The sequence below is a fragment of the Diospyros lotus genome, chromosome 9 (genome assembly GCF_014633365.1).
Source record: "Diospyros lotus cultivar Yz01 chromosome 9, ASM1463336v1, whole genome shotgun sequence".
Taxonomy (NCBI): Eukaryota; Viridiplantae; Streptophyta; class Magnoliopsida; order Ericales; family Ebenaceae; genus Diospyros; species Diospyros lotus.
The window spans coordinates 7,446,722-7,590,900 of record NC_068346.1 but is presented as its reverse complement, the minus strand read 5'-3'; the positions used below and the strand labels follow the sequence as shown (position 1 = coordinate 7,590,900).

The following is a 144,179-nucleotide window of genomic DNA, read 5'->3' as shown; positions in this document are numbered from 1 at the left end:
TACATCTCCCACTTAAACCCATAACAAGCTGAATTACTCAGTGCCTTGCCCCTATTAGCCACTGTCACACTCAATGGCTGAGTGTTTGAGAGTGGGCACTTCCACTATCTATCAAAATCAACAAGCTCTTATCATTCACCTTCCCTTCTACTTTGATTATCTTATTATTGGTCACCCCCTTTAATGCATGGAGTGATATCTCCCCATTATCTTCATCTCCAGAATCCTCATACTCCTCAATTTCATCTCCTTCTTCCCCTACTTCTCCTGAATTGCCCTCCAACGGGAGAATTTTATCCCCACATCTAAAACACAGCCCGGGTTGTCTCCTCTGGTCATTGTTCAGGCCACTTCACTGAGGCATCCCCAGTGGCTTGACTCCGGTATTACCCCCTATCCATTCACGGTTTACTCCTCTCCCGCCTTGGTGGGAAGTTCCCACTGCCATAGCCTTAATCAGTGCCTCCACAACCATCTCCTGTAGCCTAGCACTCTCCACTACCTGTTCCACCGTTCTAAGCCTAATCATCTTAACCATTGGCCTTAGATCATCACTTAGGCCACTCAGAAAGCTAGACACGAAATAGGCCTCAAATAGGTGTGGGTCTTGGCTGCTCATGAGAGACATAAGCTCTTCAAATCTCTTCAAATAGGTTTTCAGATCTTCCACATGCCTTAGTTTGTTAAATTCTTCAATAATGTTGAACATACTTCTTTTCCCGAACCTTTCACATAATTTCTCAGTGAATTCTCCCCACGTAGGTTAACCCCTCACACTGGTCCAACCCTGGTACCAAGCATCTACTACATCATCAAAATAGATAGCTGCTAAGGAAACCCTCCTACCTTCTAGTATGTCATACCATTCAAACATCCTCTCACACTTCCTCACTCACCAACAAGGGTTGGCTCCCTAAAAAACAAGGATCTCCATCGAGGGCATGGGAAACCCCGGTTGTTGGCGATGTCCCTGCTCTCCATGACCTCTATCCCGCATTGCCCCTACCTCATCATCCTAACCCCTCCCCATATCAGGAGTTACAGGCCTGAGATGGCCTCTGTTGTTTCGTAAGAGAGGCTCCGTTCTATCTCTAGGAAGGAATTCAAGGGCCAAACTCACTGGGTTTTGACGTGTGAACATCAACATAAAACTGTTGAAGTTAAATCCCAGTTCTTCCCTCATTTGCGTCATCTCTTCTTGCATTTGAACAAGCGTCCCATCCAATCTTATTTCCAATCCTTCTATCGACCCTTCCAACTTATGATCGATCACCATGATCGCCTCATGGTTATGACTATTTCCCAGTTCAAGCTGGTCGACTCACCTCTGGACTTCAGACATGGACAAGCTGACTTGTTGCAATTGCGATTCCATGTTCTTCATGTGGGTTCCTTCCACCATGAGCTAACAACAATCCTTCGTCAGGATCGGGCTCTGATACCAAATTGTCACGGTGTGATAATGATAATTACCTTGAATAAGTGAGATTCAAGGGCAGAACAAAGTAAGAGCAAAGGGGGAGAGAGAGAAAAGAAGACAAGAACAGAGAGAATGTAGAGGGAGAGCAATTGAGAAAAGTTCTATTGATTTTTCATACCTCTCCCACAAAGTTGGAAGAGTTTGAAACAATAGTTTCATAGTCGGAATAGAAGAAAACGCAAGAGATGAAAAGTACCTCAAGAGATTTTATTCAAACAAAATGAATAATACAAACTGAAAACAAACTGATCCTTATATACAACAAATTAATGAGACGTTGCCTAACTGCCTAACTAATCATTACAACAAATATAACAAACAATCAACTATAACTGAAAGCACAAATTACAGCCTACTACCAACAACTTATATCCTTTACATTCCCCCTCAAATCAAGCTTCGTAGATGATGATAAGATAGATTTTCCAGAACTGTTAGGCAACAGACTTTCTGTTAAAGCAGCAGAAGGACCAGTATTGACATTAGACATAGGAGATCTCTTGAGACCCAACTTGGTACACAAAAACACAAACCTGTCCTTGGATAAGCCCTTTGTAAAAATATCAGCCACTTGATGCAGTGTAGGGGCATATCGAACATCAACATCTCCACTTTCAACCTTTTCTCTCACAAAATGCACATCAATCTCAATGTGCTTTGTTCTATAATGAAACACAGGGTTCTCAACCATACTTTTGGCTGCTAAATTGTCATACCAAAGAACCGGAGTTTGAGTGCAAGAATGACCTAACTCAGACAACAGTGATTTTAACCACAAAATCTCAGTTACACCTTGGGCAGCTGCCCTATACTCAGCTTCACCCACTGATCTTGCAACTACGAACTGTTTTCTGGAACCCCAAATAATCAAATTGCAGCCAAAGAATACACATAGTCCACTGGTTGATTTCCTAGTCACTTTGCACCCTGCATGATCAGCATCGGTGTAGATAGTTAAGGACATATCCATAGGAGATGGAGCAAACACAAGACCAAGATTAACAATTCCTTTAAGGTACCGCAACAACCTTTTGCAGGCCAGCCAATGTTGTTGCCTAGGAGAAGAGAGAAATTGACTTAACTTGTTGACTACAAAGGCTATATCAGGCTGAGTGTAGGTTAGGTATTGAAGTGACCCAACAATAGTTCTGTAAAATAATGGATCCTGAAACATCTCACCCGCATCTGTCAAAGATATACCAGAAGCCACAGGTGTGCTACATGGTTTACAGTCTTGCATTGAAGCCTTTTTCAACAAATCCAAGGCGTATTTAGACTGTGTAAGATATATACCAGTGGAATTTCGGTATGCTTCAAAACCTAGGAAATAATTAACCGAACCTAGGGTTTTGAGAGCAAAATGAGTATCCAGATCATATATACACCCTTGTAAGGCCAAAGAATCTAAACCAGTTATGAGAATATCATCCACATACACAAAGACAAATAGCACATACATAGGGTTTCTCTTTATGAAAAGTGAAGCATCAGAAACTGCACTCTTGAAACCCCAACTTTGTAAAGCTGATTTCAATTTTGTGTACCAAGCTCTAAGAGCTTGTTTAAGGCCATAAAGATACTTTTTTAATCGACAAACATGTGTGGGAAAATCTGAATCAACAAAACCTTCTGGTTGTTTCATAAAACTGTTTCGGTAAGATCACCATTTAAGAAAGCATTATTTACATCAACTTGTTGGATATCCCAACCAAAGGAGACAGCTAAGGAGAATAAAATCCAGATAGTAGGAGCTTTTATAACAGGACTAAAGGTCTCAACAAAATCAATTCCAGGGTTTTGAAGAAAACCCTTTGCTACTAGTCTAGCCTTGTGCTTAAGAATGGAGCCATCAGGATTATATTTAATTCGAAAACCCACTTGCTGTCAATCAAGTTCATCTCAGATGAAAAGGGAACCAATTCTCATGTCTTATTTCTTTGAAGTGTTGTATACTCAGCATTCATAGCATCAACCTATTTAGAGTCTAAGAAAGCCTCTTGACCTGAATTAGGTTCAACATAACTTACCAAAGCATGAGGTGAAGAAACAACTAGATGTTTAGATTTTGACCTTGTAATCATAGGATGAATTGAAGAGGCAGGAACAGTTTTTGGAAAAGATGGTTGTGGCAAAAACTACAGCTGATTTAAAGAATGTAGCTGATTTTTACAGTTAGGTGCTGGACAATTTGCAGTTATATTTTGAGAAGATTCAACAAGGTAAGGAATCATTAGGATTTGGAATACAAGACTGTGCTACTCGAGGATTGGATGAACAGTTAGGAAAGGACCGAATAGACTAAAGTACAGAAATAGATTGACCAGACGAACTTATCTGAGGGGAAGAAGGAGATGAATTTGAAAACAACTTAGAAAAGGGAAATTCATCAGCATTGAACTGAACATGTCTAGACACGTATACTCTTCTTGACGGATGCAAGCACCGATATCCAGCTTGAACATAGCTATACTCGAGGAACACACATTTAGTATAATGAAATTGAAACTTATGCTTGTTATAGGGTTGAAGAAATGGAAAACAAGCACATCCAAATGGTTGCAATTGCATATAATTGGGTTGTTTATTAAGGAGAATTTCAAACGGAGATTTAAATTGAAGAATTGATGTAGGCAACAAATTTATGATTTAAACAGCAGTTTTAAAAGCTTCTACCCAAAACTTTAAGGGCATATGAGCATGGGCTAACAAGGTAAGACCCATTTCAGCAATGTGTCGGTGTTTTCTTTCTGCTACACCATTCTGTTGATGTGTATGAGGACAAGTGAATCGAGGTTGAATACCACAAGAGGTGAGATAGGGTATAAAAGCCTTAAATTCACCACCATTATCGGTTTGAAGAGCTTTTAGTTTGGATTGGTATTGTAATTCAGCAAACATATGAAAGGTTTTGAAAACAGCTAAGGCATCAGACTTTTGTTTCAACAAGTATAACCATGTATATCTAGTGCAAGCATCAACAAACACTATATAATACTTAAACCTCTCAGTAGACAGAACTGGTGCAAGACCCCACAGATCCGAATAGACTAACTCTAAGGGATTCTTTGCAATAATTTGACAATTTGCAAAAGGAAGTTGATGCATTTTGCCTATTTTACAAGAATCACAAAAGGAGATATTCAAATTCGAACAAGGAACACCAATTTTATTCAATATCAACTGAAGAATACGAGATGAGGGATGTCCTAACTTGGCATGCCACTGTTGATCAATTTTAGGAATATTCGAAGATACATGAAAAGAAGACAAACTGGACAAAGAGGACAAATTTTGTCCTTTACATTTATTTGAAGAAACAACATGTGCAGAATTAACACTAGAGGCTGGTGTCCTTGACTCAACAGCAAAAACAGCTTTAGCACCAGCATGATCAAATGCTGAAGTAAGCTGATAAAGACCATCTTTAAGTATCCCTCGAATTAGCACTTGCTAATGTATGGCAGCAAGTCGAACACTCTAATCGTAGCCAATATCTGAGCTTTCCAGAACAAGTAATTTCTAGAATCGAGTTTGATCAGAACATAGTTAAACGATTTCGCTATTGTTATAAAGTCGGATTGAGACGCCGACGACAACGCAAAGGAGTTAGGTATCGATGTGGAGGACGGACTGAAATCACGATTTGAAGCCATTGACGTTAGTCACTTGGCTCTGATACCATGAAACAATAGTTTCACAGTCGGAATAGAAGAAAATGCAAGAGATGAAAAGTACCTCAAGAGATTTTATTCAAACAGAATGAATAAAACAAACTGAAAACAAACTGATCCTTATATACAACAAATTAATGAGACGCTGCCTAACTAATCATTACAACAAATATAACAAACAATCAGCTGTAACTGAAAGCACAAATTACAGCCTACTACCGACAGCTTATATCCTTTACAGAGTTAATATACTCGCTTGGGAGGGTGCGGATGCAACAGATCACACCCCCTTCCAGCAGTTACAGCAGATTCTTTTGTCCTTTTCCTAAGGCCTCACACGTGGCCCTTTGATTCTAACAGACTGACAGCTGGAAATTGAAATACAATAACTAAAACAAGGGAATCACAATGTAACAGAAAATAACAATAAAAGCAAAAGCAAAAATTTAAAATAGCATAGCCATGAAAAATTTATTAAGTGATTGGTTAACCATGGAATAGTTTGGCCAGAGGGCATTATTTTCAGATATTAATCATACCACTTATCAAATCGCCATAGAAACAATGTGTTATCCACTGTTGCCCAAGCTCTGCGAATCTCTGGAAAGATTCCACATAAAGCAGTTCCTTCCCCTCCCGCTGCATTATATCTGTCAATTAGTATAGGAGGGAGCTCCCAGGTATCCACCACTTCAACCAAAGGGGGCCACTGAAATTGAATGCACACCATACAATGATGAAAAGACCACTTTGTCAAGTAAGAAAGCAAACAAAAGAAAATCAGAAGCTGACTTGCTTAAGAGGTTTTGCAGAATAACAAACTCTTATGATTATGGGCATAATTGAAGCACCTGAATCTTTCAGAAATGCAACAGCAATAATCCTCAGATAAACAAATCTGACACTGGCTTTGATAAGTGAATGAACAGTTTTCTAATCTTCCTTGGCAAACGGGTCCAGTGTATAATACTTATAAATAAACAGAATTTTGAACCTTTTAGGAAAAGGATGATATCCATTGGCGGATTTGGAGTTTTTCTAAGGCAAAGCATCATATTACCTATTGCACAAAAGCCACACTCCCAAGTCCTAAAAGAATAGTTGATTTAATCAAACAACTAATGCTTTGATCAGTTATGCATTTAAAGTATTTACCTTATTTTACTTTATTTGCAAAAGGCCTTAGGCTATAGTAGCAGTAGAGTTATAACAAGAATATAAAAATTTAAAAATATATACAGGATAGGGGGCAAAAAGATATAATGGTCATTGGTCATTTTGGTAAGTAACTATAAAAATATATGATGTAAAATGGAAAAAAAAAAAAGGAAAAAAAATAACAACCTAAGGTGGGACTACACCAAATTATAAAATATTAAATAAGTAATAAAGCATGTTGAGATGATTGGGTCATAAGGATAAAGTTTTGGAGGGTAGGCAAGACAGATTTCCATAGGATTGCGCGCATGCACCAAGGGGGGAGCATTTACTTTCTTTTACCTTATATAACCAAACAATAGAGGATATGATAAGGAATTTATGAACTTCAAGGTCATCCCCCATTGCTCAATAGTTTAGACCCCAACATCACTGCAAGTGAGAAATCAAATTTGACCATACAGAACTTCTATAATGAAAGCGCAAGCCTTGGTAGCAATGGAAAGATTTGTCCTTTGTGATTTGAAGATCATTAGTTCGAGTTCTGGAAATAGCTCTCTGCCCCAAAAAATGGGGACAACCTTCCCCCGACCCTCGCAAAACGGGAGTCTCGCGAGGACGCCCTTGAAACCATAATTCTCAACGAGCATCATGAACATAATTATTACAGAAAATTAAGCACATCTAAAAAAAATCATTCACTAAAGTGCATTTCTTTGTACCTAAAAGATATAATGTTACTCAAAAACCGGTTGCTTAAAAAACCCAGGTATAAGAAATTATTCACCTTTTTTTCTTAAGCATTCACATTAATCCAACAAACACTTCCTTCCAACTATGACTGCCTAGCAACACTTCTTCTTTTCCTAGAACTTCTGAGGAGTCAAACAAAGGGTCCCAAAAATAGCATAAACGTGGTTACCTCTCTGGGATGAGTTGAGTAGGGATGACTGGCGTATCTGGAAGCTTCCAAAGCCTCTTCGAGGTCGAGCTGGGCCGCCACGTCCCGGGCAATCCGGTCACTGACGACGATGCCGGCGTTGGTCACATCCCGCAATACAATCTCGTTTTCCCACGACATTTTAGCCGTGACGGGGAAGCCCTATAAATGAGCTGTTTTTTTTCTGTAAGTAAGATAAATGAGCCGTTAGGGCCAGAGATTTCCAGAGCTCGAGAAATTGAGAATGGAACAGTGGAAGCTAGGTTTAGAATTGCTGGGATTATGCGGAGATTGCCCCAATTGGGGCAATATTTCAAGAAAGAGACGGATGCAAGAGAGAATAGGGTTTTGACTTGGGTGCTTGCTGCTGCTGGGGTTTTATTTGCCGTGGCGGGCAAATTTTGCGGCGTTTGAAACCCGGGGAGCCTGCCGAACGTGTCCGCGTTGCGACTTGCGACGGACCAACTTGTGTAAGTATTCACACAACTGCCTGCCTAATATTTGTTCATGAAGCACGTAATAAAGAGTAATTTTTTTTTTAAGTTACAGGATAATCTTAAATCTCATAATTAGTGACAATGTCATTAATTATATGTCATATTTTTATTAAAAAAGATATTAAGTGAACAAAATAATAACACATAATCTCTTTACTCTTCCTTGATAAAGAAGTGTCGTATGACTGATGATATCAATTCTTAACATTATTTAATATTAAATAAATTTTTAAAACATAAAAATTTGTGTATTTTAAATATTAATGTAAAGTGTGTAAATATCATCACTCAGGTTTGTAATATTTACTTAAAAATTCTTATTAAATTGTTTGGCCGCTTCTAAAATTTGACTAAATATAAGGATAATAAGACTAACAAAATTTGTCAGAAAAATATAATGTTAATTTACATTTTATATCTCTCTTATAATTAACATTTTTATTTGTATTGGTCACGTAATAATGATATTTTATAAGTAATTATTTTAATTTTTTTAAAACTTCTCTTATCTTATTTTTTAAATTATGTTTGAGAGAGTTTTGGTTGAGGAGGGAAATAATAAAAGGATTATTTTTAAATACAAATAAAAAATAGTTAATTATTAAAATATTAATATGAGTTATTATATCTTATATTCTTATACACACTTAAATGATAAGATCGGGTAAATCACACCAAATGTTACAAAATTTTGGTATCTTTTTTATTGTGGTCATTAAACTTTAATTATTTGTAATGTGATCGCAAAAGTTTGAAATTTATTGCAATGTGGTCACATTTAAAATTTTTCGACCTCATCGGAGTTGGCAACGTGGCACTGATATGACACTCGCATACTAATTGTGCAATAATTGTTAACGAGAAGCTACCACGTCTCATTATTCAAATTTTCATAAAATTCTTTATCTTTATTTCTATCTCTCTCGTCTGCATCTACTACCCTCTTTCTAGTCGTTGTTTGCCACTGTTGTAGTAGCCGTCGTTCTCTTATGACACAACAGTTGCCACCTCCATCACTGTTCGCAGCTTTTAAAGTGCTTATGGTTATCGTTCGCCTCTGCAATCATTGTTGCTAACCCCTCTATTGCCATTCGTCTCCGCCAACGTCTCCATCTTTTTCTCTCTCTCTAGGTTTTCTTGTTCTCGTTTGCAGCTTTTCTTTTTTTATCGCCATTCATTGTTTATCGCCTATGCTTCCATCACCGTTGGTCTTTGACACTGTCGCTACCACTGCCATCAAATAATATACGTAACGCCCCGTCATCCCGAAATGCGCCACTATGCCAGGGTTCAACATCAAATACATACATTTTCTTAACACGATACATTTCTATACAGCTCGAGTACTGTATTTCAAACAAAACCCCAAGCATATCATCTACAAATGTGGAAGCATTAATCTAAACTTAACATGTTACTTAACCGAATTCTATGTATTCATACAATTAAAATCATAAAAATATAGTATCTTCAAATAGAATACATGGAGAACCATATCTCGAAAGTAACAACTAAGTACCTCAGACATAATCAAATGACGCCTTAATACTTCATTGAACAATATTTCATGATCATTCATAATACATAACATACTTGATTCTACAAAACTTAATCATTAACGGAACATAAGTTCGACATGACTAAAACATTAACTGAATCTTCATGAATAAGCATAACATCGAATCTACATGTTGAATCCATCGGTCACGTCATCACGTGTTGTCATATCTTAACCACTTCCTTACCTAAACTGCAAGTCTCAACTGGAATGTTTGAATATTCCAGGGGCATAACCCAAGTTAGATGATGAATCACCTAAGTAAGGGTTAAAAATTCATATTTTCATGCATGGATATAAAATACAACATAACATCATTCATTTAGTTTGAGTCGATCACACCTAACTGCTACTATTTATTTTAATAGTCTCTTTACAAGCCCGAGGTGTATGGGTGCACCCTTGGCAGAGTAGTGGCGCCAATCCCTAATCCCAAACCCTTATGCGATGTATGATCAATAATATTATCGTGAATACATGTATAACTCATCACCAATACATGTAATTGCACTTTACATGATGCATAACATAACATGTCAATATGATAGGATCATTTTGCATAAAACTGAATTTGGGTTGATCCACTTACCCATTGCATGAAATTCAGAACACCTCGAAAAACGTGTATCCCCTCATTTTACATGCTCGGCCTCAATTTTCATGTCAAGTCTCGAAAATCGCACAAATCACTTAACTTTAAGTACAACGATCCTATAAATCATATTTATTCACAGAATACATCAATACCTTAATAGGTTTGACATGTTATGACACACAACAAGAATGATGATGGATTGGTATATAAAAAAATATTTTCCCTTCAAAATTATTTTGATAAACAGAGATGTCGTATATGAAGACCATGGCTTCGTTAACCCTCGAGACCTTAAAATGGTACAATGAGGTATCAACCATATAAAGACAATCTCGTCTTGACAATAAAGAACACAATAATGAAAAATATGAAATCTTTTTCAATGAGAGGTTAAATATACAAATCAAATAAGGAATATAGAGATACTCGAAAAGACAAATAAATAGAGAACACAAGCACAAGAAATGATGATTTATAGTGATTCGGCTTTCCAAGCCTAGTCTACTACCTTATCTTTCCACTAAGAATATAGAGATACTCGAAAAGACAAATAAATAGAGAACACAAGCACAAGAAATGATGATTTATAGTGGTTCGGCTTTCCAAGCCTAGTCTACTACCTTATCTTTCCACTAAGGATTTTAAAATAAATTCACTATCAACCCCCTATTCAAACCGAGTAGGTCCTCTAGTTCGCAATTAAGAAAGTTACAAACCTCTCACTCGAATGGACCCTCTAGCTTATGCTAGATAAAATACAAGAAAAATAAATGCGAGAATCTAAGAGTACAACTCTCAGTTACAAGTTCTCTCCAACTGAAAAATAAAGGCTTAAAGTGAATGTAACAGTGTACATACAAAGCCTCAAAAAGATAATTACAGAGAAAATATGATTTAAGGCTCGAAGTAAACTTGAATGCTCCATAGTTGAAGATAATAAATGTTTTCAGCAACCTTCAACGATTCTTTAAACACCTATTTATAGTTTATGGTAGATAAATACAAAAATTCGACCATTGTAGTGGTTGAGCAAGCATTTAATGCGCAAAAAACTAGTCGTTACAACTTTATGTGAAACAAACTGTCGACAGACTCAAGAGGTTAATCGACTATATTTTTGAATAAAATTAAGGTTTAGTCGACAGATAACTAAACAAACTCACCGATAGTCAACACACACATTCACATAGTCGACACATCCAAAATATGAAGAAATTTCTACCATCATACACGCAAATAGTCAACAGAGTAATTTTAGCAGTCGATAGAACCAACAAGATAGTTGACAAAACAAAACATAATCAACAGATGCTTAGACATAGTTGACAGATGCTTCGGCATAGTCGACATATGCATGGTACATAGTCGACTATTTACTTAGAAAAACTTAACACTAAACTGATAACATGTAGAATAACACTTTATTGATATAAGTAAGATTTCAAACATAAAATTTTTAATCATTGAACTCTCTTAACTTTGTTTCTTTTGAAAGCAAGTTGAAATTATCAAAATGACATTTATTTTGAATTTAAACACTCAAACTTATTCCTTTAGAGTTCAAGATTAATTTTCATAACTTTGTGTTATTATCAAAACTATTTTAATTTTCAAGAGTAAAATATCATATCTCAATTTCTTTATATTTTTCTTAATTTTCCTTTATAATATTCCAAATAAATACTCATTTAACAGTTTTCTCAAATCTTTTTCCATAACAATTCATAATATTCTAAGAAATTTAGAAGAAAATTCCATAACTCACCTCGATGCTCCGTTTGAACGTATAACGAGACTGGTCGTTTCGGAAACCAAGAAACCAGAAAGACAAACACCCAAACTTTGAACATAAACCTTCACTTATTTTATTTTTCTTGATTTTTTTGGGAATTTTTTCAGCATTAAACGTGCCCCATCATTCCTTCTTCAAGCACTGCCATGCGCAGGGCTGACTAGCACGTGCATTGCACGCGTCAGTCATCTTCCTCGAGTAGCCACCGGCGATCACACACCCAACTTGATTTTTTTGACATTTTTCCTTCGTCTGAGCTTCGTTTCGCCTCCCATTTGAAGCTACACCTTCATCTTTTCATCCTCTACAGGATTATAGTTTCAAATTGCTCGACCGAAGCTATTTTTCGACTGGTTTTTCTCAAATTTCGGTGAAACCCGTTTTTCTGACGAAGCTTCGTATCTCCCACAAACCTTAACGAAAATATCTCAAAATTTTCGGAAATGATCATCTAGACACGAAGAACAAAAGCCCCTTATCCATTTCCCTCAATTTTTCCTTAAACTCTCAAATATTTGATTTTAAAATTTTTGAAGTATTTGACCACCACCTATTTATAGGCAATCCAAGCCTCAAACGCTAATGGTTGTGCAATACGAAGCCTTTAAGGCTTCTACCTTCACCAAATCAATCTAAAAACATTATCATTTCGACCACAAAACATGGATTCAACGCCCTATAATTCCGGCTAAGAAATGGCCAGAAATCTCGCAAAAAAGGCCACCCTGGCGGCCATTGTCGGCCTAAGCCCGACCCTAGAATCCGTGACCACTTTCTTCAAGCCTCCCGTGGTTGAAAGCAGCTATCGACATCCAGCAAGGTGGCTGGTCGGCCATGGCAGTCACCTCACTGCTCAAATTACAAAAATTACACTTCAACTCTTATACAAATGTTCAATTTCACTTTGGTCCTTTTTTTGAAGTCTCTAGACTTCCCAATAGTTCCATTACGACCCTCAAACTCTATACCTTTTATTTCATCCTCGAAGATTTGGGAATAACTTCATTTCAACCTCCCTCAGCCAAAATTAAGAAATTGCATTTAGGCTCGAATGTACGTTTTGACCGTAAACCCTTTCGTTTTAACTCAAAATCACTGAAAGTTATTTTTTTATACAAAGTCGAAGCGCCCTCAGAGTTCCATTGACTTTTCGGAAGTCTCATACGATAATTCGATTTTTTAGCCAAAATCACAGCTGTACCGAAAACTATTTATGACCCGAATTCTTTCGATACCATACATCATGCCTTGATACGCTCGTTAACACCATATCATTTTTCTTAGCCATCTCAGCTCTAGGGTATTCCCTGCAGTCAATTCAATCCCTTGTAATTGTACCGAAATTACCTTATAACCTTAATTTACCTGAAAATTACATTTTCGCTCCAAGATAAATTACTCTTGAATTTTTTGAAAATTCTTGGGTATTATAATATATATCTCTATAATTTTTTTTTATTAAAATACATAACATTACTAGTATTATTTTATAATATGCATTAAACTACAGAAGCTGAGAATGGTAAAATTTACTTAACTACTTTTTAAAGGTCAAATTATGTTGTTTATTTATATTGGTTTCATTGGTTTATGGCTAAAATTCACTAAACTCTATAAAATTTCATAATTTGGAGCACTTTACACTTTTATAGTTTTATTTTTAATTGAGAATCCCCTTTGCAATAATTTTTTGGCAAAGAAAAACCCATATTTCCATGAAGGTAAAATGGTAATGATATCCTAATTAATCTTAAATAATTACACATATATATTTTTTTATTATAAATCAATTAAACATAAAAATAATAAACTTACCCGAAAAGTAACATCAATTTGATGATTTGAGAGGAAAAAACAAAAGAAACAAAAGTAAAAAATGTAACCTCTAACCTTAATTAATTAGTCATTAAACCCAAGCGAAATCCCAACTTATTTCCAAAAAAAGTGCAAAAGTCAATTAATTTATAACCCTAAGAGAAATTTAGTTTATTTTTTAATCTCATAAACAAATTAGTCTCTAGTTTATATATATGTAACCAGTATACATATAATTTAACCAATATATATATATAATTAATCTCTAGTGAATTATAGCCATAAATCAATGAAACCAATATATATAATTAATTTTGTTGGCATCTCAGCTTGTGTAAAAATATCAATCCCAAATAACATAATTTGACCCTTTAAAAAGTTAAATAAAATTTACTATTCCCATATTGTGTAGTTTAATACATATTATGAAATAATACTAATATGTATTTTAATAAAAAATTATAGATATATGTGTATATATATATTATTTGATTGCGGTGAGCGACGAGACGACGAACAATGAACAACAATAAAAGAAAAGAAGTCGTGAATAAGACTGAGAAGATCAAAGGGGAGAGAGAGAGATGGAGGCGTTGGTGATTGCATAGGCGAATAATGACTAAAAGTATTGATGGCAGCGATTAACGACGATGGAGGCGGGTGCAATGATGGTGAATGAAGACTAGAATGAGGATGGTAGACACAAGTGAAAATGAGAGAAAAGGAGAAATAGTTTTATAAGGATTTGGATAGTGACACGTGACATCTTCTTATTGATAGTTATTACATAATTAATATGTGAGTATTATATCAGTGTCACATCATTAATTCCCGCGAGGGAGTTGCCAAAAAATCTTAAATGTGATTATATTACAAAAAAATTTAAATTTTTGTGATGATAATATTATAAAAAATGAAAATTTAGTGGAGATGACAAATTTTTTTATGACTTTTGGTGTGATTTAGAGGCTGTTTGGCTTAGCGGTTTGACCGTGTATAAGCCATTTGTGTAGTTGATATGCTATGGTGCGTTTGATGATTAACTATTTGGCTTAGCGTTTTAACTTATACGCTATCCACTGAAACGCTGCTATAGCAACGTTTAGCAAAAGCTGGTACCCTCCCAACTTTGATAGAAAACGCTACATCGTTGACCAACAAAAATACCAAAATATCCTACATACCAAGCTTTCTTCTCTGAAGCTGTGCTCTGTCATTACCGTCGCTGTTGCCGTCGCCTCTCCTCTATACCGCCATCATCATCGTCGTCATGCAGCTAGGCCGTCGCAAGCAGCTCGTGGGTGGGTTGCGCCATCGCCTCATCTCGTTCCAGCCTCGATCGCGCCATCGCCTAATCTGGTTCCAGCCTTGATTGAGCCATCGCCTCAGCTGGTGGGTCGCAGCATCGCCTCATCTGGTTCCAGCCATCGCCATCACCTCATCAGGCGCTGCCTTCAGTTTCGATCGTCACCTCCTCCAGTGGCGTCCCCAACCTGTAAAAAATATAAAAATTACAGGTATATATATTGTATATATATTAATGGTAGAAAAAAATACAAGATGTATGCATATTATTTTGATATATTTTTTAATAATTATGTATAATTTATCTATTTTTTTTATTAAAAATAATATTTTTATAATTTTTATTTGTATTATTTAGTATCATGTCTATTTTAGTCTTTTTGTCAAGTTTTGACAACTTATCAACTTTTACAAATCAAACACATAACTATTAACTAACAGCTTAAAAATATATTTATTCAAACACACTATTAATTTAAACACTACACAACTTTTATACTAACCATTAACTAACTTAAAAACTTCCATTAAAAAGGGTAAGCCAAGCAACCTGTTACCCGATAGGGAGATTCTACTTACAACCATAAATTTTGCTTTTCGTAACCATTACACATAAAATATTAAATTTTACTATTCGTAACCATATTTATTACTTTGTCCAACCATTTATATACCAAATATACCCTCTAAACATTCATCCCTCAAAAAACACACCCCACGCGCATCCAAATTATTCTTCTTCACATCAAACCCTGGTCTTCTTCCCGTTCTCCTTCTTCGCGCATCAAACCATGTTCTTCTTCTTCTTCTTCTTCTTTAGACCACTCTCACAGACCACGGCCGACCTTTCGTCGTCGCCCACTTCGCTTGCCTCACCCACATTTTTCATTGAAGTTCCCCGAAATCTCAGAACTAGGTAATGCCCTTCCTTCGGGGGGTTAAGGATTCCTTGAACCATAAGGTTCGGGGAACCCCTCACCCCTCGAATCTCGCTATTCGGGGGGTGAGGGCTTCCCCGAAAGGCGAGATTCGGGGAACCCCATATCCCATGAATCTCGTTGTTCTGGGAGTTAGGGGTTTCCCAAACAGTAAGGTTCGGGAAACCCCTTACCCCTAGAATCTCGCTGTTCGGGAGGTGAGGGCTTTCCCGAAGGGCAAGATTCGGGGAACCCCTACCCCCCGAATCTCGTTGTTCGGGGGGTTAGGGGTTCCCCGAATCTCACCCTTCGGGGCTAAGGAGTTTCTTTAAAAATATGAAAATAATGATACCAATGATATAAAATATGAAAGTAAATGATATACAAAATTGAAATCGAACTTACTGAATTTTGCACAGTGAAATTTGGATCAGATTAGGTTGATTTATTGGTATCAAAAATTAAAATTAACTCAAAAACAAAATTAAGATTAAAGCAACATCAATTTAAAAAAAATATATAATATTAATCTAAAGATTTGGAAGACAATGATTCGAAGTAATTTATACACAAAATTATTATATATATATATGTATGTATATAATTATAATATATATAATAATATAATATACATATAATATATAATAATATAATATATATATATATATATATATATAATAGTATCCATTCTCCCGAACCCATGGGTTCGGGAGAATGGATACAATTGCATTCTATATATTTATAATAGTATAATATTATATAATAAATTATATAATTGAATTAGGGAGAATTGCATTCTCTCGAATCCATAGATTCGGGAGAATGCAATTCTCTCGAATTTATGATTTCGGGAAAAATAGTTTTTCCCGAACTCATGAGTTTGGGAGAATTGATTTTTCTCGAATGTTGGGGTTCGGGCGGTTAAGGGTTTCCCGAACCTTGGGGTTCGGGGAATCCCAAATCGCCCGAATTTCAGGATTCGGGACATCCCCTCGCCTCCAAAGCAGTGTATTTTTTATTTTTTAATTCATTTGTCATGTATGTATATATAAATTATGTGATTAAACTAGTGATAGATGTTATAAATTGTGTTTTTTCTCACCAAAACATGAATACTCATTATCTTCTTTGTCAAACTCTGCGTAAACATTTACAGATAATAATCATCCATCGCTGATAATAATGGCTATGGCGATGAGAACTTGGCTGAGCAATGTTTGATGTTCAATAATAGTGGCTGCTGCTCGGTGTTGAATAATAATGGTTGCGCGATATTTAGTTGTGCGTGAGAAAGTGATTGTGGCGATGGTGGTCGAGAAAGTGAGTGCACGCGCTTGAAGAGTAATGATGGGTGGTTGAGCGTTAAATATTTAAATAAAGGGCAAATATAAGTTTTCATCTCAGGGTATTTTAAGAATATTAAAAGTGAGTTATAGAGAACAAAATTTATGGTTGCAAATAGAATTTCCCTACCCGATAAGAAGGTAATCGAAAAATTTCCTTTCCTCTCCCCGGTCAAAGACTATTTGACCCTTCCACAGTTCCACTGACCCTGCTGTAATTGCCGTTAACGTTAATCAGGTAAAGCAGCGTCCATTTCGAACAGTTTCTTCTCCTTTTTGTGTGTTTGTTTTTCTTCGGAGGCATGACTCTCTTCGGCGCCTTCAAATCCACCGCCTTAATCTCCTGGAAATCAGTACTCTCTCTCTCTCTCTCTCTCTGTGCATCTGTGTACATGTACAGTGTTGATTTTTGAATTGCATTATTGCAGAGCGGCAAACTTCAGCAAACGATTGCGAAGTGCATAGAGAGGACCGGGAAGGGCCTGCACTCCGGCAAGGCTGCGACGGTGAGGATATCGCCAGAGTTCGCCGGCGAAGGTAGGTATTTCAGCTTCCGCTCGGAGTTGATTCCCGCCTCGATCGATTTTTCCGTGGAGAGCCCTCTCTGTACCACGCTGAGCAAGGAAGGGCACAGCATCCGGACTGTTGAGCACCTGCTTTCGTCTCTGGAGGCCACCGGCGTTGACAATTGCCGAATCGAGATCTGCAGCTTCGATTCTGATGATCTGTCTGCCGAGGTAGATGAAGGTTGCTTGAATTGAAACACTGAATGTGATTTTCTCTATGTGTAGGCATGCATATGCAATCGCACGCGTTATGCATACACTAGCATTTGCCTCTGCTGTGCATAAATTTAAATTTTGGTGGAATAATATTTAAATAGTTGGAACTAACCATTTAAAATATAGTATATTCTAATCATTTATCACATAACATAATCTTTTTTATTTTTCATTTTTTGCTAATAAACCATATAACTTAATATTAAACACATTTTGAACATCTTTTTAAACTCGAAAGTAGGGTTGTTAAGATCATATTGTTTTTTATATTTTAGTTTTTTTAATTATTGTATATAAAACGAGTGGGAGTAGAGAGGACTGGTTGAGATTTCATTTAATCTGTTAATTTTAGATAATAGGAAGTGGCATATTTAATTTAATTCATTAAGCTTGATTCACTCCTTTGTGAAGAAGATATACAGAGTTCGCATTGTTTATGTAGTTTATGTCAGGGGCAGAACCACAAAAGATTGAGGGGGGCGGGGGCAACAGAATTGTCATCTTTTTCTGTATAAGAATTATGTTCTTCTGCAGTTCCAGATATCATTTCTTAATATTGTATAAGAATTCTGTTCTTTAGGTACCCATCTTTGACGGATCAGCAAGGGAATGGGTGGAAGCCATAGAACAAGTTGGGTTACAAGTGGCCAGAGATAGAGTTGGTAACTGTCGTGAGAAAATGGCACCATTTCTTAATGAGCCTGTTTACGTTCAGAAGAATGAGTCTTTTGTAGCTGCTTTTCCTTCTCCCGAGGTTCATATCAGTTATGGAATCAACTTCCACCAGGTACACTTTGTAATGCGTAGCTAAAAATGTTTCCTGCGTTGTCAAAGATTGGAAAAAGTAATTTCCTATTTGTTGCTTATCTTTATTATCCCGTGATAGCTTTTGTGTCAAATACGGTCGCTGAGATAAATCTCCTCTAATTATCTATCTCTTACATGAAGAGATAACGGAACTCAATGAGTCCTATGCAGATTATATAACTGCACTACTTCACCTTGTTTTCTGCTTGTTTCATGCGTGGGCAGTTATTTGGCAGTTTGACTGGGCAATCCCAAACTTTAACGATCTAACGTTAGCACCTACCTAGTGGATCATCTGAGAAGTGGTAAACATCAAGTTGGAAGTTAAAGGGTAGCTTTAGAAGGGTGATTAAGGTAAGTTGAATTAAAAATGAATATATTAAATACAACTCTAGCAAAAGAAACTGCCTAAGAGTAGAATGAGGACCAAGAAATATCCCATTAAGGAAAGTAAATGCTATGCATATTAAAGTTATCAGAGAGGATTAGGAAAACTAACATTGATAGGTTGAGGTAATTGTAAAAATGATGGTTTTGATAATGTGGAAGGGGGAAAAAGGATATATCTAGTTGGTCCCAGGTAGGTAGGCAAAGACTTTCATAAGTTGTTCATTGGAGTAGAGGGCTGAAGAATTTAGTTGGAAGTTCTACTTGCATTTGTTTCTGTTTGGAATTCAAATGGCATATTGGTCTGTCATCATTTTCAATTTTAGAAGTGATGCCTGGAAACCTATGAATGCTATATTATGTGAACAGATTGGAATTCTGATACTTAGGTGGGCTAGAATCCATCTAGCCAACTCCACCTAGTGGGATTAAGGCTTGATATGATGTTTATATAAAATGATAAAATACTTCTTAAAGGCAAAAAGTAAAAATTGCAACAATATGAAATGAGCATAAATTCCTCTTGACCTGTGGAAAATGAACCTTCATAGTAGTTGTGGAACCTGTTTGTATGGTTAAACTACTAGTTTTGAAGAGGTTGTGAACCTAAATCAGGTGTCTTTTATTTGGGTTGTTGGCGGGCTGTATTGGTCGTTTGTCTTTTACTTTGTTGAGGTTTTAGGAGAACAATATTATAATTGTGGGTCTGTTCATTACTGTTAACAAGAAGCTGTGGGGCAGAATGGTGTTTTACTGCAGAGTAAATAACAGGTTTCTTTTAAACCAGATTTTTGCCCTGTCTTATACATGTGTTGATGATGTACTGGGACCACCTAAAAATAAGAAAATTGGATTAGCTGTGAGTTTGGCCAAGTATAAAAAAAAAATGCTATACAAGCTGAACTTCAAATCATCGTTTCAGGTACCTGCCATTGGCTGCCAGTGGTTCTTTTCCGCCTCAATGGTCAACTCTTTCTATGCTAAACAAATAGCTCCTTCAAGGACCTTTTGCATTTACGCAGAGGTTAATTCTGAACTCGGTTTATCATATGTTATTTTGAAAAATGAATGCAAATTTGAAATTAAGTGAAAGGAAAGAGCATGCATTCATTCAATATTATGGTCTTTTGCGGTCCATTTGGCAGCAAGTTTTTAAACTGCTTTGTTGCTTGATAAGGAAACCATTTTGAACCGCAAAAACAATGGAAGGCTCCAAAAGCAAATAGTACAGGAAACAATATTTTTTTGCCTTTTCTTCTCACTGAAATGAAAGAAATATGATATACTTTTACATTTTTAGGGAACTAATTACTAGATATAATATTTGCATTATTTTAGGGTATTATTATTATTTTTAAATCATTTTACAACAATATTGACTAAGAGACAGGTAGTTTTTTAAGAAAAATTACAAAAACAGTTCATCATTGATTTTTCTTAACTAGCTTTTCTTCTACTGGTTTTTTAGGCCAATTATTTCACGAAAAAGGCTGGTGCCAGTCAGACCCTCAGCGTGTTATTTCCACGCCCACTTGACAAAAGAACTTGCGTTTTTAATATTTTAATTTGACATCCAAAGTAAAATTATCTGTATTCATGTGACTTTGTCTTTCACTGATCCATCTTTAATTTGACATCCAAAGTAAAATTATATGTATTCATGTGACTTTGTCTTTCACTGATCCATCTTTAATTTGACATCCAAAGTAAAATTATCTGTATTCATGTGACTTTGTCTTTCACTGATCCATCTTGTTAGTGCTGGAGTCTAATTTGGAAATCATTGCAGGTGGAGCAAATGCGTAATGCAGGACTCATCAAAGGTGGTTCAGTAGAAAATGCAATCATTTGTAGGTAAGATGCTTCATTTGTGATTTACTTACAATGATTTTGGGGTATGACTTGTTCATATCCTCACGTATTACTGTGGCCCAAATATATAATGCGATTGAATATGCTTATTTATCACTTGTTCACAAAACCACTTTTTAGGTGGTTTTGTGGTGTGGAAGGATTTCTGGGATGTTTGGTATACGTGATTGTGAACAATTACTAATAAGAATTTTCTTTATAGGATTTGCAACAAGATCACAAAATAAGTAGATTTAAAAACCTTAAGTTTGCAAAACTTGTTCAAATTATAGCCCCTGTAAACAAAGAAAATAACCTACCTGTTCTTTTATGTTTTTCGCTGGTTTGCTCCTTCAAGAATGGAAAGAAAAATTTGGAAAATTATTTGGTCACCACAATGGGCGAGGTTCCTTGGAAACATGGAATATAATAGTCTTATAAAAGATATGGCCATAGATAGAGATAATTGAAGAGCTAAAATCCTTGTGGCCAACCTTGCCTAGTGGGATTAAGGCTGGTGATGATGACGATGACTAAAGTGGTTGAGAAATTTTTTTGTACTAAACACAGGACCATTTTGTATAAATAGCCTATTCCATTTCACATGTTCATCTAACTATTTGGTTCGTCAATAATTCATGTCTAGTCTATTATGTATACAGTACTAGTAGAGGATGGTTGAATCCGCCGCTGCGCTTCCAGGATGAACCTTGTAGACATAAGGTTTTAGATCTTATCGGTGATCTTTCCCTTCTTGCACGGTGTGGTAGCCAAGGGCTTCCAGTGGCGCACATAGTTGCTTATAAGGCATGTGTCTTCCTTTTATATTTCTTCTTTGTTTTTAGTTCTCAACAATAATTTGACGGACACAAGTGGTCTATGAATATCAAATTTTGTTCATATTATACATTGCAGGAATTAATTGACAAACTTGACAGACTATAAAGACTGCCACAACACTTTCCCGGCACAACTTTATATGTCTGTCCATGTGAGAACCACGTTCAGCTGCAATTGGCAGTCTATTTGGGGCATCCTTCTATCTTTGCTTGTTACTTGCCATCTTTTTTATAATGTTGGCGATGTTTGCACAACTTGTGGAAATTTTAGTCCAGTTCATATTCTAATCATCAATATATCTCCTCATCCATTTGTTGAATTCTCTTTTCCTTTGAACAGTCTTTATCTTTTCTTTGGTAACTTAGGCTCTTATTGGCTGCTTACCTGCTGTGATTCATTTGTTTAATCATGTTGGTTATCTACTTGATACTCCATCTTTTGGGACTTCGCCATGTTTTTTGATATCAAAATAATGTAATGGCTTTTCTTTCTCTAAGTTCAACTACACGAACAAGTAAGATTGTAATTTCATGGAAGACCACTTGGTATTTCAGCATAGCCGATTTTCAATTATCTCTACCCCTTGAAGGCTTTCACTGCACCTCTCGGAATACTGTGGGATTGGCTATAATATTAGCCATGAAGCCTTTGTCCTTGTCAATACTGCAGTAAATCAATATTTGTTCTGATTTCAATCACCCGTTTCACCTGAAAGCTCAAAAAGGAAGAGGAACCCTGAAGCTATAGTGTTTCAAACAAATGCATCTGGTCTGGAATATGATTCAAATGCATCTGGTCTGCTTACTGATTAAACTTTTTTGTTACAGGGTGGCCATGCACTGCACAGTGATTTTGCTCACCGCCTATTGAGAATCAGTTAGAGAAAGAATTGCGCGTGTGCCCGTCAAAAGACCCTCTTGTTAAAACTTAATTGCACTTGAGCAACTACTTCTATGCCACCAATGCAACATCCATATGGTAAGACTCTAATACATGAAATGCAAGTCTTGTTAGATAGGAATATATTCTGTTGCCTGTTATTGGTATTTTTCGTCTTTCTCTGCAGCAGGACTGAACCGTCAATAGTGATTTTCAAAAACCACAGACAAATTAGTCATCCGTCAAGGAGGAACTACGTTTTCTCTAGCACATATGACTTCATTTTGGCCAGTATTACTTATGGTCAATTCATGAACATCGAAGAGAAAATATAGAAATTAGATCATGGAATGGGAACATGATCAACTTTAACAACAGAGAAACAGTCAATTTGCTTGTGCTCTCTCTGATCCCAATGCCATTATTTTGTTCCAATATGCCAGGAAAGGATACCATCTTGGACGTTAGAAATCCCTAAACTCCAACTCTGGTATTGCTTAATAGCTTTATGGTTCTTCCGATTACGTTGCAGCTACAGAACTCATTTAATTCATTTTTTTTTTACTACCATAATCACCTGAAGACCAATTGCAGGCTGTTGTTTTAGTATTGTGATACCGTACCTTTTGCAAAGGAGCTCAATGCATAAGGCTTCCCCTTCAATAAAGATCAGGATCATGTCGATTTTTGTTTGTTATATTATTTTTACTTCGTTCGGAGACTGTTTCATAACTTAAATTTTATAACTTGCTAAACTGAAAATCAACTTTACTGTCTTCATGTGCTGGCAAAGAAGGTGCAATTGCAGATTTGAGCAGGGGCTAAAAGCTGGTTATGCGATACCTTTTTTATTTTTTTTATTTTTTATTATCACCTTGGGCTTGATAGTAATCTAATAAAAAGTTAGATTTTCTATTATATACATGTAACTGACACATATACCTCATTTGAAAACTACTTTTTCTGGGTTAAAATTAGTAATTGTTAGCTTTTGGTTAATGCAACTTTGTTTCTAAAATATGGTCATTTTAAAAAAATAAATATTATTTTTTAAACAATAGTATATACCTTTGTTTTTTGTATAAAAAAACAAGCAACTCTTAGTAAGACATATGTTAGGATCCTAGGTTTTTAGTCTAGGATTTTTGGTGACAAACAAGAAGAAGAAGAAAGGGAGAGAGAAAAAGAGAGAACTTTAGGGAGAAGCCAAGAGAATTAGAGAGGGAAGCAGATAGTTGTAGGGAGAAAAAGAGATGAAATTTCTTTTCACAATCTTCTTGATTGATCTCGTAATTTGGCATACTTAGTATATAGAAGTTATCCAGGTTCTGTTTACAACAGTTTCCACTAACTCACAACCTTTCATCTAACTCACAATTGTAAATTATACTCATAACTGTAAATTAAATACAATAACTGCTCCCAATCTCTATTGTCTGACCCAATTACTCCTAATTATCTCTATGGTTTTTGACATTTTCCTCCCTTTCAAATTTTTCTTGTCCTTAAGAAAATCAAAGGAGTTGAGCCACATGGGAAAACTAAGCTAGGAGATCTAGTAGAAAATTTCAAGTGTTCTTATATGGGTGTAAATGGGACCATCGAACGAGAACTTGAAAATGAGAGCTTGGTTCCTATGAAGCACTCGTTTATCCAAGATTGTCAAGGGTTCCACTTTGATATTCCTTTCAAAAGTTAGTGTAGGTGGAGTAGGACTATGCTAGCTTGATGACCCAATTGATTTCTTTAACAAAACATGAAAAACTGGATGTAGGTTGGTGTTAGGAGAAAGTTGTAATCGATAGGCAATTGGTCCTACTTTAGCAAGGATAGGAAATGAGCCAAAGTACTTTGGACTCAGCTTAGAAAAAGGAGAATTAGAAAAGGATTTTTGGTGGTGATGGTTGATTCAAAGATAAACCTCATCACCCACAAAAAATGCCCATTCACTCTGGCGCCTATCAACATGCTGCTTTATTCTGTTATGGGTAGTAGTTAATTCCTTTTTAATGAGTTGTAGTAAGTCTTGGCAGTCCTTTAAATATTGATCCGCGACAGCTATGGGAGAAGTAGAATCCATAGTAATCGGTAGATGTGGAGGTTTGAACCTAAAAAGGGCTTCCATATTGTGGTAGCTGGCATTGTATCACCATTGAGCTAAAGCCAACCAACGATGCCAACTCTTAGGTTTTAAAAAACTAACACATCTTAGATAAGTCTCCACACACTGATTTACATTCTCAGCTTGCTCGTCCGTTTCTGAATGGTAGGTTGTAGACATATGCAAGTTAGTTCCTAAGTTTTGGAACAGTTCATGCTAGAATAGATTGATAAAAATCTTGTCTCTATCCGATACAATAGATTGAGGAACATCATGTATCTTAACCACTGAATCTAGAAAAGATTCTTGCTACTTCTTGGGTAGTGAAAGGATAAGAAATACTGTAGAAGTGAGCAAATTTTGTAAATCAGTTCACTATCACCAGAATCACATCATTTCGTTCAGATTTAGACAACTCTTCTATAAAGTCCATAGAGACACTTGTCCAAGCTTGACTCGAAATTGCCAATGGTTGTAATAAGGTGCAACCACATTTTCATGCAAATGGCACAAGCCATCACATATTTTGTCACGATCTTTTTGAGTTTAAGGCTAATAGAATAGTTGCTTGACCCTATGATAGGTTAATCGAATTCCAGAATGGCCACCTATAGGAGAATCGTGTAAAGACTGCAATATTCGAATTTTGAAAGAGTCATCATCTCCAACCACCATTCTTCCTCGAAATCGTAATAAGCCATTGTTCAAGGTATAGTTAGGCTTGTTGTTCGAGCTAATAGATAGTTGGGTTAAAATCTCGTGTCCGAGTTGAAGCTTCATAACTCACAGTCACCTCTTGCAGCCAGTATGGTACCACATAAGTTATGGCAACATAATTCCCTTCCTTAATTCTCTTAGATAATACATTAGCTGCCCTATTTTCTTTCCTTTGGCGATATTGAATAATGTAATCAAGCCCCAACAGTTTGGACATCCCTTTTCACTGTAGCTGTGTATGTAACTTTTATTGTAATAGAGACTTCAGGTTTTCACTGAATGTTCTTATTATGAATTAGCTGCCTTCTAACTAATGTCGCCATTTTTCCATTGCCACCAGAACTGCTATTAATTCTTTGTTATAAACATTATGCCCTCGATTTTTTGGACCAAAAGCTTGATTAATGAAAGCCAAAGGCCTACCATCTTGCATCTAGATTGCCCCCACCCCCTTGTTACTGGCATCTATTTCCAAAATGAAAGTTTTTGTGAAGTTTGGAAAGGCCAAAATAGGTGCATGTGTCATAACCTTTTTCAACTCAAGGAAGACTGCTTCTACTTGAGAGTTCATTGTAATCCTTCTTTTTTTAGTAACTTAGTTAGAGGTTTACTCACCAATCCATAATGTCTAATAAACCTCTTATAGTGACCTGTCAATCCCAAGAAACACCGTAGTGATCTGACAGAATTTAGTCTAAGTCATTCCACCATAGCTGCAATCTTCTTTGGTTAGTACCAACACTCTTTCCCAAAATAATATGTCCCAAGTATTCCACATGATTCTTTGCAAATGTACACTTAGGGTGTGTTTGATTGCATTATCTATAATTTAATTCTAGGTAATGATTGCTTAGAAAACAAAAATCACCCCACCCCATTGGAAAATGAATTCCATGGAAAGAAACTTTAAATGCTTGTATCGTACACTTTTTTTCATAAAAAAATTAAGAGTGTTTGATTGCTTCCATAAAAAATATGTATAATAATTATACATTTTCTATGGTAAATGTGTGCAATCAAACACACTCTTAGACTTTTTAACAAACAATTGATTGAATTGGAGGACTTCAAATGTAGTGTTATAGTGATCAAGGTGTTGGTCAAAAGATTTACTATATACTAAGATATCATCAAAGAATACAAGTATGAAGCTTCTCAAATAAGGGCTGAATGTGTGGTTCATGAGGGCTTGGAAAGTGGCAGGTGCATTGGTTAGGCGAAACGACATGACCTCGAACTTATAAACCTTGATGAATTTGAAATGTTGTTTTAGGGTATCTTATAGTTTCATCCTTATTTGGTAATGTTAAGCTCAATGGTAAATAAATAAGATTTTGATGATAATAAAAATATTTTTATGATATAAATGTATTTTTTACTCATGTAAAAAAAAAAATAAATTTATTTTGAATTAAAAGTGGGTACAAAAAGTAAATTTATTTTGAATTAAAGATGGGTTGTCTTTAGACATATTTTCTTATTTTGATAATTTATGTTTCTAAAGTTTATCTTTGAATTTTCATATTTTGATAAATGCATTTCTTATTTATATAAAAAGTAAATTTATTTTGAATTAAAAGAGAATTGCTTTTAGACATATTTTCTTATTTTAATCATTTATGCCTTAAAAGCTTATATTTAAATTTTCACATATTGATAAATATATCCATTTCTTATGTAAAAAATAAATTTATTTTGAATTAAAGGTGAATTACTTTTAGACATATTTCTTTATTTTAATTATTTATATCTCAAAAGTTTATATTTGAATTTCAAATCTTGATTTGTCATGTAAAAAGTAAATTTATTTTGAATTAAAACTGAATTATTTTTAGACATATTTCCTTGTTTTGTTTCTTGTTATTTGAGAAAGCCTAAATAACCCTTTCTTTAATGGCTAGTTTGTTTGGAAGATGTATATATATAGGGCTATAGAGCCTTAAGGTATAACAAACTTAATAGAGCATTTAAATAAGAGTGAGAAGGTTCAAAGTAGTGGGAATGTGCTGGCCGGTGGAATTCTCAACCATTGGTGATGTTATGGGTATTTCTCGGACCACTCGTTATGGGCTGGACTCAACCCAACAGGCCGGCCCAATCTCCCGAAGCCCAACAGGCCTAGGGTCGAGCTCGTTAGAGCAAGGTCGCATATCGTCGAAACCCGAGCTTAGACCATGGAATCAAGTGAGCTACCAGCGATGCTTCCAGCTCGCTGGCTTAACCGTTCAGCTTGCTGGCCTAACCGTTCAGTTTGCATAACAACAAGACTGCTGAATAAACGGAGGTAGGGACCCACCTACTTTATTTGAGGCAAACTAGATCCCTGGTAATGCGAAATTCACTCCCGATTTTATGGAATTGATAAGGACACTTTGTCCCTCTTGAGATTATCCTTTCATTTATGGATTTTGTGAAAATTGTTAACACCCCACACTATAAATAGGGGTTAAAAACACCATTGTAAGGGGATGGACAATAATGATATATTGTTATTTTGCCGGAATAACTAAAAAAAAGTTGTGAACTAGGCATCATTCTGGCCGAACCACATAAAAACTTCCCTGTGTGTGACTTATTATTTGTTTTCATTTGTTCATCCTCTTTGCATTTGTACTCATTTTTCTCATTGCGGGTTTACGAATCACGGTCGACCAACTCCGAATGTCGACATGTAATTTGTTTGTAATTGTCTCTGGTTGTAAATTTGTTGTTTTTACTCACTTATTGTGTGAGGGTATTGTATTTGCTAGTAGTATGCTAGTGATTCTTGCTTAGACAAGGGATTATATGTTGATTCTAGCTCCAATTAAAAGTTAGTATTGATTCTCCCTAGTGGAACCTTAAGCTAAACATTGAGAGGCTCAAGCTAAATCTTGAGAGAGAGGATTATGATTTTAGAGTCGAACCTCTATAAATTTCTCTTGTTCCTTGTGGTTGTGTGATTTTATTGTTATCAATCATGATTTTATTGTTATCAATCATTCTACAATTATCATATATTAAGATTACAAATTTAAGAGTTTTTAAAAGAGCTAAAATTATTAATTTTTGAAAAATCTAATTTATCACATGTTGGGTATTTTTCTGGGCAACAAGTGATAACCTACCCTTAAACCTAACTTGGTAAAGATTGTTGCTCCACTTAATTCATCTAAGAGATCTTCTATAATGGGTATGGAAAATTTGTCTTTGATGGTGTTTGCATTAAGTTGTCGGTAATCAACACAAAATCTCTAAGTGCCTTTTTTTTTACAAGTAAAACAGAGGATGCAAATGTGTTGTGGTTAGGTTGAATTATTGAGTTAGCAAGCATTTCTTTGACTAATTTTTCAATTTCAATTTTCTGGACTAGATAGATATTTATAAGCACGAAGGTGAATTGGGTTTGAGGGTTATAGAATGATCAAATGGTATTTGAGGAGGTAAAGTTTTAGGCTCTACAAATAAGTCCTCAAATTCATCCAAAAGTAAATATAATGAGTCTAAGTTCTGTACCTTTGTTAGGGATTGAATATCATTGTGATGATCATCTTTTAGACTCCACGGCTTCGTGTTCTCATCTGAGATTGGACTTCCACTTGTAGAGCTTGTATTGAGAAGATTAAGGCCAATTGAGTCATCTTGGTCTTGAAAAACTTTTGTAATTTTTTCCTAGAAATCAATTTCCAGGTTCCCATCTCTAGGCTGCCATTGAGGGTTATCTTCTTGCCTTTCTTCTCAAAGGTCACCTCCAAGTTATTGAAGTCAAATACAATTGGATTGACAGTTCTCATCTAGTCCACTCTCAAAACAACATCACACCCTCCCAATCTTAATAATCACAAGTCAGTGGTAAATTCCTGACCTTACATTTTCCAACAAAAGTCAGCACACTTAGATTTACTATATATCTTACTCCCATTTGCCACTGTAACTAACAGAGGAGAAATATTCCTCAACTTATAGCCCAATTCTTTGGTAGTATTCTCATCAATGAAGTTGTGGGTACTACCATTGTCTATCAATATCAACAATTTTTTTCCTTTAGCCATGTCTCACCTTTATGATCTTATTAGTGGAGTACCTCTTTAAGGCATGTAGTGAAATATTCCCATCCTTATCATTAAGGGAGACATTTTCATTAACTTCAATTTCCTTCACCAATTCCTTTTCTTCCTCATTTCTGCCTTCCAATTGTAACAATTACCAAGAATATTGATGTCCTAGAGAATACTTTTCTTCACATTTGTAACAAAGTCCCAGCTACCTCATTTGTTCTACACCAGTAACCTTAGCCATATTGAGTTGGTAGGAAGATGATGGACCTTATGGCAGCTTTTGTTGAAAATTCCTTTTAGTGGTTCTAGGGTTGAAATTCTTGGAAACCAATGAAGTTTGTACTCCTTCAGACCCAAGTCCTTTGTGAGGGATTTTTTGCTTCTTAAATATGGTTTCCACTATCAATTCTTGCAATTTCACTTTTTCTGTTGCCTGCTTAACTGTCATAGGTTGCATCATTTTCACGATAAGTCTAAGTTCCTCATTAAGGCTGCTTATAAAACTTGAAACAAAATACGCCTAAAAAAGAGAAATGTTAGTGATGGTCATAAGTGCTTTAAGTTCTTCAAACTTAGACTGATAATTTGAAATTGCTCTGACCTATTTCAACTTGAATTCTTCTATTATATCCATCATATTCTTATCCCCAAACCTCTCACAAAATTCTTTCACAAATTCCTGCCAAACACATTCTTCTTTAAGTCTAGCCCAACCTTAATACCATGCATCCGTTACATCATTCAAATAGACTGACGCTAAATTAACTTTCTAAGAATCTCCTATGTTGTAAAATTGGAAAAACTTCTGGCATCTTCTTACCCACCATTTAGAATTTTTACCATCAAATATGGGGATCTCCAATTTTTGCATAGACACCATATTATGAGTAAATGAATTATTGGCTAAATTATTTTATGCTTTCTTCTCGTTCATCCTTTCAGCTATAATTTTCCTATCATTCATGTTTTCTACCTTTTCTACCTCTATTATAGAAAATCCAATTTGTTTAAGACTTGATCCATTACCTTTTAAAATAGGCTCTCCATGCTTCTTAAGTGGAAAGTCCTTCGACAGGCTTAATTGTGGGATCTTAGAGAACATTTGCAAGAAACCGTCCATCCTCTTAGTCAACCCTTCCATTGAGGGATCCAACTTATTTTTCAACAATTGCATTTTTTCCTAACTTTTGTTCACCCTAGTTTTCAGTGCCTCCATTCGAGTTTGCAAACTTATCACCAGGGAGTTAATTTGGGTGATTTGTGCCTCTAGTTGCTTCATTCAAGCACCATCCGCCATTTTCTCAGTCTCAATTCTTCTAACTTACTCTGAACAACAACCAATAATTGCTTGAATCCGCCTTTGGAACTGTTCTAGCAACCGCCTTGTTCTGCTCGCCTTCAATGCCTAATTGGAGTCAATTATTAGGAACCCTAAACACAACCGAGAATCGTCAGCTCTGATACTAAATTGTTAGGATCTTAGGTTTTTAGTTTAGGATTTTCGATGACAAATAACAAGAGAAGAAATGAAGAGAACTTTAAGGGTGTGTTTGATAATATGAAAAATGTCATATTCGAGGAATTGAATTCCATCTTCGCTGTCTGACACACTATATTTTTTATGGAATTGAATTTTATGGTACAATCATTAAAGCATATTTTGGCTTATTTTTCATAGAAAATTTTATCTATGGGGAGATAATTTTTGTTTTCCATAAACCCACCCTAAGAAGAAACCAAGAGAATAAGAAAGGGAAGTAGAGAGTTATAGAAAATAAAAAATAAAAGATGTAAAAGACTAATACAATTTTCTTGATTGAGAATGTAGTTTGACATAACTTAGGGTGTGTTTGATAGCATTTAGGTGGAAATGAAAGTATTTTTCAACTTACATGAAAAATAAAAATCATCTCCCCCTAGATGAAATTTTTCATGAAATTGTATCATGGAATTCAATTCCATGAAAAATATAGTGTATCAAACACCCAAGATGAAATTTAATTCATTAGATGGGACATTTTTCATGCATTTTTCATGTTATCAAACACACCCTTAGTATATAAAAGTTATTAAAGCTTTATTTACAACAATTTTCACTAATTTACTACCTCTCCGCTAACCCACAACTGTAAATTAAATCCGTACCTATAAATTAAATGCAACAACCAGTCCCCATCTTTGTTACTCGACCCAATTACTCTTAATTATTTATCTGGTTCTTGACAATATAATAATTAAAAATGTCATTTGTTTTTATAACAATTTTTTTGTTTATAATTATATAATTTTCTATAATAACTATTTAATATATTAGTAATTTTTATACATTTTCAACACAATAATAAAATATTAACTAAATATTTAACATTAATAAGCACAACAACATACTTAATTACTAAGCATTAATCATAAGACAAATTTGATACAATCATTTGATCCTAAGACAATCCAATGTGATAAAATCCTAAGACAAATCTGAACTTTCAAAAATCCAGTAAAATTGCATTTAGATATAATCATTTGATCCAATTGTTTGTCATTCAAAATTTAAAAATTCAAATGATTTGTTTGGATGTATCATGTATGAAGAATTTGAATTTAAGTACAAATGCATCCTTAAATTTGGATACCAAATAATAGAAAATTTTGAAATGACACCCATGTGGGTGTTGTTTCAAATAACATAATATGAAAGGAAAGTATTTTAAAATATAAACTTCACATTACGTTATTTGAAATTCTTCTCTCCAAAACACAACCTAAGGTTAATATTGTTAAAACACAAAAGTCCATTTTCATTCCATAAATTTGGGGGGGAGAGGAAAAGAGGCCTTGGGATGGAAGCCCCTTCCACCCAATTCTATTCCATTCCATTCCATTTCTCCCAAACTTGGAGAACCCCCTTTCACCCAATTCCATTCCATTCCATTCCGTCTTCCCATCACAAACACACTGCAAGTGTGAAACCGCTGGGAGGAGAAAGTAAATCATCAAATATTCCTGAAGAACGAGACAGACACCCAATTTGAAGCTTGATTACGGAAAATGCTACAAATTTGTTTATGATTATTACAACTGGAAACATGAGGTTTTAGCATTCCGTTCTCCTGTACATCCATAGACAACAGGTAAAAGCAGAAACCTGAACCGGCGATATGCAGATTTGTCGGCTTTACTTTGCTCAGAGTTGTTCACCTCCCTTGAGTATGTTGTATTTGCAGAGGGGGCAAGTTGCATTCATTTTTAGCCATTTCACAATGCAGGGAGAATGGAAATGGTGGCTGCAGGGAAGAGCGTGAACTTCTGCTCCGTTGTCATACGGGCTGAGACATATACAACATTCCTGTGAAAAAAAAAAAAAAACAATTGAGACCAATTTGTCACAATCAGATTATCAGCTCAAAGGGAAAGGACTAACTTTACATAATAAGAAAGGTAGCCGATGATTTAAGTTCATTTTGAAGGCAAAGTTTTGCCCTTCAATAGAATCCATTACATGGCAATGCTGAAATTGCACACTCGACTCTAGTTTCTTTAAAAAATAAAAAAATTATCTTTATGTTTAGTTCCTGAAAGAAGTACTCTAGTTTAGTTCATTCGCTTCAACTCACTCAGCCATTCTATAAATTGTATACTCCTTCAAATTCCCTGGCAGTTCTCCGGAGGAATTTAACAAAATTTTCATGAAATTTGGAAACGACATCAATGCCTACACGTAAATGGAAGAAACCAATGGAACTAGTGCAGTCCTCTCCTCTCCAGTCTTGAAGAATGATTTTCTCTTGTTTCTCTTCCAATCTAAAGTATGCAACAATTGGCACAGATCCACCACACCACACAACAGCTACCACAAGCAAACAGGACAAGAAGTGCAATATGAAAGGCAAATGATCTAGAATGTCTCCAATAGTAAAATCAAGTATGTTCTGACAAAGTGACTTATATCCAGAACGCCAACAAGGCTAAGCCTGGCTGTAGTGGCCCCAAGCATGCACAAAAAGGTTTTGACACCATTGTAACAACATTACTAGAGCTTACCTAAAAGGATTACCAACAAGTTATCGCTTGGTCTTACCACTACATTTACATGCTAGATCCCTCGTGCAAATGTTTGAATTATGAAAATACACATCACCAAGGTGGCTTAGAGTTAGTACAATCATCCCCCTTTATCAACATGTCCATGCAATCTTCTTCAGTTGACCACTAATACCATTGGGGGTGGCTCATTGATACTAGATGACTGTTAAGCTTCAGACCAAGAGTACATGAACAGATGCATAATTCCTGTTACAAAGCCTCATAACACAGGCTTATTATGGAATTAACGTTTAAGCCCTTTCTCCTCGCATACCATCAGCCCAAATAAATTTCTGATATAGAATTGAATAAAAACCAACTGATAGGTTATCTTATTGATATGTGAACCCCACCATCCAGTGTGTAGACTCCATAACCATAATCAGTAAATGACTTCATCCTTGTGCTGTAGTGTCCAAGATCATATAGATACTTAATGTGGTACTTCACACATGCCAACAAGAGTCAAGGTTATTATCCTCTCCCCATATATGCACTTGTGTTATTGCAAGGGACCTATGGTTCATCAATAACTAGTAACAAATACAAGAAACCGACTCAATTACCCCAAATCAGTAATTGGCCTTGCACTCACTGATTCCACTCAGACAAGTACACAAGGCAAGTCTAATACCATAAGCAATGGTGAAACAAGCCAAGAAGAAGTGATATTTTCTTCTTGCTCCCATTTCATATCCAAGTTCTGATGCCAACTTTGAATGTTGGGCTTTTGGATTATTACAATGGACTTCCGCTTGTGCCTTAACATCCTCATGTTGGGTCTAAAATAGACCACCATCAAATCGATGAGATTACAGTGCCCTTGAGATTACATGGTCACTTGCTCCAATGCACGAAAAGCCAAAATGGTGCTGTTTCATCATTTCCAAAAACGTTTCCTACCCCGAAACACCAAAAAAACATTTCTGGGTCGTTTTTGTAATTTTAAAAATGTTGTAGGACTGTTTTGCAATATAAAAAAATTTATTGGAAGCGCGTTTCCTGTTCTGGCAACCACACAATTCCGTCTCTAATCGAAAACTTTTAGCCTAATCTGTTCTTCCTTCTTCATTTTGTGAAAAGCTAAAAGCTCCTAAGTTCCCTTTGCTACCTTCATCATCATCCCTTCATTTTCTCGATCTCGTTGTGGTTCTGCAGCCTCTGCTATTCCATTTGCCGTCGTCATCCTTCCATATTCTCAATCTTGTCCTAGTTCCACCGTTTCGTCTGCCACCATCGTCCTTCCATCTTCTCGATCTTGTTGTGGTTTCCTTATTCCATCATTCTATCCATCTTCGACTGGCGACTGCAACTCCAAACTCTTCAACCGACAACCATCCATCTTCTCATATATATTATATGTATTCCCATTCCTAACTCTTTCTCGGGTAGACTGTAAATGTATTATATATGTATATATTCTGTAAATGCATCTATATAGCTGTGACTGTGAATGTATGTATATATATAGCTGTGATTCTACATATATATATTCATATATGTACAGAAAGAATCATGATAAAGTGGAAGAACTTTCATAAATTGTATTATGCTTGATTATTTTCTTTCTTTGGATTTATTGTTTGTTTTTAATTATTAAGTCATGGTTCATGATAATAGAACTTGTATTTATGTTTTCTTGAATGGATGATGGAATAATGTTTATGTTTGATTAAATAATATTTTTTTTATAATTTTCTATATTAAAAATTATATTTACAAAAAAGACCCCTATTTTTTTTTATTTACGCATTTCTCCCGATTTTTCATTTCCTACTTTTTTGAAAAATGTCATTTTCCCATTTCTATTTAGTAGCATATCCATTTCCTGTTTCTGTTTTCATGCAACCTATGTCATGTGCACAACCAAAGTGACTTTGGTATCATACTCGTCCAAACAAGCTATCAAAAAGATAAAAGGGGCATTTGAAAATGCTATCAGTTCTTTGTGTTCATTTTCAGTGTTGGTTTTTGTTACAATTTTAGCAAGAAAAATCTGATGATTATTTCTGATTCACTACCTTAATATATATACAGTTAGGAGGAGAGCACTACTCCACGTCCTTAAAATAAGGAAGCACTTAGCTAAACCATCTAGATCACTCACTAAGTCCATAACTTAGCCCACTACTAAGTAAATAAAAGCGAAGAAAAAAAAAAAAAAACACATTAGCAATTACATGAAACAAATAACAACAATTTACACATTAGATAAATCTATAAAATTTATCTATTATTATCGATACTCCCTCTCAAGCTGATGAATGTCTTCCATTATCAGCTTGCTTGTTAGCCTTTGAAATGTTGCTCCCAGAAGGCCTTTAGTGAGAAGGTTTGCAAGTTGACTTTCTGTAGGCACAAATGGAGTGGATATTAGACCACTCTCTAGTTTTTCTTTTATAAAATGCCGGTCAACTTCCATATGTTTAATACGATCATGTTGTACCGGATTGTGCGCAATATTGATTGTTGACTTGTTATCACAATATAGCTTCATAGGATCCTTCCATTTCACTTTCAGATCTTCTAAGATTATTTTAATCCATAGTAGCTCACAAATCCCAAGGGCCATTGACCTAAACTCTGCCTTTGCACTTGATCTTGACACAACATTTTGCTTCTTATTCCTCCAAGTCACAATATTTCCTCCTAAAAAGGTGTAATATCCAGATGTTGATCTCCTGTCATCTATTGATCCTGCATAATCAGAATCCGTATAGGTTTCGAGAGTTAGTTCTTGTCCTCTTTTGAATAGAATTCCCTTACTTGGTGTGCCTTTCAAATAATGCAAGATTCTATGCATGGCTTTTAGGTGCATCTCCTTAGGATTGTGCATAAATTGACTACCCACTCCCACTGCATATGCTATGTCCGATCGGGTATGTGATAGATAAATGAGTATCCCAACTAATCTTTAGTAGAGACCTTTATCTATTGCAACATCTTCTGGAATTACTACTTAGTCTATGATTAGACTCAATAGGGGTTTCAGCTAGCCTGCACCCTAGCATACCTATCTCGGTTAGCAAATCAACAATATATTTTTGCTGGGATATGAAAATACCTTGCTGTGAGTGAGCTACTTCAATACCCAAGAAGTACATCAACTTGCCTAACTCTTTAATTTCAAGTACCCTAGCATACCTATTTCGGCCATAGACCGTCTTATAAATAAGGTATGATCTCCTTGGCTTTGTTTGTATCCCAATTTCAGCATGGCTTTGGTAAATTTTTCAAACCAAGCTCTAAGTGATTGTTTGAACCCATATAGGGCTTTGTTTAACCTACATACCACATCTTTCTCTATTGCTGAACTCATTTCCAGTGGAACTTCCAAATAAATTTTCTCCTCTAAATCTCTATGTAGAAATGCATTTTTCACATCAAATTGTTGTAGTTTCCAGCCAAAGTGAGCTGCTAGGGATAGTAAAATCCTTATGGTATTTATTTTTGCAACCGGTGCAAAGGTTTCAAGATAATCCATACCATAAGTTTGGGTATAACCCTAAACAATTAGTCTTGCCTTGTATCTTTTTAAAGACCCATCTGAATTGTACTTAACTGTAAATATCCACCTACACCCCACTATATTCTTCCCTTTAGGCAACTTTGCTAGATCCCATGTCTTATTCTTTTCAAGTGCTTGCATCTCTACCCTCATAGCATCTCTCCAATTCTCATTGCTTAATGCCTCAGATACTGTTTTTGGTATGGGAATTGAGTTAATGGTAGTGAGAAATGCTTTGTGGCTAGGAGAAAAATTTTCATAGGACATGAACAGATGCATGGGATGTTTTTGTACAGGTTCTAGTTACTTTATGGGTAGCAATAGGTAGGTCACAGGAATTAGATAGGTCAGCAATATGTTCAGGTTCATTAGGAGAAATATAGGTAGAAGTAGTTATCTCATTAGGTACTGATTCATGTTCAGGATTAGATGCTGATTCAAATGCTTAAACAAGTGCAGAATGAGCAGTTGGTCTCTTCCTCCTTGAGTGTACTTGAAGTGGACGAAGTTCAAGTTTCTAAACATGCACTTCTTCTATCTGCTCTTGAGGTTTAGACTAAGTCTCGAATGCAAGTTGTAGAGATACAACATTAGGTTGAGAGTGCTAAATAGATGAAGGTGATAAGAATGGAAACTCAAGAAGGAATAAATCCTTATTTGTTTCATTAGTTATTGAAGTCTCCCCCTGAAGAAAATTCTAAACAAAATACTGATTTTGTTCAGCAAATGTAACATCCATAGATACAAAGAATCTTTTGGTTGGTGGATGAAAACACTTATACTCCTTTTGAGTAGGTGAATATCCCACAAAAATACACCTAAGAGCTCTAGCATCAAGTTTTCCCCTTTATTGGGGGTGTAAATGAACAAATGCTACACACCCAAATATCTTAGGTATAAGTCCACTAAAGGTTGAAACTTGAGGAAAGAATTGAGACAGTAATTGGAGAGGGCTTGGAGAATTCAAACTCTTTAATGGCAGCCTGTTCATAAGATAAGTTACAGTAAGTATAGCTTCCCTCCAATACTGTTTTGGCACATTCTTTTGGAATAAAAGAGCTCTAGTGATATTTAGGAGATGTCTGTTATGTCATTTGTATTAAATTAGAATAAATGTAAACAAGTCCCCACATAGTAGTATAAAGACTGGATATGTTGTTGTTGTAAATGTAAACAAGTATTATTGTATTGCTGCATGGTTCATTTCTGTTATAGAGTTAGAATTAATCAGTCTTCTAGAAGGTATGTTTCTAGAAGGGTAGCTGACCAAGTTAGTTTTATTCAGTCAGTTGGGCAGTTAGTTAGAGTCTTGTAACTCACGCCCCTATATCTTATAAATAGGGATTGTGGAATAGAGATAAGAAGAAGCTTAGTGCGCCTATTTACGAGAAGGTTAGGTTTCGATTTTTTGACTTGTAATTGAGATTGAGTGCGAGAGATAGAGAGTGGCTGGGGATAACTTGTATTCTCTAGAATCCTGTTAGTTTTCAGAGCATATGGGCAAGGTAGGGTTCAGTTCTTGTTGTAATCATCCTATAGTTGTTTCAAGATAGTGGAGAAGAGGTCCCAAACAGTCTGGATGTAGGTCTTGTTCCCAAGACCGAACCAGGATAAATTTTGTGTGTGTTCTTGATGTTTTATTTTCTTATTTCTTGCAGTGTCAATATTGATTATGTTATTTGGTGTATGAGTTCCTAAGGAAAGCTATTTGAGTTGAGATAATCGGTGGAGTGCTGTGATCCGCTCCAACAATGTCCATTCTTCCTTTCGGCCACCCCATTTTACTGTGGAGTATTCACACAAGAGGACTCATGAATTATGCATCTTACTTGGAAATAGGAAATAAGGATTTGACTGAAATAGTCCTTAGCATTATCTGATCGAATTCTTTTGATTTCCACATTGAATTGAGTTTTTATCATGTTATAGAAAACTAGAAAAAGGGAACCCACTTCAAATTTATTTTTTAAAAGATAGATCCAAGTGGTTTGGGGCACAATCATCAATGAATGATATAAACCACCTAACTCCAGTTATATTAAGAATGGGTGTCCAGACCCACTCCTGGAGGAAGTCTGAGAAAGTCTATTCAAAATGGATTTAGATACTCAAAATTTTCAAAAATTTATTTTCTGAATTTACTCACTAACAATAGAAGCCAAAATTAATTATACAACATTCCTTACACTATCATCTCGGGTTTACCACCTATACATTTTCAAAATAAAAGGGCGCTAAGACTTTAATTACAGAAGGAAACACTCTACTCTTGCCCTCAAAACTATACCCACGGATCTTGATGCTGGGACATCTCTATATATATCTAACTGAGACTCGCCTCAAATAACTATCTTTCCCTTTCCTGGAATGACAAAAGAAGTAAGGATGAGCCACAAGGCTCAGCAAGTATATAGCAAAGGGAAGCATCAATAGATCAATATATGAAGGCATGAATAACTCAGAGCCAAGAGAAAATCACTACCCGACATCTAGACATCAATTGGATTCACGCCTTCTACACTTGACAACATCCTCAAAGAAATACAATTTTTTATATTTTTTCAAAACACATTTTTCAAGGTGAGCCATAACCATTTAATCTATAGGTTGCTTGAAGGTTCTGCAACTTTCCAGTTGAGGAGCTGTTCTTATCGTTGCTAGAACTGGTGCTTCAGATGCACCACTTGATTCAGTTGAGGCAGACATAGCTTTTAAGTAAATTGAACTTGATTTCTTGAGTTAGGAGATTGCTAAGTGTGAAACTAGAGAGAGAAAAATATATTCTGTATATTTCCTTACTAACTAATAGGTTCTACACTTATATATATATATACAAATACATGGGGTCATGACATAAGCATAGGTCAAGACATAAGCGTAAGGCTAACCCTAGGAGAAATATACACACACAACAATATACAACTCAACACTCCCCCTCAAGTTGGAGCATACATATCATATGCACCAAACTTGTTACAAATACACCTAATTCGAGGGTCTCTAAGGGATTTAGTAAAGACATTTGCTAACTGGTCATTTGAATTGACAAAATCTGTAGTAATACAATCACATAAAATCTTTTCTCGAATGAAATGATAATCTATCTTGATATGTTTGGTCCTCTTATGAAAGACTGGATTGGAGGTAATATGTAACGCAACTTGATTCTTATAAATTAACCTCATATGTGATATCTCTCCAAACTTAAGTTTCTGAAGTAATTATTTTAACCAGATAAATTCACATGTTGCTAAGGCCATAGCACAATATTTTGCTTTTGCACTCGACCTTGCAACATCTTGCTTTTTACTTTTCCAAGATACCAGGGAGCAACTTTGATTCCAAGAAAGTACTTAAGTAACCCTAAGTCCATAGTTTGAAAATGATGGAAAAGATGTTTCTTCAGCTGAGCAATACCATCTTGATCATTACCTGTAATGACAATATCATCACCTGATTGAAAATAACTTAGAACGATTTTTCATTAAATATAACCACTTGCATCGAGAATAATCGTCGATGAACGTGACAAAATATTGAAAATTTAAAACAGACACGACACGACTAGAACCCCAGACATCAATATGAACTAAAGCAAATGGGGGCACAGCCTGATTAGTGACACGCTTTGGAAAAGAAATTCTAAACTATTTTTTAAGCTGACAAGACTCACAATGGAAAGACGACAATGTAGATAGATTGGGAACCATCTTTTGAAATTTAGCCAAACTAGGATGCCCCAAACAGTTGTTGAGAAGAGCATGAGACTCACTCACTGGGTAAGCTGTTAGTGTTAGTGGCATAATGTTAGATTTAGATGACATCTAATAGATAATTATAGGACTAATGATATAATGTTTCCATATTTTAAGATTATGTCTTCATTCATAACTCTCCAATCAATCTTATGAATGAGCCTTTAGATTTCCTGACGATAGTCTTATTCTTAAGTGTTAAAAATATGTGACAAAGACTTTTGGGTTAAGGTTTTCTTAAAGGTTAATTCCCACTAGATTTCTTAGAAGCGGGCTATGAGTAATCAATTACGGGCTGGTACATGGGTTATTACTTTTGATTAGTATGAGATAATAATGATAAAGGATGGCGAGTTGCATACCATAATTTATGAAATGGATATAGTAGACATGTGAGTAGATGTTAGTGGAACATCTACTGAATGTGACGCACGTGATAGATTACATGGCTGAGAGGATTTATGATCTATCACAGGCTTCAATTGTGTTACTGACCCTTAAATTGGAGGCAACAACTATGTTGCCTTGTATGTCGGTGCCTGAGATTTGCCTTTAATAAGAACCATTTGGTTACCGGGTGGGAGATGCTCAGTGTGGTCTCAGTGTAGTGGGATATGAAGGCAGGTGATTACTAATGGACTCCGTCGACCTCCAACGTGAGGTGAACATCTTATGCGATCGGTGATGATTGTGATTGTATAAACCTCTAGCCAGAGTACACTTGATTGGAAAGTGTTTCCAATGTTGGAAAGAGTTTCGATATGTCATCTCGACCACACCACACTAAATCTTGGCATGGCTATCGAGTTAGTGAGCTTGATCAGTCTATGGCTCTCATTTGATCGGGATGTTAGTAAATGGAGAGATTATAATATATGGTAATTGAAAGCCCAAATAAGTTCTCATTGAAGTTAAACTTATTACTAGTAGGATCACCCTGATATAATGCTAGTTGTCACTCAGGATCTTTCAGGGAGATTGAGAGATCCTCGTTGTAGACCAAAGTGTTTGGTCGGCATTAAAGAGTTTGACATGTCCCGATTGCTATTTAGTGATGAACCTAGAAGGTCACACGCATATCCTAGTGTGGTTAACTAAACAATATAAAGTTGTGATTAATGATCGTCATTAAGAGTTAATGATGATACCCTTAAGAGTTAATTGATCGAGTTCGAATTTAATTGGAGCAATTGTCAAGAGTTGATAGGCATACCGTTAAGAGTTAATGGGGGCCTTAGTTTTATCATGAGATAGTGAAAGGGACATTAAGAGTTAATGATGGGCCTGAATGCAATTTGGAGAAACTTAGTGCAAAAAGAGAGAAACAGTCGATAGGCCTTAGAGGTTGCCGACCGTCCAGTGGTTAAAACTAGTTGATCGATTGAGGAATATGTCGACTAGTCATTGCGAATCAGTCGACAGTTTGCTTTGAATGGTTGACCGTTTCCAACAGCGAGGGTCGTGATTCGACATGATTTCTTTGTTGTTTCTGCAATCGTTTGGATGACGCGTGGCTTGAGGACGACGACATGCGTCCTTGATGCTCTTGGGATGTCTCTCTCTTGTCTCCTCTCTCTCTCCTAGTCGTTTGGACGGATTTGGACATTCTAGGGTTTTGGGTGTTTCATATAAAAGGAAAGAAGAAGAAGAAATCTGAGAGGCTTGCCTTTTTGCCTTTGGTTGTTCTCTCTCTCGCCCAAAGCTTCCGTTCTTCTTCCTTTGATTCCAAAGACCCAAATCTCTTCTCAATTTTTGCTCATTTTCTTGCTCCATTCATTCCTTGATTGCTAGAGTAGCAATCCCATTCCAATAGATAGTCTATTGGATTGGGCATTTTTGATTAAGCCCTTTTCAAGCTTAATCACCCACAGGAGACCTGGCTAGCACATAGGTCTCGCTGTGGGCTTCATCCACATTAGAAGCGTGGATTGACTAGGTCTCCCGTAATTTCGAGAGATGGATTGGTCATCCAACTTGCTATTTGGGGTAGTAGGAAACTGCCGCTGGAATCATTCGGGAGTTGTTGGTGAGCAACAGTTGATGCCACGGGAGGAGTTTCAACCCTTATATTGAAATTGAAATCTCCATAAGGTATACCCCTAAACACCTTATGGAATGGTTTTGGTTTTATTGCATGTGATGGATTGGAAACCGAGTCTTGCAAGGTAGTCTTGAACTTATTTCCGATGCGTTCTTGTTATATTTTTGAAATTTTTTTGAAAATACTAAACCCTTGCATTGATACACCAAGCGTTGGCGCTATCCCTTCACAAACAACAGGAGATTTAGGAAGGTTGAGGTGATAGAGACCTTGTGACTCACATTCGACGCCAAGTATTTGTCTTGTATCGCGATCATAGATAGTAACAGAAATGTCTTCAAAGGTGATAGAACAATTAAAGGCACATGTAAGTTTACTGACAAATAGAAGATTAAAAGGACAATGAGGAAGATAAATAACATAATCTAAAGGTAGAGAAGGTAAGGGTTTAGCAGTGCCAATAGCTTTAACAACTACTTTGGAACCATTGGCTAAAGTTACAGAAGATAAAGAAATAGAACTAGTAAAATGAGAGAAAAGATGGGATTACCAGATATATAGTTAGAAGCACATGAGTCCAAGACCCACAGTCTTAGAGAGGATGATCGAGCGAGACAGGCAGTGGAGTCATCGGAATGGGCGATAGAGGCAATTGGGAATTGTTGGGATGTCTTATACCTTAGATACTCGTCATAGTCAGCCCCAGTGAGAGAAAGAGTTTGATGGATGTCTATTAGAAGATACAAATCGAGATCCATCAACAGAAGCAACATTAGCGTGAGGAGAGCGACCATGCAGCTTATTACACTATTCCTTAGTATGCCCCCACTTTCGACAGTAGTTACACTTGGGGCGTTTGCCCCGATTACCACCACGATCTCCTCCTAGTGCTCCACAACTTTGAATCTGCGAAGCCATGACTGAATTATCACCTATGGAAGAGGCAATCACGGTAGGAACAGAGGAAACTTGAAGAAGATGGGAATATACTTCATCCATCGTAGGGTTGCAAATGAGTCTAGCCGTTCAGGCTCAGCTCGATACTCGATTCAGTAAAAATTCGTCTGAATTCGTTTGTTAAGATAAATAAGTCAAGTTTAATCCTAACTTTAAAACTCGATTTGTAAACGAGCTGAGCTCAAAGCTCTGCTCGATAGGTTCGCAAGCTGGTTCGAATAGCGGCTCGCGAGTTGGCTTGATTATAGACTTGCAAGCTAGCTCATGAATAGACTTGTTTATAAATACATTAATAAAATTATTTATAATTTTGAATATACTTGTTTATAAATACAATAATAAAATTATTCATTATTTTATAAAATTATCAAACTTTACATTATTATAATAATATCAACATATAATTAATAAAATGTGCAGATAAAAATATTTTTTGTGACTTAACATAAAATTATCAAACTTTTCATTATTATAATAATATCAATATATCATTAATAGAATGTGTTAAAAAAAAGATTTTTGTGACTTAAAAATATAATGTGTATGTGTTAATAAAATTATTCATAATTTTATAGAGATATTATTTAACCTAAAATTATAAAACTTTACATGATTATAATAATATCAATATATCATTGATAGAATGTGTTAATAAAAAGATTTGTTGTGACTTAAAATTAATGAACTAATGTCTAATGTATGAGTTTAAATAATTATTATTTTAATCGAATACGAAAAGGTTTAGTTGAGTAACAACTAACAAATATTGTACTCGACTAATTTTTTATTTTTAATCAAGTAAAACCTAAACATTTAAGGGATTAATTGATTATATACTTGTCTTACTCAAATATATGATAGAATGACATTAATTAAATAACCAAATAGTTAATCGACTAAGTGGTATATTACTTGAGTAACTGTAATATTTAATTTAAGTATCTATCGAGTAATAAATAAATATGGATTAAAATAACAACTCTATACTTGTATCATTAAATTTCAAAAAATTACTACTTAGTAACTGCATATCTTACTCGAGTAATACTTAATTTACTCTACTAACGTCATATTAAATTTCAAAAAATTAATTGTTACATAGAGTATTAAATGCACATTCTAAGTATTTTATCTACAAACAAAATATATATTATTGAAAACAACTAGACAAATATTTTGATTATCTTACTATATGGTGAATGATATTATTATATTTATTGTAATTTGTGAAATTATTATTATTTGATCATCATGTCGATGTTATATTTGTTGATCATATGTTGATATTTGTTGATATTTTTATTGTACATCAGTTTATTAGGTTTTAAACCAAAAATTTGATAAATTTCAGGCCGAGCCCAAGTTAAGCTCAAGCTTGAGCCCAGCTTCGAGGCTCGACTTGAGCTCAAGCTAGTGTTGACATTTGCCGAGCTGAGGTTCTAAGCTCGACTCGACTCGATTGCAACCTTAATCCATTGTAGGGACGTTAGGACTGGTAAGGATCTGGTCACAAACAGGAGTCAGGATCAATAGCAGCAAGGGTATAGACCACGAAGAACTTATCTCTTTGAGCAGTATCCTTTGCAATAGTCTTACCAGCCTTAGAAGCTATCTGACCAAGGAAATTGGGAAGAGTCAAACCCTGTTGTCTTAAATTAATCAGATTAGACACTATCGAATACAGGCATTGGATGTCATTTGTGTAACATATCGCATCGAGCGATAAGAAAGATCGAAACAACTTACCCTGATGGGCCTACGCAAACTTCCCAGGGGTCACCCATCCTTGAGTTTCCCCAGCTCAAGCACGCTTAACCCTAGAGTTCTTTGCCTACATTCAACCCAAAAGATATCTAGCTGGTATTATTTCCTTCCTTACTTATTCTCGATATATACTACCATTCTCTGGACTCTTGGGGTATTACAATTTGTATAGAGAGTCTTAGCCCGACTCCACAACTCACAACAAGTGGTATAGGTGGTATAGATTGGGTGAAGAGAGGGATCAATTGATTGTCACAAAAGATTGCATAACAGAGCATCAGCTTTCTTCCACTTAGTTTTGTCAATGTTCACATCCTCAACCTTGGTAGTTAGATGATTATTTAAACCTTGACCCATACACCACAATTCAACAACCTTAGACTAAGAGATAATTGGAACTACCCATTAACTTCTTAATAGCAATGGTTGGAAAGGGAAACGAGATACTAGAGAAAGAGGCAAATTTACTGGTACCTAACATGTTAGGTCAAAGGCGAAGGTTGACAATGACGACAACAAACGAAGATGTAGCGACGACGCGAGATCTGTGTGATGCACAAGATCTGGAGAAGAGATCCAAGAGTTGCGCTGGAAGGAGAATAAGGAGCGTGATCTGGGGTTGGCTAGGAAGAAGATGGATCTGAAGACTGACAACAAGATCTAGAGACTGACGACCAGATCTGGTCAGTGCCAATAGGATTTGAGCAAGGCTCGGTTGGATTTTAACGGTGGAGGCTGGATCTGGAGGTGATGGTAGATCTAGGCAATAACGGTGGCCAAGTCTAAGCGAGGCGCGGCCAGATCTAGGCGAGCTAGGTGTAGATCTGAGTAAGGGCGACCGAATCTGGGCAACAATAGTGGTGACGACCAAATCTAGAGGCGATGGTGAGAACCGATGGTCGGATCTGGGCAACAGTGGCGACGACAACTGGATTTGAGCAAGTGATGGTCAGATCTGAACGGGAATGGCCGGATATGGACAAGAGTGGCCGGATTTGAGCGACGAAAAGGCAGATTCAGCAAGACTGGGAGACAGAGAGGAAGATTCAGCGAGATGGCGATAGTGACTGCAGCACGGCGGTAAGGAGACCAAGCAACAACGATGGTAGGTGGCTACGATGATAGTGGTCGGATCTGGGTGATAGCAGCTGGAGATGATCCTAGAGCTGAGTGGATGCGACCAGATCTGGGTGAACAAGATGGTTGCAGTGGCGACCGAATTAGGGTGCTACTGTGGCACTGAAATAGGAGATGGTGCGGCCAATGAAACAGACGGTGCTACAAGAGATGTCGCTAAAGGTGGATAGATCTAGAGTTTGGATTTGAATGGCAACTCTAATACCATGTGAAACTAGAGAGAGGAAAATATATTTTGTATATTTCCTTACTAACTAATAGGTTATATACCTATATAGATATACAAATGCATGGGTCATGACATAAGCGTAAGGTTAACCCTAGGATAAATATACAACTCAACACTTGGCTTTATTGTCACAAGGTGATGGCTTTTCCAAAATAGGATTTTATGGCTTTGATACCATGTTGCGATCTTAGCAAGAAAAATCTGATGATTATTTCTAATTCATTGCCTCAATATATATATAGTTAGGAGGAGAGCACTACTCCACTACCCCACTTCCTTAAAATAAGGAACCACTTAGCTAATCATCTGGATCACTCACTAAGTCCATAACTTAGCCCACTACTAAGTAAATAAAACTAAAAAAAAAAAAAAAAATACATCAGCAATTACATGAAACAAATAACAATAATTTACACATAAGATAAATCTATAAAATTTATCTATTATTCTCGATAGTTTTCATATTTTTCTTTTGTCCATTTCAATTAGAAGAAATGGAAATTGAACATGTTTGATTTTGCTGACAATTGTCCAAATAAGGGAAAATTTCAACAGCATACAATGTTAAGAGTTTTGTGATTGTGTTCAAAATTTTAATATAACCATATTATTAATAAAAATATTATTATATTATATATATAGTTAGTATTATATATATATATATATAGAGAGAGAGAGAGAGAGAGAGAAGAAATGGATAGAACTCAACCTGGAAAGAGGTATTAGGCATTTCCAAAATTTCATTTTTTTTTTTCAACACGAAACACAATGAATTATCGTTTTCAGTTTTCAATTTCAAAATTTGGAAACTAACACAAATACAAATAGACCCTAACATTTTTGGTTTTCTTCTTTTACATGTATGAATCCCGGTGCAATTTTCCAATATAGGTTGCACACACTAAAACTAGTGGAGATACTACCCCCTATGCTCCCTCTTGATCTGTACTGCAGCCCCTTGACCCATGCGATCATGTTCATAAGTTAACACTGATACCATAAGAAACTTACTCAATTGGGCTACTCTCATGAGAAGAGCCCTTCGAGCCTATTTTTTAAAATTTCTGTTGTTGCTATTTACTGTTCTGTTGCTATAGTACTTTAGATAGTAATAGCCTCTTATTTTTACTGTTGTAAGTTTTAGAAGAAGGTAGTTACTGCGCTATGTGCAGAGATGGTTAGAGAATCTAAAGTTTGTTAGAAGAGTAGGGCCCACCTGGCAGGAGAATCTCTCCTCCCAGACGCTGGAGGTATATATGCCTACATAAACGAGAGAAATAGTATAAATGAAAATCAGAATTCCTACTGTTCTCCCCTCCAATTCTCAGTTCTCTCTCATTCTCTCTCTCTCTCTCTCTGTTCTTTCTCCCGTTCTTCGCTCGCTCTCTCTGTTCTTTCTCCCGTTCTTCCCTCGCTCTCTCTCTTATTTTCTCTCTATTATTGCTTCTTGTTCGGGTATTGGGTTCTCCTAATTCATATCGGAATTGGGAGATAGAATATTGTTAGGCCAGGCCGTGACAATCTTGGTATCAGAGCATCGGTTCTTGGCCGAGGTTGTCAAATTGGTATAATGGCGATAGGAACCCGCATGAAGAATTTTGAGACAGTTGTAGCAAGTCAGCCCAACTGTGTCGGAATTCCAGAGAAGGATTGACCATCTAGAGAGATCCGAGGGGAAAGGAACCATGAGGCGATCTTAGCGATGGATTGCAAGCTAGAAGGTTCATTGGAAGGGATGGAGCAGAGACTGGAAGGGTCCATGACGAGGCTACATCAAGACATGGGGGCGTAGATGCAACAATTTATGCTCATGTTTACGTGCCAAAACATAGTAAGGATGGCTCTTGACTTTCCCCCACATGAGAGGGACGACCCCATTTTATCGAGAAATAGAATGAATAGAAGGGAAGGTAATTCCGAGATTGAGGTAGAGCATGAGGAAGGGTTAGAGGGAGTTATGGCCAGAGAAAGGCTTGAGCAACCTGACGGCCATCCTCCGGGATTTCCCATGCCCCGGATGGAGATATCGGTGTTCGAAGGAACTAATCCTCAATGGTGGTTGAGGAAGTGCGAAAGGTTGTTCAATTGGTATAACATACCCAGAGGGCAGAGGGTGTTGCTGGCCATCGCTTACTTCAATGAAGCAATGGATGCTTGGTTTAAGGGGTGCTTTAGTGTGAGGGAAGATTACACATGGGAATAATTTTCTGAAAAATTGTGTGAGTGATTCGGGGAGAGGAGTATGGCGAATACGATAGAAGAGTTTGTTAGGCCTCCGGTTCTGCAAACATACCAAAGGCGCTACAAGAATCAAAGGAATATGGGTGACACAGCTGGAGGGCGTAACAACCAGCATGTGCGCCAAGGGTAGAGTAGGAACTTGGCTGGTTTGTGTAACAAACCAGCATGTGCATAGCCAAATACGGTTATGGAAGAGGGATAACAACCTATAAAAGGGGATTAGAAGAGAGAGAAAGGGGTGAAGAATTTGGAGTTTCTTGCAGGAGAGTCCTGGGCCTCTCGAATGCCCAATCTTGTTGCTTGTTTACATTTTTTTCCTTGTAATTTGGAGTTGGAATAATGCAGAAACTAGCCTACTTCATTGGGATCCAATCTATTGTGTTGAATCTCATCAGAGTTCAATAAGCTCAAACAAATAGGGAGCGTTGAGGATTATTTACAGAAGTTTGAGGAGTTAAGATCATTTATGATATGCTACAACCCACATTTATTAGAGGCTTATTTTGTGTCAAGCTTTCTGAGTGGCCTGAATGAGGAATTACAACCAATGGTCAAAATGATGAGGTCGAGGACGGTGGAGCAAGCCTCTGAAAGCGCCCGATTACAAGAGATGTTTGTGGAGTCACTAATGAAGAAGCAGAGGCAACAACAGAGAGGGGTGACTCTGTGAGCCAACCTTATTGGGGGAAGAAGTTACCACTGAGATGCAGTAAGAGGTAACCAAGGGGTGAAGGGTGTAGGCGAATTGAGGTCTGTTCCTTGTGGGGAACAATTAAGAGAACAAAGGAGGTTAGCCGGCCTTTGTTTCCGATGTGGTGACAAATACCACCCAGGGCAGCCATGTAAGAGGCAGATTCTCTTGGGGACAAAGAGGAGAACCTAGAAAGAGGAAATAGAAGGAGATAGCGGGGAAGACAGAGCAGAGGACAATGGAGAGATCTCCATTCACGCTTTGAAGGGAGTAACTAATAACAAGATCATTAAGGTGGAGGGGCACTTTAAGGGCAACGACCTCATGATCTTAATAGATAGTGAGAGTACCCACAACTTTCTGGATGAAAACACAACAAAGAGACTGAAGTGCCACCTAACAGGGACTCTACCTTTGAGTGTGACAGTGGCTAATGGCTAACGAGTGTTGAGCAAATTGACCTGCAATGGCTTTTGTTGGGAGATGCAAGGAGAAAAATTCGAAACAGATTTGAGACTACTGTAGCAAGGGGGTTGTGATGTGGTTTTAGGAGTAGATTGGATGAAAGGGGTTAGCCCCATCAGTTTTGATTTTAATAGAATGGAAGTATCCTTCAAGAAGGAGGGAAGGAAGATGACATTGTCTGAGGGAAAAGAGGTGGGAACGTGCAAAATGATATCCGGAAAGAGATTGCAGAGGGTGATCAAAGAGAAATGGGGACGGTGGCCCCACCTCTTTTTGATTGTGGCAGCTAAGGAGGTCCAAGAAGGTCCAACATTGCAAGGGGAGATATACCTAACGGTGAGTGCACCCTAAGGAAGGCCCAATTAGGTACATCACTTATACCTCCTTAATAAACTGTTGGTTGAGTATGAGGATCTCTTCCTTGAACCCCAATCACTCCCTCCTACTCGAGTACATGACCACTCTATTAACTTAAAACCACACACTGAGCCTGTTAACATTAAAGCTTACCGTTACCCCACACTCCAGAAAAATGAAATTGAAAAAATGGTAAGGGAAATGCTAAAACAAGCCATCATCAGGCCAAGCCAAAGTCCCTTTGCTTCCCCTGTCCTATTGGTTAAAACGAAAGATGGGACATGGCGGTTATGTGTGGATTATCACCAATTAATGCTATAACCATCAAAGATAAATTCCCTATACCCTTGGTAGAAGATCAGGATGAAGCCCGAGGATATCCAAAAAATAGCCTTTAGAACTCATCATGGGCATTTCGAATTCTTGGTGATGCCTTTTGGACTCACCAATGCCCCAACCACTTTTCAATCCCTTATGAACACAATTTTTGAACCCTATCTTTGAAAGTTCATTTTGGTGTTCTTTAATGACATACTCATTTATAGCCCTTCTTTTGAACTACATCTACTCCACCTTAGAACTACTCTCAATATCCTCTGATCCCACCAGCTATTTATTAAGAAGTCTAAGTATGCATTTGCTTAAGAGCAAGTGAAATATTTGGGGCACATTATATCCCAAGGAGGAGTGAGTACTGACCCCCAAAAGATGGAGGCCATGGTGTCCTCGCCAAGGCCAAATTCAGTAAGGGCCTTGAGAGGGTTTTTGAGGTTAACCAAGTATTACCGCCAATTTGTGAAGGACTATGGGATAATTAGTAGACCTCTAACTGAATTGTTGAAGAAATGAGGTTTCAGTTGGGGTCTAAAGACAAAGGAGGCTTTTGAGAAATTGAAAGGGGCCATGAGCAGGGTACCAGTTCTGGGACTGCCAGATTTTGATAAGGCATTTATTCTGGAAACCGATGCTAGTGGAATTGGAATAGGGGTGGTTTTGGTGCAGGAGGGAAGGCCTCTACATTCCTAAGTCAAGTGCTAGGTCCTAAACACTCAAGGCTCAGCATATATGAGAAGGAGTTCCTAGCAATCTTGATGGTTGTTGAAAAATGGAGGCACTATTTGGAGGGAGGAAAATTTATAATCAAGACTGACCATGAGAGTTTGAAGTTCTTGTTACAACATAGACTTCAAACACAGCTGTAGAGGAAGGGAATGGCCAAGCTCATGGGGTTGGACTATCTTATACAGTACCGAAAGGGAAAAGAAAATATAGCTGTCAATGCACTCTCAAGGTGCCATGAAGAGGGGAGTTCTGTAACCATGACAGAAGTGGTACCCCAGTGGTATCAAGAGGTGATTGACAGTTATGAAAGGGACGAGAAGCTTAAGCCCTTGCTGGAAGGATTAACGTTGGGAGGCAACGTGGGAAGTGGGTAAACTTTAAACAAAGGGATGCTGAGATATCAAGAAAGGGTAGTGATTGGAGATAAGGCAGACTTGAAGAGGAAGATATTTCAAGCCTTACATGAATCACCCATGGGAAGGCATTGGGGAGCAAAACACGTACTTGAGGGTGAAGCGGGTTTTTTATTGGCCAATAATGAAATCAGAGATTAAGGAGTTAGTGCAAGCATGTGAAACTTGTAAGAGATGCAAGTTAAAAACAGTAGCCTACCCTGGGCTACTACAACCCTTGCCTATTCCTGATCAAGCTTGGTCAAGTGTATCTATGGATTTTGTGGAAGGATTGCCGAAGTCAGAAGGTAGGAAAAACATTCTAGTAGTGGTGGATAGACTGACTAAGTTTTCCCATTTCATTGGATTAACTCATCCTTATACAGCTCAAGAGATGGCTAGGGCCTTCTTGGATTGGGTGATTAAGTTGCATGGAACTCCCATGACCATAATCTTAGATAGAGATTGGATTTTTACCAACACAATGTGGCAGGAATTGATGAGATCATTGGGAACGAAGTTGAGCATGTTAACTGCTCATCACCCTCAAACGAATGGCCAGATCGAGAGGGTGAACCAAAGTCTTGAGACCTACCTAAGGTGCATCTGCCTAATGCAACCTAAAGAATGACATAAATGGCTGGCCTTGGCCCAATGGTGGTACAATACTTCCCACCACTCCACCAAGATGACCCCATTTGAGACTTTATTTGGATACCAGTCGACTGTTTTGCCTGCAGCAGGAGAAGAATCCAAGGTAGCTTCGGTAGATGATTACTTGCGACAGAGGAAAGAGGTGACACAACAATTGAAGCAAGAACTGGCCTCGGCTCAAAACTGCATGAAGCAGTTTGCGGGCAGGAAGAGAAGCGAACGAGAGTTCGAAGTGGGACGCGAAATATACTTGAGGTTGAGATATCCTCACCTTAAATCCATCACTCGGGGAAAGGTGACCAAGCTCAGCCCTAAATACTATGGGTCATTCCCTACAGAAGCCAAGGTGGGGAAAGTGGCATATTGACTAAGGTTATTCGCAGGGTCACTTATTCACCTTGTATTTCATGTTTCTCTCCTTAAGAAGGCAATGGGAGAACAACCAGTGAGTGTTGCTCTACCCATTATCCCTATGGAGGCTGGACAAGCAGTGGAACTCGAAGTTATTTTGGAGCGGAGAGTGATCTACAAACATGGAGCTCCCCTCATGCAAGTGTTGGTCAAGTGGCAGGGTAAACCCTTGGAAGACAGCACCTGGGAGTACCTACCGGATCTTCTCAAGCAATTTCCAAGAATGGCTAATCTCCTTAACATTTCTTGAGGACAAGAAAATTGTTAAAGGCGGGGGAAGTGTCACGAGAAGAGCCCTCTGAGCCTATTTTTTAAAATTTCCATTGTTGCTATTTATTGTTCTGTTGATGTAGTTCTTTAGATAGTAATAGCCTCTTATTTTTATTGTTGTAAGTTCTAGAAGAATGTAGTTACTGCCATGTGCAAAGATGGTTAGAGAATCTCAAGTTTGTTAAAAGAGTAGGGCCCACCTGGCAGGAGAATCTCTCCTCCTAGACGCTGGGGGTATATTTGCCTACACGAATGAGAGAAATAGTATGAATGAAAATCGGAATTCCTATTGTTCTCCCCTCCAATTCTCAATTCTCTCTCTCTGTTCTTTCTCCCATTCTTCCCTCCGATTGCTCTCACTCTTCTTTTCTCTCTATTACTGCTTCCTGTTCGGGTATTGGGTTCTCCTAATTCATATCGGAATTGGGAGATAGAATATTGTCAAGACAGGCCGTGACAGCTACCCAAAGAGTAATTAATTGGGCTTGTTGCTCCTACTTAATGCCAATGATCTTTGATACGAACATCTAATATAGGACTCCAGAAACACTGGCACAGGCAGGTTGTTAAATATCAACAAAAATAAAATAACCAAATTCTTTGCCAAAAATGCAGATTCTATTACAAATAAAAAACATAAAAAGGGAATTCTGGTAAGATGAGTAGTCATGAAGAAATTAAGTACTTAGCATTTTATGTTAACCCAATAACTTACCGCATCCTCAGGTAAAAGAGTTCGTTCATTAGCCAAGTGTCCACTATTTGTTTCAACAGGAACCATTCTACCTGCTCCAACCTCATTGTTGGAACTTTGAAATCTGTACCTTGAAAGCAGACTGAGATCTGCATCTGATGCACCCTCCTGCTTGTAAGCAAAAGAATTAACATCAGCAGAAAACTATTGAACAGTCAAAAATCCACTTTAAATATGACCTGTTCTTCCCCCCCTCCTCCTTTTATGTTACCTGGCCTGCAACAGCATAAAGAATTGCAATAATGCAGGGCAAGCAGCAACAGAGAGCTATCCCTATCAAACAAGCTAAAACAACGCAAAAGAGGGCAAAGAACACATCGAATGCCAGAAATACCACAGCCAACCTGCAATGTTTAGCATGAGTTAAATGGGTTCCATTGCTTGACATGATTCTTCAAAAAATTTACTCTTGGTAAAAAAATGTGAAATTCTAGATATGAGTTCAATCATTGTTTTTCTATATCAAGATCAATTGGAGGCTTAAATGGATACAAAATTCACGATGCAAGAGTCAATTAATACAAGCTCAATAAAAGGAACTGTATTAAGATCCATGAGGATTTTCTCTGCAACTGATAATCACATGCTTTTACAGAAAGTACAGATGCATCAAAAACCAGGATTTGTAAGTTACTAATTGTTAGAAGATGGGGCTGATTCATATTGCTTCATATCCATGGGAGATTTATTTAATTGCTTTGCTTTCCTTATTTGAGTGATTTGATTGTATATTATATCTTGTATCTTTTCTGTATATTTCTTTCTATATTCGGTAGCTATAGCTTTCCTTTTTATTTCTTTCTAGATTTGGTAGTTTCCTAATTCACATAAGGCAGGCTGTGCCTATGCTGTATAAATTTACAGCTTGTGCTGTATTTTAATACGAAGTTTTTAGTTTTTCTTTGTTTTCTTAACATGGTATCAAAGCCATAAGATTTGTCCTAGGTCTGTTGCGATTGTGTAGTTGAGAATCTCCCTTGATCCAATCCTCTCATCGACCCATAGAATGGCGGCCGAAGCTGAAAAATCAGTAGGCATGACTGATGTCACAGAAAGTTTCAGTCAAGGTACTGGGAGAGAACTTCTGATCAATCATAGTATTGGAGGAGAACTTCCGATTGTCCAAGCAGCCTATAGGTTGAATGGCAAGAACTACCTCGAGTGGTCCTAGCTTATCAAGACTTTCTTGGAAGGCAAGGGAAAATTGAGTCATTTGGAGGGATCTGGACTGTAGGAGAATGATCCCATGTATGGTGCATGGGATGAAGAAGATTCATTAGTCATGTCTTGGTTGTGGAACTCCATGAATCCGGAGATTAGTGATATCGTTATGTTCTTAACAACGGCAAGGGAGATATGGAAGACGGTGAAGATTACCTATTCAAAGGTCCATGATGCCGCACCGATTTATGAACTTAGAACCAAGGCAGCAACAACCAAGCAAAGGAATCGATCTATCACCGAATATTCCAACTTGTTGCAAACCTTGTGGCAAAAATTGGATCACTATTAGTACATCCAAATGAAATGCAGTGAAGATGCAGCAGTCCAGAAGAGATTTGTCGAGAAGGAGCAAATATATGACTTCTTGGCTAGACTAAATTTAGAATATGATGCTATTAGAATTCAGATTCTTGGTAAGCCCAATCTACTCTCCTTAAATGAAGTAATTTCTATTGTACGTGCAGAAGAAGGCCGAAGAGGAGTTATGTTGGAGCATGGTCACTTGGAGAGTTCAACTCTATTGACTCTAAAAGGAGCTGGACGTGAAAGAGGGACTAAAGAAGATAAAAAAATTCATGGATACAAGCTGGACCACAAGCAAAGATAGTTTGTGGTGCACCTTCTGTAAGAAGCTGAGGCATACAGTTGATAGATGTTGGAGGCTTCATGGGAAGCCAACAAAAGGAGGACAACAACTTAAGCCTAAGGTGCAGGCCATACTGCTAATGGTCAACAGACATCTCATATGACCAACTACAACGACCAAGAGCATACAAAAGGCAAAGAAATAGGACTAACAAAATTGATGGGGCTCAAACAAGAGGAGATTGAGAAGTTAAGGAACCTATTGGGGTCTCTTGAAAAAGAGCAAGGAGTTAGTGCTTCAAATCTTGTCTTCACAGGTATTACTTTCAATTCTTGTTGCTTAAATGCTTTAGATTTAGATTTTAAATCACACTGGGTTTTTGATTCCAGTGCAACCGACCACATAACCCATTCTTCACACAAATTTCTAAACTACAAACCATGCCCTAGTACTAAAAAGATTGTGTTGGCTAATGGATCCCTAACTACTGTTGCTGGAATAGGGGATATTCTTGTTAACAATTACCTAATTCTGAAAGACGTTCTTCATGTCCCAAAACTCTACACCAATCTCATCTCTATTAAAAAACTGACCCAAGACACAAATTGTCGTGTCATCTTCCATCCAAATCTTTGTGAATTTTAGGAAAAGGACACGAGGAAGAAGATTGGGCATGCTAAGGTGAAAGAGGGGCTATACTACCTTGAAGAGTCTAGTGGGCCGAGTGATAGAAAACATTTTTCTCCTATATCTTTTGTAGCTAAATCCAATAAGGATGTCTTATGGCTTCATCTTTTCGCCTAGGACATCCATCTTTTGTAGTTCTCCAGTCTATATATCCCTCTTTGTTCAATGAATTAGATAATAGTGATTTTCACTATGATGTTTGTCAATTTGCTAAGCATAAAAGAGTTTCATTTCCTCTTAATAATACTCGATGTGCTTTTCCTTTCAACTTAATTCACAGTGACATTTGGGGTCCTTCTCCTATTCCTAGTCTTTCGGGTGCTCGATGGTTTGTGTTGTTTGTGGATGATTGTACTTGAGTTGTGTGGTTGTATCTTCTAAAGAACAAATCAGAAGTATGCACCATTTTTCCTAATTTCTATACCATGATTAAGAATCAATTTGGAATTGAAATTAAAAGAATGAGAACTGACAATGCCAAAGATTTTTTCAACCAAACTTTATCTCTTTTCTTTCAAGATAAGGGTATAATTTATGAATCTTCTTGTGTTTATACCCCTCAGCAAAATGGAGTAGCTGAGAGGAAGAATGGTCATTTGTTGGCAGTTACAAGATCCTTGTTATTCCACAATAATGTGCCTAAACGCTATTGGGGAGAAGCTGTCTTGATAGCTACTTATCTCACCAATAGGTTTTCTTCTAGGAATCTTGATCTTCAAAGTCCTCTTTAGCTTCTTACTAAGGCTTTCCCAGAATTTATTCCAACAAATCTTTGCCTAAGAGTGTTTGGTTGTTTGGTTTTTGTTCATGATCATTCTCCTCATAGAGGGAAATTGGATCCTAGAGCCCTTAAGTGTGTCTTTGTTAGATATTCCTCCACTCAAAAAGGTTATAAGTGTTTCCATCCTCCATCCAAGAAGTTGTTTGTTTCAGCTGATGTAAGCTTTGTGGATGACCAATCATATTTTGATATGGCTGATATTAAGGGGGAGAATAATTTATTGGATGAACAGTCCAGGGAATTCTATTTCTCAAATTTTCCAGTTTCTCCTTCTCCTTCAAATCATCCTCAGGATTTCTTAAATCCGGTTCCAAGAGAGAATGTTCACTCTTCTTCTCACCCATTGCAAATCTATTCAAGGAGAAAAGGTCCTGATTTTATCTCTAAGCATGTTGAATTATCTAATCCTTGTGTAGATCAGTGCAAACCTTAACCTGATTCACCCAAGAGTCCTAACCAACTTCAACCTGCAGTACCTACTGTTATACCAGAACCTATTCCAAGCAACACTCAACCGTCTACACGAATTTTGGTTGACTTGTACATCCCAATTGCCCTAAGAAAAGGAACTCGAGCCTGCACTCAACATCCCCTACATCTATTCCTCAGTTATTCTAAATTGTCTCTGGCACACAAGGCCGCCTTGACCAATCTTAACTCCATCCCTATCCCAAAGAATCTATATGAAGCTTTAAGTAATGATAATTGGAAGGAGGCTATGAAGGTTGAGATGCCTGCACTTGAAAAGAACCAAACCTGGGATTTGGTCCATCTACCTAAAGGAAAGAAAACTGTTGGGTGTAGATGGGTATTTACAGTGAAATATAAATCAGATGGCTCTCTCGAAAGGTACAAAGCTAGATTAGTGACCAAGGGTTATACACAAACATATGGTGTGGACTACATTGAGATGTTTGCTCCCATAGCAAAAATGAATAACGTCAGAATTTTGTTGTCTTTAGCAGCTATGTTAGGCTGGTCGTTGTATTAATTTGACGTTAAAAATGCCTTTTTACATGGGGATTTAGAAGAAAAAATTTATATGGAAGTTCCTCCTGGGTTCGGATTGACTAATCAAGGAGAAAATGTTGTATGCCGGTTGAAGAAAACTCTCTATGGGCTGAAACAGTCTCCCAGAGTTTGGTTTGGAAGGTTTACAAAGGTGATGCTTGGTTTGGGCTATAAACAAAGTCAAGGAGATCATACACTTTTTATTCATCATTCTAAAACGGGTAAACTCACTACTCTATTAGTATATGTTGATGATATCATTGTGACAGGAGATGATAAAGACGGTATTGAAGCCTTGAAAAGATGCTTGATTCACAAGTTTGAAATAAAAGAGCTGGGCAATTTAAAATATTTTTTGGGTATTGAGGTGGCTCGATCTAAAGAGGGTATCTTTATTTCACAACAAAAATATGTGCTGGATCTTTTATAGAAAACTAGTATGTTGGACTGTAAAATAATTGATACTCCAATTGAACAAAATCACCGTATTGGTGCTGAACTCGAAGAAGGGGCTGTTGATAGAGAATCCTACCAACGGTTAGTAGGGTGGCTAATATATCTTTCCCATACAAGGCCAGACATTGCCTATGTTGTGGGCGTAGCTAGTCAATTTATGCATAGCCCCAAAGAAAGTCATCTTAAGGCTGTGCATCGTATTCTTCATTATCTTAAAGGTAGTCCAGGTGAAGGAATTTTATTTAAAAAATGAGGTCACATGTCCATGGAAGCATACACTGATGCGGATTATGTTGGATCCCTTATTGATAAACGGTCAACCTCAGATTATTGTACGTTCCTTGGTGGTAATCTTATCACATGGAGAAGTAAGAAACAAAATGTGGTGGCTAGATCTAGTGTGGAGGCTGAATTTAGATCTATGGCTTTGGGGATTTGTGAGTAGCTGTGGCTTAAAATAATTTTGGCAGATTTACAAATTCGTTGGACAGCTCCTATGTGGTTATATTATGACAACAAATCTGCTATCAATATTGCTCATAACCCGGTCCAACATGATAGGACTAAACATATTGAAGTCGATAGACATTTCATTAAAGCGCAACTTGAAGGTGGCTTGATTTGTACTTCATTTGTTCCTACTGGCGAGCAACTTGCTGATCTATTTACTAAAGGGCTTTCGGATAGCATATTTCACAAGCTTCTACGCAAGATGGGAATGTATGACATTCATTCTCCATCTTGAGGGGAGTGTTAGAAGATGGGGCTGATTCATATTGATTATTGATTCCTTATGGGGCTGATTCATATTGCTTCATATCCACGGGAGATTTATTTAATTGATTTGCTTTCCTTATTTGAGTGATTTGATTGTATATTATGTCTTGTATCTTTTTTGTATATTTCTTTCTATATTCGGTAGCTATAGCTTTCCTTTTTATTTCTTTCTAGATTTGGTAGTTTCCTAATCCGCATAAGGCAGGCTGTGCCTATGCTGTATAAATTTACTGCTTGTGCTGTATTTTAATATGAAGTTTTAGTTTTTCCTTGTTTTCTTGACACTAATCTAGTGAATAAGCCTTAAAAGAAAACTGTCTCCAGCATCACACTGTTCTCTTTATGCATTAATGCATGTTCTGTTATCAGCACAAGAATATAATTGTTAAGATATCTAGCAGTCTGCTTAGTTGCATCCTTGCACAGACAAATGAAAGGAATTTGGGATTAGCTTAGTTTAATTCATACCAGTAGAGGTGTGGAGCCTTATGCAGAAGAGTGTCGCCACCAGAAACTACCCAATAAAAGCCAAGAATCCACCAAAGAAATGAAACCATTGTATTCACAGACTCGCATCTTTTAGTTACACTGAAATTCACAAAATTAGTACACATCAAGGATGAAATATCCCAGGGCAAATAACAGAACCAACAACAAATAGTAGCTAAGGATACCATACCTTAATGACCACAAGGAATTTGCATCAAGGAATAGTAACAAAGTTTACAGTTGATTAATTCAGGTTAGAAAAGACATCATGAAATATTAATCAAAAGTGAAGACTTTGGAAACTTTAACCATCATCAGAACAGCACGCCTATGGTCAGGCACTATCAGTGTACAACATGGAAATTACCAGGATGCCATGGACAACCAACTCGCCCTCCCCAGCCCAAGGTGACCATTTGAGAGGTAATATGTGTTTGCTTGGCCAAAGATGTTATAAAAAAAAAAAAAAAACATAAAAGGCCGTCCCTAGTGCATGAGATTCCAAAGATATCATTGTTTTTTGAAAGAAGTTGTTTTCACAACTCAAACCCATGACCTAGTTACAAAGAGGCAATTTATCCTTGCTAACAAAGCTTGCTTTCATATTTTAGAAAAACATAGAAGTAAAATCTTGAGAGGAAAAATGGGTTAAAAATATTTGGAGTACAAGAGCAAGCCTAAATTTAAAGTCAGTTTGGTAATGGATTTTGTTTGGTCGGTGGCTTTGCGGGCAATTAGCTAGGGAGCAGAGATGGTAATGCTGTTGCAGGTAAATGTTGATCCTGGGTAAACAGGGACATGTAAAAAAAGGAAGAAGATCCACCAAGGTAGAAATAACAATTTTGAGAGTGGGTTTACTGTGATCAGATTGGTCTGTCATTGACAGGTAACACTAACTACATCCAAAACCACAAGCTTAAATTACCTTACAAGTGCTTAAATAAAGTGGATACAGAAAGAAGGAAATAGTCATTTGAAAAACTTATAAGCTTCAACAATCCTTTCCTTTCAAGACCATATACATTTTGGGACTAGTGGCAGCACTTGCCTTTCTTACCTTATTTTTCCTCCCTTCCCGTGTGTAGGTAAATACCATTTCTGTAACTTATCTGCCTCAGAAAATCTTAAAATATAAGGTTCTCAGTATCATTAATATGGAAACACAACAGCAAAATATTAAAAGATAGGGAATTCTATGCCTGTCCCAGTGTTCCTCATGATAAACCTTTCGGGCCTGCCAACTCAATATGAACCACAGGCAGAAATTTCTGCATCTCTCTTGGTTTCTAACTAACAATACACTTGTGAAAGAAATTTGATTGCGGTCCTCCCTCTAACGAGAGACTTGTGAAAGACTCCTAATGTTAAGCTCTCCTGTGCTTGTGCACTCATATCTTCATCTTTGCCAATTCATTTTTGGTTTCAACCTTAAAGTGCCATATTTTTCACAGCATCTTTAAGTGAAAGCATTAAGCTAAACAGCCAATTTTCAGAATTGGGCTGAATGTAAAGCCACAACAAAAGACTGCAAGGCAAGGGAAATTCAAAACCTGCTTCAAAGTTGGAACCAAAAAGGCCAAAGCGAGGGCATTAGCTCACCTTGGTCGATTGATAATCCCAGCAGCCCCTTCGACATCCTCATTGTTAGTATCAATGGCACCCAAATTGGAGTTAGGTCTGGGGGCCTCGACATCCTGGAACCTCCTTCGGTTCCTTCTCCGGTACCCCAACCACACCCGAACCACACGCACCATGCACAATAGTGCATACACACACATCCAAACCCTAATTGGCATGTTTGGCTGCTCTGCCCCTGTGCAAACTAGCATCACCACTGACACCATCATGAACACTAGGTTTAACACAACATCCAGCACCACCATCGGCTTTGAGAACATCCAGTTCTCCCACCAAATTGCCATCTCCCATGCCCTCCACCCTATCGCCCACCCCAACATCGCCACCATGATCATCACTGTTGGCCCTACCTCCCCCTCCCCCCTTGGAGTTAACAGTGGCACATCCGCTGTCTCACTTGTCTCCGCCATCAGGAAATTCTGCAAGAAAACTCAAGATCCCTCTTTTCAACACAGAAAGGAAGCCATTTGATTTCTCTTGCAACGCGTCTTCCTGTTTGGGTTAAAGGGTAGATGGGACAGCTATCTAGAGATGGAAGATTAAAAAAATTTGTCACTTTCTTGCATTTTCTTCACTAGTCAGTAGAGTTTCCAGCGGAAGGTAAAGTTTTGACTGTGGTAAGGTGTATGATGGGGTTAATGCATCTTCAGGATTTGAGACTTGGCAGCTGTTGATTTGAAGGAGTCGTGGGTTCAGTTGATGATTTCCAGGGGAGTTGTGTTACAAGATGGGCTGCAATGCAGGAAATCACTTTTCACCCACCACTCAACGGGGTCTGCCGTGGAAAGTGGGAGATGGGAAACACGTGAATTGGATGGTTCAAGGGGTAAATAATACCATGTGATGATCATTGGTCAATATCATGCAACTTTTATGTTGTTCACAATTTGATGCAACCACTAGCTTTCAGGTGTGCCCTAAGCAAACTGATTGGACATATATAATAGCTCACAAATGAAATTCACCTAACAAGAATAAAAAAAATAAAAAATAAAAAATTGTGTGTGGGCTTTTCCCTTAGGGAAGTTTGAACCATAGTTGCAGACGAGACAACTACAGTCTCTTACCACTAGGTCACCCTGTGGGGTTTCATACACACTCATTTGTTTCACATGGTTGGGAGATAACTTGCTTTTCATAATAATTCTTTGTTTATACGTGTGAGAGTACAACCTACTTGTACTTGTTGGTTGGAATCAAGTGCATAATTATGGCTTGTTCAAATCTTTTCAAAGCTGATGAAGATAGGAGTTACTCAAGCCACCTCTTAAGTAGAAAGTCATCCAAATTAGTTTAGTATGATAATCAGGTAGACTAGATTGTAGTTTATTGAGTGCTTTATCGAGTTCAAAATTTTCAATGAATTTCATTTGGTGGTCAGGCAAAGTAAGAAGGTTTACTCGTGAGAAAATCTACTAATGCTTAATATGAGGTTAAAGGAAAAGGTGGTCATGAAATTCCACAGAGAAAATATTATGATATTCTTCAAGTACCTGACAGGTTTCTTTGGTACTACCATCTGAATGTCCCCAGGAACTTCCTTAATTGATGTAACAGATTCAACTATTACCTCATGCTCAAGTCTTTTTTGGTTAAGTATCTGTAATTCCTTTTCTTGTATGACTTCCTTAATTTGTGATCACAATCTTCATCTAAACCACCCAATTCATTACTATTGTGGTTATGGTTTTGTGCTTTTGGCCGTTCTTCTTTGTTTACTTTTTTATCGTGCACCATAATGAAAGTAAATAATGGACAACTAGCAATCATGTGGCACCTCTATAGTTAAAGCATTACGATTGTGCCTCGGCATTTGAAATTCCACCTATTTCTCCTTTATGTTCTTTTGAAGGTGATATACCAGGCGAAAGAGGACATAGCATTGACTTATTGTTCATAAAAGAGGTATGTTCCTTAGGGGGACAATTGCCTCTACAGCTTCTATAATGGGTTCTAGAGGATTTATGCTTTTCAATCCTAGAAGCTGATGCAGCAAACTGAGTACATCTAGCCTAGCATTTAAGTGATAAAGACCTTCGTCTAGTTGTTGGGATTTGGATGCTAAAGGTAGACTCCATTGCATTGGTAGGTCTAATTGATCTCAGCATTTTTTTTCTTCTTTTTTGTGTTTGTTTAGTTATTTATTTATTTATTTTCCCAATAACTAGTGGGACCAAAGCTAGACACCACCAATCACCAAGGAAGCTCAAATAAAAAGTGAGGACAATGTGCGGATGGCTTGGATGATGGTTATTTGTGTATGTGGGTATGGAATATATGTGCTAATAGGTTGAATGCGGTTAATGGGGTTGAAAATATCAAATGCAATGGGAGAAATAGGGGTTAAAAGGAAAAAAAATAGGTCTACTGGCATAGCCTAAAAAGGTGACAAATAACAAACAAAAATTAATTAATACTAAATTAGTTAACAAAAATTAAAACCAGAAAAAAAGGAAGAATACAACCTGTTTACAAGGTAGCCATGTAGAAGGATCTAGTTGCAGGTTGAATTATATAAAGCCCTGGGTTAACTAGTTCGTTAGTGGAAGGGGGCTAAGCTAATAATAAAACTTGGGTTAGGCTCAAGTTAACGGGCTTCTTTGGAGAAGATTTTTCTCTGGGGCTCGGGTTACTATATTGGGTCAGATAAGATGGTTATTTGGGCGCTGATCTGGATTTGGGTACAACTCAAACTATTGAGTAGTTGGTTTGGTTTCTAGAAGAACAACAGGCAAAAGGCATTGTCGACTGGAATAGTAGCAGGGATCAGCAACCGAGGGACTTCTGACCTTGCCAAATGCATTGACTGGGCTTGCCATCATCGACGAAGGCTTCCAGGGAGATGGTGGGATGTCAGCGAGGCTAATGGTGATGCAAATATGGGGTTCTCAACGGTTCCAATGGCCTCAACTACCGGTTGCATCTAGTGAAGGTTGTGGCAGATTTGTTGGTGACTGATGATGGCTTTGCTGAAGTCTTTAAATCATTGCAAGGATGTCAACAAGGGTGTTGATGGGGTTTGATGACGTTGGAGTGAGGTTCTGATGAACGAGCCAGGATCGATGAGGCTCTCTGATGATATGACAGGACTTTTGGTCGCTAGTGATGCTCTGTTGTGACTCCAGAGGCAATCAATGATCTTGGCAAGGGACAAGGGTGGCTTGTTTTGATGGTTGCTATAGTTTCCTGCTATTGCTGTGTACTGATGATAATGAAGACTGTTGCGGCTGATGTTGCTGAGGCCTCCAATGAGGATTATGATGGCAATGGTGCTCTGCCAGAATGATGATGATGGTTAATGAAGATGAATGTTGTTGATGTTCTGCAAGATGGATTGAAGAAGTGCTATGCTGAAGGTTTTTTGCGAGTGAAAGGTGGCTGCGCCACAGTGAGGAGTTGTTGTATTGCTGGAATCTTAGAATTGATGTTTGCTTGCGTACCACTTTGATGTGAAACAACCAGAAAATTGTGAAAGAAGAAGAAAAGAAAAATTAGGGGACAAAAGAAGAGAAGATGAAGAAGTTTGGGAAGGGAAGACCTGAGAGAGAGAGAGAGAGAATCATATTCAATAACAATCAAAAGCATTACCACCGATTGCATCATAAGCCTATTTATATGCTAAAATCTTAAATAGAAGATAATTACCATAGTATAATTATCACATCAAAACAATAAAAGACGAAATCTAAAAAACTAAAAATCTAAGTTCTAAAATTCAAATAAAACTTAAATCTTAATATCAAACATTAAATTTAATATCTCTCATTCCTCATCATTCTAGTGTTCATCATGATAGTGAATTCTTCACATCTTTCAGTGTTCCTCACGATAAACTTTCTAGACTCCATGCCTGTCTCGTTGCGATGAACCAATCGCAGGAATTTCCTCATTTGTCAGTTTCTAACTAACAATACACTTGTGATAGAAATTTCATTGCGGTCCTCTCCCTAATGATACGCTTGCGAAAGCCACCTAATGTTAATCTCTCCTGTGTTTGTGCACTCATCTCTTTGTCTTCACCAATTCATTCTGGATTTCAACCCTAAAGTGCCATATTCTCCATAGCATGTTTAAGTGGAAGCATTAAGCTAAACCGACAATTCTCAGAACGGAGCTGAAATCAAAGTCACAAGAAGAGACCGCAAGACGAGGGAAATTGAAAACCGACATCTGCAAAGTCAGAACTAAAACGCAAAAGAAACAGCATTAGCTACCTTGATCCATTGCTAACACCCGAAGCCCCTTCAGCATTCTCGTCGTCAGTATCAATAGCATCCGAGTTGGACTCAGGCCTGGCGGCCTCCACATCCCGGGACCTCCTCCGGTTCCTTCTCCGGTACTCCAACCACACCAGAACCACATGCACCGCACATTGCAGCGCGTACCCGCAGATCCAAACCCTAACTGGCACGTTCGGCTGCTCTGCCGTCGTGCAAGACAGCATGACCACCGATACCACCACGAACGCCATGTTCCACGCCATGTCCAGCGCCACCACCGGCTTCGAGTACCCCCAGTCCGCCCGCCGCTCCTCCAGCTGCCGCGCCGCCGTCTCCCGCACCAGCATCGACGGCCCCCTCCGCCCCGTCGCCCGCCCTAGCAACACCGCCAGCGACGCTGTCCTCCCCTCTCCCTCCTCCCTCCGCCTTAGCAGCGGCGCGGCCGCAGTTTCCGTGGTCTCCGCCATCGGAAAATTGAAATTCTACACAGAAAAACTCAAAACCTCTCTCTTCAACGCAGAAACAAGGAATCCTTCCGAAACCATTTCAATTCTCTCTCTCTCTCTCTCTCTCTCTCTCTCTTTCGCTATGTGTCTTCCTGCTTGTGTTGAAAGGTAGATGAGACGGCAATCCAGAGAAAGAAAATTAAAAATAAATTTGTCACTTTCTCGCATTTTCTCCCTCCAGTTGAAGCACAGTTTCCAGCTCACGGCAATTATAACCTGCGGTGAGGTGTGCGATGGTCTTGACGTGCCCTTTAGGATTGAAGGCTTGGAGGCCGTCGATCTGAAGGCGTTGTAGGCAGGCCGCTGACTTTCAGGGGAGTTGCGTTATGATATGGTGTGCGTAGCAGAGAATCATTTGGCACCGGCCATTCAAACGAGAAACGGTTGAATTGAATGGTAACAATGGTTGAAGGGGTAAATAATCCTCTGCGATGATCATTGGTCAATATCTATGCAACTTTCAAGCCGGTCGCACACAATTTCATCCACTCAAATATAACTATTATGTAAAATGTCTCTCTTATTGCGTACCCTTCGTACATCAATGTATCTCAACTAATCAAATTGAGTTTTTGCCTTATTGTCAATCTATTATTAATCATGACATTTATATTAGTGTATGTATATATCACGTTAGTTTTCCTTTTGTCTATTTAAAAATATCTCTAAACATGCCGTCAAGCAACATAATGTCGGACCTGACTTTTTGGGGCTCTGAGGCGAAACGTGAAAATGGACCCCTAATTGTATAATAAAATATAAAAAATAAATAAATAGTTATACCATAAGAATAATTTTTTTTTTAAATTACCAATTAAAAATTACCATAAACGAAACGAGACGAATGATACTACCATAAATGAAACGAAATGAAGAAGTAACTAACGAAATGAAGAAACAACTAACTGCTGAAAGTTGAAGCAGATCTAGAGTTAGAGCATTTGAGAAGCAGATCTAATTTGATGACCCAATCCGCAATCAAGAGGTAGCGAGCCATCGGCCACAACCCACAAGGGCGAGCGACGGAGGGCGATGGCGAGCCAGCAACCGAGCAGAGTAATAAGAGGTGATGCTTGTTGGGCAAGTGCTCGAGCAGCGAGCCACCGGCCACAAGGGCGAGGCAAGTCGTTGAGGACGAGCCATCGCCGATCGAGCAGTGAGAGGTGAGGGCGAAGGGCGAGGAGTAGTAAGAAGAGAGAGAAGCAGCGAGCTATCGACGACGAAGCAGCAGCGAGAAGCGAGAGCGAGGGCGAAGGTGAGGCGTGACGGAGCCAAAGAAGTAGGGCTAAGGTAACGAGTGAAAGAGAAAGGGGGAGAAGGGTCGCGAGAAGAGAGGCGAGGCGCGACGGAGCCAAAGAGGAAGGGTTAGGGCAGCGAGCGAAAGAGAGAGAAGGAGAAGGGTCGCGAGAAGGGGGTGGGCGAGCGGGCGGAAAAAGTATAGAGTCTGAGTTGTGAAATTTCCATGGGCCTCTAGTTGTGAAATTTACATGGGCCATTTTCAATTTATGACCCCCTAAATTGTTGAATTTCCATGGGCCCTGAGGCAGCTGCCTTATGGGTTTTATGGAAGGTCCGGCCTTAAAACAACAAAACTAATATAGGAGAGCACTCAAAGACATTTTGAAATAATAAAAAAATTAAAAATATCTCTAAATGAAAATAATGTACAATAATTTTTTTCATTGTGAAGGTTTACACCCATTTATTTCACACGCATTAAAAAGGCCTATGAAAAATAATATATATACAATGAGAAATATAAAATCATTGCAATACATCATCATTAAATATATATTATTTATGAGCCCCGCCATGCTTTTTAAGTGTAGTCATATTTGTCAAACTTACATCTAATGTTTTGGAAAGAAAATGATCCCAAATCATAAAATAAAGACAGTGAAAATGACAACTTATTATTCCAACATTTGCATGCAAGACATTAAATTTACCTAAAAGAATCTATAAATTGTATTATTCGTATACGCCACTCAGGTGGAATATTTTATTCAACAATTCAACCCGATAAGGGTTACTTCTCCCTTCATGGTTATCTAAATCATGTAGGCTATAGTTAAATGCAAAAAGGGCCCAATACCTTGATGTGACTAATTCCCCGGAGGATACCACAATGCTTCCGAAAATACCGGGCTATGGCTGTCTATGTATATATTTAATTATTAATTTTATAGGTATGTATTTAATTATTTTTTATATTTAATTACCGATAAATCGGGGAGAGTTTAATTTAAAAATAAAAGATTAAACTCATTTTTTTAAATAATTCTAACAGAATTGATAACTATAATTTTTGTAATAATCAGTCTTTTTTTTAAATTTAAATTTAATTATTTATTCGCTATTCAATATGTTAATCGAAAACAGTTTTAATTTAATGTACCGTCATTCAATGTGTTAAAAAATAATTAACACATTAAGTACGTCACTTGATAAAATAATTATAATTTATTTATTTATTATATTATATTTATTTATAAATAAATATTATAAAATTTATAATATATCCATTTAAAGATATTCATTATTTTCTATTTATTATATTATAAATATAAATTAAAACTCTTAAACGTGAGTCAGAATAAGTTTTCAATAATAACAAAATTTTAAAAATATAAATTTTAATTTATTCTATAATCTTAAAAATATGATACCTTAAATATTAATTGGTATTAAAAAATCCAAACATTTGACAATTTTAAATAATTTTTTATGAATTTATTAAGATATCATATTTTCAAGATTATCATATAATTATTAAAATAAAATTAATAATGAATTAATCACTACATTTGATTTAATGCATGTTTGTAAGGAAAAAAATTAATCATTAATCGACACTTGACAAAATACTTTGCGTGATTATCATAATTAATGTGTTATATATATATATAAAATAAAGATATAAAAATAAAATTTTAAATAAATAAATAATTTTCTATGACTTAATTAATAATTCAAGTTGTCTATTAATATTTTTCAAAAAACTCATACAAATCTTAGAGAAAAAATAACTTGACAAATTTTTGGAAAAAAAAAAATACAAACTATTATATTTTAATATAATATATTATATATTATTATATTATATAAAGATAAATTTTTATTTAATGATCAAATTTAATTAAGATTTTAAGTATTTATTCATATTTCTCGTAAATAATATTTATTTTTAATTGATTAACAAATTAATTAAATATTTAATATTTACATAAAAATGTATTTAAAATTTATTATTAATTTTACAATAATTAATACTTATTATTTCAAAATAATTAAAAAATTTAAATTATTAATGTAAATTATAAAATACAAATTATTAATGCAATGAATATTAAACGCAAATTATTAATACAAATTTTGGGGAGATTTTTTTTTTTTTTTCAAACTATCTTACTTTTATATATATATAAATTATTAATTTGTGTATTTGATAAATAAATGAAATAAGAAATTAAATAAAAAAAAAGAATAGGGAGTGGTTGAGACCAACATAATTTTTGAGATAAAATTAAAATAAAATAAATTATTTATAATATAATATAGAACAAAATAGAGAACAATGGTAGAGATGGCCTAACTAATTCAGATGATCCCAAAGCAGTTAAACAACAGCTAGCTATATGTTCCCAAAAAACCAAGCAATGAACACATGATCCAGGCCATCTTCTTGCAATGGGTTTTTATTCTGTGAAGATGAAACTACAGCCAGTTTGCCAGGTCCGAAGAGTAGGGGTTTCCTGCAACATCAGTAGTTAAAAACTTTGTCAAATTCTATCCAAACAACATATTTAGCCTTCAACATGAAAAAAAATAGGGCCCTGCGTGTATGAGGCCTCCCTACCTTGCCAGAGACCAAAGAAGGTCAAATTTGTGTACAGCTTCCCCTGCTTTATGTAAACATGTTACCACGATTCAAACTTGTTATGGTCATAAAGAAGAAGATTAACCGCTTCTGATGTGGCGAATAAGTAAAGCACATGCTTGGGGTGATATTAGGGCTATAGACCTTTTGTACTACATAGCACATGCATTTAACATTGATTTTGTAGAACCTTAATACAAACACAAAAAACCGTGTGTCAATTCACTTCTCAGGCTGAGGAAGAAAATCTAGAGATCAAAGAACTCAGGTTTGCTCCAATGATCGGACAGAAAAAGCAAAGCAAACTGAAGACAGTGATCTAGAGATAATAGCCGAGCCCCATTTGCAATATTTCCTGAAATAGATCATGATTTATCACCAAAACCAGAACACAGAAGGGCTTTTCAGCAATTGCAATAACCTCGCTGAGTTTCTGCATCATTATGTGTACAAGCGTGATTGAACACCCCTACTTGTCACTTAGCTCCAAATTCTTCATGATTGAAATGATCTTCCATGCAAGTTTGTCATCAGCTACAAACCAAGTGCAGCAAAAATATACTGTTGCAGATTTATTGTCCAACGAGTCTGTGGTTCTGTAAGGGCAGTTGTCACTCAAACAGACAGACACATATAAAGACTCTAGTTGAAGGTGTTCCCCGCAATCTTGGATGGTCCCTTCAGTGAATTCATCTGAAAGCTTAGCCAACAATAATTGAAGCCAAAGGTGACAGTTGGGAAGAAGCAAACTTTTTCTTGATGCAGGTTCCGAGCTTGTGATCTTTACTGGGCAACAGTAAGCAAATTGAATAACATGTTTCTTCCCTCCTAATATTTCTGGAAGCTCATCCTGGTGCACAACTCTAGCCTTCTGGCTTTTCTCAATTATTATGATCCCTTCTGCTACTCTCTCATCAGAAACCTGCAGCATAGATGCAGATCTTGTGTCTTCAGCACCTAAATTGTAATTTCCTCCATGCATATTTACGAACTTGAAGTTTGGACTGCAGGAACTTCGGACAAATGCATTGGAGGCATCTGCCTTTATATAGTGTATTGAAGGAATGCAGACTGTGTCATTGTTTGCAGGATCATAACACTGAATCCCTAGTTCAGATTGAATTCTTCCTTTAAGTAAAGCCATTTTAGGCTTTTCACCATGTACAAGAATCACATGTTTGGGTGAGAGGAACTTAACAAGATCCATAATTCCTTTAGCATCTGTATGAGGACTAAAAGACAACTGATGAATCTGAAAATAGCCAAAAGAAATTAGCATGTAAGAGCTAACAAACTTCTAACTCAAGTGGAGAATCTCAAAAAATAATAGATATTTTTGTTGAATATGATATCTTCATTCATGAGATTTTTCTTGAATATGATATCTTCATTCATGCCATCTCATGAAACTTTTCCATATAAAGATAGTGTTGGAACTTTATCTCACCATTTCCTCACTAGAGGGCTGCATCAAAAGGGCATTCAACATAAAATTTTGCTACATTGATCTTTTGCACGGGTTTACATTATCAATGTGCCTTTTAGAAATCAATTGACATTATGAATGTTGTGCCACCAAGCCTAATTTGATTAGGATAAAGTGCAGTTGATGATGATGAGGAGCATTAGACCTGTTTTCTCTTTTTTCTAGGTAAATAAGATTATACCACTAGGATTCTTATAATATTTGTGTTGAAGAATCAATCATCAATCAATTGAGATTCATCATAATCAATCTCCAGTGATTGTGGGATTAGTTTCCATGTTTATTGGTTGACTTTCTTGTACAGATTTGATTATGTTTCATTTCCTTATTGTTTCCTTTTTGTAATCTTTCCTACTTTGTAAATCTCCACTTGTATATATAGGGTGATCAGCACTATTGTATAAATACACCATCGTTGCCTACTGTTCTACCCTCATTGTTCCTAGGGTTCCTTGCCTTATTTCCTCTCGGCCTTAATCGCTGTTGTGTTGCAGGCCTTTACTGCTTGCACAACGCCGTCCTCGTGCACCGCTCATCTCCGACATCGCTCCTGTCCATCATCACTGCCGACATCGAGAAACTTCTTGGGCCGCTGTTTGGTCTTGCCCGTTCCTTGTTGGCATTAATTGCCACTGCTATGTTCCACAGTTTTGCCACTGTTGCAGTTCTGCAGAATGAGGCCATTCAATTGTAGGCCTTATCACTAGAACTCCGTCATCCTTGTGCGCGTCCAAAGCAGGAATATAAAGGGTCACAAAGCTGGTGAAGGGGTTTCCTTGATCTGTTGGCTGCATCCTCCACTGTGCCTGACCACTTCACCGTTGCCTGAGAAGACGAAGGGTCACAGATTTGTAGGTCACTACTACTGCAACTTCTTGTTTTCTGACAAAAACACTACCTGCAGTGGGGAAGACAAAGAGTCACTAGATCTGTAACTAGCTACCACTGCAGTTGCTGTTTCCGGCCTCACGGTGTTACTGCTCTGGCACATTGCTGCAACCTTGCTGTGAATATATCTTTAGTTCTTTTTTCGCTCTAGAATTCTTCAGATCTAGGAGGGCCCCACCTGTGATTTCCTCGTGCTGCTAGCAAAGTTAATCAGGTTGCTGACCCATCACCTCCGTCTCCTGTCCTGACAAGATGTCTTTAATCTCTGCAATCAGCAACCCTAGCCCCACTTTGGTTGATCCTAACACTGGTATGCTATTTGGAGCCACTTCTGGTTGAAACAGAATGGAATTGAAAGTGAGAGAGAGAGAGAAAGGAAGAGAGAGAAAAAAAGAACCTCATCCAAAATTAGATTGAGAAAAATCAGAATGAGTCTCCACACCAAATACAATAGAAAGGCTATCTTATATATAGCCTTGACTATCACTACTACAAATATTACTAACTAGCAATCCTCTACAACTGAAGCCACAGTCTAATAATACAACCAACCAATTACAAACACAACATACAGAATGATAAACGATATAAAAGAACAAAAGACTACAACTGATCTGCCTTAGTGTCTTCAACACTGGTAAGTGTCCCTCTGCTTGTTCCTTTAATGCTGATGGAAGTCCACATCTTACTTCATGGATTCTCGACTCGGGAGCAACCGACCACATGACACCGTGTCCCACCTTTTTTGAAAACTATAAACCTCTTTCGGGAAATAAGAGGATTGTTATTGCAAATGACTCTCATCTTCCAATTGTTGGTCAAGGCAACATTAATCTCATCCCAAACATCATATTGTGCAATTTTCTTCACGTTCCAAAGCCATCCACTAACCTTTTGTCCGTTAGCTAAGTTACTAAATCTTTGAACTGCAGAATTACCTTTTTACCACATACTATGTTTTCCAGGACCAGACTTCAAGGAGAAGGATTGAATTTGCTAAGGTTAAGGACGGACTCTACTATCTTGAGGCAGCACACACTTCTAATGGATCAGGGCAATAGTTGGCTCTCTCATCACAAGGTATCTCCTCTCATGCTACTACTTCCAAGATCTTACTACAACATTGTCAGTTTGGCCATCCCCCGTTTAGCCTATTAAAAACTATGTTCCCTAGAACTTCAAGGGCAATCTTTATTGTGAAGTATGTGAATTTATTAAACATCATAGAACTTCTTTTCCTTTGGTTAATAAAAAATCTGCTTTACTTTTTTCCTTAATCCATAGTAATGTGTGGGGACAGTCAAGGGTTCGCAATTGCAATGGGGCTCAATGATTTGTTTCTTTCATTGATGATTGCACTAGAGTCGCTTAGGTTTATCTCATGAAAGACAAATCTAAAGTTTCTACCATTCTTCCTAATTTTTGTCAAATGATCAAAACCCAATTTGAGATGTGTATCAAATGGTTTCGATCAGATAATGCCAAAGATTACTTCAACCAATGTCTAAATTAATTCTTTCTAAAAGAAGGCATTATTCATGAGTCCTCTTGTAAAAACACCCCCTAACAAAATGTCATGGTTAAACGGAAAAATCGTCACCTCTTAAATGTCACTCGTTCTTTGTTATTTCAGGCTGTTTCAATAGTGGGATTAAGGGTTTCTTCCTTCCTATTGCTTCTATCACATCAACTTTCCTTTTCTCTCCTTGTATTGAGGGTCCTTGCTCCTGTTTGTTTCTGATGATCAACACAAATGAGTGGCCCTCATTTTCATCACCAAGTTTTGACAACAATTGAAATTCATAAGTAGGTGTTTCAATGTGACTTTCCTTTTATTTCAGTGCTGTTTATTTTAAAAGGGATTCGAAGAGAACGAGCTTCATGGATGCCAATCCTTTTGAATGAAATCCATGCAAGTCAATCCATCTAGACTAGAGGCATCAACCCCTAAAGTTTGGAACTAAGGAACTACAATGCAATTATTAGGAATACTTACATGTATGCTATTCCAATTAACTCTTCCAAACAAAGTTCAATAATGCAAATTCAGATAATTAAATTGAAAATATAAAAATAGAAATAATACTATGAGAAACAAAAGGTGGGAACATAATGGTAAAACACAGTGTATATATTAGCAGGTAAAGAACGAGAACCTGGCATCTGACATCAATTTTGGTGTTCTCATCCAAGTCAATTTTGGTGGGTTTACCCGACATCAATCTGTGCCCTATGGTTCCAGCCACACAGTACCTGTCAAAAAATAATGAATAGGAATTGAAACCTCTGCCAATTATGGATTAACAATTAATTGCACCATACATTGGACCCCAAAAACTGGACATCACATTCTCAGGAACAAAGAAAGCAAGTTGTCGAGACATGGAATAAGATTTAAACATATTGGTTGACCAGGTAAACCTATATTCAACTGTTAGGCTTTGCTTAAGGAAATTTCAAGCCAAGTTGATGTTATAGATACATTAAAGGAAGTTTGCAGACATGGAATGGCTATTAGAGATGAAGGACGGCAAAAAAATATTATTTCATGGGAATAACAAACTCAATTCTCTAATATTGCATCTCTTTCTGAACAAGTTATAGTGCATATAGATGCCGGAAGTTATGCAGCTTAGACATCAACGACCTAACAACAACAACAACAATCACAAGCCTTAATCCCACTGGGTGGGTCGGCTACATAAATACCAGATCTCTAGCCATCTCTATCAATGGTTGAATCCTCTGTAAGGCAATTATATTATCTAAAAGTTTCCAACTAAGTTTTCTTTTGTCTTCCTCCTTCCTGTTTTGCTACAAACTTTCTCCAGTTCATCCACACCCCTTCAAAGTGCTTGTATTGGTCTTCTCCACACAAGTCCAGAACATTTTAATTGTGATTCCTGCATCTTATTTTCAACAAGTATCAGACCAATATTATTAAGTACGGTCTTGTTTTTTATTTTGCATTTTCTTGTATGGTGATACATCCACCGCAACATTCTCATCAGTTACGCTCATATTTTGCATATGATGGTGCTTAACTGCCATGCATTTTGAGTCATACAATAAGGATCATTATAACTGGTCAACAAAACTTCGTTCTTAGTTTTAATGGAATTTTATGATTGCACAGAATGTTGGACACCTCTCTAACTATCCTGCCTTCATTCTAGTTGTACCACATTCCATAATTTCCCTTTCTTTTTGAACAATTCATCTAAGATATCAAAATCAATCTCCTTTTGGGACAACATGATCTCCAAGTCTCACAGTTACATCAACCACCTAATACCTATAAATAGCTAACTAATATTTTTTGGTTGAAGAAACTATAGATTGGTTTATTTGGCAGTTTCTAAGTGCCATATTTACGTGGAAAAATCTTGATCTGTCCAAATCTACGACTTATGGAGCCAGTCATATTGTTAAGGTACATAAATACCCATCTTATAATATGCTATCCTTAGGAAATAAAGGAGTAAGGTTAGGAAACCAGAGTTTGGAGATGAAAAAAGTACGACTTCACCTACAGCCAGTGGTAAAAACCAGATGAACTTTGCAGGGTGGCAGTGGAGAGGCATAGCCATGTGTTCTTCAATTGTTCCTACTCTCGCCAGGTGTTGGCCTTTTTCCATTGTTCGAAAAAGTTTTTGGCAGTGACATCAATGGGAGACTGGAATGCTATGGGCTGTAGCTCGGTGGAGTGGTAAGAGGGGCCGTGGTACGTTGCTAACTGATTAGTTCTGCAAGTATTGGTATACTTCATATAGAGAGAGGAAAAACCAATGTTTCCAGTAGCAAGAGTAGTCCACGTCCCATAACACACTAGGTTCAGTGTGTCATCTGGGCATGGCTGGTGTCATGTGTCTCGGGTAAGAGGGGTGCTTATGTAATAAAGATATACTATGAGTAGAAGATAGTATATTAGGAGTAGGAATTAAAAGGTTGTAATTAGTTTGTTGCCGCTTTGGGAGTAGTACATTCCCAGCAACGGCATTCTGTTACGCACATGGGTGCTGGTGGCTGGCTTTATAAGCAGCTGTCTAACTCGTGAATAGGCATGAATGAATATTCTTAGAAGTTTCTATTCTCTCTCTTCCTTTCTCTCTTCTCCCTACTAATTCTCTCTTCCCTAAACCATTCGTATCATTCTATCAGAAATTCATAGTCAGCTCCTCGGAAGCTGACAGCTGGTCACCATTCCTTTTCCCTAGTCTTTTCAAAGTCACGCTTTGCAACACTTTTGGCAACTCTCAATCAACCAATTTTCACTTCTCCGCTGATTTCCTGCTGGTGCTTGTCATCTGGGTTTTGTCGTCACTATGGTCATTTGCCGAAGACATCCTCCGATCATTGTACATTTGTATATAGTTATTTTCTTCTTTTTGATTTAGAGGGTTTCTTTAGTAGTTTGTTTCTTGCCTCCCTGCTCTTTTGTTGTGAGTTGGGGTATGCCCCAATTTTTTATGTAGATGCTTCGGCGTTGGATTTTCGTTTTATCAAATTTGTATATAAACCCCCCCCCCCCAAAAAAAAATAAAATAAAAAATGATGAACTATATGTGTTGTGGCACTGCCCACTAGGAGAGTCCTCTCAAAGCAGGCAGTACATATTCATCACCTTGGAGGAAACAATTCCATTAACGAGAAGACCTTCTCAGGGTTAGAGCCCATCTCCCCTGGGAAAGCCCTTTGTCGCCCACCATTTACCCAAGACCAACTTCCTAAATTTGTATGATTCCCCTTGATCGAGCTTAGTAATCGAGAGGAATCTAGGGAGATATGTCCCTCGCCTACATTACCCCACATTGTCTCGTGGCAATGCGGCTCACTTATTCCAAGTCCACTTCCTTCCGAGGGGGGGGGGGGATTTCTATTAAAGGCCTTTCTATGCTTAACCCCGAGACAACACTGCAGATGGGGGAGACACACTGCCCCTTCTTGGGAAGGAGCACTGCACCCTCGCACGTGTGTGTCATGTGTCCCTGTCCCTCGTGCTACCTATAAATACCCCCCAAACTCCTTAGTTTTGAGACATGGAAACATAAGCAAGCATAGACACAACACTGCACCCAAGCCCTAGCTGCTTTTCATCACATTTCCTGCATGGCATTTCTATATTTTGAGTTGTATGAAGACTTGTTTTAACTTAAGTATCGAAGGACCCACATGGGAGAAATCCCCACATGCCACTTGACTGCTTCCTGTCTTGCAAACCCTCTCGAAAGACAAAGAGTCCCCTGCCGGCACTCAGCAATCTCAACCTTTCTGGCTCCCTGACTCTCCCCGCTAGTAGATCGAGCCTTCCCCGAGCTAGCGAATTGGGTCATTCCTGGATGACAGCCTCTTCTCTTGGTTCTCGTGGATTAGGTAGGGAGCCCAAGCAGAGCCTCCTTCTTGCTGCTCGATGAGTTTCCACACAACAAACAAATTTTAATTCTTGTATCCTAACAACAACAATTTGTCCCCGTCTATGGGAAACATACAAGAAGACAAAAGAGAGGTCCCCCCCCCCCCCCCCCCCTCCTTGCCCTCCATCAGAACCTTACCAAAAAGACCTAAGAGCCAGAGCCAATTCCTCTGGGACGACCTCTATCTTTGATAGCCAATATCATGTGAGGTCTCTGGAGCCGTTCTTGATGGGGTTACACTCTTAAGCCTGCTGGACCAGCATTCAAGGAGGAGAAGGGAGCTATGCATATCTTTTCCAAAAAACTCCCCAACTTCCAGACGAAAAAGATGCCCCCACAACTCCTCCTGGAACACCCTCATTTCATGTTCCAATAGCCAACCCAAGGGCTACCGGCGGACACATCATGGAACATTAGGATCTCCCCAAGTGGGGGACAAAGCTCGAAGATGGTCCTGTCTGGCTTGACGAAGTTTCTAAATTTTCTTCTAGCGGTCAACTTTCCTCGTTGCAAAAGCACTTGGCTATGGTCATAGGGCTCTGCCCTTCACCATCATCATCCCTCAAGACTACCCTAACAAATCACATGTGGAAGGAGGGAGAAGATGGTAAAGAAGGCAAAGAAGATACCCAACACCCCTTAGATTGCCAGGAAAGGGGGCTGCCTACCTTTGGTCCTTCTATGGGAGTACCTGTTCCTTGTGGCCACCCACAACCATTTCTCCTTCATATCCGAAGCTATGATGGAGATGGTGCACCAGTGTCCCAAAAGCTTGCGTACCTACCCACGAAAGAAGGTGTCTACCATGATGAAGATCTATCCAACATTATGACTGCTTCATCTAGATGGTAGACTACAAGTGAAAGACATCCGATAAGCGTAGCTCCCCAAGCAAGCATACCTCCTTCAGTCGCCCCAGATAGACTCACTCTCAGTTGTCATTCTAGAAGAAGAAAGTACTTGAAGATATGTTTTATTCCTTTAAAACAACGTTGTATTTGAACGAAGAAGCAAAGAACAATTGTGGGAATAAATGAGGGAACGTTTAAAAAAGAAACTCCAGTAAAGTTTTCCCATGACTGTAAACATACTTGACATGAAACCACCAGTCTCCCTAAATAATTCCAAGACATCGGATGTAATCTTCCTTCCCGATGAGTAAACTACAAACGAAAGGCCATTTCCTCGGGGCAAGCATCAATTGTGCTCCGAGGGTGAAGCTCACAACTATGTAAGGCTATTGAGCCCCTTAAAAAAATATATATATAGAAAAGGGAAGACGAGAAGAAAGAAAGGCTCATCTCCTCCCAAAGGCACCGCAAGTACGAACGTGGGTCACCCCCCCCCCCCCCGGGGCCATGAAGGCTCATGACTTGGGAACAGTTTAGCATCCCAAAACAGATCCTCTCTTGACAGTCTCTTCAACAACCTTATGTTGCCCTTGCGACTCTAGCAAAGCAGTCATGTTCGTTGTCCCTAGACTGTCGCATTACTCTTGGATCCAATTGTGAATGTAGGTGTAATGCCGAATAGCCAAAACAAAACACCCATCCGCAGATGTAAGTGTAATGCCAAATCGCCGAAACAAAACACCCAATCGCAAATGTAGGTGCAATGCCGAACCGCCCAAACAAAAACTCTACATGCAGATGTAGGCTCACGGCTGAATCGCGTTATCAAAACCACAGCTTTCGCCATCGATGCTGGTATAAATATCATCATCATCATCATAATTATAATCGTCAACATTAGCATCATTATCATCCTCATCATCATCTCTATCATCGTTATGATTATCATCAGCAATAGTGTCATCATCATCAACATGGTCAATGTCTACACCATTGCATCGGGTTCCCATGCCCCGTGGATTGAACCACAAAAACAACCCCATATCGTGGATGTAGGCATAATGCTAAACCAATAATCAAAAGCCCACGAATTGGGATGCTGAACCACTAATCAAAACCCTAATCCCGTATCGTGGACGTAGGTGTAATGCTGAACCACTAATCAAAACCCTAATCCCGTATCGTGGACGTAGGTGTAATGCTGAACCACCAATCAAAATTCTCTCCAACAAATGTAGGTTGCCTTGCACCAAACCACGTTACCAAAATCTCACACGTACGTAGGTTAGACTTTTTGCTAAACTGCAAATAAAAATGCCAAATCTACAAATGTAGGGTAATCCGAACCATGATAATAAAATCTTTGGACCTTAGCACCTCACGAAGACCCTAACCACAATATCAAAATGGGACCTAGGGCTTTCATCCACTTTGTTGGCACCTTGCGTAGACATAGGCCAATTTATGCTGAATCGTAGCATCAAAACCTTACTGCGAACGTAAGCTAAAAGGAGCCAAACTGTGTACCAAAATTTCACTCCACGTCAGGATAAACCTCACCACAAATGTAGGTAACCTTAAATTGCGCCACCAAAAGCACGAATGTCGGCTGACTTTTGTCGAATCGTGTTAACAAAATCGCCCCCTTGAGGATGTAGGCTACATCCGAACCGAGTCAGGCAAAATCTTTCGGATTGCGAAAGTAGGCGCCACATCAAACCGCTTAAACAAAATCTTTCCACATGGTTGCAGAAGTAAGTAGGCACCATACGTCGAACTGCCTTAACAAAACATAGTTGCAAAAGTAGGCACCACATGCCAAATTGCTAGAACAAAATGGCTGACATTCTCTTTGCAAATGTAAACTAGGTCGAACAACAGAAACAAATTTATCCACGGTTCTCTGGTTGTAAAGGTAGACACTACGTGCTAAACCACCTTAACAAAATCTCTCTCGGAATTTTATTGAGAATGTAGGGCCATTTGAACCATAGAAACAAAATCCCAAAAGCATCTACCTTAGAGGTACGCCCCGAAGAAAGTAATACATACTTGTCGTTTCCCTTTATATCATGACAACTTACCCTTCATTTTGCAAAGCAACCACACTTCCCCCATAGCGTGTAGTAGGGGAGCCAAGGTATTTTTATGTTTGTTGTTGTCATAATAGGGAAAAGAAAGTAAATGCATCCAACTACAGCTTGGGCCCTGCCTTGAGGTAATGCATTACCCTAATTCTTCCATTCCTTTTTTCCTTAACCATCACGATTTCGTAGGATCAAGAAAAATCGGATAAACAAGTGCCAGGTACTTCTACCTTGTCACTTGCATATCACATACATGAATACACAAACCATACATTACGACTGATCCCTCACATTTCCAAAAGAATTCTATTCTTTGTACCTTGTTCTGTACAGATAATCAGCTTATTAAATTAAAAAGAAACCTAACTCTACTCTAATGGGTTAAGCTCGTCAAAAAAGTCGAAAAGTGCTTCTGGGAGCCCAAACTTATCTCCAAACTAGTCCGCTCTAGATGGTCCTTGTAATTACTGGGCAGGATCAGGATCTGGTAAAAATGGACTCCAGGGCCCCAACAAGTTTCCTAAGTCACCTGAGTATCCGCTGCCAAAACTTGTTTCGAAGTGAGTGGATCCAAATCATGTCCCCTCCTGTCCAACGTCTCCATCCTCGCCACTTCCTTTGAATAGACCAACTCAGGGAACGTCTCTCCAACTCACAGTATCTCCTCGCCACTTCCTTTGAATAGACCAACTCAGGGAACGTCTCTCCAAGTCACAGTATCTCCAAAACGCTCCTAGCTTTATAAAATACCCTATTCTCGAAAATTTGAGCATAATATTCCTTCCTTTGGTGAAAATCCCTGGAAAGTTGGTACTCCTTGACGGCTTGAGCACGAGGTCTAGCCACATCAGCTAGCAAAAGCACATTGTCTCTATGCAACTGCTCCCTTTCCTCCAAAACTTAACTATAATTAGCAGTGAGAGCCAAGTAGGCCGCAACAACGGCATGACTCTAAGCATACCATTCCTTCCTCCAGTGACAATCCCTGGAGAATCGTAATCCTTAATAGCTTGGGCACGAGCTCTAGCCACATTCACTAGCAGAAGCACATTGTCTTCGTGAAACCGGCCCCCTTTCCTCCAAAACTTGTCTATAATCAACGATAAGAGCCAAGTAGGCTGCCTGTACATCTCTCGCCAACGACCGTTGTGCTGCCTCAGCGCCCTCTGGTCTTCTTAGCTCGTCTTCCATGGAGGTGAGCCTCACTCTCAAATCATTATTTTCGGCCCATAGACATTCAAGTTGTGTCGCTTCTTTCCCAAAGTCACAGATGCAGGTTTGGAGTTGATGGCGCTCCTACTGCCAAAACTCCACCTTGCGCTCCCACGTCTGGATTACGAAGGCTCCTTCCTTAAGGCGGGCACGATTCATCGCATTCGCCATCACCATGGCCTAAACTCCCTAAAAACATAAATAAAGGCATATTAAAAATAAGCCCCAAAGGCTAAAAGCAAAAAAGCACAAAGACCTTACTTCTGCCAACAAGCGCTATACCTGGTCCATATCCTCGAGTAAGTACTTAAAAAACTTCTACTCATCCTAGGGTAGTGTGGAAGACATAAGTTGTCAATAGCAAGCTGCAATTGTGCTCTTAGTTGTAGCTGATTATAGTTGTTATGATTGTTGCAATGTTTAGTTAGGCAGTTAGGCAGCTCATAATTTGATGTGTATATATTAAGATAAGTTAGTTCTCTCGGTGTATTGTTGTTAATTTCTTCATTCATTTTCAATAATATTTCTGAGGTATTTTTCTATCTCTGATTGTTATTCTTTTTGACTGTGAAGCTCTCACTTCAGGTAGGATGGTTGAATAAATTAATCTTGCCCCACACACCCGAGTCCGCCACTAAATCCGCTTCCAAAGTCTCCAAGGCAAGTGCATAAATTTTTGCTGCAAAGTCGGCAGCCATCGTCCAAAATCATCTCCTATTGAACAGATGGCATCTTTGGTAAAATTAACAATTGCTGGGATCCTCCAACTCCATTATCTTCTTGTCGCAATATTTCAGTTGTCACAAAGGGCCCCTCATTGTTCTCAGAAATTGGTGCTTCTCTAAAATTTTCATGCCTAGTTGCACCAATGATTACGCTATCTCCACCTTGAGTTGTTGTTTCGCAAAGGTAGTAATGCTCTGTGATGTCCCCGAAGGCTCTCCCCTCGTTGAATCACGAGCCTCTTCTGTTGGGTGTGGGATTGCCAGTGTAGGGATCGATGCTCATTGGTGTGAAGAGCCAATCTCGTGTCTCGACTTTTTGCTTCAAGAAAGCCTTCCTAAGCCCTCCTTTCTAACAACTCTCATTCGCTAGTCGTGGTTGCACTTTCTCACAACATGTTCCTTCATGGCATTCTTCATCTAATCCATTGTTCACAAAAATAGCGCGCTATCTTGAAAAAAAACATGTCGAGTAGTCACCACTCTAAGAAGCAAGGTTCTTTGGGGCCAGCCCTATGCGTTAATCCTTCTCAATAGACAAGACAGTAGGGGCCCTTGGGAACCATCAACTATTTATAGATCCCCACATCCAAAAACCGAATCGACGCAACATCATTGCACGCCTCTTCGCGCCAAAAATTCTTTGTCTCCTCTTTTTCCTGAACAACTGCTGTGTGTCCTCCTCTTCCTTTTGTAGTCAAGGCATACGCCCGGAGTAAACCCAACCTCCTTCGAAATGAATGCCCCTTTCTCTTCTTCTACTCTTTCCTTTGACTTTTAGTCCGAGCAAAAAGTGGGGAGCCATTGTTATGGCACAACCCACTAGGAAAGTCCTCTCGAAGCAACCAGTGCATATTCATCACCCCAGAGAAAACAATTTGATGCAAATAAGGACAAAAAAAATAGCACAAACACAAGAAGGATGTAGTGTTGAAACAAGGGACAACAAATAATACACTTAAATAACTGAGATCACACATCTTCAATCCTAGAACTGCCGAGTAGCAACAGCTTCTTGCTAGCCTCTCGCCTTTCTGGCAGTAGTGGAGGGATTGGTAGGCGTTGCAGGGTTGACTCCTCAAAACCCAAGCCTCCAAATCTTCAAAACCCTAGCTCGTTTGGAGCTGAAATTCCCTGCATAGGCTTTTGTCATCAAAATGCTAAAAAGTCCCTACAGTGAATGATTTATACCAAACCTCAAGCTTCCAAACGAAGCCAACTTCTATCTCTTCAAGCTCCCAAGAGAAGCCAACTCCCATTTTGCAAATAACTCCCCTAAAAGTTACTAATCTTTAGGAACCCCAATAAAATACTTGATTTTACAAAAAGACAACCCCAAATTAACTTACACCAAAATATACCCAAAAGCTGAAAATTACCAAAATACCCCTACCCAATTAGAGAAAACACATGAAAATAAAAACTATGTATATGTTTGCATCACAATTCCTTCAGCGAAAAGACCTTCTTTGGGTTAGAGCCCATCTTCTCTTGGAAAGCCCTTTGTCACCCACCATTCACCCAGGACAAACTTCCTAAATTTGCATGATTCCCCTTGGTCGAGCTTCACTCCCAAGAGGAATCTAGGGAGATACATCCCCCACCTGTATTACCCCGCACTATCCTATAGCAATGCAACTCGCATGTTCTAGGCCCACCTCCTTCCAAGGTGCCTTCCCTACACGCGTTGGGGGGTGGGTTGGTTTTCTACTGAAGGCCTTTCTTTGCTTAACCTCAAGACAACACTACAAATGGGGGAGACACACCACCCCTTCTCGAGAAGGAGCACCCCACCCTCGCACATGTGTGTCACATGTCCCTGTCCCTTGTGTTGCCTATAAATAGGCCCCAAACTCCACAGTTTTGAGACATGAAAACATAAGCAAGCACAAACACAACACTGCATGAAAACTTTTTCTGACTTAAGCATCAAAGAACCTGCATGGGAGAAATCCCTGCGTGCCCCCTACCTACTTCCTATCTTGCAAACCCTCTTAGAAGATAAAGAAAGCCCTGCTGCCACTCAACAATCTCAACCTCTCTAACTCCATGGCTCTCCTTGTCAGGGGATCGAACCTTCCTTGAGCTAGCAAGTGGGGTCATTCTTGGACAACCACCTCTTCTCCTAGCTCTCATTGATCGGGTAGGGAGCCCAAGGGGAGCCTTGTGTTCTTCTGACTGCTCATTGAGTTTCCACATAACAAATAAATTTTAATTGTTGAATACCGATAACAATAATATGAGAATATTTTGGAAGGCATTTTGCTCTTATTCAGGTGATAGAAATTTAGTATGAGAATATCTATCCGTGAAATAAAGCATATTGTTCAATGTTAAACACAAGAAAAGCAAAGGACTTAAGTACCTTAAGGTATTCTCTCTTCCTTATCAGCATATTTGAGTGTTGTCTTACACTCAGTCTGAATGAAGATACTAGAGTCATATTGAAATTATACACAGGAGCTCAAATGTCTCCTAAAATACAAGTAAAGGTGCATAGTGTTGACAGATTTGTTCGCCATATTAAAGATGGGGCTTGAAGAAGTTTACTTATTCAAGGGATGGCTTTATGCAAAAATACTAAGCTCAAGCTTCCACAGCCAATCATCTGTGTCAAATCCCCACCCTTCCAGGACCTTATTCTGTGAAGTCAAAAAGGGAACTTGGCAAATTTTCTTTTACAGCTAAATTTTTCATTGCAGAAACATCCTTCAATTCACCTAAGTTCATCCCAAATTTAACAGTCAATTCATTAACCTTAAAATACTTAATTTCTATCAGCCATATATGTTACTGCTCAAATCAATGAGTTAAGCAAGTTCACCCACTTATTGTCACACTTGTTCAGCAAGTTCTGGACCATAACACTCTGGTAATAAGTATTTCAGCATTACAGCAAGCTCAAGTCCCATATATGTTCATGTTTCCCCTCAGTCCTCGCTTAGTCCATATATCAATGAATCAGACCTCAATTTTATTAAGAAATCATCATACAGGCATTTGACTACAGCTATATCATAAAATGAAGTTGTACATGCTAAAACATTTTATTCTAATGCAAATAGTCCATCAATTGAATACAATCTTTTCTGAGGTCCAACATACAGCATACTAACAGAATTAAAATGATAATTAGCTTCCAGTTTTATATATTTACTCACGCATGCATGCTGTAACATCTATTTTAACCTCTTAGCCAAGGCATTACATGCTGTCTTTAAAACATTTACTGTAGGAAATGCAATTCAACCACCAAGAAGACTAAATATATTGCCATTCGTCCAGTGTGGCTTTTCTTTCGACAGCCTATTCCCTGTTTTGTGCATCTAAAACTTGCAGCTGCTAGTTCCACTTATCTTGTTTTCATTTTTCACCCTATAACATCTTACAGTCCATGATTTAAGAAGTCTCACCCATAATTCCTCTTCTAAATAAGCCCCTTTGTGTCATTAAAAAAAAAATACATTACATTTGATTCCAACAGCTTAAAAAAAATCCTAAAAATAGGTTTAGCAAATGCATTGGGCGTTTCCTAAAAATCAAAGCAGAAACTGGGTTAAAAGCCAGACCAAATGGTTCATTGTTCACAAGGGTCCCTCTCTTCTAGGCATCTTGCCATGCAAATAGTAAAGTAGGAACATCTCTAGGTTTTGACCCACAGGTACAATCAATCTCCTTATTAGGTGTTGAAGAAAATGATAACAGATAGTACTTGTATTTCTGTTACTTATTTAGCTCGATGTTGCTGTTAAGTTCTGTTATTCTGTTATTTGTTTTGTTGTTAATTCTTAGCGCTTCTGTTAATAGCTGAGTATAAATACCAGCTAGCTTATGTTTGTTATTCATTCAATATAGAAAGGACGAGGCATTCTTTGTTGCTCTCTTCTTCTGTTTTCTAATCTTCGTTCCTTACATTAGGTACAGTAGGTTTATTTAACAGGGAAAGTAAGACAGATGGTACCCTGGCAGTGTGACAAGATTTTCTTCATAGGGAGCCCACTGCTTGAAGACCTCAAGTGAAAAACCACCGCTAATCATTCCAGGTGTAGCAAAGAGAACACAAGGTCCAGGAGCATTTATCAAGGAGCGATCAAAATTGCAAACTGCAACATCCAAAGCAAAAGATTCAGGGAATCATTAGAGCAACAATAGGATCAGTTGAGACATAACATGAACCAGGAACAGTCAAATTCAAACTTGAGTATAAGTTCCGATGTAGTTAATATTTGATAACAATTAGTTCAAACTTAATACAGGTTTTGCCAGGCATTTTTCATCTGGCCTGGAATTTATTTCCAAATAATTAATACAATAAACTCCACAACTAATACTAAAGAGGTAGAAGTGAAATTGATCACAGGTGATTTAACATACAATAGGAAAGTATCTTTAGGCATGACAGCTGCATACAGTATCATGCAACAGTTCACTATCTTTAAATGGTTATGCAATAAGCATGTCAGGAACATAAATGAAAGCAAAACTTGGCATTTCCAGATCATTAGGAGGTCAATAAATATCAGTGAAATATATTCTGTGTTCATGAGAGTGCAAGTTATTAATTTTCACAAAAGTTTGCAAAACAAACATACATGCGATCTAAATTACCAGCAGTGAGTTCATTTTGGATGAATAATGAATATGAAAACAGTGCTCCTTTAATCATAGAAGCAGTAAAATGGCCAAAGCAAATTTAGTGCTCAATCTTCCCAAACTCTCAACTCCAATAAACTAAGCAAAAGACAACTTATCCCTTTATTTTATCAAGCTTCCAAAAATTAATTTCAAAACAAGATCAATGGATTTACAACAAAAAAATTTTACCATTCAGAGTACCCTTGTTTTAACAGTATGGGAGATTGCTTCTAATAGAAACCTACACAATCAAGTCTTTAGAAGTGCGAAAGCAGTTATGAAAATGAGCACAATATAGTAATTGAAGACCCTAAAGCTGAAAATAGGGAAAAGAGTCTATAATAGAAAAGGTTATACATTTATACAGGCATTTATGCTATTTTAGAATGAATCACTGCAGTTCAATATAGAGACTTAAGCCAGAGGATTAGATTGAAAGTGTCATAACACAAAAATTTTAGCAATTGAAATAAGCACTCCTTGGTCTTCTAGGTCCATGATGTGAAGCTCTCAATTTCCGGACAAGTCTTGTTGAAATCTAATAGAAGTTATCATTAGAGAAAATCAGATTCAATCTATCTCTTCTGAAATATGCTTATCTAGAAGCAAATGTCACCCCCCCCCCCCCCCCCCCACAACAAGCACGAGCGCAGACACACACACCCCGAGGGGGAGGGAGGTGTGTAGGTGGGGCACAAGCGCAAAGTAAAAAGGAAAGTGCGCCTAAATGTCACGACCCCAAGGATAGGGTTATGTATTATATATAATTCTTTTGGTGGTTGTACTTGCTATTATAGTAGTTGTATTGTAACTGAAAGGATAAGAAAGCCTATAAATAAGCCAGATTAGTTAGAGAATATGATAGATGAATGATAATTTAAATGTTGATCTCTCTCTCTCTATTCTATTTGCATTTCCCCCTTAATTCTATATGTTCTCTCCCTCTTTCTGTCTAATTTCCCTCCAATCCTCTCTGTTTTCAATATTTTCCTATTAAAACCCTAGGTTCCTGACAAATGATATCAAAGCCAATCAATTCTTGGTTGTGATTCTAGCAATTTTTAGCAGTTAAATTTGGCGATCAAGGCAGCAAAGCAAGGCCAGGCGAATTCTGACGATCCATGTAGCAAAATAGGGCCAGGCGAATTCCAATGATCTACGCAGCGAAACAAGGCAAGGCGATTTTAGGCAAACCAGGCTATCCTTGGAAGCTACCGGTTGATTCTTGACTATTGATTTTTGGCGCTTCTCTACTATTCATTTTCGACGATTCTCAGCTATGATTCCAAAAAAATTTAGCAATCGATCGAGTCAGGTGAAGAAGATTCAAGTAATTTTTGGCTATTGCTCCAGAGCAATTGGATCTCGATTGTTGAATTGGATGGTTGGCGATCCTCAGAAAGCAGTAACAGAATTGATCTAACTCTCAGGAAGCTACAACTGAGTTAATCAATTTCAAGAGATTGTTTTAGATGAATGATTATGTATCCTAGGCGATCTCAGCAGGCTATGAGTAAGGCGATCTCGGCAGTGAGTAAGGTGATACCTAGAGGTTGTTCATAGAGATAGATCCAATCAATTCTTTGATTCCTGGAGACAATTAATCGATCCTCTGTTTTCGAGGCTATTGAATTGTGAACTAGGCAATTCAGATCTAGGTGACTGATTGATCCCGGTGAGCAAAGGCAAATTTCAAAGAAATTGAATTGAAAAAATGGATACAGGAATAGAGAAAAAAAAATGTGATATCCTTAATCAAAAGCTAGACGAATTTTTGATTCTGTTTTCACAGAAGTTTCAGCTTAATGTTCCAGCTGAATTTTTTTCCAAGGAATATTCAGATTCCTTAAAAAGAGAAGTTTCAGAAGGCAGTTTGCCTATTCAGAATTTTTCTACCGCAGTTGAGGATATAACTCAGATCAAAGATGAGAGTTACAATGAAGAGTTCAATAAACTAAAACAAGAAGGCTCTGTTACGGATTATCAAGTTAGTTTAGAGGAATTGAAAGCACTAATGTTCAATTCGCATCCAACCTTGAGTGAATCTATCTTTGTATCGAGATTCATTAATAGTCTAAACGATGAGCTGAGACCTACTGTGAAAATGATACATCCTGCCACGGTAAAACAAGCGGCTAAGAAGGCTAGGCTGGACGAATTTGTGCTGGAAGCCATTTTCAAAAAGCATGGGCAGCAGCCTAAAAGTTATTCTATGAGCATCCAACAAATTGGAGGTACTTCTAAGGCTGCCAATCAAGTTTGTGACGGTCCACATGCAGTTAAAGAAGTTTTGATGGAGCAATCTAGACTAGAACAATCTTATATTGACTCTAAGGAAACTAATCCTAAGGCTGATGAGCGTGGACAAGCATTCAACGAGGAATTGGACCAAAGGAACAAGCTAGAGGTTGAGGAAAGGCACTCTTCCACTGGAACTTCTGTTGGGAGGAATGGTTTTGAGAAAGAAGATCCTAAGGATATTGTTCCTTTGCCTTTGGTTCCGAGGAAGGCTGAGGAGTCCATGGCTTTGGTTAAAGAAGGCACCAAACAGTTTCTGGTGCTGGTTTTGGCAGAGAAGGAACAATTGAAGTAGACTAAACAGAAGAACTGCCATAAGGTTTGGAAGATTAGGGAAGAGAAGGTTGCTGCCGGAATGCTTATTGTTACAACTCACTGGCAAAATGCCTGTATGAAGGTTAAGGAAATTACTAGAATTATTAGAGAAGAGAATCTTGTCATAGAGATCTTCAAGGAATACATTTTATATTTTCAGGAAAGGAAAACAAAACGGAACGTAAGAGAAAAGAGGAAAAGGCTTAGTAGGAGAAAGAAAGAAAAGAAAAAGAGAAGAAGGATAAACCAAATAATAAAGGCAGGAATTGGATGAAGAAAACAATGGTTGTTGCTATAAGTTCTTGGGGACAAAAACTCTCTCAAGGAAGGGGGGGGGGGGGGGGGGGGGGATTGTCACGACCCCAATGATAGGGTAGTAATTATGAACTATATGTAATTCTTTTGGTGGTTGTACTTGCAGTTATTGTAGTTGTACCTTTCAGTTGTATTGTAACTAAAAGGATAGGAAAGCCTATAAATAAGCCAGATATGTTAGAGAATGTGATAGATGAATGATAATTTGAATTTTGATTTCTCTCTCAACTTCTTAAATCTCTCCCTCATTCCCCCTGACTCTCTTTCTTGTTCTCTTCTGTCTGCATTTCCCCCTTCAATTCTATTTGTTATCTCCCTCTTTCTGTCCAATTCCCCCTCCAATCCTATTTGTTCTCAGTAATTTCCTATTAAAACCCCAGGTTCCTGACACTAAACTAAGTCAATCAACAGGGAAGAATATTCGCCTCCCATGTGAAAACATAGGAAGACCAAAATATATTCTTAATTGATGCAAATCCAAAAGAAATTTCTATGCTATTTGTTTGTATGCAACAACATAAAAGCTTGATATTTTCTTTCAAGTTAATTGGGTTCCAAGTAAATTAGTCTCTCTTGATACATTTTGATATTCTAATAATATAAATCGCAAGAAAAAATAAAAAATCATATAGCAGGATAAAGTCAATGACTGACGGGTATCAAATCAGGAAAAGAGGAAGGGTCAAAGGAGTAGCAATTGCAAAGAAAAGAATGCAAAATTGAAGATGCTCAACTCAGAGGTTGAGCTCATGTGCAAAATCAACAAGGCAAAAGAGAGAACAACACCCAATTGACCTTGCTATTTATTAATTAAGGAACAGCTGCGTCCAATCCTATGAAACAGAAAGCTAGAATTGTAGGAATACCATTTTTGAAATCAAATGCATTGCGAGCAGCGAATGTATCTTTCACCTTTTGGCTAGTCCAGCTGATGAGCATCTTATAATACATATTAGCTTGAATGGTCAAACCTGAAAAATAGAACACAATCCAAAATGAGTAATACCATTAAATCATGAACAATAGAGAACATTATAAAGCAAGCAAGCACAGCTATTTTAACAGTCAGAGATGATTAAAATGCTACAAAAAGAAATTAAAATGGATAGCCTACTGTGAAAGAAGTTCTCTGCAGGCATGCTGCACATAACAAAAATTCCCCTTAATTCATCAAATCTAATTGACTGATGAACTAATTCATAACTCTGCAAATCAACTGGATGTAATCATGTACTATTGGTTCAGAATTGTTTGTTTGATTCTGCAAAAACTTGACAAAAGGAAAAGAAAAACAAATTACAAGGGAAAGGATCCAAACAGTAGATGTGTACTAGGATCAAGAAGTTAGCATGGGACAGTATTAGGGTCACCCGTTGCCAACAAAGGAAATACAAGAATTGTAACAGGAAAATTTCCCCAACCTCATGCATATAAAAGTGTTACACACTACACATCACAAGCATATCCTTGCACATCCTCTTCAAAGCTCTATCATGACAAGAGAAATTCGAAAATCTAGACAGGAACAAACAACACAGTAAAATGGGAAACAACTTTCCACTGGAACTGCAGGCTTGATATCATGATCACTGACTATTGTCAATGCATTTTGTGCATATATGGAGAATCAATTGTCCCAAATCTCCCATACAAAACAAACAAAGACTAGCCTGGCCATTGTAACTAATTTCCTTGGGCAATAATGCATTATGGTTCCCAAAAAAATCATAGAGATTGTGAGATTTATCCCATGTCATGGCCTATGTCATGCTTATGTCATGGCTCATGTCAGAACTCATTTAGTATTAGTATAAATAGGTGTTGTTGAGGTTTGCCTAGAATTTATCGATTGGAAGATCAGTGGAAGCTATTAGACAGTTAGGGTTTTTTAAGTCAAAGTGTAATTAATGTAAACTTTGGGATCTAACTGTAAATTCCCTATAGTTGTTAGTTTTATAGGGGTTCCACCTCCTCTATAAATAAGAGGGCAAGGCAATAGTCGAGCATCATCTTCTTCTTTCTTTTCAAGTTCTCGGTCACTATTGTGAGTACTTTTGTTCTAGAGAAAGTGAGACTTGTGTATTGAGTTCTTAAGCTTTCTTAGAGTGAACAAGGGATTGTACCTAAGCGATAAGATTGTATGAGAGCTTGGGTTTTGTACTGATCAGATTCTTCTCAATAAAAATTGCTCAATTGGGGTGTTGAACTGCTGGATGTAGAGCCAATTAAATTGGCTTGAACCAAGATAAATCTGTTGTGTCTCTTTTGTGATTTGATCTTTTCAATTCTGTTAATTTCTTTCTGTTGTTCATTTTTTGTTCTTATAATTCCACTACATCTGTGAGTGTTGGAGAGGGTTTATGAGAGGGTTTTCTTGCCTAAGGATATAATCTAAGAGTCCTAAAGTTAACAGGTGTATAATCTATATGTTTGATGAGAAATTTATTTCCTCTTACTAGAGTTTGGCTCTCTCAAGTTCTCTAATTCAACATGGTATCGAAGCCACCATACAAACTTTAGTTGAAGCCGCAGCCTCCTTGCTGTCTCAACGCCGCCTCCGTCACGCTATTGCCAACCTCTTCCCTCAACTCCGGCGTGCGTCACTTGCACATCCGGCCTCCTCTCCAGCAGCGACCATCTCATCCCCAGCTCGCGGCCTGCACTGTCGCTGCCATCATCGCTTGTCTACGACTTTTGCTATCGTCGCCACTGTGCCTCCACTACCTCAATGTCATCTGTCTGTTGCCTTGCCTCACCACCGACGAAATCTAACTCGCCTTGCCTCACCATCCTTAGATCTAATTATTCTGTGACCATCATCCTTCCTCCTTACCTCCACAGTCCACTAGCCGCCGTCGACCTTGGCCTCTGCAACCGTTCATCCACTAGATTTGAAACGTATCGTGCGACCATTGGCCCTTTCTCCTCTGGTTGTTTCAGATCTCGTCAACTGCATCACGACCGCCTCTGCAACCAACGATGTTGCCTTCTCCGGTTGCCTTTCCTCCGTCAGTCGACTCTTCATCGACCGATCTTGCATTGTTGGCTATCTACCCCTCATGGCCGTCATTGTGGCTTATCCAACTCTTCCAAGATGTTGCCCAAATCTTGGCTCTTCTCACCCAAATCTGATTTTTATCAAGCTCCACGGCCAAGACCCAAATCTCAACCCAGATCTGGTCTGACCCACCTAGATTTGCGACCCACTTCAAATCCGGCTGTCATTTTGTCAGATCCGGTCAGATCTAGCTATCAGACCTCAAATCCGACCATCATTTCTCAAATCTGACCATCAATCCGTCATCTCCGATCGCCAATCCCTCAAATCCAATCATCTTCTTCTTGGCCGGTCCAAATCTTGCTCCAACAATGGCATCTTAGATCTAGTTTCAGATCTCGTCATCTGCTCGCGACCTCTTGTCGTCGATCTGTCCCTTTGACGTTGCTGTCAGCCTGTTCTTTCTTTGGTCAGGTCGCCTCTCCACTGTCAACGTTATCTCCCTGGTCGATTGACGGCTTCTATTCAGCATCAAAGTATTGCCATTGTCAGCGCGACCTCAGATCTCGCGCTTGTTTCTCCTTCCAGCACGGCTCTCAGATCCTGCGACCTCTTCTCTGGATCTTGTGCATCGCACAAATCTCGCATCACCGCTACATCGCCGATCTGCCATCGTCACTGCCTCATTCCTCGCGGTCGTCTTCTACAACAACACCCCCACACACCCTCAAATAAACTACATTTGTAACAAACTTGGCACATATGATATATATGTTCCAGCTTGAGGGGGAGTGTGAGATTTATCCTATGTCAAGTTTATGTCATGGCTCATGTCGGGACTCATTTAGTATTAATATAAATAGGTGTATAATCTATATGTATTTCCTCCAACTAGAGTTTGGCTCTCTCAAGTTCTCTAATTCAACAAAGATAATATTTGCATAGTGTTCGTGCACAAATATTGATTGTATGTGTGCGTGGGGATATCTCTTACAGTTAACATGCAAGTGCGTAACTAAATCATAAGTCATATATGCATAAAACACATGCATACATAAACCATCATCAAAGAAAAACAATGGAATGACGGATTAACACCTTCATATCTTATGCAATGTTTTTGGGAAGCAAGTGGCATTTCTTTTACACCCTAGGATGTAGTATTTCATTGAGTTTTTTTTTTTAATCCCTCTTTGTTTGTGATTGCTTTTGCCAAATTCTAATTTTTTTTCTTGGATTGCTTGGCCCCTTTGCATGGATCATACTCAAGCTGCACTTTTTAACTTATTGCAGATAAAGAATAATGTTCATAAACAAATCGACAGGCTGAAATGAACAAAGGGAGAAATGAAACAACCGAAGGAAGAAACCATACTAAATAACCTGGCACTTATAGATAGTTCATTTTTTACAGACTTTATTACAAAACTCCTATGAAATTAAATTAACAAAAGTAATACACCAAACATAAGCTAATTTTAAGTATAACATTTTTTTTTTCTCTGTTCCACCACAGGATCGCCATAATTCCTGAAACCATCAATGAATAAATCTGACCATTTTATCATGAAGGCCAATTCATAAAAACAACATCCTCATTTAATTGACAATATAAAATGCAAGATTGGCAGGATATACTAGCTAAAGACCAAAATGTAATGACTTTCAAATATACAATTAGAAAGGTTATGCAGAGTAAACCTGCTGAAAAGTAGATAGGAACCTTAAGATCCATGCGCTCCCAGTAATCATCTAACAATATGCAGAGTTCCTATTGGATGACAAAAAGTTTTTCAGCACAAGAGTGCATCCTCTGTCACAGTAAATTCAAATCATATAATACATTTTAAATTTCACAAGCAAGATGCCAAAGAAACTATAACAAATAAAATAACAGCGTACATAGAAAATATTTATACTATGACAGAAAAAAGAGTGTCCCCAATGCACAAAATTCCCCACTTTACAAGGATTAGGGAAGAATTATCTTTTGGTGCAGCCTTACCCTTACTTTGCAAAGAGGTTATATCCACAACTCAAGCCAATAGCCTTGTAATAACAAAGGAGAAACCTTAACCTGTTGCTACCAAGTCTTGCCCTTCATCAGGCAATAGCAGGAAGAAAATCACCAAACAGATATAAAAATGGCTGCATATCACCCCTTATACTCAAAGAATGAAAGGAAGTGACCAAACTCTCACTCACTCTCTCATATGCAACAACTCATTGAGGATTCCATCTGTGCACCTCAAAGTCCCAACAGATAAAATAGCACACCAAAGAGCATGGGGGGCATGGGATGCTAACCTAAAAAGCAGCCTGGTACAGCAAATTCTTCTAGAGAGAAAAGAAATAAGATATTGCTGAACTACTCTCTCTCTTTTTTTTTTTTTTTGTGCATGTCCCTCAAATTTAGAACCAAGTACATAATTCCAAAAAAGTCACAATCAAATATTCCTTCCAACCCACTAAGCTCCACAGAAACTGGATTGCCACACAGACCAAACCTCTGAGGTATGAAGATAATCTATAACAGAAAATACTGTATTTGCGAAATGGCAACCTCAAAGATTGGTGAGACATGCCAAGAACTACACTTGAAGAAAAACTTCTGCCCATCTGACGCAGCAAGAAGAAAAGATTTCAAGCAAAATCTCTAAGAAATCAAAGGGAACTGGATTCCACCAGAAAGTTTAAAGAAATTTCTAGAATTCTATAAAAAACTGCCACTAAGAGAAAAGAAAGAGACTTTAAATACTACCCTAGCAACAAGCAATTATAATAGCAAACCCTAACATGAAAAAAGACTAAAATAGACATAATCTAAAATAGAATTATGCTGTAATTACTGTTCTGTCCCTGTGCACTGTTCACCGACACTGTTCACCACTACTGTTCATGACACTGTTCTATATCAGTCCCTTCCACCTCCGAGGAACTCGACCCTGAGTTATATTCTGGATAGAGGGGTTCGGAATCTTCATGGTACTCATACAAGTCTGCCACATTGAAGGTACTAGAATTCCCATGGAGGCTGGCAAATCAAGGATATAGGCATTATCGTTAATCCGCTTAAGCACCTTGAAAGGACCATATTTTCGAGGCTTCAGCTTGTTGTAGGTACCAGCGGGAAACCTCTCTTTCCTCAAGAACACCATCACTGAATCGCCCTCCTGAAACTGCTTATTTCCACGATGAGAATCGACCGCTGTCTTATACTTTGCATTAGTCTTTTCCAGCTTTTGCCTTACCTCATCACAAATAGCAACCACTTCTTCAGCCAACTGTTCAGCAGCTTTATTCGTACTCTTACCCTTAGGTAGCTTTGCCAAATCAACAATATGATGGGAAACTTCGGTATACACAATAGCAAATGGAGATCTACCTGTAGCTATGTGAACTGCACTGTTATACGCAAACTCAATTTGAGCTAATGCATAATCCCACTATTTTGGTTTGTCTCCACACACACTTCGAATCATATTCCCAAGTGTACGATTTGTGACCTCTGTCTGTCCATCTGTTTGAGGATGGGCAGTGCTGCTTCTATTTAATTTCGTCCCAAACAATTTCCATAATGTAATCCAAAAGTGCCCCAAAAACTTTGTATCTCTGTCAGAAGTAATGGATTTGGGAACCCCATGCAAGCAAACAACCTCCTTGAAAAACAATTTGACTACATTCGAGGCATCAGAAGTTTTTCAACAAGCGATGAAGTGAGCCATCTTGGAAAATCTATCGACTACCACAAATACTGAGTCAACTCCTCTTTGAGTCCGTGGTAATCCCAACACGAAATCCATTGCGAGATCTTGCCATATGCCTTCGAGAACGGGAAGTGGCATGTACAATCCTGTATTTTGGGCCTGACCCTTCGCCGTTTGGCACGTATAACATTTTCGGACTATGTTGCCAACATCCCTCTTCAACTGAGGCCAGTAATATCGTTCCTCCAAAGTAGCTATGGTTTTGTCACGCCCCAAATGTCCACTCAAACCTCCACCATGTAGGTCCCGAATCAACTTCTCACACAAGGAAGAGGTAGGAATACAAAGCTGATTGCCCTTAAACAAATACCCATCGTTGATATGGAAATTTGCCATAGGCTCGTGATTCACACACTTGCTCCAAATCTGCCCAAAATCATCATCACCTCTATACAACTCCTTTAAGCATTCAAATCCCACAATTTCCTGGGAAAATGTGATTAATAGAGAGGCTCTTCGACTGAGGGCATCAGCAACTTGATTTGAACTCCCAGATTTGTGTTTGAGCACAAAAGGAAATTTTTGTAGAAAAGCTACCCACCTAGCATGCATCTTATTGATATGCTTCTGGCTGCTAATAAACTTTAAGGCTTGGTGATCAGTGAACAACACAAATTCCTTCTGCACAAGGTAGTGTTCCCATTGCTTCAAGGCTCTCACAACTACATAGAATTCTTGATCATAACTGCTCCATTTCTGTCTGGCCTCACTCAATTTTTCAGAAAAGAAAGCCACGGGTCTCTTTTCTTGAGAGAGTACTGCTCCAACACCTACACCATTGGCATCACATTCAACCTCGAATACCTTGTCAAAACTTGGCAAGGCTAGTACTGGGGCAGTGCACAACTTTTCCTTGATAAGGGCAAAGCTCTTATCTTGGTCCTCTCCCCAACTGAATCTTCCTTTCTTCAGACATTCAGTGAGTGGTGCCACTATGGTGCTGAAATGTCGTACAAATCGCCTATAGAAAGTGGCTAAGCCATGGAAGCTTCTCACATCGGACACTGATTTTGGAGTCGGCCAATCTCAGATTGCTTTTGTCTTCTCCTCATCCACATGTATACCATCCTCACCAACCACATAGCCCAAGAATGTGCACTTCTTGGTGCAGAATGTGCACTTCTTCAGGTTGATGTAAAGCTGATTTTCTTTCAACACGTCCAAAACTTGTCTCAAATGGGAAAGATGCTCTCCTTTGTTCTTGCTGTAAATGAGAATATCGTCGAAATACACAACAACAAAAGAGCCAATGAAAGGTCTAAGTACCTGGTTCATTAATCTCATGAAGGTGCTAGGAGCGTTGGTCAACCCAAAGGGCATTACCAACCATTCGTAGAGCCCCTCCTTACTTTTGAATGCAGTCTTCCACTCGTCCCCGGGCTTGATTCGAATTTGGTGGTAGCCGCTACGAAGGTCTATCTTTGTAAACATACTAGACCTCGGAAGTACATCCAGCATGTCTTCAAGTCGTGGAATAGGAAACCTGTACTTCACAGTTATTTTATTGATGGCGCGACTATCAACACACATGCGCCAAGTCCCTCCTTTCTTAGGCACCAACAAAACGGGGACTGCACAAGGACTCATGCTCTCTCTGATAAACCCCTTCTTCAATAAGTTTTCAATCTGCTCTCTCAAAATTTCATTCTCTTTCGGACTCATTCTGTAGTGAGGCAAATTTGGAAGGCTTGCTCCTGGCATGAGGTCAATCTGGTGCTGGATATCTCGCATAGGAGGCAATTCATTTGGGAGCTCATCTGAAATCAAAACCTGAAAATCATTTAATATTTGTTGTGCTTCAACTGGAACCATGTCTCCTTCCTTCCCAACCACCATAAGCCCTTTTACCACTACTGGGCAGATGCAGTCAGAGTGCCTTGCAAAATTCACAATTTCTTGCTCGCTGCTTGTGAGAGTAAGAAAACTTTCTGACCTTTGTTTGTTCGCACTTCCCGTCTGTTTGAAAGGAGCCATAGCGATCTTATAGCTGTCCCACATAAATAACACCACATTGTCACATCCCCGGAAAGTAGAGTCAACATCAAACTGCAGAGGGCAACCCAAAAGAATATGGCATGCATCCATGTCAATGACATCACATATCACCTCATCCTTATAACGTTTTCCAATGGAGAGCGGTACTTTACACGTCTTAGTAACCTGAACAAAAGGCCCCCTCTTCACCCAACCAAGGGAATATGGATTGGGATGGTTCTCAGTTGGTAGCTGTAACATACTTACTAATTTCTTTGATACAAAGTTCTCACAGCTTCCATTATCCACAATCACTTCGCACACTTTATTCTTAACAGAACAAAGCGAACGGAATATGTTATGTCTCTGTCCCTCTTCTTTTGGTGACAAGAGGACTCGCTGCAGCACCAAGTTTAATCTCTCCAATCCTTCCTCAACAGCAAACTCTACTCCATCATAATCACCTTCATCCGCCACTTCTTCTTCTACCTCTGAAAACGCTTCACGCTCCACCAAGTTAGCTTGTCTTCGTTCTGGACAATTATTGGAGCGATGTCCAGATTTTTGACACCTGTAGCAAATATCAACTGAAGGTCTGGCATACGGATTCTCCCTTTGAGGTAGAACTCGCCCTGCTCCTCTATTAGCAAATTTGGTGTTGCCTCCTTCTATATTAGCCTTGTTCTGGGAACTAGATGAGCTAGCAGTCGCTTTTCCTTTGTCAATAGCACTGTTTAGTGGTTGTTCAATAGGTGTGGCAGCCCTACGATAGTTGGTCGCCGCTCTCTCAACTCCAATCATCTCAGCCTTTAATGCCATGTTCATGGCTTCCTGTAAAGTCCAAAGATTCTGCAACCCAATTTTATCTTGTAAAGCAATTTTCAGTCCATTAATATACTTGGCTACTTTTTGATTTTCAGATTCGATCAAATTGTTGCACTCGGCTAGTTTCATGAACTCATGGGTGTAGTCCGACACTGATCGGTTGCCTTGTGTGCATCCCAAATACATGCGATATAAAATCTGCTCATAGTCAGCAGGTAAAAACCGATCCATCATAAGTTGTTTCATCTTCTTCCAGGTTCGAACCCTATTCTTTCCCTGTCTCTGGCAAGTTTTCTGTAACTGATCCCACCAAACAACAGCTGCAGATTTCAAACGAAAAGCTACCATCTTAATGATTTTCTCCTCAGGGACCTCCATAATCTCCACAAATCGCTCAACTTCCACCATCCAGTCAAGGAACTCTTCAATCCTCAAGTTTCCCGAGAAAGGAGGGATATCCGCCTTAATCCTATAGTTGTCACAGGTGCCTCGGTGTTGGTGTTGACGATTGTGGTATTGACGCGGATCCTCAAAATCCTCTCCGGAATCTGATTCACTGTCTTCAATTGCAGGCCGCCTATTGTTTCCTCGTTGTCTCTCACCATGGGCATTTATATCGCGGTGATTCCTTTGGTTAGGACGCTACGGATTGCCAATGTTGGCTGGTGGAGGGTTTCCAACGTCGTTTCCTCCGCTATTTCCAACAACCTGCAACAACAATTGGCGAATCTCTCCAAGTTGTGTGGACAGATTGTCAATCCGTTGGTTTTGGGCATTAATTTCAGCCTTCATGGCAGCAATCTCATCACCCATGGTTGATTTGATGGAGAAAGATAGCAGTCAACGATATGGAGACGAAGAAACCGTGGGTGATACCACTTGACGCAGCAAGAAGAAAAGATTTCAAGCGAAATCTCTAAGAAATCAAAGGAACTGGATTCCACCAGAAAGTTTAAAGAAATTTCCAGAATTCTATAAAAAACTGCCACTAAGAGAAAAGAAAAAGACTTTAAATACTACCCTAGCAACAAGCAATCATAATAGCAAACCCTAACATGAAAAAAGACTAAAATAGACATAATCTAAAATAGAATTATGCTGTAATTACTATTCTGTCCCTGTGCACTGTTCACCGCTACTGTTCACGACACTGTTCTATATCACCATCTATAAGATGCTAGTGGTGTTCTTCAACATATTCCTCAACCAGCTCATAATACAAAAAAGAGGGAAGATATTCCTCTCCATAACTGAATTGGAAATAGAGAACAGGTCCATACATACAAAAGCCCATAAAATGGTTATTTTAGTGAGATAACCTGAGCTCTTCCAAGAGCAAATGTAGGAATGAGCACCTTTCCTCCACCAGCAACGCATTTATGAACCTACAATCAGTAGCGGTAATGAAGAAATGAGGCCATTTTGCAGCATTAACGAAAAGAAGGCATGTTGACATGCAATACAAACTGTTAGGTTCAAGAAATACCATTGTACAAAGGTTTCATGACTACGAACAACAACCAACCAAGCCTTTATCCAACTATCCGGGTCAATTAGATGAATTCTAGCTTTCTATTAATTTTTATCTATGGCTTTATCTTCTATAAGACGCATATAATTAATATCAAACCTAATGGCTAATTAGCTGCAGCTGTGGAAAATAGCCCCCAGTTTTTTGGAAAATTACTCCAAAAAAATGGGAAATTAAAAAACTTGTTCAAATACAAAAATTTTCTAAATAAAAAACAGAGATCCAGAAAATGCACTTTTCTAGAATTTAACTAAACTTGGAAAACTCTTAAAATGAGTTTTCTTAATTTTCCTTACTAATTAATTTGCAAATTTGAAGAACGCAGTTCTCCACAAAATTTCCACCCAAATAATCTCCTTTTCTCCTTCTTTAAGAAAAGTTGCACAAAAAAAACAAAAAAACCCTCTTTTTTAATGCATGTTCAAATTTTCTAGATTGAAAATTAGTTTTCTATGCTTCTAAAATTTGAATCCATTTTCAAATTTTCCACAGAAAATGAAAAGTACAGATTTCATAAAAAAAATGGAAATAGAAAACTACAGCCCCTAAGTGTCTCCCACCAAGTTTTTCTTGGTCTTCCTCTACCTCTTGCCACATACTTGTTACATTCCATCCACTCTGCTCACAAAAACCTCGATGATCTTCCTTCTTATATGACCAAACCATCTTAATCATGTCTCATACATCTTATGACTAGGAACACCGAGTGCAAAAATATATCATGAAATAACCAACATGCATATATGTATATAGGAACATGAAAATCATTACAGTAACCAAATTCAATCAAACTGGTTAGCAAAATTTTCTATCAAATAAACAAATCATTTCTGGAGAGCTAAACCTGCTCCATATAGTAATAATTTAGTGGCTTGTGTCACATGGACCCTTTTGCACCTTTTGAGTGTGCAATTCCATTGGATATGTCAAGGGTGTCAGATGTGTCCAACCTAGACCCAAATTAGACACTTGAGCATACTCTAATGTTAAGCATATTTGATAAAGAAGAAACTCACAAAAATTTAACCATAAAAAAAAATTTCTGGACTTGTAAACAGATTGGAAATAGAAATCTCCTCTTTCCCTAAATTTCATTTAATCTCAAGTATACCACTAAATAAAAGCATCATGTCATGATAGATTCTTAAAGAAACATCATATCCAAATTTTGACTGTGTATCAAAATATTCCAGTCTCAATTCCTCTCAAGCAGGCACAAAGCTTCACGTATGAACATGTGTTGATATGTATCTTACAAGGTAGAGCATAGTTTCAAAGGCACACCTAGGCATGAGCTCTGTGCCCCTCATCACCACTGAGGCACAGTGCATGCTTGCGGTGCTTCCTAGGCGTGCGCATGCAAGGCACAAGGCTAAAGGCCTATGTGGTGCATCTTGTAAAACTCTAATTTTTAGTCCATTTATCATCTTAAATCTTATTTCTTATTGATTTGATTGCATATTCTTGTATATTAGTGAGAGGCAAACCTAGCAGTGTAAGCTAGAGGTTTGTTGGATCTACTACTCGCTAGGATCCTTTGGCAGCGATGTTCAGTTGCTAGAGGACTACTCATGTCTATGTTTTGCTGCTTCAATTTTGTTCCTTTCTTCTAATTTCTTTTGCAATTTAGAAGAAACTAATTCAAATGTTGTAATTATTTTTCATTGTGTGTACTCTATTTTTTTTCTTTCTTCTAATTTCTATTGCAATTTAGAATAAACTAATTGCTAAGAAACAAATGCTTTCATTACGTGATCTACTATTTTTTTCTCTCTTCTAATTTCTTTTGCAATTTAAAAAAAACTAATTGTGTTTCTATAACTTTTTGTGCTATGTGTTCTACTGCAACTTTTTTTACAAAAGAAACTAGAAGAAACTAATTTTTTTCTTGTAATTGTTTTTTGCAATATGTTTTACTATAATTTGTTCTTTCCTCTAATCTATTTTGCAGTTAGAAGAAACTAATTATTTTTTTGCAATAATATTAGTGGTTATTATAGGATTGGTTAGTTGTCATTTATGATTTATGAATTCACATCTATGTCCTTATACATATTGAAAAGAATAGTGTGTAAGTATTTTCTAAGCATTTTGAATAAATGTGTGCCTCGTGTACCTGAGGCTTGCGCTTCGCCTTATGCCTAGCGCCTAGCCCCAAGCACTAATCTGCGTTTCAGTGCACCTTGCGCCTTTGTAACGACCCGCTCCCACTTACAGGCGCCACCGGTAAATAATCGATCGGATTACTCACCCGACAAACCACAACTGAAGGGTTGGACTATGTTTCAACAGGAAACGCCCTAGGTGAGAACTAGGCTTCGTCCTTCCCTTCGCTCCACTCAGGAATCGGTCCCAACTCAAATAAGAAAAATCCAACGGACCAAGACCCGAAACCCGAGTAAGCTTCACCTCTCTTCAGCTCGCCCCATAACAAGCCAGAAGTGACCCAGGCACAAAGCTAGCATACAAACACTTCGCTGAGTATTGGGGATTTATGAGAACATACCTCGCTGATCTTTACTCGGTCCGAAACTTGGCTTTACCAACTATGCCACATTCAACAAGCAATCTCACAATCATCTATCACACTATGATGAATACAACAATTAAATACATTTAACGCTCAACAACACATACATTTACTCACAAGGGTATATATACATAACACCACATGGCTACGCACAAGAGGTAATAAAATACACAACTTGGGCAACATAGCTAGTTGCCACAACAGCCTCCCGGCGCCATCCCTGCTTCCATCTGGACTTGCAACATCTACACATGAGGTAAAACCTCATGAGTCATAAAGACTTAGTAAGGGTGCAATGCATGTAAATATGAATATAATCATGTTTATGTATGCCAATGCATGCAAATGAGGCTAGGTCCACTCATCCTCACAACCCACTAAGGTTTGAGGCATCAACCTATCAGCCCCCACCACACTAGTCCTCCATATGGCCATTGGTCCACTAGGTCTTGCATCACACAAGATATAACCACTACATGCCAATGCAACATAAAAACATTATCAAACATATTTACCAACTTGCAAGGCCACCTCCACATGGGGTCGTCCCTTACCTGGCTCGAAGTCTCAACTCTGCCTCGGCACGAACTCCAGCCCGAACTTCGAGCTCTTCTAGGATCACCGCCTCCCCGGTCGAACCTAGATACAAATACACACAAACCCAACTCTATCAACATCCAGCATTAAACCAATACCCTTAACTTCGCCACACACACCATCAAAACCATCCATCAATAATTTTCCAAACAACCCCGACATAGGGTTTAATCCAACAAATAACTATTTTACATTAACTCGCTTAATGCAAATAATTGGGGAAGAAAATATTAATTTACCTCGACTCATTTGGAGAGAAATTCGGAAACGCCCACATCGACGCTGCCTCCCGAGCGGCCATTTGCGCCCAAAAATCTCACTTCTGAGTTCCCGACACGCTCCTCCAACCCCAATTTAAATTCCAGAACTTTCTCCCATTTTTCTGGAATTTTTCGAGATTTTTCTCCATTTTTCTCTTATTTTTCAGAACTTCATTTTTTTTTTCATTTTTTTTTCTTTTCTTTTCCTTCTTTTCCTTTCTTCTTCCCCGGCTTCCCGCGCACGCACTGTGCTTCTTCTTCTTCCCCGCGCGCGGCCACTTGCTCCTTCTTCTTCTTCACCCACGGCAGCCTCCAACCACCGCCTTCCAGCTTCACCGGCCGCTGCTTCCTGCGCCATCACTGCCGACCACACTGCACCGGCTGGCCGCCGCTACCAGGAGCCATCGCTGCAAGCAGCAGCGTGAGCACCACTGCACTGCCATGGCCGATCGCGGTTGCTCGCTCCGACCCGCTACTGCCTTTGGCCGCTGCTCGCACGACCTCACCGGCCACCTTCGACCCTCATTGGCCGGCCCTCGCTGCTTCCCTCGTCTCTCCGAGCTCCTGCAACCGCGGCCATGGCCGCGGCTTCTTCGAGCCGTCGCTGCTTCCATGGTCGTCGCTGCATCACGCAGCCTCTAACCGGCCATCTCTCCATCTCTCGATCTCCCCCACTCTCTCGATCTCTCGCGGTACAGCTCTCTCCCGAGCTCTGTTTCTCTGCGCGCAGATGGCCTTCTCGACCATGCTATCTCTCTGTTTTTAATTTGCAGAGACAACTTGGGAGGAAGCTTCAAGGAAGCTTCCTCTCCCATATACACGAGCACAAAACAACATAACATATATATAATACCAAATTAAATCCCTTTATTTTCCTCTTTCTGATTCAAAATATCAGGGGCAACATATAGGAAGCTTCAAGGAAGCTTCCTCTCCGGCGCACACACAGATATACATATATATAATACATAAATTATATTATTTCCCCCAATTTCACATTAATCCCACTTAAGGAATTTAATAATTACACTTAGGGATTTTCTATAATTGCTCTTGGACCCTCCCAAGACTTTAAATTATACCACCAAGCTACAACAAATCTCGATTTATCAAAATTATTAATCGACCGCTACTCGGGAATACCAACCTTGTCCCTGAACCTGCACGGGACCTTTATTCGATCCGAAAACACTTAAGGGTTACCTTACTCAGAAAACTGAACCACCCCTAGGGTCCCCTCAGTGTCCAGAAGGTCCCCTCCGACTATTCGGTATTGGTACCCACTCGGGCTTATACAGAATTTATTCCAAAAATTATTCCCGGTCGGACCGCTTCCAGCGTCACTATCCTCATCTCAAGACGTTCATCAATCCCTGGCCCTCTTCCCTGGACATCTCAGTCCCGAGGCACTCCCAGCCGTCAATTCGACAATTTTTATTAATTAATTATCGATATTGACCCTTGGGCTTCCCAGACCACCCGAGGTCCTGACAAAATAATCCAATTTTATTTATTTTTTTCAATACCATGTAATACCGGGTATTACAATGAGGTAGAGCAAGTTTAGATATTAACCATTTACTCACAAATTCCACCTTATTGGTAATTGCTTCACTCTTTTACCTTTCATTTGGTTAGTCAAAACTCAAAACCTCATGTTCTTTCCACATTCCTTTTCTTGATTTTAACATTATAACCCTTTAAACCAGAAGAATCTGCCCTGGTATTCTTGGTTTTGCTCCTAGATAATAATAGTAATAAATAATAAGGGGTTCAATTGAGGCAGATTACAAAAACCAATAAAAACCCTTTACTATTTCCTTAATCTACATTTAAAAGAAACAGTCAGGCATTGCCACTAACTTGACAAGCAATTTAAGAAGAGAAAAGATTGCCAAGCTGCAAAATCCAAACCATACAGGCATTTATGTATCAACCAAAACCCATAAACCTGGGCATAGGCCCAAAAAAAGAAGCTATTCTACCTTTAAAGTAGAAGAAAATATTTAAAAACAAAAGACCAAACCCTTTTTCTTTTTCTTTTTTTTGTAGAAATTATGATAATCAGTAAAAATGGCCTACCTACCACAACTGATATGAATTATTTCTAGGTGAAAGATAGTGATTGGACCTTCGCATAAAGAACAAAGCAACCAGGTAGTGAAAACACATTAAATTATTAGCTAAAAGTATTGCCTAATAAACATAAACCAAATAATTCAAACAACAAGAGTAATATAAAGAGTTGACAGGTTAGACTTCATACAGCTTTAAGAAATTCCCTCTCTCGAGCATATTTTGAATCACGAACAGTTGTTGCATATGTCGACCTGCAAGATTATGTTTGATGGAATAATTATCATTCTCGTATTCCTTAAAAATTCATCCAAGCTAAAAAAGCAGTCAAATCAAATACAATACAGAACTACATCTCAAATTTTATTTTTTTTTTGTAGTAATTAATATACACGCATGCTACATAAAAGGGCTCTCTATAGAAATTTCACAGGCAACAAAATCCCATCAACTTCACTGGCTGAGATACTGGTCCAGAACCATATTGGTTGGAGACCATTCCTCTGAATTTGGTTAACATTTATCCAAAAGAACAGCAACGGACTTCTGGAGATGTTAGGTCTTCTTAGGGGGTTAACCTGTAGAAGAGATTAGAAAGGGCTGGCTGAATCTCCTTCTGAAAGTAATTTTGCTACTTAGGATGGCAGAACAGCGAGGTTCTGGCATGTTGTTGGTATGTTGATATGTCCAGACCTGTATGCTATGACAAGGAAAAGAATGTCTCGTTTGCACATTATTTAAATTCTCAAATGTGGGGACTGCTCCTTCAGCAGATTCAAGACAAGGAGCTTGAAGGATTAGATGGGTTTTCTAATGTTCATTACAAAGTGGAGGTAGTCCAAAGTGAAGATAATGTGGATGTTATGAAAAGGAAATAATAGCATTCTTTAGGTTAAATGTGTTTTTGGCATCCTTGCCCCTAAATATCTTTTCTTTACAAAAGCATTTGAAATGTGAGGATTCCAACTAAAGTTGTGCCTTGAGAGAGTTCAGAAGCAACAAATCCTATAATTCTTATTGTTAACCTTGGTAAAGGACCTCCTATGCATCGTACTTGATGATGCATGGGTTGGAGAGTATAAGAACTAGGAACCAACAATGTAATCTGGCTTGGAACCTGTGGAGCCTGCTTTTTCTCAGTTTTATGTGTCATTGGTTAATGCCAGTCACTGCCATTGCTTTATTTGAATCTTGGTCTACACTCTAGAATGTGTTTGAAAAGCATATAAAGAGCTGTGAATTGTAGCTCATTTATGCATCAGATGGAGCATTTTGGAGAATACAAAGTAAGTATATTAGAGGAAGTTGTTCATTGGTTAATAGATTAAAAGATATTTATTGCATAGCCCTCATTTTTGGTCATGTGAGGATATTTTTGAATTTGAATGGAAGGACTTCACACAGCCTTGCCCCTTTTGCCATCTATTTCTCTTAACAAGTAAACAAATTGCTTCCCTTTGGCATTTTTTCCTATTCATAATCTAACTCCCTTACTCATCAGGAATCATACATATTAAACCTAGTTACATATCTAAGATCATTCTCAATGATCCCAACAAGTAGGAGAGATTAGGGAACCAGGGCCTAAAGGTTACCTACCACAAGATTGCAGTTAGATTTAACTTAGAAAATATTGATGAGGTAGGAGAATATTTCAGGCTAAAAGTTGTAGGTTGACAGATTCCTAGAATTGGCACATTCAGCAGGCTTAAAAACAGATTTTTGTGCCTTTACTTGTTACAAAAAATCAATGAAAAGGGGAGGAATTTGGGTTTTGTTAGAATGCTGCTTCAAGAGATTTTTGGCAGAAACAAAAGCCGCATAGGAAGTCCACTTTCAGTGTCTCGTTAATTTCACTAAGAGGAGGAGAAGCAGAGTAGATGAAGGATCTCAAAATCCCAAATGGAACTTTTCAAGAATCAGCTGCTAAGGTAAAGTTGCATGAGACATCAATAAAAGCCATGAGGTTATAGCAAAAATTTTTAACTTTTCATTTTAACAAGCAGCAAAACTACTCGTGTATTTATAGGTTGACAGCTCTTTTCATTCTATATTAGGATAAAAAATATTGGAAAGCCTTACATATATGGGTTGCATGACAAATGAATGAAACAGAAAAACTGCAAAAAGTTACATAGCACCTTTCTTTTGCATGCACACAATAGGGTTCCTTATTATTCGCACCCATAAAAAAGTTCATGAGCTAATAAAGAACTACCACAATTTACCATGAATACGTATGATTCTGATAAAGTAAAATAACAAGACAGAATACATGTAAATGTATTACTTACTCTGTTATAAGGAGGTCCAACTGTAGTCTGTCAATTTGAGCAGCTCCGAGATGTCTATCAGGGGTCATATTATAATCCCCTGTGTACACTATCGCAGTATCTCCCACTTTGGCATAAAACATTGCAGCTCCAAGGACCTGACAAAATAATAAAAAATTTACACATGCCAGGAGACTAACTCTGCCTATGGATTGAGTAATCCCCTCAACACTTCCAATGTTGAAGGTTTCCTCCTGTTTACAGCAGTCTCAAGTCCAAATAAAGGAAGAGGGATATATTGGGTAGCCAAGAACCAACATAAAAATTGTTAGATCAAACATCATGAATTCTAGACACACCAGAGGAAACTATGATTATGTCAAAAGCACAATGTCACGACCCAAGGATATATTAGGGATATATTAGGAATTATCTAATACATGTATTTTCCCTTTGTTGTACTTTGCAGATGTCAAGCCCTCAGATTATGGGCTGGACAATTGAGGGAATTCCGATTGAATTCCAAGAAAGAAATGAATGTAGGAAAACAGATAGAATGAGGGAGGGAGAAAGAGAGAACGAGAGAGAGACTTTTGTATTATTCTCCAATGATACTTCCCCATACTGCTGTAGGTCCCTTATAGAGCCACTAGCAACCACAACAGCATTCTAATAATATAACAGCTAATTAACATAACAGCCAAAACAGTAAGCTAATTCCCTAACCACTTAACCCCCATCTAGTTAGCAACTAACGGCACACGCAAGTAGTTATTAATGACCATTTACTGATTCACCCCTAGGGTCGTGACAATCCCCACCCTTTCAAACAATTCTTGTCCCCAAGAATTGACAGCAAAGGCTATGGTTCAACCAATCGCTACCTTCAATACTTGCTGCCTCCTTCTCTTCTTCTTACTGCTTTGCTCTTCCCCTTTGAGTGGTAGAAGTGTAGCAACATTCGCAGCCTCTGGCTGTTCCACCGCTGCTTTAACCATTCCTTCAAATACTTCAGTCGATATAGAATGCAACTATGATTCCTACCCAATGATCACCTTGCACTCATTGGTTTCTTCATGGGAAACCTCCTCTTCTTCTTCCTTTTCCCCATCATAACCTTCCATATTCATCAGTTGCCTCCTACTTTGATGGCCGGGGCTAAATTTGTCTCCACACCTAAAACATAGCCCTAATTGTCTCTTCTACTCCATCATATTACCCTTCGTGCCATTATTATAGGACTATACTTTGGCTGCCTCTTGATTAGGCCCTACAAGCAAAAGCCTAGAGTTACCACCTCTATACTGCCCGACCAATAAACTCAGCTTGTAGGGAATATTATGCTTCTTGAAAATGGCATCTAAGGTCATTTCTTACAGCTTAGCTTTTTCTGCAGCTTGCCTCACAAACGAGAGTGCCATCATTTTCACCATGGGCCGCAACTCCTCCTTCAATCCACTAATAAAACTGGATACCAAGTACTATTCAATAAGCCCTGGCTGCATAGTACATAACATGGATCTCAGCTCCTCGAATCGGACGGTACTCCATTACAATCCCTTCTTACTTTAGCTTGTTGAATTCTTCTACAACATCTGCCATATTCTTCTCCCCAAAGCGCTCACATTGCCCTTCTGAGAAATTTGTCCAATCCCCTTACAGCCCCTCATCTTGGACCCACCCTTGGTACCAAGAATCTGCCACTTCATTCAAATAGGCCGCCGCTAGGGTAATCTTCTGATCTTCGAGAATCCGATAGAATTGAAAGAACCTTTCGCACCTCCTTATCCACCACCGTGGTTTCTTCCCCTCGAACATGGGAATCTCCAACCTTCGCATAGGTACATGGGCGTGCGTCAATTGTTGCAGATTTCTTCCCTGATTTTCTTGGACTGTATGTTGATCCGCTTCTTCCAGAATTCCTGGAGTTCCCGACCGATTGCCCTAATGAGGCAAGATCAGTTCCGACGCCTGCTTTGGCGAAAATTCTAGCAAACAACCAAAATTGGGGCAAATAGGCCAACATGTTTAATGTGTTGTAGATCCTCTACCCCTGCTGCTCTACTGTTTCTTGACACTTTTCGACCACTTCTTGACACCTTTCGATAGCTTCTTGCCGCTTCTTTCTTGCAGCTTGCATGGCTTCCTTCCAATCCACTAATTCTTCCTGCGTTTGGTGCATGGCATCTTGGGTATGGGACATCCCAACTTCCATTGTCTCCAATCTAGTCTCCAATTGCTTCAATCTTTTACCTTCTACCACCTGCCGAGACTTCAATTCACCACTTCATGCCTTCCAATCCTAATTTCAATCAAACGACAGCCGAGAACCACCTCCTATTTCACTTACAAAATTTGATCCGCAAGTGAAACGATCCTCAAATTCGAACTGCTTACGGGAACCACTTCTAGGCTCTGAATCTTTTAGCAAGATTGCTTCTTGAATCCATAAATTTGAATCAAGATGCTGAAATCCGACAGAAATTAACTAGGGTGGGAGAAGGCAAAAGCCCCGAACTACTTCACCACCCTCCTATGACCCCATTGATCCTAGGTTGATCTCGATCAGACGGCCAAAAATCAACGAAACTCACAACCACGAATTACCTCCTACTTCGTCTTCAAGATTCGACAGTGCACTTCTCCGATCACACCCTCATGGCCTTTGTTAGCCAATTTCGATGCCCAATCACCGTCCAATGGCCACCTCCGACCCTCAAGATCGTTCGGCTTTGTAATTTTCATAACCACCAGAATTTACTGCTTCTTGAGTCGTCACCTGTGACTCGTTCAATTTGGCATCCAAGAACGTCTAACCTTGCTTGCACGCGCTCTGTTGCAAGTTCAATTCCGAGTTGTCGTCCACGGAATTAACTTCATTGGCCTGCTTCTTGCGGCTTAGTCACTTTCGACACTGTTGGTTTTGTATCAGATCCAACCCTCAATGCACTTGCTTAAGGGTTCTGCCCAAATTGAAAAATTCACAGCCAAGGATTGCATGGCTCTGATACCACTTTGTCAAGCCCTCAGATTATGAACTGGATAATTAGGGGAATTCCGATTGAATTCCAAGAAAGAAATGAATGTAGGAAAACAAATAGAATGAGGGAGGGAGAAAGAAAGAACGAGAGGATATGAAAGAGAGAACAAGAGAGAGAGAAAATTGAGAGAAAGACTTTTGTATTATTCTCCAATGATACTTCCTCATACTGTTGTAGGTCTCTTATAGAGCCTCTAACAACCATAACAGCATTCTAACAATATAACAACTAACTAACATAACAACCAAAACAGTAAGCTAATTCCCTAACCACTTAACCCTCATCTAGTTAGCAACTAACAACACATGCAAGTGGTTATTAATGACCATTTACTGATTCACCCCTAGGGTCGTGACAACTGATTTGTACCTTTACCTAGAAAGCCTACAAATAGGTTGACCTAGAGATTTAGTCATTGTGAAATGATAATTGAATTCTTGTCTCTCTCTCAACTCTGATCTCTCTCTCATTCCCTTCTGATTTCTCTATTCGCTCTCTATTCTTGCTATTCTCCCCCTCTTTTTGTCTAATTCTCCATCAATTCTCTTTATTTTTGTTCTATCTCTCCCTCCATTTCTGCTCTATCTTCCCTATACTCTTCTCAATTTCCAATTTAAACCCTAGGATCATGACAACTAGTATCAGAGCCAATAATTATCGACTGTGATTTCAGAAATTAGATCAAGATCTAGAATCGGAAGGCAACTGCTAGCAACAATTCAAGATTGTTGATTTCACAATTTTTGGCACTCTCAGCTCGGAGCTTGAAGGCTAAGTAGGAGGTTGACTAACGACTGTTAATTTTTGTCGTCAATCCAGCAAAGCAGAGCCGACAAATTTCAGCAATCTCCAACGATCCACGAGAGCCATTAGGAAGCAAGTTACAATAGAGCTGATGGACCTTAGCTGCAAAATTGAGGTTGAGGCAAGAACGAAGACGCGTTCAGAAGCAAATCTTGAGCGATCGCTGAACAACAGCGAGTGCGATTCAAGAAGGTGACTCAGATCAAAGGTACTTTAATTCAGGTGATTACCTAGAGGCGATACTTACACATCAAGTCTCGACTAAAATTCTGGCAATTCAGAGCTACAGAGAGGTGGACTAGGTTTACCGAATTCATGTTTCTTGAAAGTGCACCATCATTTGGGAAAACATTCAAGGAAGAATGTGCTGTAATAAGAAATGAAACCAAGGAAGAATGCAATAAAATATCTGAAATAGTCACTAACCTCAGTCAAAAATCGAACAACTTAATGATCCTGATTTCGCAAGGGTGTCAAATCAGTTTCCCCAAGGAAATTTTTGGAAGATCCACTATAGGACCAATTCAAGCAAGCATTGGAAGCATACCTAATGCTTCCAGTTTGCATGAAGGGGATGAATTAACATTAAATCAGGTCAGAGATGAGAGGTGCAATGAGGAGCTCAACAAGTTGAAACAAGAAGGCTCAATTATGGATTGCATGGTCATGTTTGAGGAATTGACGTCACTTATGCTCAATTCCCACCCAACCAAGACCGAGTCTTATTTCGTATTGAGTTTCATTAGTGGACTTAATGATGTGCTACGACCTACAGTGAAAATGATGCATTGGGTCCCTGTAAGACAAGCTGCGGAGAAGGCTCAGCTGCAAGAATTGGTGCTGGAAGCCATTTACAGAAGCATAGGCTGCAGCCTAAAAGTTATCTTAAGAGCAGCCAGTAAGTTTGTGAGGATCCACATCTAGTTAAAGGAGTTTTGATGGAACAATTCGGGCAAGAACAATCTTATATTGGCTCTAAGGAAGCTGAAACTAAAGCTGATGAGCGTGGACAGGCAGTCGACAAGAACTCGAACCAAAGAAAGAAGCTGATGAGGGCAGGAATGGTTTTGAGAAAGAAGATTCTAGGAGCACTGTTCCTTTGCCTTTGGTTTCGAAAAGAGCTGAGGAGTCAAAGGTTAAGATAATTCCCACGAAAGAAAATCTTACTGCTGTTTGAGTATTTTTTATCTTGGACAATATGACAGTATTGATGTCATATCACATGGTGTGGACCAGATTCGAAAGATGAAGGAAGAGAAGGTTGCTGCCATCTGGTTTAAGAGTTTTGACATTGGAGAAGGGAGCCTTGGCATGGCAATCCTTGAAGTCTACATTTTACATTTGCAGGAAAAGTAAAAGAGAAGGAACATAAAAGTGAAGAGGAAGAAGCCTAGATGGAGAAAGAAAGAAAAAAGGATAAATCAGATCCCAAAGGCAAGGATTAGATGAAGAACCATGGTCACTCGTTGTAAGTTCTTGGGGATGAGAACTCTCTCAAGAAGGGGGGAATTGTCACGGCTATAGGGATATATTAGGAATTATCTAATACATGTATTTTTCCTTTGTTGTACTTTGTTGCTTTGATGATTTGTACCTTTACCTAGAAAGCCAATAAATAGGTTGTAACCTAGAGATTTAGTCAATGCGAAATGATAATTGAATTCTTGTTTCTCTCTCTCTCTCTCTCTCTCTCTCTCTCTCTCTCTCGTTCCATTCTAATTTCTTTGTTCTCTCTCTATTCTTGTTGTTCTCCCTCTCTTTTTGTCTAATTCTCCCTCAATTCTCTCTGTTTATGTTCCGTCTCTCCCTTAATTTCTGCTCTCTCTTCCTCGTACTCTTCTCAATTTCCAATCTAAACCCTAGGATCATGACACACAATAACAGGTTACATAAGCACTGTTGTTGTTTTGCCCGAGTTTGGTATGCTAGAAGCTTAGAAAAAATCAGAGGAGTCCGTGATGGTGATTGAGTGACAGTAGTGTGTAGGATATTACTGTAATTATCTGTATTTACTAGGGGTAGTATAGACTTTGTAGAGTCGATTATGTCCCTAGGATGATCCACCCCATAGTTTATAAATATGAGGCCAGGGGATCAGTTGTGAATCATCAATCATTCATTATAATCTCTTATACGAGTATAGTGAAAAGAGAGAGAGCTGTGAGAAGGATAGTTCTTGGATTCTTTGAGAGGATTGTACTCGAGTTGTATGAGAGGGCGAGGGATTCCATTGTACTGATTTCTTTTCGTTCTTAGTGAATTGTTCTCTCAGTGGAGTTGCTGGATGTAGTGCCATTTCCATGACATGAACCAGGGTAAAATCGATGTGCATTAATTGTGGTTTGATCTTCTTTTATTATTTCAATTCTGTCTTTTTTTTACTTTCTGATTTGTGCATGTATTGTGGTTGTTTTGAAGAGTATTTGAGTGAACTATTGGGTACCAACAGTACTCATTTTCAACAAGCACAGATAGTGAATTAAATAAATTAGAAGCAACTCCATAATTCCATGAAAAGAGGAACAGAAAGCAAGCATCAGATTGTGAAGTTTGTTGGATAGCTTTGTATAATACAGAAACTATAAAGATAAAGGAATAATATAACTTGCAACCAAAAAGCATACTCAGATAAGAATGATTTCTTTGTTTTGCATGGAAAGCTGAAGAAGATTCACAAGACCAGTATCCCATTATCAGAAAGAGCACCACTAGAAAGAAGAAAGGGAGTGGGGAGGGGGGAACAAACAGTAATTCGTGATGGGCAAACAATAAAGACTTTATCTTCAGCAACAAATACTTGAAAGGAGATAAATATAGCCTTAAAGAATTAAAACAAAGAAAGCCTTATATACAAACAGCTGATGAACTTAGCAATCACAGAACCCATAGCAATGGGACATAAGCATTTATAGAGAAGTTCAAAAGCTTACATGTCCAGCATAATAGGCACGGATCTGAAGGTCATTATCAACCTGCACAGTCTGCTTCAGATCCACAGCAGTAACTGCCAGTGAAATTATCAAAAAGAAAATTTAAGTAAAATGTCTGATTGGAATAGAAATTGGGAGGAGAAAAAAATATCAAAAAGGATGCCCTTGAAGCAACATTACAATATTGGTGCATGACTAGGTCTCTACATCACTTTGAACATCATGTTTGTTAAATTGTAGGACACCATCTCATCTAAAATCTTAAGCTATTAGTAGAAGGTTAACTTTATCTTTTATAGTATCATTTTCACTGTCAACACGCCACCTCATGTGTGACCAACCTTCACTGCATAACTAGTTCAAACCCGTGGAACAATTTAATACTGGGTTTGGGGTGAGGTTTGAATTCAAAACCTTTACCTGTTCTAATACCATGTTGAATTATTAACCACCATCTAATCTAAAAGTCTAAGCTATTAGATAGAAGGTTAACTTTTTATTTTATATTATCATTTTGTACTCTCAACAATGTTCAGACATGTTACTGCCTAGAAGTGTGTTACCCAAAAAAGAATAAATGGTTCATGGTCAGTCAAGAAAAAGAAAAAAAAAATGAGCCACCAAAAACAGCAGAATCACAAAAATACACTGGAGAAAACAAGCATAAGAAATCAACTAGCTAAGCCACAAACAAGGCCCCACCACATGCCAGCCAAAGCCCATGGCAAGAAACAAAAAGGAACCATAGAATCTAGCACAACAGACAAACTGTGGCACATCAAAACATGGTATCACAAAAGGTATCAAGGAGAGGGAGACCCACCGAACTTTCTTCTAGGCAGCAGTACTGACAAATTCTCCAATATGAAAATAACAAAAAGTGCAAGTCACAGCAAGAAGCAATGATGTCATATCAAAGAAGATTAAGAAGAAGAAAAGGAGAAGAGAAGAAATAGAAGACAAAGAATAGAGAGAAGAGAAGATAATACAGGGAAGAGAAGAATACCCTACCAAAATCACAAATCCTTACAAGACTATAACAAGAATAACATATCAAGTCTTATTTCCCCTAGGTGGAGTTGGCTATATTAATTTTTGGTCTTCCTCCACCTCTTTTGCTGAAAACTTCTTTTGTTCCATCCATCCACTCTCCTCACAAGGGCCTCTGTTGGTCTTCTTCTCATATGACCAAACCATTTTAATCATATCTCACTCATCTTATTTTTAATAGGAGCCACTCCGACCCTGCTATAAATAACCTCATTATTACAAATAACCTTATTACAAGACTAAGAAACCAAATTAAACTAAAAAATAAAAACATAACATCCTAATCCCTACTCTTAAGAATTCAAATAAACGTAGAAAACAAAAAATATAAAGTTCCCAATCTTATTTAAGTGATTAAATAACTAAAATTCTAATATACAAGAACCATAAAATCTAAACTAAACAAGAGTCTCTATGTCCATAATTATTGCCTAGTTGAGTAAAACTCTCATCTGGAGAGTTAAAATAATGCCATAACTCAAACCATTTGACATCAATCTTCTTCAAAAATCCATCTGGTGAATCTTGAATTCATTGCTTCTGTGGTAGTTCCAAACAAAATATCAAGCTCTTGAAGAACGTCAATGTATTCTCAAAAGAGAGTGAGAAGGTGTGTGGGGATTGCAGCTTTTTTTTCTTCTAACTGATTTCCCTGATACTGGAACTATCTTGGGCTGGACTGCAAACTGTTTTAGCTCTAGACTTCATGTGGTAACCTGCTGCAACAGTGATCAGATGTGCTGCACAAAGATTCCAAAAGAGGCTTCCAAAACACTTAGGAATTGTTCTCTTCATATTCCAGTTTTCAGTTTTGAATTCATTTTCAGTTTTGTGTTTCAAGTGTCTGCCATGAGATTGTTGAAAACGCGTTCTTTTTTGTCTATAGCGTTTTCCACATTTAGGAAATTTTGGGCATGTTTGTGATGAAAACAGTCAAAACGACTTTTTGTTGTTTTAAGTTTTTTTTTTTTACAAAAGTTATCCTTATTTTCGAAAATGCGTTTTTGAAAATATGAAAGTAAACATGTTTTCATTGTTTTAGAAAACTGAAAACTAATAACGATCTGAAAACAGCAAAGAGAACAGGGCCTTATGTGTTTCGTGTCTTGAAAAAGGTTGTCACTTGAAGACATGGTAATTGGTTGATGGTAGTCTGTGAGGCTGCCCTTGCTGAAATTTTCTGATTTGAATGTTGTTAACAGCTCAGAAATGTTGTGGCTGACACAGTAAAGCAATTGTGATTTGCAAAAGATTTGAAGTATGGGTTGAAGTTAGGCTCTGAAATCAAAATTGATACAGAATCAAAGAAAAGAATAAAAGGATAGCATAGGAAGGGAATAAATACAGGAGAAAGAATAAGAAGAAACGATAAAGACTAGACAATGAAAATAGAAGCAGCAAGAAGAAAATATAGACAAGAAGACCAAGAGAAGAGAAGAATCTAAATCTTATATTTAATAATCAATCATCAAAGTGAAAATTCCCAACAATTGTGAGGGTCTATAAACTTCCAAATTCAAACCAAACTAGGAAACCAAATAAAACTAAGAAACAAAATCACCAATCAAAACTAAGCAGGATTGGCTACATGAACCAGATGACTCCATCAACCAAAAGACTAATTTTCACCATATATAACTCTTCAGTAGCATATATTTAAAGCTCGCACCAAAATTGTGTACCTTTTTTCATGCATTCCACAATATTCTTAGATGTGAACTGTTCTTCTTCTCCCCTTCTATCAACCATCACTCTCCGATAATCCTCCAGCATCAATGGAGCCAAAGCTTTTGTTGGGTACTAAATCAGTAAAATATAAATACAGTAAATTCATGAATGTGTAGATCACCCAAAGAGAGGTTAAAACACACACACACACATTAATGCTTAATGGTAAATGTCAGTCCTTGCCCAACCAGCATAGTTCTAGTACTAAATGCAGGGTATACTGGCACAAGAATACACTAACAAAAATCACTGACGTATAAAACAAGTATTACCTGATTGAATAAAAGGACCAAATGAAATGCCTAACTTTACAAGGATACTTCATCTAGAAAAGGACTAAACATGAAGGTAAAGTAAAATCATTCTTCCTTATAGATTGGTTCAAGTAAGACACTCTGTTTTCCTTTCATTTCCTTTGCAAAATAAGAGTGAGAAAAAAAAAATCCCCTCCCCCAAACGTTCCCGTCCTTACTTTCCCTTTTCCTTGCTAAATTCCTACAAAATCCCAAATTTAAACAAGTAAGAGAGATCAGATTACCGTCATGTAAATGGGTCCTCGGTAACCACAAACTTCAGTAAAGTAAGGAAGAGCTCCAATATGATCCAAGTGGCTGCACAATTACACCAACAATTAGTTTTCCCAGAAAAAGATAAGCGCTCACCATACCCATAGAAACGTAGACAGATAATGAAAAAGTAAGCATACAAATGGGTTATGATGATGCAGGATAGAGAGCCGTCGAAGTTGCCGGAGTTGGAGATGCGGGAGAAATCGGGGTAGCGGCGGCGGTCGAGATAGCCCATGTGCATGCCGCAATCGAACATTATCCTCTTGCCATTGATCGAAACCACCACGCAGCTCTTGCCCACTTCCTGCCCTGCACCTGGACGCGGAAACGAAGTTATCGGTATCGTTTGTCTGACGAAACAACAGAAAAAACTTGGGGCAAATTGACGTGAGACATGGAAGGGGGGAGAGAGAGAGAGAGAGAGAGAGAGTACCAAGAACGAGGCATTCGATGGCCATTGAGATCGCTCCTCCGAAACCCTAGCAGAGATCTGCTCTGCAATTGTTAGTTTAGTTCGCGCGCTTTCATTTGATTTCGGAGGCATAAAATACATCCTCCTCTTGGACGTATGTCCCAGCCCGACCCAAGCGGGTTGTTTTTTTATTAAATTAAAAGGGCCCTTATAAATTTTTATTAACAATTTTTTTTTAAAATATGTTTATATTTCTTAATTAAAAAATAAAAAATAATTACTTTAATTAGTTAATTAAATTTAAACTCGTAACTTTTAAATAATAATTAATTTTTATAATATCTTTACTACTACATTAAAACTATTTTATTTAAACTGTTACTGTATATGTCATCTAATAAATATTCATCAATTTTTTTTAATTTTTTCATTTAAATAACACAAACAACCTCTCTAATTTTATGTAAAAATTACATTTTTAATTAAAAATATTAAAACTTTAAATGTAAGAAAATTGACATAGTTTTATAATATATTTTTTATTTTTTACTAATTTTGTTATTATCCTAAGCTCTATTTTCTTTTTTGCATAAGTGAACTTACTATAGAAAACGTCATCAAAAATAAAAAAATCCTAGCATAAAAAACAGTTTTGATGATTTTGGGTACCCATTTCTTATATTATTTTCACCCATGTTCGTGTGTACATATTTTAACAAAAATTATAATTCATCATTATAAAATTTAAAAAAATTAAGATGGGAGTTGTATGAGGTGGTGTAACATCTGAAATTAATGTCTCTTTATTTAAAGTATTATGGGCATTAGCTAAACAAATATCAAATCAAAAAATACATGTAAAGGACGATAATACTAAACAAAGTTGATGGAGTTTCACGGCACAACCCTCTCCAAGACTCCTACTTTTAACAGTTCTCAAATAAGTGAAACAGCTGGCGAGTTCAGTACACTTGGAGCAATCTTAGACGCTGCTGTATGCTTCCAAGAGCAATTTGATTAGGTTTCTTGACTTTTGCAACTGCTAACAAATGTCTTAAACAAGGAACCGCGGCGATCTGCCGGTCCTCTGTTGGAGCTGAGCAGCCACAGATTCATCACCCACAAGAAGTTGAATAGAGGCATTGGCAATGTCTAGCCGGAAAACCATATCCTCCTGCACTTGTTAAACAGCAAGGAAAGAAGATAACCAATGAAGATACGACACTAGAGAGATGAAAATTTTGACCAATACAAGAACCATAAGAAACCGTAAAGTTGATCTTTTTGTGAATATAAGGTTATGAGTTCAAATTGTGAAATTAGACTCGTTGCAAGGGGAAAAAATTAAAGGGGAAGCCATGCCCTTGGAAATAACTATAAGCAAAGAAGTTGAGAATGTATGCACGAACATCACACGCGCAAAATCTGAGAAAATACCACTATAATATTCTACCATAATAGGTAATCTTTTACATTCTAGTTTTCAGAATGCAATTACAGTCGTCAGACTACAAATGCCATCTAAAAAAGGTATATCGACTATAAAAGGGGATTTGTTAATATGCACTATGCAGCATTGCTGGCTAAAGAATGCCATCCAACAAATAGCAATGTACATAAAATGCTCAAGAAAAATTATTACTTGGGATTTGAAGAATACTTAAGAGTATATATACCCAGTGGAAAATGGTGGAGAAAATGCCATCAAATGCTTATCAAACACATCTTCCCCGTGCATTCAGTGAGCACTCGTACAAATTGTTAAGCTCATCAAACAACTGTCAGTACAGAGTAGATTATCAAGAAGCAGTTCCAAAGGATGAAATAGAAGATCAGGTGCATTCATAAAAGACTTTGGTTCTGGACAGTTTCTAGAGCAGAAAGTAGGAAAATATAATACCCATTAGTTTACAAAAACATACAATGATCCGCTGGTAGCAATTATGTTTGAAGGTATTCCTCCTGTCTGTCCCAACTGCAGATAAGAGGACAAGGATTGTGTTAGATAGCAACAGCCAGCATAAAACTTGTCAGATCAAACATCAAGCACTTTAAGATGGTTGGAGGTCTGAAATTCATATAACCAACCTCTCCTAGTAGGATTAAGGCTTGTGATCAGTGTTGTAACCAGAGGAATGCACTTCATCAGACTTCCATTCTGTCAAAACAAAAGAAGAAACAGTTCAAATTATTGATTTCATATATAGTATGGGTGACATCAATGAAACTAAGAATCTTAGTTTATTTTTCATACAAATGATGTGTACATTCTGTGACAGCTCTAATTTGTTACCTGTATGAGAGTGATAATGCATATGAATTCTCCAGCTGACAATGCACGAGAGAAATCTCAAAGTGGTGGAAGTAGCACATACACAAAAAGGTGCAGTAGCGAGAAATCATGACGAGAATTCCCAGGAGAGGCCATCTCGGACTATTAAAATAGGGCTTAGGGCTACCATCTAAGCTCAAGTATGGCGGCCTCAGAAAGGCATAAAAAGGCTTTTCCTTGTGAAAGTGACTTGTTTCAGAGTGTGCTGCGGAACATCTGCCATCAGAAATCGTCTTCCTCCTCCTACCATATTTCCTTCTACGAGGAGTCCTCTCCTTCTCATCTCATCATGCAAACAAGAAATGGCAACTGCATTTTCTTGCTTGGCATAGCCTCTAATCAAAATATCATAAACTGCTTGGTCAGGATTGATTCCCTTTTTTAATATATCATCAAAAACCTGTTTTGCTTCAACCATCAGCCCTTTATCAGCTAGCCCAAAAATCAGTGAGCTGTAAGTTAACAGGTCAGGAGCAATACCCTCTTGGATCATCTTGTTTTTAAGCCTGAATGCTTCCACCAAATTCCCTTGCTTACAGAGTCCAGCAATCCAAGAAGTGTAGATATACTTGTCTGGAACAAAACCCATCTTTGACATCTCCCTCAAAATGGCCTCAACTTCACTAAAATTTCCTTCTCTGCACATCCCATCAACAAGCACTGTATAAGAAATTTCATTGGCCTTTTCTTTGCTGAAGTGCTTTTTTGCCTCATCTAAACGGCCATGCTTGCAAAGACCATCCATTAAGGCTGAAATTGTTACAACATCAGGTTCGAAACCTTTATGCACTAATTCATTATACTCATTCAGGGCTGCACTTAAATTGCCAGCCTTGAAGTAAGCATCGATAAGAGTGGTGAAGATAATATTATCAGGTTGCAATCCACTTCTCATCATATCTTCCTTAATCTTTATAGCTCTGTCTAATCGACCTCTGCTACAGAGGCCTGATATAACAGCACCATAAGCTGCTATATCAAGCCTGATACCCTGATCATGCATTCTGCTCACATATTTCAGAGCATCATCAATGTTTCCCTTCTTAAACTGCCCGTCTATTATCGAAGTATAAACTGCGTAATTGGGTTGAAGTCCTTCTTTCAACATCTTAGAAAACAATCCCTCTGCCCATTCCAACATCCCACGCTTGCATAGCCCATCAACCAGAGCTGAATAAGTAACAACATTCGGCGAGATTGACAACTTGCCCATTTCCCGATACAACCCAAATGCAACCGCTACATTTCCAACCTTACAATACCCATCAATCAAAGAAGTAAAAGTAACCAAATTCGGCAAAATACCATCCCCACTCATATCCCTAAACACTCTATACCCCATCTCCAAGTTCCGAACTTTACAAAACATATCAATAAAAATACTGTAAGTAACAACATTCGGCACACAATATTTCCACATCAAAGCCATGTACACAAACGTCTCCTTTTCCATCCCCAGCTTAGAGAACCCGTTGAACAAAACATTAAAAGTAACCAAATCAGGCCTAACTTTGCCATCGCCAAAAACGCGATTCAAAATCAAACAAGCGCCATTCATATCTTTCAACCGAGAATACCCATCAATCAAAGAGTTGTAACTCACAATATCCGGGGAGCAGCCGAAGAGAGGCAAGGAATTGAAGAATTTCTCGGCGGAAGTGAGATTGTTCAGATTGCAGAACAGGGAGATGATGGAATTGCAGGAAGAGGGATGGGGATTGTAGCCTCTGGAGATGAAATGGAAGAGGATTTTGAGAGAGAGGTCGCCGCAATTGGAGGTGACGAGGCAGTGGAGCGACTGGTTGAAGGCGAAGGGATTGGTGGGGAAGCAAGTGCGGGTCCTTCGCAGGCGAGCGAAGAATTGGAGGGCTTCTTTGATCATTCATGTGGAGGTTTTCGGATTGCTCTCGACGAAAAAAAAGCTATGAATTTGTTTACAGAGCGGACGACTCCATTTTTCGCATTACCTCTCCAGGTCTATAGGGTTTTGGGGGTTCCTAAGCTTAAACCCTAGAAATGGGGGCGAACAAAGAAAGAAATGTGGGCGAAGGGTCAATAATGTTTGTTTGTATTTGTAATTCATCATTAATTTTTAAAATCTATTATAAATGTTATGCTATCATATAATCACCGTTAAAATCAGCAAATTCATCTTTAATGTTTGTTTGCCTTGAAAATTTTGTATTTTAATTTGATGAGAAAAATATTCTCAGTGAACTTGAATGAATAAATATTTTTTAGTAAATGTGGTTGATTGATAATGTCCAAAACTTTTTAAGTTATTTTTAAGATTAATAATTTTTTAATCAAATATAATATTTAAATAATTGAATATTTTATCAAGCATATAACAGCCAATCCAGTAATGGTGAAAATCAATCAAATAAGCTTTTAGAATAATCAAGTAAAAATCAGTTCATTTTTTAAAATAATCAATTACATATGGAAGAATAATCAAGTAAACGTAAAAAGTACTTGACTATCTAAACTCTTTGTATTTAAATGAGTGATACAATTTTCTATCATCTTAAAATTAAGCAAGTAATCAAGTAATTATTTGTTGTACTCAAGTGAATCTATTTTGTAATCGAATGATTTTAAATTAAAATTTGTATGCATCTTTTACAGGAGTGAAGATTCTTTATAATCGAGTAATGTTCTCTTTATACTGGAGATCGTGTCCTTTATAATCAAGTAAAAATAGTTTGAAAATTGGTTTAAGTTTCTGAACTTAACATTTAATCTGGTAATAATCCTTATTCTCGAGTAAAGATCATAATTAATTGAATAAATATTGCTTTGTAATCAAGTAGACAATGTATTTTTGTAACTTAAAATAATCAAGTAATTGAATTCTCATACTTGAATAAGCATAATATATAATCGATTGCATAAAATACATAGTCGAGTAAAGATCATTCTTAGTCAAGTAATACTTGTTTATACTCGAGTAATGTTTAACAGATTTTGAAATTTATAGTCGTTACTAAGAGATGTCAGAGATGACATTTTTGATCGTTTAAACTTTATTTCATTATTTTGAGAAATTTGATTATGTTCTTGTTATGTGCTTTTCTCGCATCATCCCTTATGGGCTGGGCACAACCTAGCAGGCCGACCCAATCACCTAAAGTCCAACAGACCCAAAGGTCGAGCTCGCATAGAACAAGACCGCATGTCACTAAGACCCGAGCTCAAATTGCGAAGCTAAGCAAGCCTTCAGCGAGCTCTCAATGATGATTCCAACGAGCTCCCAGCGACGCTTCCAACTCGTCGATATAACCTTTCAGCTCGCATAACAACATTACTGCTGAATAACCAGAGGCAGGAACCCCCACCTACTTTATCTGATGCAAACCAAATCCCTGATAATAAGGAACCCAACTTCTGGTTCTTTGGAATTGATAAAGACATATTGTCTTCATGATATCATTCTTCCACTTTTGTATTTATGCAACTGTAAACACTCCTCACTATAAATAGGGGTCAAAAATACCATTGTAGATGACAAAAAATATATATATAATAACACATTGTTACTCTGCCGGAATAACCAGAGGATAATCGTAGAGTAGACATCGTTTTGGTCAAACCACGTAAAAACTTTCCTTGTACGTTCTATTCCATTCCTCTTCCTTGCACTTTGGCTCATTTTTTCATTACGGGCCTACGAATTAAGGTCAGCTAATTATGAACGTCGACAGTTCTCTTATAACAAAATGATAAATATACTTATGTATAATGTGTAAAATGCTTTATCTTAAAATCAAGCATATTTTTATTGACTAATTTGACTGTTATTAGTCAAATTGAAAGAAGTTGTGAGTATGTGTAGATAACATGTACTAAATTCAAGTCTTAAATCTTCTATAAAAAGTCAAATGTTGCACGAGATTAATGCGGTTGTCTAGTAATATCGAGCTAAGCTAAATCTAGACACAACCAAACTGAATCTATTTTTAGGCAAAAGTTTGTTACTTGAGTGATAGTTTTCCATGATTATTTTCCTTCACTTCAAGCCATTATTTGGTTAACCCTCCTGAAAATCTTCTTAAACTAGAAATTAAGAACAACAGAGTGGAGTGCTTTACTATTCATATTTTTTTTCACTTCTCTTGTCTATACACTTATGTACTGTATTTCTTATTTTTTGAGAAATTTTTTTATTGAGAGCTTAGCCTTTATCTCATCTTTCAATAAGTGGCTATAAGAGTTCTATCTTGGCCCATAAAATGTATGTATTTGTGATGTTTTGTTCTTAAAAACAAATGTTACTAGTTAACCTACAAAAATGGTGGTTACAACTACTTGTATAAAAGTTGAGATTCTTACATAACCCATGAAAAGTAAAAATTTTAATTAAACCTATAAAAACTGTGTGTGAGTTGTAATTGATATTTTAAAAATTAAATCCCTTAGTGGATATTTTAAAATTTTTATTGAGTAGATAAAATAGTAAACTAAACTTATTAGGCGAACCATTTTAAAGTGTTGTATCTTGTGATTCGCTTCTTACGTTTCGATGATATTATTTTTCATCTGTCATGTAATATTTTCTCATTTAAATTGAGTTCATTAGTTTCAAACATAACAGCCTTTGTTGACATTACAAGCATAAAATATTTTTAAAATTACTACTTGCATGCATACATTTTCAATGCATATGCCTTTGGTGCAATTTGAAGGTCAAAATCTAGAAAAACAAACATAACCTTTTGTTTTCTTATTCCACTTTTGAAATGCAGCTACCCTTATATATATATATATATATTATGTCTAAAATATTTTTAGGATAATTTTTATAAAAAATATTTTAATGCATATAAATTTATATTAAACTATTGCATCTTGTTTTATATTATAGAAAAATATTTTTTTAAATCAGTGTTGGTGTATAATTTGTTTAAATATGCAAAACACTTAATTCATCTCTCATAAGTCATCTTTTCGTTTGTATTGAGTTTTTATTTTTTTTTACTCAAAAAAATATATCATATTTGAAATCAATTCTTTGGATGATCATTCTTACGTGACTCTTAATACTCGTGCTCTCGATTATGCCAGAGAAGATAAATCGCAAATTGAGCTATTAACCTTTGCGCAGGGCGATGATCGAACTCATAATCTATCGAATTGTCGATCCTTGCACAAAACGATGATAAATTCACAATCTACCGAATTAACACCAACTATTTCAAATCAATTCTTCATTATACAGAACTCTGCTACACTTAATCTCTTAAATGTCTATGTCCAACACTTCACATGTACATTTACATACATACATACATAAATATATATTTTCATATATAAAAAATAAATAACGTGTCTTAATTTTAACCCACAACTTTATTAGATTGAAAATAAACGTGTCAAATAAGTTTTTTAGATATAAAATTATTAGAAATTTGTGTTATTTTATAGATATTTATTTTAAATTGTGCTCTTATACAACTAATCAAGGAGGGGTAAATTTATCATATACCTTGTGAATTTTAATTATTTGACTCCACCTTATAAATTTTAAATTGGTTCAATTAGTTCCTCAACATTTTAAAACTTGTCACAACACTTTTGTTACTAATAATCATACACTTTCTGAAATTTGAATTTTTTTACTTTAACACCCTCAACTTTTATTTTTCTCAAAATCAGGGATTGATCAAATGAAAAATAAAAATTTAAGGACTATCTAACCGAAACACTTAAAATTCAAATAATGTATGCGGTCTAGGTCGAACGATCGGATGAGCAATATGTCGGTGTCAATCTGATAGGTTGCTAATTCGATTATCGTCTTACTCAAAGGCTAAACCCTCAACCTGTGATTTGCTTTCTCTGGCATAATTTAAAGCACGAGCACTGAGAGCCGTACAAGAATGATAATCCCAAATCATGTATAATTAATTTACTTAATGTTGTTAATAAGAGAGATTGTGTCATGATTAATTTTTGAAAAGCTTATAACTCAGATAAGAGAGAATGTGGCATAATTAATGTTGTTAATTTTAAAGTTTAAGAGTTGTCTTCGTCAAATAACTCAGATTTTGGAAGTGTGTGATTAAATTTTTTTTATGTCATATGAAAATATATTATAAAGTTTAGTAAAATTATTGAGGGATAGCAAGAACATGATCTCACACGTTTGAGATGAGATTATATTAGAATAGAAATAGATAAAACAGAGTTCTTTTCGCAAATAATAAAATACAATAATTGATAGAAATACCAATTATTTTGTTCTTTAATATTATTTTGATGATAAAAAACCTCTTTTGATATTAAGTACTAAATTATTTTATTATAGGTACAACTAAATTATTTTATCAAGTATCATAATAAAAATCATCTAATGTCAAAAGTCATTTTTAGTATTGACATTTGGAAAAATAAGGTTGAGTTCTCTTTACTGTTTTCAAGTCATTTTTATTTTTTAATTTTTTAAAATAATAAAAATACGTTCTTTTTACTGTTTTTAAAAATACATTTTTGAAAACAAAAAAAAAATTGTAAAGAAAACTAAAAACAACAAAAAATTGTTTTGAGTGTTTTCATCCAAAACAAACTCAAAACTCAAAACATATTTATTTATTTATTTATTCATATTTTATTATTGTAATGGGAAAAAATATTATAAAATTCATTAACTTTAAAATGTATATATTTTTTAATAATATATTAACATTAAATATTTATAATTTACTTAATAATCAAATTTATTGAATAAAATATTATTAAAAAAATATTTTCAAAATTTCTAAGAGAACGCATTTTCTAATTTTCTGTTTTGAAAAATAGTTTTTCAAAATGACAAAGAAAATGCGTTTTCAATTTTTTAAAAACTGATTACCAAAACAGATAAAACTGAAAATGAATTCAAAATTCAAAACTAAAAATTAAAAAGCAAAGAGAACGCAGCCTAAGTTTTTATTATCAAAAGAATCCCTTATATTTGATATATCAAATTTGGTCATATAGCATTTGAATATCAAAATCATGTTTTTAAATTTGAAAGACAAATTGTTGACCGTTTATGCAATCATGCTTGAGTTATTGATTATCTTCATCCTGGTAGATTGTTTTTCTTCTTCATGTCGACCATTTCTTTAGATTTTACTCTAATCGATTGACTGTTTCTTTGAGACTGCCGACCTTTTTTATTGCAGATATCTTTAATTACTAGTTTTCTAAATCATTAAATGCTACTAATGGCTCCATCAACTGTTAATAAATTTAAAGATCACGAGAAACCAATAAATACTAACATGATAGTGCTTTGAAGGGGTTAGAGAAACTATTGCAAGTTTTACTATTCTATTCAAGTGCTCTAACGAATTCAAAATTTTCTCTCAAAAATGCTTTGTATATCATTTGTATTATTTGTTTAAACCTCTGTGTGAGTAATTTTTAGGAGATATTGTAACTGGAATCATAGTTGTTGTACTAGAGGGTCTATTTAAGATCAAGTAGGAGGTTTTAGTGATTGATGAAAATTTTTAATGAGTAGTTGAGATAGTGAATTAGGTCGTTTGAGCTGAATTACTATAAATCATTTGTGTCATTTTTGCACTTATCATTTATTTTCTTAATCCTTTTATACGTCACTCTATAATCATTATCTTTTTGTACTAAAACCTCATCAATAGGTAATTTTTTTTAAACTTAATCAATTCTTTTAACAACGCTTAATTCATTCCCCTCTTAATTGTGTGATGGCATTAGTTACACAACCTAACAACCATTTATCTTAAAGAAATGGAAACAGATGGTAAACGTAATTTTATGCATTGATAACATTATTACTCTTTATTTTTTTTTTAAAATAGTAAATATATCCCTTTTTACGGGCTTAAATTTGTTCTTATTAACATTCCATTTTTTCATGGGTAAAATGGCAATTTGGTGTTCAAAATTTTTCCCATATTTTAATTTTTATTATGGTATAAGGATTTATATGAAATAGAAAAAAATAAACATATATATAGTAAAAATGCCCCTGGATTATGATTAATCTTTTAAATTTGAAAATTTCATATAATTATTGAAAAATATAAAAAAATAAATTTTATAAAATATTATATTAACAAACAAATGAATTTTAAAAATAAAAAATCTGGTTTCTTCAAAATTTAATATTAACAATATTCCTTCAACTTAATTTAAATAGTATGTCTAGTTTAATTTAATTTGTTAAACTAGTATTTTATAAATTTAACATAATATCATATGCATTGAATAAATTTCAAACCAAAGTACATTCAATAAAACACACATAATGATTTCGCCATATTGGGAAGCATTATAGTTGTTGGCAAAACCCATCTCAACAATGGATTCTAGGTTACTAGATTTCGACGATCTAGAACTCAAAGAGAAAGAGAGAGGGAGGGAGGACGAATCACAAGGAGATGACAATGTGTGGTGATTTGCTACCAAGTTTACTAATTAAGATGATGGCAATGGCGCACTACCATAAAAATGATTTGTTGAGGGATTTTTTTAGGGTATTTTTTAAAAAGTGCCATATAAAATACTATTTTAAAATACAATCTAAAGAAGTACCCTCATACAATAACTCTAATGAGGCACAACAATTAAGTGCCCTAATAAACAAATCTAAGTATCTTATGAAATATCATTTTAAGACACAATTTTAAAAAGTGTCCTAATAAAATAATTTTAATAAGGAACGACGATGAAATGTCATAATAAACAAATCTAATAGGGTATAATTAATTTTTGAAATGTCCCATTAAAATAATTCTAGCGAGACACTTTGATAAAGTGCCTTAATAGACAAATATTAAGTGTCCTAATAGAATAATTCTAATAAAACTTAAATATACTATAAAATTAATATAGGCACATATATTAATAAGATGATGTGTAGATTATGTGGTCATGCACGTGCAAGAAGAAGGAAAGGTTTAGGGTTCGAACAGGGGGAAATGGTAAGTTAGAGTTAAGAGAAGGCATTGTCGGGAATGTGAAAAATAAATTTATAGTGATTTTAAAAATATTTTTAAGTGTCGCAACAAACTTAAATTTATAATTATTTTTTAGGCATTATTAGTGTCTTAATAGTCAGAGCCGGCCTTGGCCCAGGGCTACCAGGGCTTCAGTCCAGGGCCCACAATTGAGGAGGGCCCAAATTATTTTTAAGCTATGTGTATATGTGTATAAAAAATTAAAAAAAAAATAACAAAAGAAACCTTGTCAAAAGAAAATTTCATTACTATTTTTATTTTGTAGATACATGTGATGATTGTTTTTGTTTCGATTAATTATGGAGAATGAAAGTAGGGCTGTCAACGGTTCGAATTGGTCCGATTTTATAAGAATCTAGTAACAGAACCATTTTTAATGGTTCCAAAAAAATAAGAATCGTAACAGAACCATTACATATATAAAACCAAACCATGATCAATCCGTCACATCGGATCGGTTTCGATTCTATTCAATTAACACTTATCTTCTAAACATTTTCGTAAAATATGAAATTGCAAACAAATTTATTAATTAAAATAAACCCATAACTTCATTAATGTTTCAAGTCTTGAAGTAAAAGTAGAACAAAATAATTCATAAACTATCTCATCAAATGAGATTACATCGACCATTTATTATAGCAATAGCGCATAAAAACCTAGAAATAAAAGAGTTCATGAATCTCGCTAGTTTCCTAAGAAGTAATATTATTTATGCATATGTATATATATATATACCAAAAAATTATAATATATATAAGTATAATTTTGATTCCGATTCGGTTCAAATCACGGTTTGAAAAAAAAAATCAGTAACCAAACCAAATATATCGATTCTTAATTTTTTAAAACCAGAACCTAACCATTGAACCATAGAACCAATCCAAAAGGCACGGTTCGGTCCGATTTGATCTGATTCACCGATTTTCGAATATTTTTTGACATCCCTAAATGAAAGGAAGATTGATCAAATCAAGAAATGCTTACGAAGATTCGGGAGGAAGCATGTCGACTCAAATATGTAGTTTTTATTTGTTAATGCAATATTTACAATGCAGGGTACTCTTTTTTCTTCGTTTGGAGTTTTGTCTTATTGAGTTTTCCCCAAATAAGGTTATAATGAGGCTCCAAATTATTCTTTTTTATCTTTTGTAAATTCTTATAATTTTAATAAAATTAATTAATTAATAATTTTTATTTTTTTATTTAATTTATATAAAGGGTACACTTAAAAAAAATTTGCCTTGGGCCCTGAAACACCCAAGACGGGCTCTGTTAATAGTTAAAATGTCCTAATAAACTATCTATTAAGACATTTTTAAATGTCTCTTAATCTAAAATTTGTTGTAATGATGACAAGCAACCGATGGTTGACAATTGGTAAATAATAATTGATGAATAATAAATAAAGGTAAGAAAAATATATAGACTTGGATTAGAATTTCTAGATTTATTTGAGAATATATTTATTTTTTTCATAGTCAACTTCAACATTTTATGCATAATACTTAAGCTTCAAAAATAAAATTTTGACCCCTTAATAGTTTTTTATAGTATAACTATTAAGTGTACCCAATAAATTTTTATTTGTAATCATTTATTTTTTAACAAGCATATCTATAACATAGATCACTCCTTTAGTACGTTGTTTATTATGATTGACTTCATACTTTAAAATTATATATTTAATTGTGTTACCAGGTGTCACATAATATGATATTATTATTAAAAATGTATGACACACTGTTATGTATATAATTAATTTGTTATATGATATTTTTCTCCTTAGTTAACTATTTATTAATTAAGGTACAAAATAAGAATAGTTAGTTATTAACGAAATAAAAGTAGTTAACTCTTAATATTTTAAAATTTAAAATTATTTTTATTATATCATACTATATATATAATATCATTCATACTCATACATATACTCTATGTAAGCACCCCCGCTCGGACATCGTAGCCGCCCGGACTACCCGAACGAGAGCGCCTACAGGAGGAGAAAAATAATGAAACAAGAGACAAAGACCACCCCAACATGCATACACGAAAATAAGAACAGCGGAAGCAAAGCTCAAGACATGCATGCACTATGGGTACCCCGCTAACACAGCGGTCACAAGATAAATAAAAGAATACAAACTCCTGTGCCGACATACACAAGACTCGAGAAAACACCTGGCACAGTACAAAAATAATAGAGTAAATTCTACTTAGACATCAGAGTGGATAGGGATTGACGAGACTGCCTGTACACCACACCGACTCTGCCGTTAAAGCTGACTCCCTTGCTATGGCCCACGCCGCCACTACCTGGAATGATGGAAAGCAAAGTGAGTCGAGAGACTCAGCAAGCATACAGAAAGAAAGGCTGAAGGCTGAACATAACCAGAAAACTCTCCCCAAAATAAACCCCCAGGTACACACAAGCCATGAGACGCTACAACACAACAGCTCAATAGCATAACAAAATAAAAACACATACCGGTCCTTGGGGCCCACATAAGACACTTGGCACCCAAGTCTCATACCAACCTGCCGCTGCCCTGAAAGGCAACAAATATCTCCACAAACCTGCGCTCGCTGTCCCAGGCCGGTACTCCCGTCACCTGTATCCGTCGGTACTCCGGACAACCGAGCCATAGGCTCCCTCGGAACGGTACTCCTGTCCGAGAACTAAATACTACCAGTATCCATGCAATGCACATAGAAATGCAATGGCGTAGTGAGCATCAACGTGATACAAGGCGCCCATACATCCAGGCATCAGGCCATGCTCCGCCCACATAGTAAACCACACGTCATGCATATGCCGCGCTGGATGCAACCTAACCAAACTAGAATGTCCGTGTCCAAGCATACTCAATAAATGAATATCCCAACATGCATCCCGTACCCATGTCCATATCAAATCATGAACAGTAATACAAGGTATCTAATCATGCAGTAAATCACATACCAGCAGAGCTAGTCAGCAGTGCTCGGCACCGGTCAACGGCCAGTGACTAGGGGTATCCACCCGACGGTCCACTTCAGGGCAGTACCATAGTCTACCCCAACGTCACCAACAACCGACTCCTGTCCCACTGCTCGATAGCTCTAACCGAACCATAAATAAATCTGAGAAAAACTGTAAGAAAATTCAATAAAATCGTAAATAAACCCTCACGTCTAGGAATCTAGTCCCTAAACTAGTTCAGCATCATTCCCGAAAGGAGTGTGGGCGGTGCAAACCCCCGTAAGCTCACAACAAATAAAACTCTAGATGTCTCGGATTTAATTTAACTTAAAACACTGAATAATAACTCAACAAATAAGGCTAGGTGCCGAATTAAAGTAAGAGAGAAGATAAAATACAGGAAATCAATGGGTCTTTCACGGGAATTGAAGAACACGAAGAGAGAGTTAAGAGCTTGCTTTTACACGGTCATTCCTTGCTTTTCTTACGCACCCGTTGCGAAGTAAAACGTTCGCTGGCAATAAATAAAATCGCGGCTTTAATTAAATAAATCTACCGTATAATATAATTAATTTAGCCGTCTAAAATCCCACGTAAGCACACCATAATTAATATCTCAACGAGTCTCATATTTATTTTAAATTAAATCACGCTAATAAAATCCTCGAAGCCAGCTTAATAAATTAAATTTAAATCAAACGACTCCAAATTCCATAATTAATAAACGAGTCGAAACAGACGAATGGAGGGTATAAAATATGAGAAATCACAGGGTTTCTCAGGGGAATTAAAGAATACGAAGAAAAGATTAGGAACTTGCCTGAAACTAGCTGATTCCGACCTCTCTCGAGCTCCCGAGGCAAATTAAATCATTTCCTAGCAAATAACACAACCGGGACCCAAATTAATTAATTTTAATCGCGTAAAATTTATAATTTAAACATATCAGACTTTTATTAATTTTTACCCACGTACCTGACCACTTCCCATGCCGAAATAATCCCAAAATTCTTTATTTTCTTTTCTTTCCTTTCTTTTCTTTTCTCTTCTCTCTTCTCTTCTTCTTCTTCTTCTTCTTCTTCTTCCCGCAGCTCCTCCCCTACGCCTTGCTTCTTCTTCCTTTCTTCCTTTCTTCTTCTTCTTCTTCCTTTCCCTGCAGCTGCTGCCTCATTCTTCTTCTTCTTCCTGCAACCAGCGCACCAGTGGCACGGCCGAGCATCCACCGGCCGCCGCCTCGACCAACGCCGCCCTCGCCCGCCCCTAGCCGGCCTCCGCGCCATCTGTCGCTGCTCCGCGTCGTCGCCGCCGCTGCTAGTTGCTCCGCATCGCCCCATGGCCGCAGCTTCTTCAAGCCACTGTCGCTTCTCGTCGGCCATGGCAGCGGCTGCCATGGCTGATCGGCCTTCGAGCTCGCTCGCTCTCTCTTTCTCTCGGTCTCATCCTCTCAATCTCGATCTCTATCTCTCACCCTCTGCTCACTCTCTGCTTCATTTTGACAGAAAAGGCTACTGTGCAAGGCGTAGCCTCCAAGCATACGCCCACAGCCACATGTTTTAAACAAATTAATTTAGTTTAATTAATTTAATTTCGTTTACTATTATTATGGTTAAATTATTATTCCTATTATTTTTTGGGGGGGATATTACAATTCTCCCCTCCTTATTAGAATTTCATCCTCGAGATTCGTGTCCAATCCATGACCTCAAGATACGCTCACAACTCCCTTGATTCCATATTACCATTTTCCAGTTCTCACAAGTCTGAGTCTACTACTTAGACTTAATACACTAGCATATCTTCCCGATCCATCATCTCACTAGGGCCACGATATAATCGCTAATACCTTATCTAGCTTAAGGAATGTCATCAATCATATAGTACATACAACCACAATGTTCTCCTATTACCACACTATAACTCAACCGTTCCCCAAAGCTATCTCGACCACATATCAACCTAAAGGCAACTCAAAATTCAGCGATATTCAATCCCAATGATAAACTGACTCGTACCACCAGGCTCAATGCGAACGCAGCTAGTTCCGGATACAACTAGTAGTGACAGGAGTAGAACCACCTTCTTGCATGACGAGAGCTTAATACCATATAACGTGACCAGAACCTGCCACGTACTTGCGATACATAGGAACATAGAAACGATATGACATCCTCAATCAAGAATTCGACAACAATATCCTTTAGTCTGACTCTTTCAACTGATTCTTAACCAGATACACATCATTTTCTCGGCAGTACTTTCTCCCACATTTGTCGCAAATACTCGGGGTCCCGTCAATAAATAGGGGTAGTAGTTTAATCAAGACTATCAAAAAATAAACACTCTCCACTCAATACATCTCGGGACCTAAAATGTCACCAGATCTCCCCTCCTAAAGGAATCGACATTCCCAATTAGGGGTTCCTATTATAACTCATTCGGTGATCACTAACCCTCAGTCTTGTCTTGCTACTGATTTTAACTCCCAATAGCTAATGGACCATACTTCTTCTCGATCGCTAAATACTAACCCTGACCTCCTCAAAAATCGAATACGGTAGTTGGGACTCGATCTTTAGTACCGGTGTTATTTGCTCTGTAGCCTGCGCGACTAAAAACACCTCACTATATCAGTAACTGTTCTAATCCCCAGGGCATCTCATAAGTCTCCTCAAAAATGAAAAGCAACTTAAAGATGTGGGTTAAGCGTTCCTCTGACTGGCATAACAAGCCATCTCATGTTTCTGCCGATGTACCACTTGACCAGCACTCCGAGGAGTCTCATCTCCTCACTCGGTTAATAACCGACCCTAGGGCATGTGGTCCGTGATTAGCACCGCGCGTACTCATAGCAACTACTACCCTTACAGCAAAACCCAACAGTTACTTAACCTTATATCCAATTTCGGCCTTGGCCATACACCTGGGTATCTCCCACAACAATAATCTTAGTGGTATTCTTATTCCTAATTCACTTTATTACGGATGCTCCACGACAGCCCAAAACGTCTGCTACTACCTTGCTTTACCCTATTTATTACAGAAACTCACAGCCTTAGTCATTCGACACTCCAATCGCGGCGTCACCTGAACTCCGCTTCACTTGTGAGAACTAAACACCTGTACCCTATCTAGGTAATAATGCCAAATCTCCAAACAACATAATCGTTATAAGTTTCAAGTCCACAAGTCCGTAATAGTCTTTTAGTCAATTCTCATCACAGATCTCTCTTGGGACGTCGTATTGGTGTTCCGATTTATCCATCCAGATTCGATTAAACTTAGGGTGGATGCCCTAAACCTCCAAGGAAATTCAAACCCCTCAGAACCTCAATTTACCTTCACACCTCCTTACGTTACATATCTCTAGTCTGAATGTACAGACAGTTTAAACCATCAACTACCACAAGCTACCACATTAACCAACCTTCAGTTTTCCATCTCAGTATCCATCTCAGTACACCCTATACACATCTCGGTACCTACAGATCTACTAGTAACCATTGGACTCCTATAGCACATTCCCACATGGTGGGACCTTTCCGTGCCACTCCTAGTAAAATCCAATCACAGACCTCCAACTCACATACTACCACGACCTCATCTCTCATGAGATTGACCCAAGCCTTTTGTCGGGCGTCGACAACGCCTGGCGAGGCCAAGGAAAGCTCCAAACATCTACTTCTGTCGCCAATAGACAATAGTTAGGGACCCAATAAATCCACCACAAAACAAGTGTCAGATCCACTCGGCCTTAGCTGACACAGTCCACAACCAAATGTCTATCATAGATTTGACTGGTGACTTCCTAGGTGCACACAATTTATCACATCTGGTCACTAGGACACTATTTGCTAATAGCAATAACTACTTGATTCCTACGGATCCCAAGGCTCACAAATTTACCTAATACATCTCATTACATAATACCTTCAAACATTGTACATGGTGTTTCCCACACAATTCCCATCCTTACACTCATAATTTACAGCCACATATTTACTTTACAGCCCTTTAATAAACATACTAACTAAAACTCACCTCATCACCCCTAACAATCGAGGTAGCTTCATCTACCAGGTAAGCTAAGTCCTCATTGCTAGCTGCACTGGGGCTGGGTCCAACATGCCCCTCTGGTGGCTATGATGATACCCTCACAGTGGCTTGGACTGACTATGTGCCAGGTTATGTTCCAATCCTGGGCACATTCTGTACCGGCCCTACCAGGGACCCTCAAATAGCAACTTCTTGCCTTACAACCCTGGCAAAAACATCATAATGGGAACGAAGTCTCCCATCATTCATCACTACTTTAGTCAGTCGCCTCCACATGTCCTTCATGTGCTCATGGGCAAACATGACTTGTCTCTCCGACAATCCGTAAAAGATCTGATGAATCGACTCTTGAAACAACTCATCAAGACGATATATATGACTCACACGGATTCCACTTCGTCTTGCTCGCCTCCCTATCCAAAAACAAACTCCTGTTACCACTGACACCATTAACAATCCAATGCTGGGAAGGCATCCGGATTAGGTAGGGGTACACTGGGATCTGTTCTCTGGGTTCCATCAGGAATACTTAAAATCGACAAAAACTACCAAATATCAAGCAAATATATTCCAACCTCTTACCCAAACACTTTGGGCAGGCACAAGTCCTAAAGATATCCCATTCATGCCACTTCACGGTCCCTTCCTAACGTGCATTTATCACCCCTGCACGAATATAAATTAGGACACGATCTCTGGCGCAAATAAGCAAAACTCAACTTAACGCAGTCTGACCCTATTTAATTAACCTAAACCTCCCTAACTCTACCCGACAACCTTGGTGTACAGGAACTCATCCTCGAAAACTGACTCAAACTACGCTCTGATACCAACATTGTAAGCACCCCCGCCCGGATATCCCAGTCGCTCGGACTACCCGAACGGGAGCGCCTACGGGAGGAGAAAAATAATGAAACAAGAGACAAAGACCACCCCAGCATGCATACACGAAAATAAGAACAGCGGAAGCAAAGCTCAAGACATGCATGCACTATGGGTACCCCGCTAACACAGCGGTCACAAGATAAATAAAAGAATACAAACTCCTGTGCCGACATACACAAGACTCGAGAAAACACCTGGCACAGTACAAAATAATAGAGTAAATTCTACTTAGACATCAGAGTGGATAGGGATTGACGAGACTACCTGTACACCACACCGACTCTGCCGTTAAAGCTGACTCCCTTGCTATGGCCCATGCCGCCACTACCTGGAATGATGGAAAGCAAAGTGAGTCGAGAGACTCAGCAAGCATACAGAAAGAAAGGCTGACGGCTGAACATAACCAGAAAACTCTCCTCAAAATAAACCCCCAGGTACACACAAGCCATGAGACGCTACAACACAACAGCTCAATAGCATAACAAAATAAAAACACATACCGGTCCTTGGGGCTCACATAAGACACTCGGCACCCAAGTCCCATACCAACCTGCCGCTGCTCTGAAAGGCAACAAATATCTCCACAAACCTGCGCGCGCTGTCCCAGGCCGGTACTCCTGTCACCTGTATCCGTCGATACTCTGGACAACCGAGCCATAGGCTCCCTCGGAACGGTACTCCCATCTGAGAACTAAATACTACCAGTATCCATGCAATGCACATAGAAATGCAATGGCGTAGTGAGCATCAACGTGATACAAGGCGCCCATACATCTAGGCATCAGGCCATGCTCCGCCCACATAGTAAATCACACGCCATGCATATGCCGCGCTGGATGCAACCTAACCAAACTAGAATGTTCGTGTCCAAGCATACTCAATAAATGAATATCCCAACATGCATCCTGTACCCATGTCCATATCAAATCATGAACAGTAATACAAGGTATCTAATCATGCAGTAAATCACATACCGGCAGAGCTAGTCAGCAGTGCCCGGCACCGGTCAACGGCCAGTGACTAGGGGTATCCACCCGACGGTCCACTTCAGGGCCGTACCATAGTCTACCCCAACGTCACCAACAACCGACCCCTGCCCCACTGCTCGATAGCTCTAACCGAACCATAAATAAATCTGAGAAAAACTGTAAGAAAATCCAATAAAATCGTAAATAAACCCTCACGTCTAGGAACCTAGTCCCCAAACTGGTTCAGCATCATTCCCGAAAGGAGTGGGGGCGGTGCAAACCCCCGTAAGCTCACAACAAATAAAACTCTAGATGTCTCGGATTTAATTTAACTTAAAACACTGAATAATAACTCAACAAATAAGGCTAGGTGCCGAATTAAAGTAAGAGAGAAGATAAAATACAGGAAATCAATGGGTGTTTCACGGGAATTGAAGAACACGAAGAGAGAGTTAAGAGCTTGCCTTTACACGGCCGTTCCTTGCTTTTCTTTGCCCACCCGTTGCGAAGTAAAACGTTCGCTGGCAATAAATAAAATCGCGGCTTTAATTAAATAAATCTACCGTATAATATAATTAATTTAGCCGTCTAAAATCCCACGTAAGCACACCACAATTAATATCTCAACGAGTCTCATATTTATTTTAAATTAAATCACGCTAATAAAATCCTTGAAGCCAGCTTAATAAATTAAATTTAAATTAAACGACTCCAAATTTCATAATTAATAAACGAGCTGAAACAGACGAAGGGAGGGTATAAAATATGAGAAATCACAGGGTTTCTCAGGGGAATTAAAGAATACGAGGAAAGGATTAGGAACTTGTCTGAAATTAGCTCATTCCGACCTCTCTTAAGCTCCCGAGGCAAATTAAATCATTTCCTAGCAAATGACACAACCGGGACCCAAATTAATTAATTTTAATCGCGTAAAATTTATAATTTAAACATATCAGACTTTTATTAATTTTTACCCACGTACCTGACCACTTCCCATGCCGAAATAATCCCAAAATTCTTTATTTTCTTTTCTTTCTTTTTTTTTCTTTTCTCTTCTCTTCTTCTTCTTCTTCTTCTTCTTCATTTCCCCGCGGCTGCTGCCTCCTTTTTCTTCTTCTTCCTGCAACCAGCGCACCAGTGGCGCGGCCGAGCATCCACCGGCCGCCGCCTCGACCAACGCCGCCCTCGCCCGCCCCTAGCCGGCCTCCGCGCCATCTGTCGCTGCTCCGCGTCGTCGCCGCCGCTGCTGGTTGCTCCGCATCACCCCATGGCCGCAGCTTCTTCAAGCCACTGCCGCTTCTCGTCGGCCATGGCAACGGCTGCCATGGCTGATCGGCCTTCGAGCTCTCGAGCTCGCTCTCTCTCTCTTTCTCTCAGTCTCATCCTCTCTATCTCCCTCAATCTCGATCTCTATCTCTCACCCTCTGCTCACTCTCTGCTTCATTTTGACAGAAAAGGCTATTGTGCAAGGCGTAGCCTCCAAGCATACGCCCACAGCCACATGTTTTAAACAAATTAATTTAGTTTAATTAATTTAATTTCGTTTACTATTATTATGATTAAATTATTATTCCTATTATTTTTTGGGGGGATATTACACTCTATCATCGGAACAATCTAGAATAATTATATATTTAAGAAAAGTCATTTTTATAAAAAATAAGAATAATTAAGGTAATAATAATTATTTTATTATAATAATTATTTTTATGATGTGACTTAAAAGCATACAATAAAAAACTCTTAATATAATTGAAAAATTAAATACAAAAATTTTCCATCTTTAATTTTGTCTCTGACATCAAATACGAAAAATTTCCTTATTTGAATCCATCTCTAAAGGAAAAAATTTCAGTCTTTGATCTTGTTTCTACTTCAGGGAAATATTTTCGATCTCTAAAACCTTTTTTGTTAATCGGTCTCAAAATTCATCTTTATTAGAGATGAAAAAAAATATCGTCTCTAAAATTATTATTATTATTTTTTTTTGTAGTGATCCATTCATCACTAACATACTCACAAATTTATTGATAAAACAACTTATATTCTTCATTATTTTTATTTTCTGACTTCTCAGTGGTAAACATTGGCAAATAATAATATTTTATATATACAAAATCTCCCATTTTTTCCTTTATATACATGATAATTTGAACTATTTAGATTAATCGTTTTACTTGTATTAGCTTTTAATTATATTTAATACAAGATAGAAAATTTTGTAACTTGGAACAATAAATCAAGAATCACAACAAACATCACACTATGGGGAGTAAAAATCATGGACACAAGCAAGTCAATCTTTCACTATCAAACGATGGGCAATAATGTACAAAAGTTCTTCTCTAGATCAACTAGAAACATCTCGACGATCAAATTTCAAGAATCAAATTCTTGACATTCATACAAGAAAAAAATTAATAAATCTAATCAAATAGAACATATGAAAAATACTCAGAATTAATGAGCCGAAATAACAATTAATTAAAACCGCCCACCTTATAGAGCTTGGTGAGCACGTACGTACGATAGCTTTACCAGTTGATCTTTCTTAACCAAAGGTTTGCAAAATTAAAACCCTTTCTTTCTTTACCAGTTGTCTCACTGCTGGAATCTCAATCTTCCTCTCTTTTCAATTTCAATTAATTACCCTAAGGCACACATGCATGCATGGACGCCTTTTATATATATAAAGATATATATATATATATATATTAAGTAACCCTAATTGGAAGGAGCTGACTTAACAAATAAATGAGTTTGAACATATATATATAGATAACGCATAACCGACCTCTTATACTCTTGTAACGTAAACTAACAAACAATGCATCAAAAGTTAACTAGCTAGCATGCCATATGGTTCTATCATCACTTGGGTTTTAAACTTCTTAGGAATAATTAAATTCACACAGAAATTTATTTACTTAATATACAGCTGGGATTTGAAACAAAGGGTAGGGTGGTTAATGAACTTTTCAATGAGACAGATTATTTGGAAAAAGACATTAAACAAAAAAAAAAAAAAATTATTGAAAGAGTTTGCTCAAATTAAAAGATGTAATTCTGTTTCATTGATTTAATTTAAAAAGAAATTATCTGAGACTTAATATCCTGTTTGATTAGATTAGTAAGTAACTAATCCCGTAATTAATTGATGAATTAATTCATACATACATATATATAAACACATATATAAAACTAATGTTTAAAAAATATCTTACAATACAAAGAAAGTAACAAACCCTAGAAAATAAGATAAAAAATAATTTTTTTTGTATAAAACATTTTACATTGAAAAATACGTTTAAATATAAAATATTTTACGCCCATATTTCCGTAAAATTTTCTAAAATATAATTAAAGGAACTATCATCAAAACTATTAGGGCAAGCTAAAAATGTCCAAGACCCCTTCTATATATATCATTAAAGGATTTCAGAATTCCACAATCATCTTCATCTGGAGATAATTAATTAGTTTGGAGACAGCTCCACAATCGTCCAATAACTATCTGGATCGAGATGGCTCCTCCTACTTGATACGGGTATTAAATTACGTGGAGTGTAACATATTCATTATAAACAGAACATTAATAATATCTCAAAAGAACTAGCTTACTTGAAAGATGATGTCTCTTACTTCAAAGCGCAAGAGGTTTTGAAGCTTCTGGAATGATAGATTATATATAATAAGTGCAGGTGCAAGGAACTTACCGAGAAACAGCCAAATGAATAATTTTCCATCACCTTGGAAGAGAAAAAGTGAGTTTTCTTGGGCCACAAGCAGCCTCTAGCTAGGTTTGGCACCAACTTGTCATCATGATCCTATAAAACTTCCCCATGAATTCTTCGTGTGTGTGTGCGCGCGCGCGCGCGTGCTCATGAAGGGGACTACTTGATTGCTTGC

The 144,179-nt window shown here is 37.6% G+C and overlaps 4 protein-coding genes and 1 long non-coding RNA gene across 19 annotated transcripts in view; 1 reads left to right on the top strand and 4 right to left on the bottom strand.

Moving 5' to 3' along the window:
• The window catches only part of LOC127809619 (nuclear pore complex protein NUP155), a 27,485-nt gene extending 19,777 nt beyond the window's left edge, over positions 1–7,708 (bottom strand). Inside the window, exons 1-2 of the mRNA XM_052348558.1 lie at positions 7,232–7,708; positions 5,691–5,860 (exon numbers count right to left, since the gene is read on the bottom strand). Coding sequence (XP_052204518.1) covers positions 5,691–5,860; positions 7,232–7,390 — 329 coding nt within the window. The 5' untranslated portion in view covers positions 7,391–7,708. The remainder of the gene's footprint in view (positions 1–5,690; positions 5,861–7,231) is intronic.
• A 9,572-nt stretch (positions 7,709–17,280) lies between these two features.
• Positions 17,281–23,461, top strand: LOC127810695 (probable UDP-3-O-acyl-N-acetylglucosamine deacetylase 1, mitochondrial). 10 transcript variants are annotated; one of them, XR_008025521.1, is made up of 8 exons: positions 17,281–17,424; positions 17,500–17,808; positions 18,434–18,640; positions 19,970–20,071; positions 20,837–20,901; positions 21,561–21,705; positions 22,566–22,716; positions 23,061–23,457. XR_008025521.1 is itself a non-coding variant. In XM_052350303.1 (8 exons), exons 1-7 carry the CDS (start codon positions 17,374–17,376, stop codon positions 21,841–21,843), a joined length of 909 nt encoding a protein of 302 aa, XP_052206263.1. In that variant the 5' UTR covers positions 17,281–17,373; the 3' UTR covers positions 21,844–21,889; positions 22,566–23,458. The 10 variants fall into 10 exon arrangements, 4 of the variants coding, with proteins under 4 accessions (XP_052206263.1, XP_052206262.1, XP_052206261.1 ...); XR_008025520.1 differs by having other exon boundaries at positions 22,808–23,456; XR_008025519.1 differs by having other exon boundaries at positions 22,805–23,455.
• A 9,026-nt stretch (positions 23,462–32,487) lies between these two features.
• Positions 32,488–120,220, bottom strand: LOC127810625 (cleavage and polyadenylation specificity factor subunit 3-II). Its single transcript, XM_052350194.1, is given in 18 exon segments — positions 32,488–32,815; positions 54,202–54,348; positions 54,452–54,584; positions 60,231–60,350; positions 66,104–66,685; positions 71,206–71,747; positions 75,026–75,122; positions 87,117–87,258; positions 91,585–91,689; positions 95,418–95,487; positions 101,602–101,667; positions 107,467–107,530; positions 109,571–109,707; positions 116,325–116,398; positions 119,057–119,174; positions 119,641–119,713; positions 119,809–119,986; positions 120,105–120,220. Coding segments are annotated over 18 exon segments (2,835 nt in total). The 5' UTR covers positions 120,130–120,220; the 3' UTR covers positions 32,488–32,653.
• Positions 120,221–120,839: 619 nt separating this feature from the next.
• LOC127810603 (pentatricopeptide repeat-containing protein At2g01740) lies at positions 120,840–124,464 on the bottom strand. 6 transcript variants are annotated; one of them, XM_052350161.1, is made up of 5 exons: positions 122,377–124,464; positions 122,172–122,241; positions 121,984–122,058; positions 121,760–121,861; positions 120,841–121,257 (listed from the first exon to the last, which is right to left on the bottom strand). In XM_052350161.1, exon 1 carries the CDS (start codon positions 124,295–124,297, stop codon positions 122,567–122,569), a length of 1,731 nt encoding a protein of 576 aa, XP_052206121.1. In that variant the 5' UTR covers positions 124,298–124,464; the 3' UTR covers positions 120,841–121,257; positions 121,760–121,861; positions 121,984–122,058; positions 122,172–122,241; positions 122,377–122,566. The 6 variants fall into 6 exon arrangements, with proteins under 6 accessions (XP_052206119.1, XP_052206120.1, XP_052206117.1 ...); XM_052350158.1 differs by having other exon boundaries at positions 122,006–122,058; XM_052350159.1 differs by having other exon boundaries at positions 120,840–121,257; positions 121,726–122,058.
• Positions 124,465–139,373: 14,909 nt separating this feature from the next.
• Positions 139,374–144,179, bottom strand: part of LOC127810699 (uncharacterized) — a 5,438-nt gene continuing 632 nt past the window's right edge. The window contains exon 2 of the long non-coding RNA XR_008025525.1: positions 139,374–139,630. This is a non-coding gene — a long non-coding RNA (uncharacterized LOC127810699). The remainder of the gene's footprint in view (positions 139,631–144,179) is intronic.

Bases quoted from the DNA above. Each gene is read 5' to 3' on its own strand.
- LOC127810695 (XM_052350301.1), top strand. From the start codon at position 17,374: ATGACTCTCTTCGGCGCCTTCAAATCCACCGCCTTAATCTCCTGGAAA. The intron at 17,809-18,433 runs GTAGATGAAGGT...TCTGTTCTTTAG, and splicing joins CTGATGATCTGTCTGCCGAG to GTACCCATCTTTGACGGATC. The intron at 18,641-19,969 runs GTACACTTTGTA...TCATCGTTTCAG, and splicing joins ATGGAATCAACTTCCACCAG to GTACCTGCCATTGGCTGCCA.
- LOC127810603 (XM_052350157.1), bottom strand. From the start codon at position 124,297: ATGATCAAAGAAGCCCTCCAATTCTTCGCTCGCCTGCGAAGGACCCGC.